The sequence below is a fragment of the Meriones unguiculatus genome, chromosome 20, assembly GCF_030254825.1.
Source record: "Meriones unguiculatus strain TT.TT164.6M chromosome 20, Bangor_MerUng_6.1, whole genome shotgun sequence".
NCBI classification, from domain to species: domain Eukaryota; kingdom Metazoa; phylum Chordata; class Mammalia; order Rodentia; family Muridae; genus Meriones; species Meriones unguiculatus.
The window spans coordinates 17,754,169-17,898,347 of NC_083367.1; positions in this window are offsets into that span (position 1 = coordinate 17,754,169).

Here is a 144,179-nt window from a genome sequence, read left to right on the forward strand (position 1 = left end):
ATTAAAGAAAACAGAAATGGAGGAAATCACAGAGAGGAAGAACCTAGGAAAGAAAACAGGAACTACAGAGGTAAGCATAACCAACAGACTATAAGAGATGGAAGAAAGAACCTCAGGTGTGGAAGATACAATGAAGAAATTGATGTATCCGTCAAATAAAATAATAAATCTAAAAAATTCCTGACACAAACCATCCAAGAAATCCAAGACAACATAAAAAGACAAGACATAGGAATAATAGGAGTAGAGGAAAAAGAAGATTCCCTCCTCCAAGGCCCAGAAAATATTTTCAACAAAATCATTGAAGAAAGTTTCCCCAACTTGAAGGGGAAGCCTATAAGAATACAAGAAACCTACAGAACAACTAATAAATTAGAACAGAAGAAAAAATCCTCCAGTCACATAATAATCAAAACCATAAGCTGCAAGGGAAAAAGGCCAAGTAATGTATAATGGCAAACCCATCAGAATCACATCTGACTTCTCAACAGAAACTATGAAAGCCAGAAGAGCCTGGACTGATATCATGCAGAGCCTAAGAGAACACAGATGTCAGCCTAGTCTACTGTACCCAGCAAAACTCTCAGTACTCATAGACGGAGAAAACAAGATATTCAACGACAAAAACAAATTTCCACAATACCTACACACAAATCCAGTGTTACAGAAGATAATAGAAGTAAAAATACAACCTGAGAAAACTAACTACTTTCAAGAAAGCACAGGAAATAAATAACCTCACTACAGCAAAACAAAAGTAGCCAAGCACACATACATACTACCATGGCCAACATCAATATCAAAGGATCTAACAGCCACTGGTCATTAATCTCCCTCAACATCAATGGACTCAGTTCTCCAATTAAAAGACACAGACAAACAGAATGGATGTGTAAACAAGACCCAACAATCTGTTGCATACAAGAAACACACTTAAATCACAAAGATAGACATTACCTGAGAGTAAAGGGCTGGAAGACTGTTTTCCATGCAAATGGACCAAAGAAGCAAGCAGTGGTAGCCATCCTAATAGCTAACAAAGTAGATTTCCAACCAAAATCAATCAAAAGAGATAGAGAAGGACACTTCATACACATCAAGGGAATAATCCACCAGGAAAATATCACAGTCCTGAATATCTATGCCCCAAATGCAAAGGCACTCACATTTGTAAAAGAAATTTTAATAAAATTTAAATCACACATAGACCCCCCCACAATAATAGTGGGAGACTTCAACACACCACTCTCAACAAAGGACAGGTCAACAAAACAGAAATTAAACAAAGAAACAATAACTCTGACAGAGGTAATGAATCAAATGGGCCTCACAGACATCTACAGAACTTTTACCCAAACTCAAAAGAATTTACCTTCTTCTCAGCAACTCATGGAACCTTCTCCAAAATAGACCATATAGTTGGTCACAAAGGAAGCCTAAACAGATACAAGAAGATTGAAATAATCCATTGTATCCTATCTGATCACCATGGGCTAAAACTGGACCTCAATGACAAAAATAGCAAAAGGCCTACACACACATGGAAATTGAACAACTTGATTCTAAATGACAGCTGGGTCAGAGAAGAAATAAAGAAAAAAATTAAAGACTTCCTAGAATTCAATGAAAATGAAGGCACAACATACCCAAACTTATGAGACACAATGAAAGCAGTGCTAAGAGGAAAGTTCATAGCACTAAGTGCCTTCAAAAAAAAAATCGAAACATCTCATGCAAGTAACTTAATGGCTCACTTAAGAGCCCTAGAAAAAAGAGAAGAAGACACACCAAGGAGGAGCAGAAGGCTGGAAATAATCAAACTCAGGGCTGAAATCAATCAATTAGAAACAAATAAAACAATTCAAAGAATCAATGAAACCAAGAGCTGGTTCTTTGAGAAAATCAACAAGATAAACAAACCCTTAGCCAAACTAACTAAAAGGCAGAGAGAAAGTATCCAAATCAACAAAATCAGAAATGAAAAGGGGGACATAACCACAGACACTGAAGAAATCCAAACAATAATTAGGTCTTACTTCCAAAGTCTATATGCCACAAAATTTGAAAATCTAAATGAAATGGACAATTTTCTTGGCCAATTCTACATGCCAAAGCTGAATCAAGACTGGGTAAACCAATTAAATAGTCCTATATTCCCTAAGGAAATAGAAGCTGTCATCAAAAGTCTACCATGCAAAAAAAGCCCAGGGCCAGATGGTTTCAGCACCAAATTCTACCAGGCCTTCAAAGAAGAGCTAATACCAATACTCTTCTAACAATTCCACAAGATAGAAACAGAACAAACCCTACCAAACTCATTTTATGAAGCCACAGTCACCTTGGTAGCTAAACCTCACAAAGACCCAACAAAGAAAGAGAATTTCAGGCCAATATCCCTCATGAACATTGTTGCAAAAATATTCAACAAAATACTTGCAAACCTAATCCAAGAACACATCAAAGACATCATCCACTATGACCAAGTAGGCTTCATACCAGGCATGCAAGGGTAGTTCAATATACAGAAATCCATCAATGTCATCCACCACATAAACAAAATGAAGGAGAAAAACCACATGATCATCTCCTTAGATGCTAAAAATGCATTTGAAAAAAATCCAACATCTATTCATGTTTAAAGTACTGAAAAGATCAGGGATACAAGGCACATACCTGAACATAGTAAAGGCAATATACAGCAAGCCTATAACCAACATCAAACTCAATGGTGAGACACTTAAATCATTCCCACTGAAATCAGGGATAAGGCAAGGCTGACCACTCCCTCCATATCTTTTCAACATTGTTTTTGAAGTCCCAGCAAGAGCAATAAGACAATTGTAGGAGATCAAGGGGATACAAATTGGAAAAGAAGAAGTCAAAGTATCACTATTTGCAGATGATATGACAGTATACCTGAGTGACCCAAAAACTCTACCAGAGAACTCCTACAGCTAGTTAACACCTTCAGCAAAGTGGCTGGATACGAAATTAACTCAAAAAACAATCAGTAGCCTTCCTGTATTCAAAGGACAAAAGGGCCGAGAAAGAAATTAGGGAAAAAATGTCCTTCACAATAGCCACAAAGGACATAAAGTATCTTGGTGTGAACCTAACCAAGCTGTGAACCTAACCAGACTCTGAAGAAAGAATTAGAAGAAGATATCAAAAGATGGAAAGATCTCCCATGCTCATGGCTTGGCAGGATTAATATAATAAAAATGGCCATCTTACCAAAAGCAATCTACAGATTCAATGCAATACCCATCAGATCACCAACACAATTCTTTACAGACCTTGAAAGAAGAATTCTCACCTTCATATGGAACAAGAAATCCAGAATTGCTAAAACAATTCTCTGCAGTAAACGATCTTTAGGAGGTATCTCCATCCCTCATCTCAAGCTGTACTATAGAGCAACAATACTAAAAACTGCATGGTACTGGCATAGAAACAGACTGGTGAATCAATGGAATCGAATAGAAGACCCTGACATAAATTCACACAGTTATGGACACCTGATTTTTGACAAAGATGCCAAATCCATTCAATGGAAAAAAAGACATCATCTTCAACAAATGGTGCTGGTCTAACTGGAAGTCTGGATGTAAAAAAATGCAAATAAATCCATACTTATCACCCTGCACAAAACTAAAGTACAAGTCGATCAAAGACCTCAACATAAAACTAGACACACTAAACCGCTTAGAAGAAAAAGTGGGAAATACCCTTGAATTCATTGGCACAGGAGACAACTTCCTGAAGAGAACACCAAGAGCACAGGCTCTAAGAGCAACAATCAATAAATGGGACCTTAGGAAACTGAGAAGCTTCTGTCAAGCAAAGGATACTGTCCTCAGGACAAAATGACAGCCTACAGATTGGGAAGAGATCTTCACCAATCCTATATTTGACAGAGGGCTAATATCTAGTATATATACATAATTAAAGAAGCTGAAAAGCAGCAAACCAAGTAATCCCATTAAAAAAGGGGGAACAGAGCTAAACAGAGAATTCTCTGTAGAAGAATATAGAATGGCAGAGAAACACTTAAAGAAATGCTCAACCTCATTAGCCATCAGGGAAATCCAAATCAAAACAACCCTAAGATTTCACCTTACACCCATCAGAATAGCTAAGATCAAAAACTCAAGTGACAACACATGCTGGAGAGGTTGTAGAGAAAGGGGAACCTTCCTCCACTGCTGGTGGGAATGTAAACTTGTACAACCACTCTGGAAAGCAATCTGGTGCTTTCTCAGACAACTAGGAATAGTGCTTCCTCAAGATCCAGCTATACCACTCCTAGGCATATACCCAAAAGAGGCTCAAGTACACAATAAGGACATTTGCTCAACCATGTTTGTAGCAGCCTGATTTGGAATAGCCAGAAGCTGGAAACAGCCCAGATGCCCCTCAGTGGAGGAATGGATGCACAAATTGTGGTATATCTACACAATGGAATATTACTCAGCAATAAAAAAGAAGGAAATCATGAAATTTTCAGGTAAATGGTGGGATCTGGAAAAGATCATCCTGAGTGAGCTATCCCAGAAGCAGAAAGATGCACAGGGTATATACTCACTCATATAAACATATAATATGGGATAAACCTACTAAAATCTGTACACCTTAAGAATCTAATCAAGAGGGAGGACTCCTGCTAAAATTCTCAATTCCTATCCAGAAAGGCAAAGAGGCTGGACATCAGAAGAAGTTGAAAAGAGGGAACAAGTCAGGAGCCTGACCCAGAGGACCTCTGAAAATATCTGCCCTGCAGACTATCAATGTAGATACTGAGACTTATGGGCAACCTTTGGGCAGAGTGCAGGGAATCTTAGGAAAGAAGTGGGAAATAGTAAGATCTGGAGAAGACAGGAACTCCATAAGGAAGGCAACAGAACTGAGCACAGGGTTCTTTCCTGAGACTGCTATTCCAACCAAGGACTATGCATGGAAATAACCTAAGACTCTGCACTTATGTAGCCCATGGCAGTTCAGTATCCAAATGGTTTCCATTGTGATAGGAATAGGAACTGTCTCTGACATGAACTGATTGGCCTGCTCTTTAATTTCCTCCCCCTGAGGGGGAAGCAGCATTACCAGGCCACAGAAGAAGACAATGCAGCCACTCCTGATGAGACCTGATAGACTAGGATCAGAAGAAAGAAAAAAAAGTCCTCCCCTATCAGGGGACTTGGAAAGGGGCATGCATGCAGAGGGTGGAGGAAGGGAGGGATTGGGATAGGAGGCAGGAGGGAACCACAGGGGGAATACAAAGTGAATAAAGTGTAGTTAATAAAGAAAAAAAAAAAAGAAAATCTACATTCCTAATTTCATTTAATTAGCAATGAGCTATACAGTGTAAGTAATTCAGCATTTTGGACAGAAAGAAAATATTTCCCTATTATTGTGTACACACACTATAAATATTTAATGGGATACATGTGTACAATTTAATTAAGTATTCTCAGCAATTTTATTTTTTTATAAGATCTGCAATAAAATTAGGGTAATTTCATTGACCAAAGTCTTGTGTTAATTAGGTACTAATAAATTAAGCAATTTTCAATTACTTTGTAAAAGTACATGAATGTGAGATTATTGTGGCTTTTCTTCCTTTCACTGTTTAATTAAGGGTTTTGAAGTCATTTTATTTTAATAGAAAAAATGAGCATATGCAGCTATTTCATTCATTTAAAATTAAAAAACAAGTTGTAATCAAATTATGTACCAGTGAGTTACACACTATTATATAGCATTTCCAATGCTCTTGTCTTCCCATGAACTTGATGGTAATATCCTATTGGTGAAGACTTCACATACTTGAGTCAGAAAACATGGATTAATGCCATCTGGTATTGACAGGGAAATTTCATCTCTACAAGATAGAGTTCATAGTTATGGAAAGAGCTATGCAGATCTTTAGAGAATAAATGCAATCATGAATCTTACAAGGATGTGAGCTGCAAATTAAGAATGATGACTGGTCAAGAAATACGTAATCACTGGTGCCATAGTGGCATGAACATAACCAGGATAAGCTAGGATGTTCTAATTGGAATTAAGGACTCCTACAGAGGATGAAAGAAACTAGGGCTAGACAGGATACATGTCTTTTGGGAGAATCTACAACTTTCATACATTTCTCAAACTTTATTCATAAAATCTTCCATTTACTGTAAGTGGTAATAATCACAGAGATCAACAAATACACAAGGCACAGAGAATAAGGAACTACTGAGTGTTGAGTCTTAAAAGTGAATCCTTTGTGGTAGGCTCCTGTCCTGGTTCTTGTTTTCTCCTATTTCCACTGTTCATCCCATTTGTCTTTCTAAGTGAGGATTGATCATCTTACCATGGGTCCTCTTTCTTGTTTATCTTCTTTAGGTGTATAGATTTCAGTATGTTTATCCTGTCTTATAGGTCTATATAAGTGAGTATATACCATGTGTGTCTTTCTCCTTCTGGGATACCTCACTCAGAATGATCTTTTCTAGATCCCACCACTTGCCTGCATATTTCATGATTTCCTCATTTTTAATAACCAAACTTTCAGCAGAGTTCAGGGAATCATAAGAAAGAAGGGGGAGTTAATATGATATGGAGAAGACAGGATCTCCACAAGGACCAAACATATCTGGGCACAGGAATCTTTTATGAGACTATCTCCAACCAAGGACCAGGTATGGATATAACCTAGAAACTCTGCTTGGATGTAGCCCATGGAAGCTCAGTATCCAAGTGGGTATCCTAATCAGGGGAACATGGACTGTTTCTGACATGAAGTCAATGGTGGGCTCTTTGACACCTCCCCGCTTCTCAAGGGAGGAGCATCCCTGCTAGGACACATAGGAGGACTTTGCAGCCAGTCCTGATGGTACCTGATAAACCAGGATCAGATGAAAGGGGAGGTCCTCCTTATCAGTGGATTTAGACAGGAGCAAGGAAGAGATGAGGGAGGGAGGGTGTGATTGGGAGGGAAAGAGTAAGCTGGATACAGCAGGGATAACAAAGTTAGCAATCTGTAACTAATATTTAAATTTTTTTTAAAACGAAAAATAATTTACTTTTAAAGTTGTGCTGAAAAAAATTGGACAAGTTAGGTTACAGTGGCGTTTGTGACAAAAGTTTATCATCCAGAAATTTTAAAAATTAAAAAAGTATCTAATTGTGGAATTCAAGAAAAAATGTGAATCCTCTCTTAGCTCAGGAGTTATTGTGGAAATTAAAGTATAAAGATTGTAAGAACCAGAGGTAGTGAATGAGCACAAAACACCAGTATTTTCCAGTAATGACTGGACAGTTGCCCATATGAACTCACAGTAGTTGTAGGATAATGCACAAGACTTATGTTGCATGGTTAATACTATATTTTATAACATATATTATCATATATTTAGTGTGTGTGTGTGTGTGTGTGTGTGTGTGTGTGTGTGTGCATGTGTGGTCAGAAACAGATAGACATCTATTAGAGAGAGTTACAAGCTGTGCCCTTGTAGTCCAACAATGGTCATTTCCTGATGGAAAGGCTAAAAATTTGATGGAGATTCAAAATATTTGACTGGCTGTCTCAGTAGTCCAGACCTAGTGCTGCAGTGCAGAGGGTTCCTACAGAGATTCTGGTCTTCAGACTATGTTGGATCCAATAGAAGTAGTTTCTAATACCAGTGAAGAAATTGTCTCAGCAGATTACCTGTGAGAATGATTGCAAATATGCAAAATCTAAAGCTCTTTCTTCTTCCAAGTCTTCTTAAATGGTCTTCTACCAATTGTGTGGTGGTCCTAATTTAGTGTGTGGTTTTCCATCTCAGATAATACAATTATGGAGATTCTCACAGGCATTCCCATTTGGAGGTTTCAGTTAATTATAGATGTTGCAAAGTTGACAATCAATATCAGCCATCATAATGTGTTATTATTAAATAAATTCAGTCATGATGCTCCTTTATTTCTCAAGAATATTTTAGCAAACCCTTTTCCATTGCAGGTGGGAATGTAAACTTAGACAAGCACTTTTTAAACTAATCTGGTGCTTTCTCAGACAATTTGGAATAGTGCTAACTCATGATCCAGCTATACCACGCTTAGGCATATATCCCAAATATGCTCAACTATACAACTATACCCAACCATGTTCGTAACAGCTTTATTCATAATAGCCAGAGTCTCAAAACAACTTTATTGTCCTTCAATTGAGGAATGGATACAGAATTTGTGGTACATTTACACAGTGGAATACTACTTAGTAATTAAAAAACAAGGAACTCATGAAATTTGGAGGCAAATGATAGGAACTAGAAAAGATCATCCTAAGTGAAGTATCTCAGAAGCAGAAAGACACACATGTTATATACTCACTTATAAGTGGATATTAACCATATAATATAGGATAAACATACTAAAATCTGAACAACTAAAGAAGCTAAGCAAGAAGGATGACCCTAGGAAAGATGTTCAGCTTCATTCAGAAAGGGAAACAGGAAAGACATCGGAAGAGGGAGAAAATAGGGAACAGGACAAGAGCCTACCACAGAGGACAACTGAAAGACTTGACACAGAAGAATATCAAACCATATACTGAGACTCATATCTAAACTTTGGGTAGGGCGCAGGGAAGCATATGAAAGAATTGAGAATTAGGAAACCTGGAGGGGACAAGAGCTCCACAAGGAGAGCAACAGAAGCAAAAAATCTGGGCTCAGTGGTCTTTTCTGAGACTGATACTCCAACTAAGTACCATGCATGGAGATAACCTAGAACCCCTGCACAGATGTAGCCTATAGCAGTTCAGTCTCCAATTGTGTTCCCTAGTAAGGGGAACAGGGGTTGTCTCTGACATAAACTCAGTTTCTGTTTCTTTGATCACCTCTTCCTGCAGGGGGCAGCCTACCAGGTCACAGAGGAAGACTATGTAGACAATACTGATGAGACTTGATAGGCTAGGGTCAGATGGAAGGGAAGGAGGACCTCCCCTATCAATTGACTATGGGATGGGCATGAGAGAAGAGGAGGAGGGAGGGCAGGGTTTGGAGGGGTGAGGGAGGGGCTACAGCTGGGGTGGAAAGTGAGTAAACTGTAACTGAGCTCATCTGAAAGACTCTAACTAGCAGTGTTTTCAAAGCAGATACAAAGATTCATGATCAAACCTTTAGCAGAGTACAGGGAATCATATGAAAGAAGGGGAGTTAATATGATGGGGAAAGAATAGGAGCACCACAAGGACCAAATATATCTGGGCACAGGATCTTTTCTGAGACTGACATTCAACCAAGGACCATGTATGGATATAACCTAGAACCTCTGCTCAGATGTAGCCTGTGGTAGCTCAGAAACCAATTGGTTTCCCATAGTGAGGGGAACAAGGACTATTTCTAACAGGAACTCAATGACTGGCTCTTTGACACCCCCACCACCCCAGGGAGGAGCAGTCCTGTTAGGCCACAGAGGAGCCAGTCCTGAAGATACCTGATAAAACAGGATCGGATGGGGAGGAGGTCCTCCCCCATTAGTGGACTTGGAAAGGGGCATGGTGGAGATGAGGGAGGGAGGGTGGGGTTGGGAGGGATGAGGGAGTGAGATATGGCTGGGATACAGAGTTAGTAAAATGTAACTGATAAGAAAAAATAAAGTTAAAAAAAATTTAAAAAAGAAAAAATGAGCAATTCTCTACCAACATTCTTTGAAAGTGGTATTAAATTAGATAAAAGAAAATATAAGACAGTCATTTTGGTGACAGTCCAAATAGGTCACATATTATAACTCAAATAATTTTCTTTTTAAAGATGATTTATATATTTTTATTAAGTTTTATTAAATATTTTATTTATTTTTGTGTTTAAGAGTTTTACCTTCATATATGAATGTGTACCAGATGACCTCTGTGCCCACAGAGGTCAGAAGGCAGTATCCATATCTGGACCTGGATTGATGGATGGTTATGAACTAACATTTGGATGCTGGAAATTGAACCCAGATCCTCTGCAAGACCATCCAGTATTCTTAACCTCTTAGCCTTCTCTGTATCTCATCATCGACTTTCAAAAGTGTAATTCATAAAAGAAAAAAAAAGAAAACATTTGAAAACTTTCTAATTTTCTTTACTTTCCATTTTTTTTCATTTTATTAAGACTCAATCTGATGCAATAACTTTGATATAAATCTCTTTATTCATACAGAAAAGCATAGATGTTATACGCTTTGTGCTTTTTATCACATACACTTTATCACTTTAATATGATAATGGTCTTTCCCCACTCAAACACTACCAAAGCATGACATTTTTACAATTCCCATTAACACTTCAATACTCTTAAATTTGATTTATAGTAACAATTTTTATGGCATGTTTGTCCTTAGGAGGATCTGAACAATGATTAAAGAATATTAATGTGACTAGGTTTAGAAGACATAAATATTTAGTTACCATAGCCTCTAGATGCAGTGCTGACAGCAAGAAAATATATATCAAATGGTAAACTGAGAAAAAAATCTTTAGCTCTTTAGAATGAAATCTTTGACACAAAAACAAATGTGAAAGGAAAAAATTGAACATATTATTTGTGGATCTTCATTTCTCCTACCTCATCTTGATATCCAACTCACTAATCTTATTCCCTGCCCTTTAATGGACTACTTGCTGTGGCCTCCCATTCCTTTTTGCCCCTATATCCAATGCATTATTATCCATGGCAATGATCATTATCATACTAAAGTGATAAAGTCCTCATGACAAAATACATAAAACATGTAATATCTATGCTTCTTTAGGTGAACCAACAAATTTAGATTAAAAAAAAAATATTGCCTCAGCTCTCCTATAGTCTTTCTCTGCATTCTGTGTGTCAGCCTCTAACTACAGCAGGTAGTCTCCAGGTGCTCTCTGGCCAAGCTTGCCAGAGAAGCTAGTAGGATGGGGAAGCAAGTAGGCAATCTTCAGATCTTCAGTCTCCCTCCTCTTTCCAAAACCAATCCTTAGTCTCAGCAGCAGCTCTACAGCAGACCACCTCGTGCAGCCTCGTCTTCTTTATCCACCTGCAGTGGCTTTTCCTTCAATATTTCTTTCTACTCATCCCTTTGTCTCAGCTCTCAACTTCAAGAAACATTCATTGTGAATTCACCAGCCCAGGCTGCCAAAGAAGCAAATAGGCCAACAAGCATTAATTCTTCTTATCTCTATTCTCATTCCTCTCCTCCAAATCTAATCTCTTAACTCACCCCGAGCCTTATATTGGACTGTGTGCTGTGGCCTCTGCTCCCTCTAGGCCCCACTTTCAGGAGACTAGGCAGATTATCATGGAACACCCAGTTTGCCTCCCTCCTGTAAATCCCTTCAGCACCCCCTCCTTATAGCCTACCCCTATTCCTAAATGTCATCTCTCAATACCAGACACCCACTGTATGCACAAAAGCCAGTGGCCACACCAAGCATTATCCAATCCCCTATCAGGAAACATAAAGCAACTGCAATATCCTAAGAACCAGAGAGAGCAGAAGAATCTAAGAAGAGCACATTTACCCAGCAAAGAAAAACCAGATATCTGTACTTAGAATTTCAACATCACCAAACCACGTGCCTAGAGATAATCATGAAAACACAATCAATAATAACCGGGGAACTGTTTCCATTTGAAAGGAGCAACTATGCTAGAGTAGGCCCTGAGAAATGCAACATACCTATAGCATATTGCAGGGAACATAAAACACCCTTTATGAGTACCCTAGGGGTTTTTAAAGAGCAAGTGGATAAACTCATTAGAGAAATTTATATTTAAAAAATGGAAGAAAATTAATAAAAAAGAGTTCAGTGCCTGAATATGAATACAGATTAAATATATAAAACCCAAAATGAAGTAAATCTAGAAATGAAAATTTTAGAAAGTGGAACAGGAACCTCATTGCTATGCTTCATTATAGCTTACAAGAGATTGAAGAATCCCAGGCACTGAAGATAAGGTAGAAAAAGTGGATACACCTGTCAAAGAAAATATTAAAGATAAAAAAAGTTTCAGGAACACAGTGATATATATTTGTCTATTTGCATTTTTCTACATGTGGACATCCAGTTAGACCAATACCATTTGTTGAAGATGCTATCTCTTTTTCCATTGTATCATTTTGGCATCTTTGTAAAAAAATCAGGTGTCTGCAGGTCTGTGGGTTTATTTCTGGATCTTCTGTTCAATTCCATTGATCCAACAGTCTGTTTCTATGCAAGTACCATTTTTATTACTATTGCTATATACTACACCTTGTCAGGCAGGCAAATGGATGTAATTAGAAAAGGTCATCCTATGCAAGGTAACACAGAAACAGAAAGACAGGCATAGCATATATACTCATTTATAAGCAGATATTAACCATATAACATAGGATAAACATACTAAAATTTACAAAACTAAAGAAGCTAAACACTAAGGAGGATCATAGGGAGGATGCTTAAATCTCATTCATAATGGTAAACAGCGGTGAAAGAGGAAACAGGATGGGAGCTTACTATAGAGTATCCTCTGAAAGGCTCCACCGAGCATCAAGAATAGACATCAGTTCTGAGAAAAAAGATGGACAAAAATATTCCTAGCAAATGGGCATGAAAAGCAAGCAGGTGTAGCTATTTTATTTTATTTTTTTTTTGAAATTTATTTTTTTCGTAACAGTTACAATTTATTAACTCTGTATCCCAGCCGTGTCCCTATCCCTCATTCCCTCCCAGTCCCTCCCTCCCTCCCTCATCTCCACTGTGCCCCTTTCCAAGTCCACTGATGGGGGGACCTCCTCCCCATTCATCTGATCCTGTTTTATCAGGTATCTTCAGGACTGGCTGCAAAGCCCTCCTCTGTGGCCTAACAGGACTGCTCCTCCCTTCGGGGGTGGGGAGACCAAAGAGCCAGTCATTGAGTTCCTGTTAGAAATAGTCCTTGTTCCCCTCACTTTGGGAAACCAATTGGTTACTGAGCTACCACAGGCTACATCTGAGTGGAGGTTCTAGGTTATATCCATACATGGTCCTTGGTTGAATGTCAGTCTCAGAAAAGACCCTGTGCCCAGATATATTTGGTCCTTGTGGAGCTCCTATCCTTTCCCCATCAGACTAACTCCCCTTCTTTCTTATGATTCCCTGTACTCTGCCAAAGGTTTGGTCATGAGTCTTTGCTTTGAAAACACTGCTAGTTAGAGTCTTTCAGATGTGCTCAGTAGACTCCTGTCATATGTTCAATGCACATCCCATCTGTCTTTCTAAACGAGGACTGATCATCTTACCCCATGTCTGCTCTCTTGATTATCTTTTTTAGGTGTATAGATTTCCTTATGTTTATCATATCTTATAGGTCTATAAAAGTGAATATATACCGTGTTTGTCTTTCTCCTTCTGGGATATTTCACTCAGAATGATCTTTTCTAGATCCCACCATTTGCCTGCAAATTTCATGATTTCCAACTTTTTGATTGCTGATTAGTATTCCATTGTGTAGAAATTCCAAAATTTCTGTACCCATTCTTCCGTTGATGGACATCTGGGTTGTTTCCAGATTCTGGCTATTGCAAATAAAGCTGCTATAAACATGGTTGAGCAAGTATCCCTTTTGTGTACTTGAGCAAACTTTGGGTATATACCTAACAGTGGTATAGCTGGGTCTTGAGGAAGCACTATTCCTAATTGTCTTAGAAAGCACCAGATAGCTTTCCAGAGTGGTTGTACCAGTTTACATTCCCACCAGCAGTGGAGGAGTGTTCCTCTTTCTCCACAACCTCTCCAGCATGTGCTGTCTCTTGAGTTTCTCATCTTGGCCATTCTGATGGGTTGTAAGGTGATATCTCAGGGTCGTTTTGATTTGCATTTCCCTAATGGCTAAGGAGGATGAGCATTTCTTTCAGTGTTTCTCTGCCATTCGATATTCCTCTGTCCAGAATTCTCTGTTTAGCTCTGTTCCCCATTTTTTTTTCAATGCAGTTTATTCAGGAACCTTGAACAATCATCTGACCCTGGGGAAAGCCAGCCCATGGATTAAATAGCCTCTGGGTAGCCAACCCCAGCGTGCCACGTGGGCAATGCAGATAGGTCCACATACATGGAAGCAAGCCAGATCCTCGGCCTTAGCCAAATGTGGAGTAGTTCATGACAGAGAACACTCACCATCAGGAAGGTGGAAGGCAGAAACCAGCTCCATCTTTAAGGCACAGCATTACACAGCTCTCTACAGTTCCCCCTTTTTGTTTTAGACGCATCAGGCAAGAGTAGAGGTATGGTCTCTGATATTAGAAATAAATTGGGACTTTCTACTGATGTTCATTTAGGTGTCATCTACCCAAAGAGCATCAGACCCATCCAATACCTTTTTCTCAGAGGCGGGACCTGGGGTATCAACCCGCATGCAATCAGACATGCTCTTTTCTGGGTCGAAAGCAGCTGACCCTGAGTGCAGTGCTTAGCCTCGCATCCTGAGAGTAACATTTTGGCTTTTTATGGTAGCCAACCATGCTTGGGGAGACTGTCCTGCTTCAATGGATGTAAAGGCCTGAATGGTCATGGCTGCATTACGCTGTTGTGAGACTCTAATCTTGCATATATACCACAGGCAAACCAAGGTGACCAACACCAGAAGGCCTGCTAACGCTCCCATGCCCGCCCATTCCTTCAGATGATTCATGGCTGCAGCAATCCATGATGATAATCCTGTGGCTAGTCCTGCGTCCACTCTGGTAGAATTTACCATGACAATCGCCACTCTCAGCTGCTCCATCGTAGTATCGAATTCTCCAGTCCAATTACCTAAAATATAGCTAGACAATTGTTTAGACAGATTTGCAGCACAGGGAAAATTCTCATGTTGTATGCTAGTGACTCAAAGTCCAGCATACTTTCATTGACAGCCAAGTTGAGTGATTGGCCATAGGGTATCAATTTGCTCCTGCACGAGGTCAATCCTCTGATTGAACACCATCAAACCTCCTTTAGGTTCAGCATTAATTCCTTTTTGTACATCTAAGGCATGAGCTACATTGGCTAAAAGGTTATTCAGGGTCTGAGCAGTCTGCCCAGTATGACTCATGGCTAATGCCGTGGTGGTAGCTCCAACAGCCGCCAATGAGATGGCAATAACAATGGCAGCTGTAATTCCAAGATCCCTTTTCTGTCTGAAGAGAGTCATAGCGTGAGGGGCATCAACGGGCACAGGCAACCAGCAAGGCATGCGAGTAAGCAGCTAGTAAATTTACTAGCATTGCAGCATTGGGCAAAAAAGCAAGTATCTTCACCACAATTACTTGGCTCTACCTGGCTAATAATGAATAAAAATGGGTGATATAAACAAACAGGTATAGGCTTATAGCAAATATTATGAGAAGCCTTACCCTCCTCGTTGGAACAACCTGCATCAGTTCTAGAACTAGCAGTGGTGGAGTCCGAGGTCTGAGTAGGTTCAGGAGACCATTGCCCCCAGGGGCAAGACGTTCTCCATGTAAATTGACTAACTCCATGTTTTCCTCCACTTTTAAAAGTCATTTAAGGATCTTAAATTATTTTTCCCTTTTTTTTTTAATTTTTCATCAATTACACTTTATTCATTCTGCATCCCCCCTTAAGCCCCTCCCTCCCCTCCCAATCCCACCCTCCCTCCTCCCTCTGCATGCATGCCACTCCCCAAGTCCACTGATAGGGGAGGTTCTCCTCTCCTTTCTGATCTTAGTCTATCAGTTCACATCAAAAGTGGCTGCATTGTCCTCTACTATGGCCTGGTAAGGCTGCTCCCTCTCAGGAGGAGGTGACTAAAGAACAGGCCAGTCAGTTCATGTCAGAGGCAGTCCCTCTTCACATTACTATGTAACCCAATTGGACTCTGAACTGCCCTGGGCTACATCTGTGCAGGGGTTCTGGGTTATCTCCATGAATAGTCCTTGGTTGGAGTATGAGTCTCTGAGAAGTTCCCTGTGTTCAAATTTTCTTATTCTGTTGCTCTCCTTGTGCAGACCCTGTCCTCCCCAGCTCTTACTATTTCCCAGTTCTTACATAAAATTCCATTCACTCTGCCCAACAGTTGCCCATCAGGCTTAGCATCTGCTTTGATAGTCTTTAGGGCAGATGCTTACAGAGGCCCTCTGTGGTAGGTTCCTATGTTGTTTCCTGTTTTCTTCTTCTTCTGATGTCTATCCTCTTTGCCTTTCTGGATGGGGATTGGACATTTTAGTTAGGGTCCTCTCTCTTGCTTAGTTTCTTTAGATGCACAGGTTTTAGTGGGTTTGTCCTATGTTGTATGTCTATATGAGTGAGTATATACCATGTGTGTCTTTTTGCTTCTGGGACAACTCACTCAGGATGATCCTTTCCAGATCCCACCATTTACCTGCAAATTTCATGATTTCCTTATTTTTCATTGCTGAGTAATATTCCATTGTGCAGATGTACCACATTTTCTGCATCCATTCTTCAGTTGAGGGGCATCTGGGTTGTTTCCAGCTTCTGGCTATTACAAATAAAGCTGCTACAAACATGGTTGAGCAAATTTCCTTTTTGTGTGCTTGAGCCTCTTTTGGATATATGCCTAGGAGTGGTATGGCTGGATATTGGGGAAGCATTATTCCTTTGTCTGAGAAAATGCCAGATTGATTTCCACAGTGGTTGTACCAGTTTACATTCCTACCAGCAGTGGAGAAGGGTTCCTCTTTCTCCACATCCACTCCAGCATATGTTGTCACTTGAGTTTTTGATATTGGCCATTCTCATGGGTGTAAGGTGAACTCTCAGGGTTGTTTTGATTTGCATTTCCCTAATGGCTAGTGAGGTTGAGCATTTCTTTAAGTGCTTCTCTGCCATTCGGTATTCCTCTACAGAGAATTCTCTTTTTAGCTCTGTTCCCCCTTTTTTAATGGGATTAAATGGTTTGCTGCTTTTCAGCTTCTTTAGTTCTTTATATATACTGGATATGAGTCCTCTGTCAGATAAAGGGTTGGTGAAGATTCTTTCCCAATCTGTAGGACGTCGCTTTGTTTTGATAACGGTGTCCTTTGCTTTGCAGAAGCTTTTCAGTTTCATGAGGTCCCATTTATTGATTGTTGCTCTTAGAGCCTGTGCTATTGAAGTTCTGTTCAGGAAGTTTTCCCCTGTACCAATGAGTTCTAGGGTATTCCCCACTTTTCTTTCAAGCCGATTTAATGTGTCTGGTTTTATGTTGAGGTCTTTGATCCACTTGGACTTCAGTTTTGTGCAGGGTGATAAGTATGGATCTATTTTCATTTTTCTACATGTAGACATCCAGTTGGACCAGCACCATTTGTTGAAGATGCTATCTTTTATCCATTGTATGTTTTTGGTGTCTTTGTCAAAGATCAGGTGTCCATAAGTGTGTGGGTTTATTTCTGGATCCTCTGTTCAGTTCCATTGTTCCACCATTCTGTTTCTATGCCAGTACCATGCAGTTTTTAAAACTGTTGCTCTATAGTACAACTTAAGATCAGGAATGGAGATACTCCAGAAGATCTTTTATTGTAGAGGATTGTTTTAGCAATTCTGGGTTTCTTGTTATTCCATATGAACTTGAGAATTTTTCTTTCCAGGTCTGTAAAGAATTGTGTTGGTAATTTGATGGGCATTGCATTGAATCTGTAGATTGCTTTTGGTAAGATGGCCATTTTTACTATGTTAATCTTGCCAAGCCATGAGCATGGTAGATCTTTCCATCTTCTCATATCTTCTTCTAGTTCTTTCTTCAGAGATATGAAATTTTTTTCATACAAGTCTTTGACTTGCTTGGTTAGGGTTACTCCGAGGTACCTTATGTCATTTGTGGCTATTGTGAAGGGTGTTGTTTCCCTAATTTCTTTCTCAGCCCTTTTGTCTTTTGTATACAGGAGGGCTACCGAGTTTTTTGAGTTAATTTTGTATCTGGCCACTTTGCTGAAGGTGTTTATCAGTTGTAGGAGTTCCCTGGTAGAGTTTTTGGGGTCACTCACATATACTATCATATCATCTGCAAATAGTGATAATTTGACTTCTTCCTTTCCAATTTGTATCCCCTTGATCTCCTTCAACTGTTTTATTGCTTTAGCAAGGACTTCTAGAACTATGTTGAAGAGATATGGAGAGAGTGAACAGCCTTGTCTTGTCCCTGATTTCAGTGGGATTGCTTTAAGTTTCTCTCAGTTCAGTTTGATGTTGGCTATAGGTTTGCTGTATATCGCCTTTACTATGTTTAGATATATGCCTTATATTCCTGATCTCTCCAATACTTTAAACATGAATGGATGTTGGATTTTGTCAAATGCTTTTTCAGCATCTAGGGAGATTATCATGTGGGTTTATTTTCTTTCAATTTGTTAATATGGTGGATCACATTGATGGATTTTCCTATATTGAACCACCCCTGCATACCTTTGATTAAGCCTACTTGGTCATGGTGGATGATATCTTTGATGTGTTCTTGTATTCGGTTTGCGAGTATTTTGTTGAGTATTTTTGCATCAATGTTCATAAGGGAGATTGGCCTAAAGTTCTCTTTCTTTGTTGGGTCTTTGTGAGGTTTAGGTACCAAGGTGACTGTGGCTTCATAGAATGAGTTTGGTAATGTTCCTTCTGTTTCTATTTTGTGGAATAGTTTGAAGAGAATTGGTGTTAGCTCTTCTTTGAATGTCTGGTAGAATTCTGCGCTGAAACCATCAGGTCCTGGGCTTTTTTTGGATGGGAGACTTTCGATGACTGCTTCTATTTCCTTGGGGGATATAGGACTACTTAATTGATTTACCTGGTCCTGATTTAGCTTTGGTAAGTGGAAGCGATGAAGAAAATTGTCCATTTCATTTAAATTTTCAAATTTTGTTCCATAAGACTTTTGAAGTAAGTCCTAATGATTGTTTGAATTTCCTCAGTGTCTGTAGTTATGTCCCCCTTTTCATTTCTGATTTTGTTGATTTGGATGGTGTCTCGCTGCCTTTTAGTTAGCTTGGCTAAGGGTTTGTCTATCTTGTTGATTTTCTCAAAGAACCAGCTCTTGGTTTCATTGATTCTTTGAATTGTTTTATTTGTTTCTAATTGATTGATTTCAGCCCTGAGTTTGATTATTTCCAGCCATCTGCTCCTTCTTGGTGTGTCTGCTTCTTCTTTTTCTAGGGTTTTTAAGTGAGCCATTAAGTTGCTTGAATGCGCTGTCTCAAATTTCTTCTTGAAGGCACTTAGTGCTATGAACTTTTCTCTTAGCACTGCTTTCATTGTGTCCCACAAGTTTGTGTGTGTTGTGTCTTCATTTTCATTGAGTTCTAGGAAGATTTTAATTTCTTTCTTTATTTCTTCCCTGACCCAGCTGTCTTTTATTAGCAAGTTGTTCAGTTTCCATGTATGTGTAGTCTTTTTGCTATTTCTGTTGTTACTGAGGTCCAGCTTTATTCCATGGTGATCCGACAGGATACAAGGGATTATTTCAATCTTCCTGTTTGTTGAGGCTTGCTTTGTGACCAACTATGTGGTCTATTTTGGAGAAGGTTCCATGAGGTGCTGAGAAGAAGGTAAATTCTTTTGTGTTTGGGTGTAAGGTTTGTAAATGTCTGTTAGGTCCATTTGATTCATGACCTCTGTTAGAGATATTGTTTCTTTGTTTAATTTCTGTTTTGTTGACCTGTCCTTTGTTGAAAGTGGGGTGTTGAAGTCTCCCACTATTAGTGTGTGGGGATCTATGTGTGGTTTAAGTTTTATCAATGTTTCTTTCACAAATGTGGGTGCCCTTGTATTTGGGGCATAGATGTTCAGGATTGTGATGTCTTCTTGGTGGAATTTTCCCTTGATTAGTATGAAGTGACCTTCCCCATCTCTTTTGATGAATTTTGGTTGAAAGACTATTTTATCAGATATTAGAATGGCTACTCCTGCTTGCTTCTTGCATCCATTTGCTTGAAAAGCCATCTTCCATCCCTTTACCCTCAGGTAATGTCTATCTTTGTGACTTAGGTGTGTTTCTTGTATACAACAGATTGCTGTGTTTTGTTTACACATCCATTCTGTTAGTCTGTGTCTTTTTATTGGAGAATTAAGTCCATTGATATTGAGAGAGAGTAATGACCAGGGGCTGTTAGATCCTTTGAATTTGATGTTGGCTGTGGTCATAAGGTTGTGTGCTTGGTTGCTTTTTGTTTTACTGTAGTGGGGTTATTTATTTCTTGCGTTTTCTTCAATGTAGCTAGCTTGTATTTTCCCTTCCAGTGTCTTCTGTAATGCCCGATTTGTTTGTAGGTATTGTTGAAATTTGTTTTTGTCATTGAATATCTTGTTTTCTCCATCTATGAGGACTGAGAGTTTTGCAGGGTATAGTAGCCTGGGCTGACATCTGTGTTCTCTTAGGGTCTGCATGATATCTGTCCAGGCCCTTCTGGGTTTCGTAGTCTCTGTTGAAAAATCAGGTGTGATTCTAATGGGTTTGCCATTATATGTTACTTGGCCTTTATCTCTTGCAACTTTTAGTATTTTTTCTTTGTTCTGTATACTTACAGTTTTGATTATTATGTGGCAGGAGGATTTTCTTTTCTGGTCTAATTTATTGGGTGTTCTATAGGCCTCTTGTATTCTTATTGGCCTCTCCTTTAAGTTGGGGAAATTTTCTTCAATGATTTTGTTGAAAATATTTTCTGGGCCTTGGTGCAGAGAATCTCCTTTTTCCTCTATTCCTATTATTCTTAGGTTTTGTCTTTTTATGTTGTCTTGAATTTCTTGGACGGTCTGTGTCAGGAAATTTTTAGATTTATCATTTTCTTTGACAGATACATCTATTTCTTCCATTGTATCTTCCACACCTGAGATTCTTCCATTTCTTGTAGCCTATTGTTTATGCTAACCTCTGTAGTTCCTGCTTTCTTCCCTAAGTTCTTTCTCTCCACAATTTCTTCCATTTGTGTTTTTTTTAATTTTTCCAATTCTATCTTCAGGTCTTGAGCTATTTTGTTGGTTTCCTTCCCCTGTCTGACTGTATTTTCATGTTTTTCCATCAATTCCTTCAGCTGTTTGTGTGAACAATCCACTGTTTCTTTTATTTCATTCAGTGATTTCAGCATTTCCTCTCTAAAGGCCACATACTTTTTGGCTTCAGCTTCTTCTATTTCTTTTCGTATTTTATTTGTTTCCTCTGTTATCATCTTCTTGAGCATAGATGTTAGGTCGTCTCCTTGAATTTCAATTTTGCTAGGGTGTCTAGGGCTATTTGCCCCTGGATAACTGGGTTCTGGAGATGCCATAATGCTCTGGCTTTTGTTGGTTGAACTTTTACGCTGTCCTCTACCCATTGGGCTATCTTAGTTGTTTGAATTTAGTTTCTGGTTGTTCCTGGACTCTTGTAGTAGAGAGAATCCCTTTGGCAGGAAGATGTTTTTTTCTTGAAGGAAGCCTACCCAGCTTTTTGGGTATAGTCCCTGGATGTCCTGTGTTTTTCAGGAGTTGCTACAGCTCACCTTAGGCATAGAGACCTGGGTGGTAACTGTGGTCCTGATTAGTCAAGAGGGCTCTCCTCTCACCGGAAGTAGTCCTGGGGGCAGCTGCCCTCCTGGGTTTCTTGCTGTAAATTTTGTGATCATCTGTGGTAATCTGTGGCGGGTGAGTACTGCTCTGGTGTCTTGGGGCACTCAGTTCTATCTGTTTACAATCTGCAGTCTGCTAGAATTTCCCTAGGTGACCCCAGCAACACAGTTTCTTCCTTCTCTGTGGGGTCCTCTTTGAACGGGGGTTCCCAGTCCCTGTTGTACTGGGGCGCACAGCTTGTCTGAACTGCTGAGCTGAGCGCAAAGCTCTCTGCGCGCAGCAGGAGTCGGCTGTGATGGCGGCAGAGACCTTCCGGGGAGAGACTGGGTGACCTGCGATCAGACCCGCAACCCTGCTTCCCCGTGGGGTCCCCCTGCTACTGGGACTCCCAGTCTCAGGTACCCTTGTGCCCATGGATCAGCCCAGGAAAGTGGCTGGTACATGCCCGCTTGTGGCTCCAGCCCGGAGACCCAAAGCCTGCGTTACCCGGGATTTCTTCCCGGTTCTGGCTGGGTAGCCATGAGTGGACCCGATCGATTCCCACGCCGTGGGACCCTCCCCTCAACTGGGAAACAGGATCGATGTAGTTTCAGGGCCCGAGTTCAGTCTCCTGGTCTCTGAACAGAAAATGCTGTCCTGCTCCTCAGACGTGCTGTTTTCCCGGCGCCGCCATCTTAGCTCCCCCTGTTCCCCATTTTTTAAGTGGATTACTTGGTTTACTGCTTTTCAGCTTCAGTTTTAAAATATTTACAATGAATGAAAATAAAAAAATATACTCAAACTTAAGGGATACATAGACAGCATTTCCAAAAGGCAAGTTTGTAGCAATGTGTCAAAACAAATAACAGTAACAAACAAAAATAGAAACAGAAAACATAAACAAACAAAATCATTAGATGTGTCTTATTGAAACTTAACAGAACACCTAAAATCTCTGCAAAAAAGAAAAAAAAAACAAATGAGTAAACGTCAAGAAACAATCAAACTCAGGGCTGAAATTAATAAAACAGAAACAGCAACAATCCTTAATACAGTTTTTTATCTTGTGGCTACCCCCAACCATAAAATTATTTCCATTGCTACTTCATAAATGTAATTTTGCTATTATTATGAATAATAATATAAATAACGGTGTTTTCTGTTGGTCTTATGCAGCCCCTATGAAAGGGTCATTTGACCCCAAAAGGGTCACAGCCCACAGGTTGAAGTGTATATTTGTGTGTATATATATGTATACATATATATTGTTTATACCACATATGCAAAAAATTACTTTTCTACTTTTTCTCATTTTCTTCTCTTTCTCCCTTCTTCCTCCTTCTCTTCTTCTCCCCTTTCTTTCTTGTTCCTCGTCTAGAGATACTCAGGCAGTTCTTTCCCAGGCAAAATTTTGGATTAAAAAATCAGTGTGGGCTATAAAAACACCAACAAAAAATGAAACAAAGTTTTGGTTATTTGAACAAGCTACTAAGATTGTCACACCTTCAGCCAAAGTAACTCAAAATTTAAGAAAAAGGTTGCAAATTAACAAAACTAGAGATGAAAGGGGAAATAACAAGACTCTGAGGAAATACAGAAAATCATAAAGAAGTACTAAAAGAAAGAAAGAAAAAAAGAAAAGAAAAAAAGCTGTATTCCACAAGCTGGAAAATCTAAAAGAAATGGATATTTATCTTGATGAATATAACCCTTCAACGTTAAATGAAAGTAAATACTCAATTTAAATGGACCTAAAACTGCAATTGAACATCTAATTGAGGTCCAACGGAAGTGCAAAACAAGCCAGCCTATTGCCAGTATTATAGGTTTGTTTTTTTTTTTTGTTTTTTTTTTTTTCCACAAATGATCGCAAGACGCCATTTCCGAGGACAGTACCTGCACTGAGTATACCCCTACACTGAGCTGGTGCCTGTCTGATGACTTTTCCCCAAAAAACCAAGGTGTGTTATGACAAAAGTAGAAAATAAATAACAACCTGTATAGAAAACCTTGATCTACAATGGTGCTCTGCTTGGAAAACATTCTAGCGCAATGGTGGCATAAAGCATAGGAGAATAACCAACCACTATCTGATTTTATTTAAGGCCCACTTCATGGAAGGATGGAACCCTTCCCTGATACTGCCTTCTGGGGCAAGAACTTGGTACTAGACATCCTGATGTCATAGAGGAGAAATTACTTTTTTGTTGTTCTACTGAAGGAACATAGCAGTGAAATGACTCATTAGGAGACATTTTGTGGCTAATGACATTCTGACATACCCATTGGTCAGTGACTTCCTCAGCTGTTATCAGAGAATTTTCCTCCTGTGCCAGATGAGAACAAATATAGCCCACAATAGTCTGATAATTTCCAGAGTTTGAACTATGGTTCACTCATTCCGAAAAGCATGTTGCTAATAAACCCCTCCCCTGCTGCAAGGCTTAGAGAACCCTGTTGTCATTACATTTTATACTATTTTATTTTGGTTTCTTATGTCTAATACTCCCTTCTCTACCCCAGTCCTTTCCAATACCTCAATACAGATAGGAGGGAATTGTTAGTGGGTTAGTGCTGGTGAGGAGTGTCAGGTTCCCTGGGGAAAGTCTGATCATCCTTTCAGGATATCTCTGACTTCCTCTCATCAAACTTCATTAACACCAATCAGGAGCAGAGGTGAGGAAGCACTGGCAGCATCTTCATTCTCAAAGCTCTCCTCTTTCTCTGGGCTCTGGCTTTCATTCCCTCTCAGATTCCTCAGATTTAAACTATCTGCAGCTGGCAAAGGGCCCCTCTCAGAGCACACATGAGGCAAATAATCTGCTGCTGTGGAAAATCTGTATCTGTGCCACATCCTACATGTAGAATCAAAACAAAAATATGTTTACATCCATAACAGAACCCTGTGGAGAGGAAGTGGAAAAGTGTAAAAGCCAAAGGAAATGAAGGACTACAAGGAGAAAAGACCTTCTGAAGAACATCAAAACCTAAAGAGACAGGCAGGTCTGTACAGGCCCTATACTGATCTGCACCATAGGAGGTCATAACATCATTGGCAGTTCCTTGTCTTATAATGTCATGGTTGTATCAGTGCTGTGTTGTTGCTTGTTTGTTTATTTTTATTTTTAATTTTTTATAGTTTTTTATTCTTTATTAATTACACTTTATTCACTTTGTATTGCCCCTGTGGTTCCCTCCCTCCTCCCATCCCAACCCCTCCCTTCCTCCACCTTCTGTATGCATGCCCCTCCCCAAGTCCACTGATATGGGAGGTCTTCTTCTCTTTCCTTCTGATCTTAGTGAATTAGGTCTCATCAGGAGTGGATACATTATCTTCTTCTGTGGCCTGGTAATGCTGCTTCCCCCTCAGGGGGTGGTAATTAAAGAGCAGGCCAATTAGTTTATGTCAGAGACAGTCCCTGTTCCCATTACAATGTAACCCACTTGGATACTGAACTGCCATGGGCTACATCTGTGCAGGGTTCTTAGGTTATCTCCATTCATAGTCCTTGTTTGGAGTATCAGTCTCAGAAAAGACCCCTGTGCTCAGATTTTTTGGTTCTGTTGCTCTCCTTGTGGAGTTCCTGTCCTCTCCAGATCTTACTGTTTCCCACTTCTTTCCTAAGATTCCCTGCACTCACACAAAGGTTGCCTATTAAGTCTCAGCATCTGCATTGATAGTCTGCAGGGCAGAGCCTTTCAGAGGTCCTCTTTGTCAAGCTCCTGACTTGTTTCCTTTTTTCTCCTTCTTCTGATGCCCATCCTCTTTGCCTTTCTGGATAGGAACTGAGCATTTTAGCAACAGTCCTCCCTCTTGATTAGTTTCTTTAGGTGTACAGATTTTAGTAGGTTTATCCTATATTATATGTCTATATTAGTGAGAATATACCATGTGCGTCTTTCTGCTTCTGGGATAGCTCACTTAGGATGATCTTTTCCAGATCCCACCATTTTCCTGCAAATTTCATGATTTCCTTGTTTTTTATTGCTGAGTAATATTCCATTGTGTAGATGTAACACAATTTGTTACATTCCTCCACTGAGGGGCATCTGGGCTGTTTCCAGCTTCTGGCTATTCCAAATCAGGCTGCTACAAACATGGTTGAGCAAATGTCCTTATTGTGTACTTGAGCCTCTTTTGGGTATATGCCTAGGAGTAGTATAGCTGGATCTTGAGGAATCGCTATTCCTAGTTGTCTGAGGAAGTGCCAGATTGCTTTCCAGAGTGGTTGTACAAGTTTACATTCCCACTAGCAGTGGAGGATGGTTCCCTGCACAGGAGACAACTTCCTGAACAGAATACCAACAGCACATGCTCTTAGAGCAACAATTGATAAATGGGACCTCATGAAACTGAAAAGTTTCTATGAAGCAAAGGACACTATCACTATTGTCAGAACAAAATGACTGTCTTCAGATTGGGAAAGGATCTTCACCAACCCTATACCTGACAGAGGACTAATACCCAGTATATATAAAGAAGTCAAGAAGTTAAACAGCAACAAATCAAGTAATCCAATTAAAAAATGGGGAACAGAGCTAAACAGAGAATTATCAATAGAGGAATATCAAATGGCAGAGAAACACTTAAAGAAATGTTCAACGTCCTTAGTCATAAGGAAAATGCAAATCAAAAAGACCCTAAGATTTCACCTTACTCCCATCAGAATGGCTAGGATCTAAAACTCAAGTGACAACACATGCTGGAGAGGTTGTGGAGAAAGTGGAACCCTCCTCCACTGCTGGTGATAATGAAATTGTATTTTTATTTTTTAATTTAGATTTTCTTATGTTTTGCCATGAAGGCATTTTGTGTGTAAATTATGGCTTCCAGATTTGTGTTTTTATAGGGTTCCTGAATGTGTAAGCAAGTGTGACTTATGTCTACATCTGTGTCTTGTATATTTTCTTGAACTTTTTTCCTTCCGTTATTTTTCCTGCTCTAATTTGTTCACTTTTATTCATTTTATTTAATTTTATTATTTTATTTTTATATCTTAGAAACCAGTCTTAGATTTTTATGTCTTAGATACCCCCACCCTAAGGAAAGACAGAAAGGTGATAGATATGGGTGGAAGTGTAGGTAGGATAGAACTGAGAGGGAAAGAGGGAATCCTATATTCAGAATAAATTGCATGGAAAAAAATCCATTTTCAAAGAAAAAAAAGATATAGTATTTGATGCAATAAAAGTTTATAGATAATATTATTGTGTGTGTGTGTGTGTGTGTCTGTGTGTGTATGTGTGTGATAATAACATATTTATGAAAGACATCTAGAAATCGTTGGGTTTGGTGTAGAAGCCTAGAAAACTCACTTGTGATACAGAAGTATAAAGTGAAAGCTATATTTTCTTAGCTCAGGGAGGTGGTCAGTTTGGGATCTGAACTCTATCCCCACAATGAAGATATATTGCATATTTACCCTCAGTGAGATCACAGGGAGGTAGTAATGGGCACAGTGGAATAGGGTAACCCTCTCTGACTGAAGTACTTTATTTTCAGTCTAGACAAGCAGTTCTAGCTGACATCTTTGATGAGTTTGATTGGTCTAAGTTATGTTTATGGTTAGGACCAGCTGCGCTTATGGTTGGGGAATTTCTAGGTCACAGTTATATGCTGAACATAAACATAGTTTTTAGTCAACATGATCTTGAACAGAGATTTTTTTAAAAAAATCAGATACAAGGTGAGATGATGGTTTTTTTTATTTTTTTATTTTATTATTATTTTTTTTATCAGTTACATTTTATTAACTCTGTATCCCAGCCGTGTTCCGATCCCTCATTCCCTCCCAGTCCCTCCCTCACTCCCTCATCTCCACCGTGCCCCTTTCCAAGTCCACTGATAGGGGGGACCTCCTCCCCATTCATCTGATCCTGTTTTATCAGGTATCTTCAGGACTGGCTGCAAAGCCCTCCTCTGTGGCCTAACAGGACTGCTCCTCCCTTCGGGGGTGGGGAGACCAAAGAGCCAGTCATTAAGTTCCTGTTAGAAATAGCCTGAAACAGAAATGACTATAGTTATGCTACTCAGAAAAAGCAGGCTCATCCAAAATGACAACAGCATCTCATTTAAAAATAAGATTGGACAAGAAAGTTGCAGGCAAATGATGGGATCTAGAAAAGATCACTCTGAATTAGGTATCCCAGAAGAAGAAAGACACACATGGTATATACTCACTTATATAGACCTATAAGATATGATAAACATAATGAAATCTATACACCTAAAGAAGATAAACAAGAAAGAAGACCTGGGGTAAGATGATAAATCCTCACTTAGAAGGACAAATGGGATGTGCATTGGACTTAGGAGAAAGCAAGTAACAGGACAGGAGCCTACCTCAGAGGGCCTCTGAAAGACTCTACCTAACAGGGTATCAAACCAGATACTAAGACTCCTAACCAAACCTTCGGCAGAGTGCAGAGAATCATATGAAAGAAGGGGGAGTTAGTATGATGTGGAAAGGATAGGAGCTCCACAAGGACTAAATATATCTGGGCACAGGGGTCTTTTCTGAGACTGATACTCCACCAAGGGCCAGGTATGGCTATAATCTAGAATCTCTGCTCAGATATAGCCCTTGGTAGCTCAGTAACCATCTGGTTTCCCATAGTAAGGGGAACAGGGACTATTTCTGACAGGAACTCAATGGCTGGCTCTTTGACCCTCCCACCCTCCAAGGGGGGAGCAGTCCTGCTAGGCCACAAAGGAGGACTTTGCAGCCAGTCCTGAAGATACCTGATAAAACAGGTTCAGATGAAAGGGGAGCAAGTTCTCCCCAATCATTGGACTTGGAAAGGAGCAGAGAGGAGATTGGGGGGGGGGGGTAGGGAGAATAGGATTAGGAGGGAATGAAAGAGTGGGATACAGCTGTGATGTAGAGTTAATAAAATTAAACTAATAATAAAAATTTTAAAAATTGGGATTGAAAAAATATTTTTAATCTTTTTCTTTTTAAATGTTTTAATTTATTTTTATATTGTGTAAATCTTTTGCACACATACAAGTATTTGTACCATATCTGTGCTTCATGCCCAAAGAGGTACTGTCTGGGAGATCCCAGTATTACCTTTCTTTATTTGTAATCATTTTGGGCCTATGAATTGTTGGCTATCTCTTTGTTAATGGATAATATCCATAGCTTAGTGACTTCATATGATGTATTCCTTTAGGGGTCTGTGTTATCTCACTTAGGATGATATTTTCTAGTGCCATCAATTTTCCTGAAAAATTCATGATGTCATATTTTTTTTTAATTAACAACCGAATATCATCCATTGATTAAGTGTATCACATTTCCTTTATCCATTCTTCTAGTGAGGAAAATCTAGGTTGTTTCCAATTTAAGCTATTATGAGTAGAGAAATAATGAACAAGGTTAAGCAAGTGTCCCTGTGGTAGGATGGAGCATTCTTTGGGTATATGCCAAAGAGAACATAGCTGACTCTCCAGGTATAACAATTCCCATCTTTTTTAATAGCAACTATAAGGATTTCTATAGTGGCTATTAAAAATTTGTACTTCTTCTACCAATAATGGATGAATGATTTTTTGTTGTTGTTGTTCTACAATCTTCAAAGCAGAAATAATCACTTGTGTTATAGATCTTAACCATTCCTACAGGAGTAAGAGGGACCTGCAATTTGTACTACCCCAATCCTGATGGCTAAGGATACTGAACATTTCTTGAAGTGTTTCACAGCATTTGAATTTCATTTATTGAAATTTCTCTACTAGGATCTGCATTTTTATTGGATTATTTGTTTTTTTATATTTAATTTTAGGGTCCTCCTTGTTTAGCTTTTCTATGGCTATAGATTTTAGTATGTTTATCCTAAATGTAGGATATGACTGATATTCACCTATAAGTGAGGATAAACTATGTGTGTCTTTCTTCTTTAGGGTTACCTCACTCGGGATAATCTTTTCTTTTTTTTATGCCAAAACATAAACATTTATTACCAATTAAAAGTAACAAATGAAGTGTGACATCAAGTCACCAAACAAAACAAGTTAAACAGAAGTAAAGAATGATTTGCTTTGGTGGCACAGCTAAAGACTAGAGACAGTTGACCCGAGCAAAGAGAAAATCCCAATAATAGGTGTCAGAAAGATGACATGTGGAAGTACTTGTTGTCAGCTAGTTATGTAGGCAAGTAGCCAGACACAGGACAGAACCCCCAGGGCATGGAAGGGACGGGGAGGAGGAAAGCCTGCTGCTGGTTGCTACCTAAAACACATGAAGTGTCATATGTGATCCCTGGGTGCCCATAGTTCTAAAGGTCACATATTTTTAGAACACAGCCCACTAGTCTCATTTCATGGAATGTTGCCCTGCCTTCTCTGAGAAAGAAAGACAGCCTTGACCTGATGAAGTGATCGTAGCTACTCAGGACGCTGAGAGTAGTGTGGCTGATTGATTTCTAAAGTGGTTGTGCAAGCTTACATTCCCACCAGAAATGGGGTTACCTTTGCTTCTCAACTTTTATGCTGGTCTATTTACCCATTCTCTGTTGCAACTATGTGTAGAGCAGACTGCTCTACAACATCATCCCGCCTCAATGTTCCTCTACCTCCTCCCAGTCCCACATCAGTTAGAGCCAGCTAGCCTCAAAACCGCTGAAATTATAAGCCAAATTAAATATTCTGCCTTATGAATTATCTCTTAAAGATTCTTATTGCAGTATTGAAGAATTGATTGTTTGTACATATGTGTTTGTTCTCTGCAGTAAGAAATGAACTTCTGGTATACATGGCAATGTTGCCAAAATCAAAATTATTACTGTAAGCAGTCAAAAACAACCAAAACATATAATACTGAATGATTTCCTGTCAATTGGAGCTAAGAAGTAGCACAGTGGATAACTAAGCACAAGGTGAGCCTAGGTATGTTAGAGAAAAGTAACTGAGAAAAACTTGGGGATATGCTTATTAATCTATGTGTTAATAATAGGTTTATAACCATACAAAATGTTAAGATTCAACAAAATGCTCAATTGTATCCTATCCACTCCCTTAAATATCAATTCATCTTTTAGATAATTACCTAGACAGTAACACCTGCACTCAGGAGATTGAGGGATGAGCATCAATGATTCAACGACACCACAGGTTAGATAAAATGTAGCATGCCTTGCAATTACAGAAGCAAGTAATAGACAAGTGTCACAAGACCCCAAGGCACAATCACATGGACTTCCCTGCTTCCCCTGTTTAAGATCCTGCAAGCTGCACCAAAAATTTTATGGGTGTGTTACTAAACTATCCCTTAATGAGTAGATTCCCCTCCAGATTTTGGCAGTATTGGTAATGAAATAACAGTAAACTGGTATGTCAAAAATCCTCATTTGCTTTTATAGTAATTTTCATCTTTGAATAAGAACAACACACTGAATTTACTTACGTGAGAGGATTCCACATAGTCAGATAGGTATACCTAACATTGCTATTATGGTGAGCAGACACCCCATTCTGCATTTTATAGAATTATGTCACTGAAACAGTAAAAATAACACAAGAAGTAATGTGGAAACTTTCAGAAAATAACATCTTTTTGTATTACATTTAACTATTGTGAAATGGTTGTATTCCCTAGATTGTCCCTGATTGAAAAGCTAATTCAAGGAGAGATCCAAGATGCCGGCAACCAGCATACACAGTATATGAAAGACAGAGGATCCAAAATGCTAGAATTGGTGAGTAAAGGGACAGCTAAAGCCAGGAAATCAACAGTGAGGCTTTCAGAACAAGAGGGAACATCACATGACTTGAGATCTTTGGGGACAGGGAGAAACAATCTTTTGTTTCCCTTGCACTCCCCTTTTTCAGGCCTTCCTCCCCCTCCTCCTCAGCACAGCCTGCTCAAAGAGATTCTCAGCACAGAACTCACTGCCTGGGGACTGCGACAGCAGAGGTGCGACTCTTAGCTCATCAGCTGCATCTGCCAGCTGTACCTTCCTTCTGAATCCCAGGTCCGTGGTACCAACCTCCCGGGTCCCACATTTGCGAGTGGCCCTACCTACTCTGCAGGGACTCCTAGCCAGTGACTGTAAGGCCTGCCCAACCCCTACCCAGGGGTCAACCAGCTGTCCAGCCACCAAAGTCCAGCATTCCCATCAAACAAACCAGGTATAACAGGTGCCGGGACACCTAGGTTTGTGGACCACTGTTGTAGCTCCCCAGGACTACCCAAAAGGCATCTGCACAGGCCTACCACTCTGGGGTTACAGCTGAACTCCCTAATTCAGCCTTTATAGCACCACTGAGCTGGCAGAGCTCATCAGTACTCCTGCATATGACTCAGCAGGTCCAAAACTGAGAGTAGAGAGCTGGGGTATCCAGGTCCATGCCAATGTGACCTGTTTGAGAGTGAGTGTGCCCTCAAGTACCTGCAGAGCCCCATATCCAGGGTCCTTTTAAGCTAGCAGCCAGACATCAGATTCCTCCCACCCACACACATCCACTGTGGGAAACATAGGGACTATTGGGATATTGAAGCCCCTGATCTGATGATCCACCAGAGGAGTTTCAGGCAAAAAAAAAAAAAAACCTGGAGCTCTGACAGAGCAGAATAGCAGTAACCTACAGGCCACTGAGGTATTCAGGGAATTTGCATAAGGAAGTTGTGCCCATGATTATCACCTGCATCTGCTACACATTCAGTGCAAGCAATCCCCTCTCTGCCAGCAAGGCAGCGCCCCTCCCACACACTCAAGGTTCTACATTCTCTAGCACCCTGTCCCTCAAGACACACTTACACATACACACACACACACACACACACATGCTTGCCTGCACTTCTCCTTCTGTGCCTGTGGACTTTCCTTCCACAGGTACAGCTAAAACACCAAAGCACATGCTGAAATAGCTGGGCCTCTCTCATCTTCCTGTAGAATTCTCCAGACACCAGAGAAAGAAGGTACCAGTCTGAACTGCAGATCCGGGAAGAAACAATGAAGGCTGCAGATAAACAAATGGCCAGAGTTTGGTAAAATAACATATCCAAAAAAATTAGGATATCATGACTTCACCAATAACCCCCCAAATCAACGGATACTACAATTCATCAGAAACACAGGAAAATGACTTTAAAGCTATGTTTATCCAGTTATTAGAGGCACATAAAGAGGAAACAAACAAATCTCTCAAACAATAGCTATACAGACAGTTAAAGAGGAAAGGAACTACTCTCTCAAAGAATTTGCCACCCAAGTGGAGGCAAAGAAAGAAGAAATCAATAGAGCTCTCAAAGAAACACAGGCAAATATAGCCAAACAAATAGACACAAGTAAAGACACAATTAGTGGCATATAGAAAAGAAACAAACCAAAAATAGAGGCCATCATAGAAAGACAGGAAGCCATATTCAAACAGATGAAGGAAATGGTGCAAAGCATAAAAACAAAATTAGAATCAATAAAGAAAACACAAACTGAGAAAACCCTGGACCTGGAGAACTTTTTTTTTTCTTTTTTAAAATTTATTTATTATTTTTCTTTTTATTTATTATAATTTATTCACTTTTTATCCCAACTGTAGCCCCTTCCTTCCTCCCCTCCCAAGCCACCCTCACTCATCTCCTCGAATATCCCTCCCCAAGTGCACTGAGAGTATAGGTCCTCCTCCACTTCCTCTGACCCTAGCCTATCAGGTCTCATCAGGACTGGCTGCATTGTCTTCCTCTGTGGCCTAGTAAAGCTGCTCCCCACTCAGGGGGATGTATCAAAGAGCCAACCATGAGTTCATATCAGAGACAGTCACTGTTCCCCTTACTAGAAAACCCACATGGATGCTGAGCTGCCATGGGCTACATCTGTGCAGGGGTTCTAGGTTATCTCCATACATGGTCCTTGGTTGGAGTAGGAGCTGGAGAACTTAATGAAAGAACAGAAACCACAAAGTAAGCATCAGCAATAGAATACAAGACATGGAAGAGAGAATCTCTGGTGCTGAAGATAAACTCGCAGAAATTGATACATCTCTCAAAAAATAAAAAATAAAAAAGTAAAATCAGAAAAGTCCCAAACATAAAACATCTAAGAAATCAAGGACACCATAAAAAGGTAAAATCTAACAATAATAGGAATTGATGAAAAAGATCCCAGACTCCGAGGTCCAGAAACTATTTTCAAGAAAATCATAGAAGAAACACAGTCTAATTTTGAAAATTAAAATTTTCAGAAATTTTGAAAATCTAAAAGAAATGAACAATTTTCATGATAGATTCAATATACCAAAATTATGTCAGGATCAGTTAGAAAGATTGAATAGTCCTATATCCCCCAAGGATATACAAGCAGTCATAAACAGTCTCCCTTCCAAAAAAAGCCCTGGGCAAGATGGATTCAGTGCCGAATTCTACCAGAGCTTTCAAGAAGCACTGACTCCAATTATCTTCAAACTATTCCACAAAATAGAAAAAGAAGGAGCATTACCAAACTCATTCTATGAAGCCACGGTCACCTGGATACCTAAACCAAATAAAGACCCAATAAAAAAAAAGAGAACTTCAGACCTATCTCTCTTATGAACATCGATGTTAAAATACTTACAAACCGAATCCAAGAACACATAAAAGATAACATCCACTGTGACCAAGTAGGCTTCATCCTAGGCATTCAAGGGTGGATCAATGCATGTAAATCCATCATTGTAATCCACCATATAAGCAAACTGAAGGAGAAAAACTACATGATCATCTCCTTAGATGCTGAAAAAGCAAAGCATTTGATAAAATCCAACACCCATTCATGTTTAAAATCTTGGAGAGATAGGGGATACAAGGCACATACCTAAACATAGTAAAGGCAATATTCAGCAAGCCTAAAGCTAACATCATACTAAATGGAGAGAAACTTAAATCAATCCCACCGAAATCAGGGGCAAGGAATGGCTGCTCACTCTCTATATTTCTTCAATATAGTACTTGAAAGTCCTAGCTAGAAAAATAAGACAACTAAAGGAGATCAAGGGGATACAAATTGGAAAGGAAGAGGCCAAAGTTTCACTATTCGTAGATGATATGATAGTATACATGAGCGACCCCAAAATTCAACCAGAGAACTCCTTCAGCTAATAACACCTTCAGCAATGGGCTGGATATAAAATCAACTCAAAAAAATCAGAAGCTTTTCTGTATACCGAAGACAAAATGGCCGAGAAAGAAATCAGGGAAACAACACCCTTCACAATAGCCACTAATAACATAAAGTACCCTGGGGTGACTCTAACCAAGCAAATGAAAGACTTGTTTGAAAAAAATTCAAGTCTCTGAAGAAAGAAATTGAAGAACATATCAGAAGATGGAAAGATCTCCCATGCTCATGGATCTATAGGACTAACAGTGATAATGGCCATTCTGTCAAAAACATTCTACAGATTCAATGCAATTCCCATCAAAATACTAACACAATTCTTTACAGATGTTGAGAGAAAAATTCACAACTTCATATTGAGAAACAAAAAACCCAGAATTTCCAAAATGATCCTGTACAACAACAGATGTCTGGAGGTATCTCCATTCCTGATCTCAAGCTCTACTGCACAGCAATAGAAATAAAAACTGCATGGTATTGGCAAAGAAACAGAGAGGTAGATCAATAGAAGTGAATAGAAGACCCAGAAATAAACCCACACACCTATGAATACTTGATTTTCTACAAAGAAGCCAAAACCATTCAATGCAAAAAAAAAAAAAAAAAAAAAATTAGAATAAATAAAAAATAAAAGACAGGATCTTCAACAAATGATGCTGGTACAACTGGATGTATACATTTAGAAAAATAAAAATAGACCCATATTTATCACACTGCAGAACACTAAAGTCCAAGTGGATCAAAGACCTCAACATAAAACCAGATACACTAAATCGGTTAGAAGAAAAAGTGGGGAAGAGCCTTGAACTCATTGGCACAGGAGACAACTTTCTGAGCAGAACACCAACAGCACAGGCTCTGAGAACAACAATCAATAAATGGGACCTCATGAAACTGAAAAGCTTCTGTAAAGCAAAGGACACTGTCGTCAGAACAAAACGACAGCCTACAGATTGGGAAAGGATCTTCACCAACCCAATATCTGACAGAGGGCTGATATCCAGAAAATATAAAGAACTCAAGAAGTTAAAAAGCAAGAAATCAAGCAATCCAATTAAAAAATGGGGAACAGACCTGAACAGAGAATTCTCTGTAGAGTAATATAGAATGGCAGAAAAACACCTAAAGAGATGCTCAATGTCTTTAGCCATGAGAGATATGTAAATCAAAATGACCGTGAGATTTCACCTTACACCCCTCAGAATGGCTGGGATCAAAAACTCAAGTGACAACACATACTGGGGAGGTTGTGGAGAAAGGGAATCTACCTAGCAGTGTAGCAAAGCAGACACTGAGACTCATAATCAAACCTTGGCAGAGCCTGGGTGTCAGGAGCCGTGACTCAGCGGCCTGCTTTGATATTTAAATCTTGGCGGAGAGATGGCTTTTAGGAGGCCCTTACCAATGGCAGAGGAGAACTTGTAAGTCCATCTCCTTTTGTTTGTGACAACAGGTGGGATAGCTTGTGAGGGTTACACCTCTTCCTCAGGCTCCTTGTGCAAATTAACCTATTGCTGAGAAGTTTTACTGGCAAAAAGGAAATACTCAAAAAATAAAGGGGTCAGAAGGCTGGAGGCAGAGGAGGAGGCAGACTTGAGACTTGCCGCTGGCACTGCTTGCTGCAACAGCCTGCCTTTTGCTAAGGCTGTTGAGTCTGGACCTTTAAAAAGTTTCCTGTGTGCTGTGTGTTTATTTTATTAATTTTAATCCTCACTCCCAACTCAAGAACCGTTCAACTCTGCCTGGCTGGCCCCGGCACCTGGGAATCTAATGAAAAAAGGGGGAATTAGTATAACCTGGAGAGGACAGGATCTCCAAAATGACCTAATATATCTGGGCACAGGGTTCTTTTATGAGACTGTATCTCCAACCAAGGACGATCCATGGATACAACCTAGAACCCCTGCTCAGATGTAGCCCATGGTAGCTCAGTATCCAAGTGGGTACCCTAATAAGGGGAACAGGGACTATTTTTGACATTAACACAATGGCTGGCTCTTTGACCTTCCCCCACCCCCAAGGGATGAGCAGCCTAGATGGCCACAGAGTTATACAGTGCAGCCAGTCCTGAAGAAACCTGATAAGCTAGGGTCAGATGGAAGGGGAGGAGGTCCTCCCTTATTTGAGGACATGAAATGGGGCAGGGAGGAGATGAGGGAGGGAGTGTGGGATTGGGAAGGAATGAGAGAGCGGGCTACAGCTGGGATACAAAGTTAATAAACTGTAACTAATATTAAAAAATAAAAATTTTATTAAAAGAAGAAAAATTAATTCAAAAAGTACCATTCAAAACCAAATAACTAGAATAATAGGAAATATTTTTAAAAAATAAATAATAGACAATACTGAGATTTCTTTTAGCAGATGAGATGGATTTTCCATATATTTGGAATATTCTATGACAGAAAATTTCATTGTTTTCAAGTATATTATTACTTTTACTAAAATATTACATTTCTGTATTTTTAGAAAATTTAAATTTGGAGTCTTTCAAAATCTATATTCAAATAGTTGAATGAAGAACAGATTATAACATGCCCAGCCCCAAATTTTGGGAACACTTTTGAAGAAGGTTCTGGATCACATATTTAGGGATCAGAGGTGAGGCATAACTTCAAGATAACAATGTTTATAGACACCACAATCCACACATTGATTGTGGCAGCATGCACAAGGCCTTTGACAACTTCAGACAAAATCCCAGTAGGAGACATGGAGGTGAGGTAGACATGTAATCCCACCAGAAGCTGAGGAGGTTCTGAATTTGATGGCTGCTCAGAGAGGGTAAGTTGGGAAGGAAGTAATTCAGCAAGACACCTTGATATCTACCTATCTATGGCCTCTACATTCATTCATACACATACCTACACACATGCTCACACATTTACACATGGAGCTCACACACACACACACACACACACACACATACACACACACACATTGCTAAATCTCACTTATTATATAACTTTCTCTGAAAACTTAAGTATTAACTACCCATGCAGTTAATACTGTGAGTTTGTAGCTTCTCCACTGAATCCATGAACACGGTTGTATTTGAGCTGATTAATAGCATTAAAGAAGCCTTTACACTGTGAATGTATTATATCAATAGCTTTATCACCGAATAATTGATGCTCCCTGTTGTCACTCAGCCCATTTCCTACATCTGAATGATTTTAGTATGTGCTTCCTAGAACAATATTTTCCTCATGATCATCTTAAAAATTCAAATTAACTGATCTCTGAGTCAGGAATTTTACCAATTTTATGAATGAGTTCTAGATCTAATAAACTTAGTTTTTCAAATGCTAAGATGTTAAAAAAATACCTTACTTTCCCTTTCTGTTTTATATGTTTATATGTGTGTGCAGAACCTGTGTAAATGTTGTTTTTATTTCCAGTATTCCACAACTACTCCTTTCCCCAATAGCTTTTACAGTGTAAATCGGTTTTTATTTCCTCAGATAATGAGATGAGATGAGAGCCGTATCTAAGCTTTAGAAATATATGGCTTGGGCTGAGCCCAGAGCATTTCTATCTATCCATCCCTAGGTATAGACTGCATATCAGGTGGGAAAATAATAAATAATGGATGACCATTATTAAAGATATTCGAAATAGCTAATGAAAAACATTGATTTACATGCTTAAAGTATATAACTACATATATTTAAGTGTACTTACCACACAGAATAGGAAATTCTCTCTCAGAAACTTCAGTAAAAGTAAAAAAATAAAAAATAAAAAATCCATGTAGGATGACAAGGGAGAAAAGTGAATAACAGTCATATCCAGGAGTGAAGCCTACAATAATCACGTTGTCAAAATATCCACAGTGGTACAAGAGTGGATCTTGTATTTTGAGATTAGCCTGAAGCTTTATAATTGAACTTAAGAACCCATTTTTGATGCTGTAAACCTAAGCAAGGACCTAGGATTGAAGAGCCCAGAGACAGAACTACTACTATTTTTCTAAATTAATATATCTTTAATCACCTAATTTCTTAGACCCAAAGGTCAGTGAATATCTCAGCCCTCAACAAAAGTTTTTTTGTATTTTTTTGTTTTTTTTTTTAGCAGAAATATTACAAATACCAAAAAGTGATCAAACTTTAGAAAATTAATTACGATGTGATGTGTATCCATACTCGGAATATATATGTCATAACTTATATACATAAGCATCAGAAAACATTAGCGAAGAGGAGATAAAAGTATTGGAGAAGTCAGAGGATATGAATATGCATTCTAGATTTGACAAGGACACAGCCCAAATGAAGGGTTTTTTTTGTTTTTGTTTTTGTTTTTTGTTTTTTTTTTTTTTTAACATAAAGCTTGCACAAAACTACACTGGTATACAGACCTATGTGGATGGAGAAGATTTTACAAAGTCCCACCTGTAGATAAAGAGCTAGAGGAAATAAAATGTCTATGCCTACTAAGGGAGGGAGGATTAGTTTTCTTTGGGGTTAACCCCTCTGATAGGTAACTCAATCCTAAATATTTACCCCTTAACAAATGCAAAGAAAGGAATGCTAATTCATTTCATACATATGAATAACAATATAATTATTGAAGACATCATCCATTGAACCAGGACGCTGAAGATAAAAAGAGAAATTTGAAGGGGAGAGAGTGGAAAGGGAATGATGCAAATAGAGAATACTCTTGTATTAAATCCTCACACACTTATAAGTAACCAGAGCTATTAATAAAACAATATAATATTTAAGAATTTGTTAATTTTAATGCTATCAATATGTAAGATCAAAATGTAAAATGAAATAATGACTTTCCTTGTTATACTGTTTCAGATACAGTTTTCTTATAAACAACACAATTCAAGTTTTTCAGAAAACATTATCTTTTCTATTATTCTGTAAGAATAGAAATCATGTTCTTCCCTTTCTATGTATTAAAATACATTGCATTGGAGTTCTATGGTAGTAAGACAGTTACTCAGTGTATGCTTCAATATAGTATGAAAACTTTTAAGCAACAAATGAACTCCAACACTGAAACAACAATAAAATAAGTAATAGAGAAAATAATTACAAAAAAATACTCAAAAATACTTGGCATAAGCTATTGATAGTTATAATTTTTCTTGAGGGTTTTTGTTATGATGTTTTATTGAACTTATTAAGTACCATAATATATCATTCATTTCTGTAAATAGTCTTTTCTTCTTCTTTCAAGAAACATGTGTTTAATTGTCCTTGATTATTCTCCATGCCCTTTTTCTTAGATTACATATCTTCTTATAACTCTTCTATTTGTATGTTATATTTGTCTATGAATCTATCCATTTATGTACATACATACATATGTATGTACATATGTATGTATGTGTGTATGTATCTACCTATCTATCATCTATCTATCTATCTATCCTTGTCTTATCTACCTATCTATCCACCTTCCTATCTATCGTTTAAATCTAGATTGTTTATGTAGAGAAAATGTTCAGTATGTCTGAATTTGGTTTATTTAACTTCATATAATTACCTCTGTTTCCATTCACTTTTCTGGCAATGTTATGATTTTTTTTCTTTTTACATTGGAATAAAATTTCTTTGTCTACAATAACTACATTTTCATTAATTTGTATAGTTATAGTCTTATGGTCATTATTACAATGGAGGCAGTTCAAGATAATTCTATCTTTAACTGTATAAACAAGTGTTAACTGACATTGAATTTCTCCATTTCACCCTTTCAAATTCTATCAAGTATGAAAAGGTAATACTGCAAGTATCTTGAGATAATTTATTTAAATTGGATCCTGGTGAGTTGAAAATGGATTTTTCACATAATATCAGGAAGAAGCAACCTAGAGAGAAAAATATTGGAACCTCAATGAAAAATAATTTTCTGGCCCATCACAATTATTTTCTAAAAGTTAAAAAAGTAATACATTGGAAATATATATCAGATCAAATGAGAATATATTAAATAGTAATATATTTAATGTTTTCTACCTAAATTATGCAAATAATTTTAATGTACCTCTTACATGTCTGTGATCTTGAATATTCTTTTGTAGATAGTATGATCAATTCATAAAACATTTTTAAAGCTTTGTTTGAGAGATTCAATCTTTTTATACCTTGAAGTTTTAAAATGAAGTTCATTTCATCTAGGTTGGTATTCAGAAGTAAAGGAATGACTCCCAATCATTCTGCTAGAAGAGCTTAAACCCATGCACAAAGGTCGTTTCTCTGTCAGTAATGAAACAGGCTATAGTTTGTAAGCTAGTAAAAGTTGTGACATCATTGTGAAATACTGCTAGCATTTTTATGTAAGAAATATATAATGACTTCACATATTTATTAAATATGAAAGGTGACAAAAATTCATCCTGTCATAGAGAAAAAAGAATGTGTAACTAAAAAAATCTAGCAAACTTTATAATACTGAAAGTCTTGGGGTAGAATATTCTTTGAATGAAGTAATATAAATGAATTTATAATTTAATTTCATAATGCACCAACATATAACAAAGCATAGTAAAATGATGGAACCAGTCTGTAAGCATTGTACAAAAAGATATAATGTGTCACGTGTAGCTATGAGATTCTTTCAGAACAATTAAACTCTCATTAATAGGTCCATTGTATTGATCATTAACAAATATATATTTAATCTCTAATGGTTACAAGTTACTAGGCATTATAATAAACAATACTATGAGAAACAAAGTGTCAAGAGGATGTGAACAAATCAAAGAGAACGTCCATGTAATACAGAAAGAATAAACATATGCCTATTGTTTTTGGAAAGTTTATGGTAAACATTGCAAAAATTCCATGACACTTCCTCATCCTATTTTTTTTTCTATCTTCAAAAACAATTTTAAACATTGTTGTCAAAGCTGATATATAAGCACTCAAATGATTTTGGAATCTTTTAGAGAGCATCTCTCTTTTGTTCTATTTCTGCTAAGATAATTTTTAAACAAAATGTGCCCCAGGTAATGGTCAGATGTTAATATTAATCGTGAGAAATATTGAAAAACTGCTTAGCATGTCATCTAATAACATCAAAATGACTCAGAAAAAGAAAATACACAGGATTGATAAAATCAGAATGTAATGACAACTTAAAGTTTGAAAATAGATATTACAGTTGGCTTTAATATTTCATTTTGAGGACAGGGCTTAAAATGATTATGCGAGGATTTAAGAAGACAAATATTTGAGAATTAAACATTCATTGATTCCATGTATCCTTGTAGTACATACTTATACACAGAGATAACACACATGTGTGTACATATGCATGCTTACAAGTATGAGGACATCCTAATTCCTGAAACAGAAGGTCAAAAAGATAAAGAAAAATTTATAATGATCTAAGGCAAGACTCTATTTGACCTGGAACTTGAGCAGTCTAAGATCTGGCAGACAGCTTTGACATAGCTTTACAAGTTTCGATTAAAATAATAAACACTGAAGTTTTAACTTCAAAATTAACTATTAACTTGAAAAAATAATACTGTGGTTAAAATCCACAGAATCTTAAAAATGACTAATGACATATAAATATAATGAACAAGTGAACTAAAGACTGGCCAGAAAAAATACTCTTCCATAAACTATGATATAAAACAATGGTGTTTAAAGTCTTTTAATTTCTACTTTATTAAAAGATATGTAATCTCAAAATAATTTTACTAAATACAAATAAATATATCATTTAGTATGAATATTATATATAATATATTCATACTACATAGCCTAATATATAATAAAGTATGTTATTATTGCAATATATTTTAGATAATATAAACATAATAAAATGTATATTATAATGTAATATTTAACAAACCATGTTTTATTAATTTATAATATTTAAACTTTAATTTTAAAATTATATATCTACTTATAAGTGACTATATACACCAGTATATATAGTCACTTATAATTGGATACTAGACCTATAATATAGGATAAATATACGAAAATCTGTACACGAATAGAAGCTAGACGAGAAGTAGGTCCCTGGGTAAGATGATCAATCCTCACTCAGAAGACAAATGGGATGAACACTGAAAGAAGGAGAAAACAGAAAACAAGACAGGAGCATATCATAGGGGCCTCTGAAAGACCCTACCCAGAAGTGTATCAAAGCAGATGCTGAGACTCATAACCTAACTTTGGGCAGAGTGCAGGGAATCCTGTGAAAGAAGGGGGAGATAGTGGGAACTGGAGAAGACAGGAGCTCTACAAGGAGAGCAACAGAACCAAAATATCTGGGCACAGGGTTTTTTTCTGAGACTGATACTCCAAACAAGAACCATTCTTGGATATAACCTAGAACCCTTGCCCAGATGTAACCATGGCATGTCAGTCTCCAAGTTGGTTCCCTAAGAAGGTGAACAAGGACTGTCTCTGACATGAATTCAGTGGCTAGCTCTTTGACTACCTCTCATCTGAGGGGGAAGCAGCCTTGCTAGGCCACAAAGGAGGACAATGCAGCCAATCCCAATGAGACCTGAAAAGTTAGGGTCAGATGGAAAGGGAGGAAGGAGGACCACCCATATCTGTGGAAATGGAGAAGGGAATGGGAGGAGATGAGGGAAGGAGGGTGTCATTGGGAGGGAATGTAGGAGGAGGCTACAGCTAGGATACAAAGTGAATAAACTGTAACTAATATAAAAAAATAAAAAAATGAAAGTTAAAAATAAATTTAAAATATATTAATAGAATTCTGCGCTGAAACCATCTGGCCCTCTGCATTATTTTTTTTTTTGATGAATATTTCCATTCCCCTATGGAATATAGGAGTATTTTAATTGATTTACCTGGTCTTGATTCAACTATGGTAAGTGGAATAGATCAAGAAAATTGTCCATTTCATTTAGATTTTCAAATTTTGTGGCATATAGGCTTTTGAAGTATGATATGATTTTTTGGATTTATCAGTATCTGCTGTCATGTCCTCCTTTTCATTACTGATTTTGTTGATTTGGTTAGTGTCTCTCTGCCTTTTAGTTAGTTTGGCTAAGAGTTTCTCTATCTTGCTGATTTTCTCAAAGAACCAGCTCTTGGTTTCACTGATTATTTGAATAGTTTTATTTGTTTCTATTTGGTTGATTTCAGCCCTGAGTTTGATAATTTCCAGTCATGTACTCCTCTTTGGTGTGTCTGATTTTTTTTTGTATTTTTGTTTTTTGTTTGTTTGTTTGTTTTTGCCCCCTAGGACTTTTAGGTGAGCCATTAAGTTGCTTGAATGAGGTGTTTTGAATTTCTTATTGAAGGCACTTAGTGCTATGAACCTTCCTCTTAGCACTGCTTTCATCGTGTCCCATAAGTTTGGGTTAGTTGTGCTTTCATTTTCATTGAATTCTAGAAAGACTTTAATTTCTTTCTTTATTTCTTCCTTAACCCAGTTTTCCTTGAGTAGCAAGTTGTTCAGTTTCCATGTTTGTGTAGGCTTTTTGCTATTTCTGTTGTCATTGAGGTCCAGCTTTAGTCCATGGTGCTCAGATAGGATATATGGGATTATGTCAATCTTTTTGTATCTATTGAGGCTTGTTTTCTGACCAACTATATGGCCTATATTGGAGAAGGTTCCATGAGGTGCTGAGAAGAAAGTAAATTCTTTTTTGTTTGGGTGTAAGGTTCTGTAGATGTCTGTTAGGTCCATTTGATTGATGACCTATGTTAGAGTCATTGTTTCTTTGTTTAATTTCTATTTTGTTGACCTGTCCTTTTTTGAGAGTGGGGTGTTGAAGTCTCCACTATTAATAAGTGGGAATCTATGTGTAATTTCATTTTATTAATGTTTCTTTTACAAATGTGGGTACCCTTGTATTTGGGCCATAGATGTTCAGAATTGTGGTGTCTTCTTGGTGGAGTTTTCCTTTGATGAGTATGAAATGCCTTTCCTATCTCTTTTGATTAATTTTGGTTGAAAATCTACTTTATTAGCTATTAGGATGGCTACTACTGCTTGCTTCTTGGGTCCATTTGCTTGGAAAACCATCTTCCAGACCTTACTCTCAGGTAATGTCTCTCTTTGTGACTTAGGTGTGTTTCTTGTATACAACACATTGTTGGATCTTGTTTACTTATCCATTCTGTTAGTCTGTGTCTTTTTATTGGAAAATTGAGTCCATTGATATTAAGGGAGATTAATGACCAGTGGCTGTTAGATCCTTTGATTTTGCTGTTGACTATGGAGTTGTGTGTGCTTGGCTACTTTTAGTTTTGCTGTAGTGAGGTTATTCGTTTCCTGTGATTTCCTGTAGTTAGTTTTCCTGGGTTGTATTTTTCCTTCTAGTATCTTCTGTAATGCTGGATTTGTGGGTAGGTATTGTTTAAATTTGATCATGTCGTTGAATATCTTGCTTTTTCAATCTATGATGACTGAGAGTTTCGCTGAATATATTATCCTGGGCTGACATCTAATATATATATTAATAAATGAAAGCACACAACAGTTATTAATGCAGCTGTTTTTCACAAAATGAAAAGATTTCTTCCTGGAGGGAGAAGCTGACCCAGTATATATGATGCAAAACCCTATACCAGAGGTTCGCATGCATGCTCTTCACTTGAAGAGAGGGACACTTGGGTAGAGCTGAGGTAACTTTGAAGGGAACTCCAATAAAGTAACTTTAGGGAGCCTTTGTTCTTGAAGAGGCGTGGTCTTGATGATGCAACAGCTGTTTTTGAGACATCTTAACCTTTAGGTTAAGTGCCTACCTCTGTTCCTGTAAATTACTTCAGTAAAGTTATTTGTTCATTAAGAAAGACTGGCTTGTATAATAGGTTTCTCTAGAGATGCAGTTCTCAACCTATGTATCATGACCCCTTTGTGGGTTGCATATCTGATATCCTTCAAGTCAGCTTTTTACATTACAGTTCATAATAACAGCAATTACAGTTATGATATAGCAACAAAATAAGGTACTATTAAAATATAGCAGCATTAGGAATGTTCAGAACCATTGACCTTGAGAAACAGAAAGAATGGAATGTTCAAGTGTTTGTGTGTGCATATATATATATATATATATATATAAGCTGACTCAAATAAATATGTGTACTGTCTTAACTATACTATTTAATTAATAATATAAAATTAAGTCGATTTCATTAAAACAGTATCACTAGCTGAGTCACACTTGAATATGTGTGCCTAAGCAGGCAGAATAATCCCACAGCAGCCATCTCTCACTGCAGAATCCAACATCCTGGTAGCTGCTCAGACTCCAAGGCTGGGTACTTTAGAAGTCCCATCTGTTTCCCAAAACTGGAAAGTTCTTAGAGAAACACTAGTCGTTTTTACACAGTGGAGACCTTAAAATGCTTATTTGTAACAACATTTCTTTTGCTTTAACTCTACATAGTCTTATGTCATCATTGCCATAGATAAAACATTGTTCATGTCTTGCTGAGAAAATGTCATAGAATACGTAAATAAAGGGAATGATATACATTATTCATATATTGAGATTCTAACCACTGTTAAAATGTCAATTCTCCTTTTGTATATGTAAACTCAAAACAAGCTCAGTTAATATCCCAGCAAAGCATTTTTTTGAGCCAAAGAAAGGTGGGAGACAGTCCACTTACTATAGAACTTTGAAACATCTGTGAAAAACCAAATAAACTAGAATAATCAAATTGTGAAAAACAAAAATGCAATTGGGAAAGTATCTTAATGAATTTCACACCTTATGCTCAATCTACATTATTCAAGGAATTCTGGGATTGACCAATGAAGAGATAGAGAGACAGAATAGAAAAACTTATTCATAAATCATTTTCTGTAAAATGTATGGACAGCATACTAGAATAAATTATTTTCAACAAATAGAGTGGCTCTATTTGATATTTCATATGCTAAAATAATGACACAACTCACTTTTTTGTATAGTCTGTTTAAAATAAACTATAGACCTGAATGCATAACATGGAAATATACAATATTTTAAGAAAATGTGGGTACAGAATTTTGTGAAAGAAAATGGAAATTATTAAAATTTACAAATTTTATACTTTAAATATTTTCTGGTGTGAAAAATGGTAACATAGCAACTAAATTTTATCTAGTGTATATGAATAAGTCCTAAAATAAGTCCTAAAGGTAGACAAAAATATGAAAAAAATATTTGCATGGAAGTTTTATAAGGAAAGAAAATCCCAATTGTTTAATTTTACCAATAATAACTCACCTTCTAGCTCAAAGAGAAAGCACCCAGCTGATCATCCTACTTAGCCAATGTCTCAGAGGAAAGAAGGAAAAGGTCCTTTCTCCTTCTCTAAGATGTCTTAAACATCTTCAAACTCATTGTCTCTCCTTTCTCTTTACTTATATTCACTCCCTATTGACTGGTTTCTTCCTCTGCCTCTTGGATTATGGTTGACTTTATTTACCTCTTATATTAAAGTGTGTCCTAGGCCTAAAATATACCACAAGTACTTGTTTACAGTAAACAGAAAGCTCTAGAATTAAAGGCTGAGACAAAATACAATTAAGAACTGGTTTCTACAACTCACAATCTCAAGGTTCACAATCTGGTCTAATATCTTGCAAAATGGAAGTTCTGAAAAACATGAGGAAAAATGGACAACTGATTTAATACAATCTTTTTAAAAATAACATATCTCAATAAAACATACTTTAAAAAATGAGGCACCTCTCTGTTTCCATGATCCAGCTGACATTAAAATAAGTGTCATCATTAGACCAAACAGCAAAAGTTCCCCCATTATTATTCAAGGCTATAGATTTGCAGTTTCTAATAGAATTAAACATACACTTGGTTTGTGAATCAGCTTTTTTTCAAGCCTGTTTTTCTTTTTTAATTGAAAATAGATTTTTTTTTCAAACAGTGTATTCTAATGATTTTCCCTTCCCCAACATTTCCCAGATCACCTAACCTAAATTCACACCTTTTCCTTCTTCCTTTCTTCTTTCTTTCTTTCTTTCTTTCTTTCTTTCTTTCTTTCTTTCTTTCTTTCTTTCTTTCTTCCTTCCTTCCTTCCTTCCTTCCTTCCTTTCCTCCTTTCTCTCTTTCTTTCCTCCTTTCTTTCTCTCACTAGAAAACAAACAGGCAGCAACACAACAGAATAGGACAAAACAAAAAAAAAAAAACAAATGGAGCAAAAGAAAAAGTACTATAAACACACAGAAAATGTGACACACACTGCACAAACAGACTTCCATAAAAAAAAAAAATCTGAAAACATAATATGTAAGAAAAGACCCGTAAGGTTAAAAAATTCCCAGCAAAGTATTATGAGACAAAAGATATTTCCAAAATACCACTGAGTTTTTTTAATTGTTGTTTTGTTTTTTAATGTTGGCCATCTTCTAATGGGCATGGGGCTTGCTCTACATATAATTTGTATACCCAATGAGATTTTCGTGGAGAAAACTGTTTTTCCTTTATGAGTAATTACTGTTGGTGACAGCTTCTGGGTTTTTAAGAGGGGTTCTGTCCAATTCTACACTCAGTGATAAGTCCCATCTGGCTTTGATGTGTACAGCTACTCTGTATAAGAGTGTTTACAGGGCAAAGGAAGAAGTAGAGATGATGCAATATATTATAACCTCAATAATAACAATAAAGTATTAAACATATGCATTATATTAGATAGTAAAAGATGATTTTACAAAACATGGAAAATCCAAAGCCTAAAAAGCTTTTAAATTTAAAAGTTTTTAAATTATTTTTTATTAATTACAATTTATTCATTTTGTATCCCAGCTGAAGCCCCTGCCTCATCTCCTCCTAATCCCACTCTTCCTCCCTCTTCTCCTCCCATGCCCCTCCCCAAGTCCACTGATAGGGGAGGTCCGCCTCACCTCCCATCTGACCTTAGCCTATCAGGTCTGATCAGGACTGACTGTATTGTCTTCCTCTGTGGCTTAGTAAGGCTGCTCCCCCTCAGGCAGAGGTGCTCAAACTAAGCCAATGATTTCATGTCAGAGAGAGTTCCTGTTCTCCTTATCAGAGAAACCCTTTCCATGGAAAAAGCTGTTTCCTTAAAGGCAGATAAAACTTATGCAATGTAAATACACAGTAGGACAAAAAGTTCAGTAAAAAATCTGAAACTAGGGATGACCCAAGATGGCAGTGACCAGCGCACACCGTATCTGCAAGGCGGAGGATCTGAAACTCCAAAATTGGTGAGTGGAGGGGCAGCTGAAATAAAAAAATTCAACATTAAGGCTTCCTGAATGAGAGGGGGACATCACATGATCTGAGACCATTTTGATTCCAGTCACCCTCGGACTTTCTGAGACAGCAGAGGTGGGGCTCCCAGCTCCTCAGCAGTGGATGCCAGCTATACCAGCCTTCAGAGTCCCAGGTCTGAGAAACCATCCTTCTGGGTCCTGGGTCTGCAATCAGCTGTACAGACTCCACAGGGCCTCCCAGCCAGTGACTATAGGGACCACCCAATCCCTCAGTGGTGGGCAGCCAGCTGTACAGCCAGCAGAGTCCACCAGACTGGCCAAAACACCCATTTACACCAGGCCTGCTGAGCAACCTAGGTCTGTGGATCACAACCTAAGTTGTGGCTCCCCAGTACCTCCCAGCAGGTACCTGGACCAGCCTACCAGTTTCACTGCTGCAGCCGGACTCCCAAGTTCGGTGTCTGCAGCATCTCTGAGCTGAAGTATCTCATCCTCCAGCATTTGACCAGCAGGACCAAACCTGAAAGTAGAGAACAAGGGGAACCACAGTGCTTTCAAATTTGACCTGCTAGAGAATGTGCCAGGGTCCATCTAAGATAGCAGCCAGACATCAGACCCCACCCACCCACACACTCACTGTGGAAAACAGGGATTCTTAGGACATTGAAGCCCCTGTTCTGTGGGTCTACCAGTGGAGTTCAGGCAAATAATTCCTGGAGCTCAGTCAGAGCCAAATACCAGTCAGTAGCCACTGAGGTATTGAGGAAGTTTGCACATGCAAATTATGCTAGCAATCATCACCAGGGCCAGTGAAAATCTTCAGCATCTGCAATCCCTTCAGTGCTTAAAATATGCACCTCCTTCAGAATCAAGGCTTCTACATTCTCTAGCACCCTGTTTTTCAAGGCACACTTCAACACACAGGCTCACCTACATTTGTCCTTCTTCACCTGTGGTCCTTCTTCCACAGGTACAGCTGAAACACCAACACACACGCTGAAAAAACTGAACCTCTCTCATCTTCCTGAAGAATTCTCCAGAAACCAAAGAAAGAAAGTACCAGTCTGAACTGCAGAATCCAGGAACAAAAAGTAAAGGTTACAGATAAACAAATGACCAGAGGTCAGTGTAAAAACACACCCAACAAAAATCAGAACATTATGGCATTACAATCAACTCCCAAAGTCAATGGATACTTCAGTTTATCAGAAATTCAGGAAAGTGACTTTAAAGCTATGCTTATCCAGTTTTTAGAGGTGCATAAATAGGAAAAAATCAAATCTCTCAGAGAAATAGCCATACAAATACAGACAGTTAAATAGGAAAAGAACAAATCTCTCAAAGAATTAGCCACCCAAGTGGAGGCAAAGAAAGAAGAAATGAAAAAATGCTCTCAAACACAGGCAAATACAGCCAAACAAATGGAGACGCAAGTAGAGACACAACTAGTGGCATATAGAGAGGAAACAAATGAAAAAATAGAGGCCATCATACAGTGACAGGAAACCACATTCAAACAGATGAGGGAAATGGTACAAGACATGAAAACAGAAATGGAATCAATAAAGAAAACACTAACAGAGAAACTCCTGGGACTGGAGTACTTGGAGAAAAGATCAGGAACAACAAAGGTAAGCATCACCAATAGAATACAAGAGATGGAAGAGAGAATCACTGGTGCTGAAGATATACTCGCAGAAATTGATACATCTCTCAAAGAAAAAGTAAAATCAGAAAAGTACCAAACATAAAACATCCAAGATAGCAAAGATGCTATGAAAAGGCAAAATCTAAGAATAATAGGAAGTGATGAAAAAGAATATTCTGAGCTTCATGGTGGTACAGAAAATATTTTCAAGAAATCATAGAAGAAAATTTCCCTAACTTAAAGAAAGAGATGTCCATAAACATACAAGAGGCCTAGAGAATAACAAATAGACTAGACCACAAAAGAAACTTCTCACATCACCTCATAGTCAAAACACTAAATCTACGGAACAAAATAGATATTAAAAGCAGCAAGGGGAAAAGGCCAAGTATAAAGGTAGACCTATCAGAATTACACCAGACTTCTCATCAGAAACTATGAAAACCAGAAGGGCCTGGGCAGATGACATGCAGACGTTAAAGGACCACAGATGCCAACCCAGACTACAACATCCTGCAAACCTTTCAATTAACATAGATGGAGAAAACAAAATATTCCATGACAAAACTAAATTTAAGCAAGATATACACAGCAAACCAGCCCTACAGAAGATACTAGAAGGAAACTCCAATTCAATGAAAACAAATATATCCCAAAAAACAAAAACAAAAACAAAGGATAGCAATAATCCCCAGTAGAAATTAAAAGAAAACAAGCAATGAATCATAGTAAGACCACCAACTCCATAATAAAAGGAACTAACATCCATTGGTCACTATTATCTATGAATATCAATGGACTCAACTCTCCAATAAAAAACATAGACTAACAGAATGGTTGTGTAAACAGGATAAAACATTCTGCTTCATCCAAGAAAAACAACTTGGCAAAAAAGATAAACATTATATCAGAGTAAAGGGCTAAAAAAAAATAAATGTCTTTCAAGCTGAAATAGACCCGAGAAAACAAGCTGGGGTAGCTATCCTAATACCTAATAAAAATAGACTTTCAACCAAAATTAATCAAAAACTGAGGGTGGTCACTTCATTCTAATGAAAGGAAATTTCCAACAGGAAGACATCACAATTTTGAACATTTATGCCTAAATATAAGACCACTGGATCACATTGATGGATTTCCGTATATTGAACCACCCCTGCATACCTGGGATGAAGCCTACTTGGTCATAGTGGATAATATCTTTGATGTGTTCTTGGATTCGGTTTGCAAGTATTTTATTAAGTATTTTTGCATCAATGTTCATAAGGGAGATTGGCCGGAAATTCTCTTTCTTTGTTGAGTCTTTATGAGGTTTAGGTACCAAGGTGACTGTGGCTTCATAGAATGAATTTGGTAATATTCCTTCTGTTTCTATTTTGTGGAATAGTTTGAAGAGAATTGGTGTTAGCTCTTCTTTGAAGGTCTGGTAGAATTCTGCGCTGAAGCCATCTGGTCCTGGGCTTTCTTGTTTTATCTAAATGCATTGTACTAAGTCTTATTTGATCCTTTTTGCTGGGCTAAGGGGAAATGTCAGAAACCCTATCAATGAACTGTTCCTTGGGTCCTATGGTCTCTAGCTAGTAAACTCTCTCCTCTTAACCTTTCATAGTCTTCATATGTTTGCTGTACATGTGATGTTATTTTGGCTGAACTTAGAAAAATATAGAAAATCTGCCTTCTAAAAAAAAAAAAAAAAAAAAAAAAAAAGACCACTGACATTTGTAAATAAAACATTATTAAAGCTGAAATCACACATCAATTCCAACACCATAATAGAGAGAGACTTCAACACTCCACTCTCATCAGGGGTCATATAATCCAAACAGAAGCAAAACAGGGAAATAAGGGCACTTAGAGAGGCCCTAAATCAAATGGACCTAATAGATGTCTACAGAACTTTTCATCCAAACTCAAAAGAATATACTTTCTTTTCAGCATCTCATGGAACCTTCCAAAAATAGACCATATAGTTGGTCACAAAGCAAAACTCAGCAGATAGAAGAAGATTGAAATAATCCCTTCTATTCTATGTGATAACCATGGTCTAAAGTTAGACCTCAACAACAGAAAGAACAAAAAGTCTAGACATATTTGGAAACTGCACAATTCATTATTCAATTACAGCTGGGTTAGGAAAGAATCAAGGAAGAAATTAAAGAATTCCTTGAATTCAATGAAAATGAAGGCACAACATATTCAAATTATGAGACACAGTAAAACCAGTGCTAAGAGGAAAGTTCATAGCACTAAGTGCCTTCAAGAAGAAATTTGAAACATCTCATACAAGCAACGTAATAGCTCATCTGAAAGCCCTAGAAAATAAAAAAGCAGACAAATCCAAGAGAAACAGACAGCTACAAATATTCAAGCTCCAGGCAGAAAACAATAAATTAGAAACAAATAAAACAATTAAAAGGATCAATGAAAGCAAGAGCTGGTTCTTTGAGAAAATCAATAAGATAGAAAAGCCCTTAGTCAATCTAACTAAAGGTTAAAGAGAAACTATCCAAATCAGCAAAATGAAATGAAATCAGAAATGAAAACGGGGACATAACTACAGACACTGAGGAAATCCAAACAATCACGAGGTCTTACTACAGAAGCCTATATGCCACAAAATTTGAAAATCTAAATGAAATGGAAAATTTTCTTGCTATATTTCACTTGCTAAATTTAAATCAGGATCAGTTAGAAAGTTTGGTGCTTTATCCCCCAACGAAATAGAAGCAGTCATCAAAAGTCTCCCTTCCAGAAAAAGCCCAGGGCCAAATGGATTCAGCAGAGAATTCTACCAGACCTTCAGAGAAGAGCTAACTCCAATTCTCTTCAAACTTTTCAACAAAATAGAAACAGAAGGAACATTATCAAACTCATTCTATGAAGCCACAGTCACCTTCATACTTAATCTACATAAAGACCCAACAAAAAAGAGAAGAGACCTATCTCTCTTATGAACATTGATGCAAAAATACTCAATAAAATACTTTCAAACAGAATCCAAGAACACATAAAGATAGCATCCACCATAACCAAGTAGGCTTCATCCCAGGCATGCAAGGGTGGTTCAACATACAGCAATCCATCAATGTAATCCACCACATAAACAAACCAAAGGAGAAAAACCACATGATCATCTCTTTAGATACCAAAAAAAGCATTTGACAAAGTCCAACACCCATTCATGTTTAAAGTCTTGGAGAGATCAGGGATACAAGGGACATACCTAAATATAGTAAAGGCAACATACAGCAAGCCTAAAACCAACATCAAACTCAATGGAGAAAAACTTTAATCAATCCCACTGAAATCAGGGACAAGGCAAGGCTGCCCACTCTCTCCATATCTCTTCAACATAGTACTTGAAGTCCTAGCTAGAGCAAAATGTCAACTAAAGGAAATCAAGGTGATACAGACTGGAAGGGAAGAAGTCAAAGTATCACTATTTGCAGATGATATGATATCAGCGACCACAAAAATTCAACCAGAGAACTCCTTCAGCTGATAAACACCTTCAGCAAAGTGGCTGGATACAAAATTAACTCAAAAACAAAATAAAACAAAACAAAGTGAAACAAAACAGAAGCCCTTCTGTATACCAAGGCCAAAAGGGCACAGAAAGAAATTTGGGAAACAACACCCGTCATGATAGCTACTAAAAACATAAAGTATGTTGGTGTGATTCTAACCATGCAAATGAAAGACCTATTTGAAATAATATTCAAGTCTCTGAAGAAAGATATTGAAGAAGATATCAGAAATCGGAAAGATTTCCCATGCTCTTGTATCTGTAGGATTAACATAGTGAAAATGGCCACTCTGCCAAAAGCCATCAACAGATTTAATGCAATTCCCATCAAAATACCAACAAAATTATTTACAGACCATGAAAGAAAAATTCTGAACTTCATATGGCAAAACAAAAAACACAGACTTGCTAAAACTTTCCTACAAAACAACAATGCATCTGTAGGTATCTCCATCCCTGATCTCATGATGTGTTACAGAGGAATAGAAATAAAAATGGCATGGTATTGGGAAAGAAGCAGAATGGTGGATCAATGGAACCAAATAGAAGTCCCAGAAATAAACCCACACATCTATGGATACTTGATTTTTTACAAATATGCCAAAATCTATCAATAAAAAAAAGACAGGATCTTCAACAAATGGTGCTGGAGTAACTGTATATCTACATGCAGAAATGTGAAAATAGATCCATATTTATCACCATGAACAAAACTAAAGTCCTAGTTGATCAAAGTCATTAACATAAAACTATACACACAAAATCGGTTAGAAGAAAAATTGGGGAAGAACCTAGAACTCATTGGCACAGAAGAGAACTTCCTAAACAAAATACCAACAGCACAGGTTCTAAGATCAACAATCAATAAATGGGACCTCATGACACTAAAAAGCTTTGGTAAAGCAAAGGACACTGTCTTCAGAACAAAATGACAGCCTACAGAGTGGGGAAGGATCTTCACCAACCTTATATCTGACAGAGGGTAATATCCAAAATGTATAAAGAACTCAAGAAGTTAAACACAGACAAACTAAGAATCCAATTAAAAAATGAGGTGCAGAGCTAAACAGAGAATTCTCTGTAGAGGAATATAGAATGGGAAGGAAATACTTAAAGAAATGCTCAATGTCCTTACCATCAGGGGGATGCAAATCAAAATGACCCTGAGATTTCACCTTACACATATCAGAATGGCTCATATCAAAAACTCAAGAGACAACACATGCTGGAGAGGTTGTGGAGAAAGAGGAACCCTCCTCTACTGCTGATAGGAATGTAAACTTGTACAACCACTTTGGAAATCCATCTGGCCCTTTCTTAGAAAATTAGGAATAGTACTTCCTCAAGATCCAGCTAAAACTCTTAGGCATATATCCAAAATATCCTCAAGTACACAACAAGGATATTTGCTCAACCATATTCATAGCAGCTTTATTCATAATAACCAGAAGCTGGAAACAATCGAGATTTCCTTCAACAGAGGAATGGATACAGAAACTGTGGTACATTTATACAATGGAATACTACTAAGCAATATAAAACAAGCAAATCATGTAATTTGAAGGCAAATGGTGTGATCTAGAAAAGATTATCCTGAGTGAGGTATCCCAGAAGCAGAAAGACACACAGGGTATATGCTTACTTATAAGTGGATAGTAGACATATAAGATAGGATAAATATACCAAAATCTGTACACCTAAAGAAGATAAAGAAGGAGGAGATCCAAGGGTAAGATGATAAATCTTCACTTAGAAAAACAAATCTGATGGACATTGGAAGTAGGAGAAAACAAGAAACAGGACAGGAGCTTACCATACAGGGCCTCTGAAAGACTCTACCTAGCTGTGTATCAAAGCAGATGCTGAGACTCATAACCAAATCTTGGGCAGAGGGCAGAGAATCATATGAAAGAAGGGAGAGTTAGTAAGATCTGTAGAGGACAGGAGCTTCACAAGGACCGAATATATCTGGGCATAGGTGTCTTTTCTGAGACTGATTCTCCAATCAAAGACTATGCCTGGATATAACCTAGAACACCTGATCAGACATATCCCATGGTAGTTCAGCATCCAAGTGGGTTACCCTAGTAAGGGGAATAGGGATTGTCTCTGACATGAAGTCAGCAGTTGGCTCTTTGACCTTCCTTCCCTCAACCGAGGGAGGAGTAGCCTTGCTAAGCCACAGAGGAAGACAATGCAGCCAGTCCTGATTAGACATGACAAAATAGGGTCAGATGGAAGGGGAGGAGAACCTCCCCTATCAGTGGACTTAGAGAGGGGCAGGGAGGAGATGAGGGAGGTAAGGTGGGATTAGGAAGGAATGGTGGAGGGGGCTAGAGCTGGAATACAATGTAAATAAATTGTAATTATTGTCTCCTTGGTTTGCCTGTGGTATATATGCAAGATTAGAGTCTCACAACAGAGTAATGCAGCCATGATCATTCAGGCCTTTACAGCCATTGAAGCAGGACAGTCTCCCCAAGCAAGGTTGGCTACCATAAAAAGCTAAAATATTATGCTCAGGATGCGAAGCTAAGCACTGCACTCAGGGTCAGCCGCTTTAGACCCAGAGAAGAGCATGTCTGATTGCATGTGGGTTGATGCCCCAGGTCCCGCCTCTGAGAAAAAGGTATCAGACGGGTCTGATGCTCTTTGGGTGGATGACACCTAAATGAACATCAGTACAAAGTCCCAATTTATTTCTAATATCAGAGATCAGACCTCTACTCTTGCCTGATGCGTCTAAAACAAAAAGGGGGAACTGTAGAGAGCTGTGGAATGCTATGCCTTAAAGATGGAGCTGGTTTCTACCTTCCACCTTCCCGATGGTGAGTGCTCTCTGTCACGAACAATTCCACATTTGGCTAAGGCTGAGGATCTGGATTGCTTCCATGTATGTGGACCTATCTGCATTGCCCAAGTGGCATGCTGGGGTTGGCTACCCAGAGGCTATTTAAGCTGTGGGCTGGCTTTCCCCAGGGTCAGATGATTGTTCAAGGTTCCTGAATAAACTGCATTGAAAAAAATAAAATAAAATAAAACACTAATCAAAACCAAAAAAAAAAAAAAAAAGATTAGAAAAATCTGAAGCGCCCTCAAATGATATTACCTAGGTGTATAGCTTGACAAAATTTCAGTCCTTTTGAAGGCAAAAAAAAGCTGTCACTCCAATCATTTTATCAAGTTGTCTTCATCATCATTCTTTAGGCTAAGCTGACTTTTATCTTACATTCCTCTTCTCTCAGCCTCTCAAATAGCAGATATTAAAAGCCTGTGCCATCTTTTTTCCATTGTATGGTTTTGGTATCTTTGTCAAAAATCAGTGGCCCATAGGTGTATGGGTTTATTTCTTGGTCTTCCATTGATGTGTAAGTCTGTTTTTATGCCAGTACCATGCCATTTCTCTTACTTTTGCTCTGTAGTACAACTTGAGATTAGGTTTGAAGATAGATTGATAAGATCTTTTATTGTACAAGATTGTTTTACCTGTTCTTGTTTGTTTGTCTTTGTTTTTCCATACGATGTTGAGAATTGTTTTTTTTATTGTCTATAAAAAATTGTGTTGGTATTTTGATAGGAATTGCATTGAATCTGTAGATTGCTTTTGGAAGAATGGCCATCATACTATCTTAATCCTCATGTTAATCCTACCAATCTATGAGCATGGGAAAACTTTACATCTTCTGATATCTTCTTCATTTTCTTTGTTCAGGAACTTGAAGATGTTTTTCATGCAAGTCTTTTACTTGCCTGGTTAGAGTTACACAAAACCATACAATAGAAAAATGACAGCATCTTCAACAAATGGTGCTGCACAAACTGGATGTCTACATGTAGAAAAATGCAAATAGATCCATATTTATCACCCTGCACAAAACTAAACACTAAGTGTATGAAAGATCTCAACATAAAACCAGACACACTCAACCTGTTTGAAGAAAAAGTGTGGAAGAGCCTTGAACACATTGGCACAGGAGTCACCTTCCTGTACAGAACACTAACAACATTGGCTCTAAGATCAACAATTAATAAACGGGACCTCATAAAACTAAAACTTCTGTAAAGTAGAAGACATTGTCAACAGAACAAAACGACAGTTTTCAGATTAGAAAAAGAGCTTCACCAACCCTACATCTGACAGTGGGTTAATATCCAGAATATATAAAGAACTGAAGAAGTTAAACCGCAACAAACCGAGTAACTAAATTAAAAAATGGAGTATAGAGTTAAACAGTGAATTCTCAACAGAGGAATATCAAATGTCAGAGAAACACTCAAAGAAATGCTCAATGTCCTTAGTCATCTGGAAATAAAAATCAAAACAACTGTGCAATTCCACCTTAAACTGATCAGATGGCTAACTAAAGTGAATTTTCCTATGTTGAACTACCCCTGCATGAATGAAGCCTACTTGTCCATGGTGGATGATATCTTTAATGTGTTCTTGGATTCTGTTTGCAAGTATTTTATTGAGTATTTTTGTGTATTGAGTATCAAGTGTGATTGGTCTGAAGTTCTCTTTGTTTGGTCTCTGCGCAGTGTAGGTATCAAGGTGATTGTGTCCTCATCCAATAAGTTGGTAATGTTCTTTCTGGTTTTATTTTGTGGAATTGTTTGAAGAGCATTTGTGTTAGCTCTTCTTTGAATGTCTGGTAGAATTCTGTGCTGAAACTGTCTGGCCCTGTACTTTTTTTGGTTGGAAGATTTGATGAAAGCTTCTATTTCTTTAGAAGATATAGGACTATTTAATGTGTTTACCTGATCTTGATTTAGCTTTGATAAAGGGAATATATCCAGAAAATTGTACATTTCATTTACATTTTCAAATTTTGTTCCATATTGGCTTTTAGGTTCCATATAGGACCTAAGGGTTTTTTGTTTTGTTTTGTTTTGTTTATTTCCTAAGTCTGTTGTTATGTCCCCCTTTTCATTTCTGATTTTGGTGATTTGGATAGTTCCCCTCTGCCTTTTAGTTAGTTTGGCTAAAGGTTTGTTAATCTTGTTGATTTTCTCTAAGAACCAGCTCTTGTTTTCATTGGTTCTTTAAATTGTTCTCTTTGTTTCTAATTTATTGATTTCAGCTCTGAGTTTGATAATTTCCAGCCATCCATTTCTCTTCGATGTGTCTGCTTCTTCTTTTCTCTCTCTCTCTCTTTTTTTCTAGTACTTTCAGGTGTGCCATTAAGGTGCCTGTATGAGATGCCTTGAGTTTCTTTATGTGTTATGAACTTTCCTCTTAGCACTTGTTTTGTGTGTCCCATAAGTTTGGGTAAGTTATGCCTTTAATTTTTTATTATCATTTATTCTGCTTATATCTGTTTTAATTGAATTCTAGGAAGTCTTTAATTTCTTTCTTTATTTCTTCTCTGACCCAGTTGTCATTGATTAGAGAGTTGTTTAGTTTTCATGTATGTATAGGCTTTTGCTGTTTCTGTTATTTTTTAGTTATAGTTTTAGTCCATGGTGGCCTGATATGATACAACAGCTTATTTCAGTCTTCTTTTATCCACTGGAGCTTGCTTTGTTCCTGACTGTCAATTTTGGAAAAAGTTCAATGAGTTGCTGAGAAGAAGGTGTACTCTTTGTGTTTGGGAGAAAAGTTCTATAGACATCTATCAGGTCCATTTGATTGAAGACCTCTGTAAGTATGATTATTTATGTTTAGCTTCTATTTCGATTACCTGTCTCTTGACAAGAGTGGGGTACTGATGTCTTCCATTATTAAGGTGTTGAGATCCATTTGTGATTTAAGCTTTAATAATATTTCTTTGACAAATGCTGGGGCCTTTGGGCAGAGTGCAGCGAATTTTATGAAAGAAGGGGGAGAAAGAAATACCTGGAGATGACAGGAGTGGCACAAGGTGACCAACAGTGTCAAAATATCTGGGCCCAAGGGGCCTGCAGAGACCAATACTCCATCCAAAGTTCTTGCGTAGAGAGGAACTAGACTTCCTATTCTGATGAAGTCCATAGACTGTTTAGTTTCCAGTGGATCTCCTAGTAAGGGGAGCATAGGCTGTCTGTCATGAACTCATTGGCCTACTCTTTGATAACCTCCCCCTGTGGGGTGTAGCCTACCCAGGCCACAGAGGAAGATAATGAAGTCAATTCTGAGGAGAATAGATAGGCAAGGGTTAGATAGAAGGGGAGGAGGACCTCCCTTCCTAGGGGAAGGGCATGGGGGTGGAGAGGGAAGTTTGGTAGGACTGAGAAGAGACAGCAGGTGCTACATCTGGTATACAAAATGAGTAAATTATAATAAATAAAAATCTAAAAAAAAAACCTTAAGTGACAACACATGTTGGTGAAGATATAGAGAAAGGGGAACCCTCCTTTATTGCTGGTGGGAATGAAAACTTGTATAACCACTTTGGAAATCAATCTTGCACTTTCTAAGAAAATTGGGAATAATGCTACTTCATGATCCAGCCATACCCCTCCTGGGTAAAAGTTTAACCATGTTCATAGCAGCCTTATTCGTAATAGCCAGAATCTGGACTCAACATAGATGTCCCTTAATGAAAGAATGGATACAGCAATTGAGGTACATTTATACAATGGAATACTACTCAGCTATGAAAAACAAGAAAATAATGAAATTTTCAGGCAAATGGATGGAACTAGAAAAGATCATCTTGAGTGCAGTAACCCAGAAGCAGAAAGACACACATGGTATATACTCATAAGTGGTTATTAAACATTTAATATAGGATATACATACTAAAATCTAAACACTGAAAGAAGTTAAACAACAAGGAAAACCCTACAGAAGAATCTTAATTGTCATTTCAAAGTGAATAGAGGATAGACACTGGAAGAGGTAGAAGAGAGGGAACAAGATGGGAGCCTTCAACAAATGTACTCTAAAAGGCTACCCAGTAAGGGATTGAAGCAGATGCAGAGACTCACTGCCAAACTTTGGACAAAATACAGGGAATCTTATGGAAGAAGGGGAATATAGAAGGATCCAGAGGGGATAAGAGCTGGCAAGGAGACCAATAAAGACAAAAAATTTCTGAGCCCAGAGAGGACTGCAGAACCTAATGCATCAACCAAAGACCATGCTTAGAGAGGACCTAGTCCCTTGCCCAAAGACAGCTCAGTCTCCATGTGGATACCTTAAAAGGGGTGAAGAGAAAGTCTCTGACATGAACTGGTTTTCTGCTCCTTGATCACATCTCCAGAATCCAGGCAGTTGTGATGGGACCTGATAGGTTACTGTCAAACAGTAAGGTAGGAGGACTTCCCCTATCAGTGTACTAGGGAAGAGGTATTGGGAAGGAAGAGGGATGGAAGCTGGGACCTGGAGGAGATGAGTGAAGAGGGTACAACTGGGATACAAAGTGAATAAATTGTAAATAATAATAATAGTTATGATAATGATGATAAAGAATATAAGGCCTGTGCTATAATGGTTGCATTTTATTTTACTTTTCCTAAGAATTAAATGTCTGTGATACAAATGCTGATAATTTTAGCAATGAAAATATGACTAGAAAAAGAAAGAAAAAAGAGAAAGGAGAAGGAGATACATAGTGAATGTGGAAAAAATTAAAACAAAGAATGAAGGAAGCAAAAGAAGGATGAGAGACAGAAAAGAAGTTAAGTCAGATTCTCCAGATTATTTTAAAGTATGTTAGAGGTATTAACTAGTGGTTTAGTGTAATCAAACGCTTTTCTTTTGTCTAAAATAGGTTTTTCTAGAACTCAATTTAATTGTACTACATTAAAAGGTAGTCATTTTAATATTCAGATTTATAGGGAAGTAAATCATCGTAAGCTCTGTTAGAAGCCTTCACATATTCTTCATTTTAAGCCCTTTTGCTATTTAAATCATTATTTGAATATTGCTTGAGTTTTGTTTGGAAATAATCACAATGTACTAAATTTAATCATTAAATCATTTCATATATCAAATTCATTTATATAATATTAGCCAATAGTTATTCAATACCAATCTGTCCTCTCTCAGATGAATGAACTGTATTTTTCTGATTTTTCATGGACACATGGAAGCAAGGAAACATTAACTTTTGTAAAAGTTAAGATGGCTGTTGCATTGGGAAAGTGTCTTTCAGTAGGTAGATATCTTTATCTATTCTATGCCTCAGTTATAAACATGTAAATGGAAGTAAAAGCTCTTTTAAATTATTTATTAAAGGCAAATAGAAACCCTATATATTTGCGAGCATCACTGCCTAAGAGCAGTAAAATTGCTTGTTATTCATTCTGACAGTTTACTGGACTATGCCCATTAAATACTATTTTACTAAAAAAGAACATTTTTGTAACTGTGTGTCTGTGTGTGCATGCAAAAGAAATTTTTTCTTGCCTGTTAAAATAACTGAAGCACCTAATCCTAGTATACAAACTTTGATTCATATACTAAAGTCTTCAAATCCTTCAGGAGATTGCAGTTAATCTTGTTTTTGTTTGTTTATTTGTTTAGAAGTATATTGAGAGGAATCTCTGTTTTATATTATTTCCTGTTGTGTGATTTCATGAAGAACAAGTCATTTTATTTCATCTATTTTGCAACAATGGGAAAACAAAATGATAAATTTCTAAGGTACCTAATGAATTTAGTAAATTTTATTTTTTAATAATCTCTTAGCAATTGTTGTTTTCAGTTTGCGTTATTTTATTTATATCTAGTGTTTCAATCTTGTGTTATTTTATTTATATCTAGTGTTTCAATCTTTTTGTATATTTATGAAGAAGATACACTTGTGGGAATGTGTGCATGGGCCACAAAATAAGTGTAAGGTCAGTGGATAAACTAAGGAGTGGTCCTTGTCTTCCATCTTGCTTGAGGCAGAGAATCTTCTTCTGTTGTTCCCTGCTGCCTATATAGCCTAGCTAGCTTAGGACCTCACAGAGAGCCTCCTGTCTTCCACAGCCTGGTTTTAGGAATATGAGTATTGTAGATATGGGCTACCATATCCAGATTCTATATTCATTCTTTACTTTCAAAATTATAGTCACAACTTTCCATAGCACGTGTTTTGCCCAGTGAGTCATCTTTCTAGTCATGGCTCCCTTAAGAATAAATGATATGATTGTGAGAACTAAAAATGAAGTATATTTCTACTTTATAATGTACCTTCCTATTGTCAGACAATAAAATACATATATATGTATGTGTATATATATATATAGTGAAGAAATTATTTGTCATACAGTTTTCCTATGTTATGATATAATTTGAATAAATTTCTGTAAAAAAATATTTTAGGGGTTGAATCGTTAAAGTTGTTGATCCCTGTTTTTCAATCAATGAAAAGTAATACCAGAGATACTTAACTTTTAAATCTCAAATCCTGAAGCACTCCAACTTTAAGTAATATAGTTTTATATTTATCAGATGAAATGTGTTATTTATTTATTGTACTATCTAGCATGTCACCTAATCCAAAGCCATCAAAAATGATTACCTAAATTAGTCATGTTCCTATTATGATAAAGTTCTCTAATTCCTTCTTTAATTATAAAAAGAAGATAAGGCTATCATTTGACATTCATGGTAGTGATGAAGAAGTGATTTCAATGTGCCTGTGGAAATTAATGGAAGAATTTTATATTCTGGAGGAAAGCAAAATATGAAAAAGTCATTTTTATATGGACAGTAACAGCATGTGATTAATTCTAATTATATAATTATTATATTATGCTAATTACACAATTAAATGTTGTGCTAATAGTATAATTAAATTTATTATGCTAATTACATAATTGTATAAAACCTTTGAATTATTTAAAAACAAGAGTTTTTATGGCATTCACATTTGCTTACTTCCTAGGATGTAATTTGAGTCCTAAACTATAAAAATGTATCCATTTATAGTTTTGAGAAGTAATTTGCATTTTATGCAACTTAGTGAAAAATTATGAAGATCACATTCATCCTTCCATGTTCTGTAATTCCTTTTCCTTTAAAGTGAAGTGTTATTCTCATATTCCAAGGGATGCTGAGGGAAATGGTAGGTGTCTTCTTGAGGGTACGGCATGTAAACACCTACAGTTTTCTCTTTCTCTGCAGTTTCTCATCCACATGGCCACCTGTCATCCAGGCAGTATCCATGCAGGTCTGAAAAAGCAGATATTTGGGTTTTAATTATACTAAATCTGTGTTACATCAGGACAGAAAGTAAATATAGGGATGGATATATTTCCTGATAATTTTCAGTGTATTATTATTGAACTCAGCAAGCACCTAACAGAAACTTTAATTACCAGTGTCTATCATCAAAGTTTCTTTCTAATTTTCCTAATTTTCTTTCTAATTTTCATGGTCAGTACCATTTCAAATTTGTACGGATCTCAGATAAACAGAACTTACTGCTTACATTATGATTATTCTGGTAGTTCTCATAAGAAAACCATAGGCTTACTAAATTCTTGGAATATGAGGACAGATATGCAATGTTTTTTGCATGTATTTTCTCTGCCATCTTTCAGTGCATAAGAGTCATGAATTTCTATTAAACAGTCTGAGGAAGTTTCATTACAGACTTTATTTTTTATTACTTAATTCAATTTATATCTCAGTCCTAAGCCCCTCCATCTCTCCTCCCAGCTTCACTCCTTCCCATATCCCCTCCCCTTTTCCTTAGAAAAAGGAGCTACCCTTCCCTGACACCCCAGCTTGAATATTCACATGGGAACTGAAGTTATCTTCCTCCCCTGTGGAGTGGTAGTGCCTCCTCCCCTTCTATGTGACCTTAGCCTATCAGTTCTCATCAGAACTGGCTCCATTGTATTCCTCTATGGCCTGGCAAGGATGCACCCCCTAGTGGGAGGTGACCAATGAGCGTGCCACTGAGTTCATGTCAGAGACAGTTCTTGTTCCCATTAGTAGGAACCCACTTGGATACTGAGCTGCCATGGGCTACGTCTGTGCAGGGGTTCTAGGTTCTTTCCATGCATGGTCCTTCATTGGAATATCAGTCTCTGAAAAGATACCTGGGCCCAGAATTTTTTTGCCTCTGTTGGTCTCCTTGTGGAACTTCTGTCCTCTGTCCTCTCCAGGTCTTTCTCTCTCCCCTTTCTTTCATAATATTCCTTGATCACTGCCAAAAGTTTGTTTATGAGTTTCAGCATCTGCTTTGATAACCTGATCAGTAATCTTTCAGAGGCCCTTTGTGGTAGGCTCCTATCCTGTTCCCTGTTTTCTTCTGCTTTCGATGACTATCCTGTTTGCCCTTCTGAATAAGGGTTGAACATCTTCTCTAGGGTCCTCATTCTTGCTTAGTTTCTTTAGGAGTACGTCTTTGCCTGACATGTCTTCCATAAGAGGGTGACAGTTCACTGATACCTGTTCATATAAAAGTAATTTCACCATGATTATCAAAGGGATTGGACTTTTCTGTTTTGGACTGACAATTATTGTGATCCATGTTTCTGAAAATACTGTCAGGATCTTTAGATAATCTATTTCTCTACTTTTAAAAAACACTGAGGTAAAATAATAATTTTGATGTTCAAAAAATCTTTAGTGCCGTTTCTGTCATGTTAAATAAGTATAATAATTAGCGTTGTCATATAAGGACTTCTTCCCACTTTACTTTCACATAGATTTTGAGTCATTTTAACATGAAACAGCAAGCAAAATGTATGTCAACACCACCATGTCTGGATTCTAATCTTACCAATATGAATTGAATTGAAATTAAATTGAAAAGAGATTGAATGAGTCCTGTTTTATCACACACTCTCTGGTAGAAAGGGCCTGGCCATTGTGATTCCCCCAGTATTAGCATGAATTCTTGTGTATTTAAGAACCCGTCTCAAAAATTCAAAAATGAAAACAAGATATTTTTATCACTTGGAGTCAATGATTTTTAGGAATTTGAGCAACTATGTATTTGTTTCCTCAAATATTTTTTCTTAAAATGATTCAGTCTGTCACCAAATACCTACAACAACAAATTTACTTCCAAAGTCCCTGACATTGTAAGTCCATGGCATAACTTGTTTCTTTCCTTTGAAAGGTAATTGCCCAGATTTTGACAGTATTCATGAGACTTAACATATATTACTTTCTAAGAAAAAGCTGCTTTTCTTCACAATAAGCCATTAGATTTATGATCAATGTTAATATACTCTTAAAAAAACATTTTATATTACACATAGCAGAAATCAATTAAAACCACTAAGGGAAGAAAGAAGGATTTTTGATTTTTATGTTCATCAGAAAACAAAAATTCCATGAAAAATGAAATTCAAGGTATGTCTTAAATCATCAAATCCTTCCAACTTTGGAAAGCATATTATAAACCAGTCCTGTTGGATTTGAGAAAACTTCATCAACACATGCTGTGTGATTTTATTCAGTCACACACTGTTATTCACAGGCATTTCTGGAATTTTGAACCTTGTAACACAAAAAAATAAAATGGTTGAAATTCTTTAAAAATAAATATACATTTAACTTTATATAAAAAAATAATTGAATACCCACAATCTTACCAAGCATATGACTAAGTGTGTACTGCCTACTTTTGAAGACACATTTTGGATGGATTTTGAGGGAGGGTAGTTCACTATCTTTTGGAGACATTGGCTGCTAGGTGAGGTTACGCATTACCTGGTGGATGTCCACATGCTTATATCCCCATAGGCTTCATTAATTAAACTCGGGGGGTATAACAAAGGGAAATGAAGATGCTGGTAAATAGAAAGTGTAAGGTGTGCTTGAGGAAGTTGTAGACAGATATGATCAATTTACAATGTATAAACATAGAATCCTTTCTTACTAAGGGCAGGAGAGATGGCTCAGTGGTTAGGAGTCTGCACTTCTTTTTCCAAAGGGTCTTAGTTTGATTCCTAACTCCCATGTCAGGTATGTCACAATCACCTGTGTATCCAGCTCTAGCGTCTAAAGGGATTCCGAGTAATCCACATAAACCCATCCCTCCGTGTAAAAAATTAAGAAGAAAATAAATCTATAACAATATTATTCTAAATTATATGACTTTTATTTAATTCAACTATCAATGGACCCTTGTTATAATTTCTAACTGTGAGACAAGATCTCCCACTGCTACAAAACTGACGAGACTTTTGTTTTGTTATGTTTTGTCTTTTTTTCTCTTTATTTTTCATGTATTTTCCTTGTTTGAAAATAGACTCTTTTCTCATACAATATATATATATATACTATGGATTTCACTCCTTCAGCCCTTCCCAGTTTCTCTTTATGCCAGGGCTCCTCTGGAACCATCCCCTTTCTGTTGCTCATTAGAAAAGAACAGGCTTCTAAGAGATGACAACCAAACATGAAAAAAAATATATAATACGATGAAACAAAAAAATATATACCATATTAAAGATGAAAACAGCAACCCAACAGGAGGAAAAGAATCCCAAGAGCAAACATATGAGTCAAAGACCCTCTTGTTCTCACAGTCAGGAATATCATAAAAATACTAACAGCTGTAATATGAACACAGAGGACCTGATGCAAACCTCTGAGGCCCTGTGCTCGCTGCTTCAGTCTCTGTAAATCCTGATATATCTTGCTTAATTGATTCAGAGGGTAATCCTGGTATCCTCTAACCCTCTGGCTTTAAATCTTTTCTCCTCTTCTTCCCAGGGATTCCTTGAGCAGTGAGGGGAAAGATTTTATGGAGACCTCCCATTTAGACTCTTTCTCCACACAATGTAGGTCAAGACATGCATATACTTTAATTTGTTTTGTTAGTATTCCTTCAGGCAGAGAAAATAATGAGTCTTCTTGAAAAAAATAAAATGGTATTTAACTTACTACCAAATGATACCACTGGGGGGCTTTTGGAAATGAATATTCAGACTTTTGACTCCATTTTTCATAATACTCAAATATCTTCCAATAAGTTATCCTGATGCAGTAATATAGTAAATACTTTGAATTTGTAGGGACATGGTCCTCCCCCTAGTATCACTAACTAAATAAAAGAATATATATATATAAATTGAATCGTTTTCCAGATCCCAGTTGTTCTCTGAGTCGCTTTCATTTTCTCACAATGTATCAAATGTTTTTAAATGTATTTCCTGTCACTAATTATAAAATCACTCTTTCCCTGGCACTAGTTTTTATTTTCTTTTACTGTACTGACCTGTCATGTACTCCCTTTCCTTTAAATAAGGTTTTAAAGATTTATTTATCTGTACATGTGAGTGTTTGTATGTACGGATGTACACTATGTCTGTGTCACCTACATACATGGCCAGAAGATAGCATCTGATCTTCTCTGCAGCTACAGACAGTTTACTAGGGGATTGTGGGTAGTAGAAACTGAACCTAGGTCCTTTGTAAGATCAGCAACTGCACTTAATCAACGAGCTATCACTCAATTCTGCTTTTAATACTTTTTAGGAGTGTTTTTTTTCTTTTTTTTTTTTGTGTGTGTGACAGATATTTACTTGATGGTCCATCATAAAATACCTATGTTTTATAAATATAAATCCACTCAAATGTCTGACATTCACTTCTAAATGTCCATGTTCAGTATTACTTCATGGTAATTTGAGTATCTTATTTTTGCCAGAAGCACTCATTACTCTTCTGCCTGAGTGAATTCTAATAAAGTCATTAGCCTGAATGTTAGGCAATGCTACTCTGTTCTTTAGTTTTCTATCTTAAAATGAGTTTGGATGCTCAAAATACCACACAAAGTAGTTTTGAAGCATTTTTTAAAAATCCAATTTTCTATTTACTGCCCTACTTCCAAGCAATTTTAATTAGCTTGCTGCATTACCATGAAGCAACAACAGATAAAAAAGTTGCACTAATGTTGATTTCAGCCATCTCAGAATAGACACCAGTGCTGAAAGCACCACTGACATCTTCCTTAGTGTGAAAATTTAAAGAAATTGTCTCTGGGTTACAGTTGAAAGAGATCTGTGAACACAATAGAGGCTCCTTTTTTTCTATTAGTATTGAAAGTTGAGCATAAAATGAATGCGGACTCAGGGCTGAGGTAAAGTTACAACATATCCCATGATTCACTTTAACGGTTACTCCATGTATGTACTCCATGTATTTGTACAAGATTTAATTCAAAACTTTATGCTAGAGACCAGTGCCAGAGTTCTGTTGAGGTTCTGATTTAGACTCCAAAATCAGGGATGTGAAATTTACCATAGCAATAGAACATTAAATATGTAGCTATCTTTCATTAGAGATGCTCATAATCATTTTGCCTTTTCAAAAAAATAAAACATGGCAACAGAATCAAACCATAGAAATGTGTGCTACATAAGAGGAAACCTGGACACTTAAAAAGCCCTCTAGGCCAAGTTGAGCGATTTGCCATAGGGTATCAATTTGCTCCTGCATGAGGTCAATCCTCTGATTGAACACCATCAAGCCTCCTTTTAGTTGAGCATTAATTCCTTTTTGTACATCTAAGGCATGAGCTACATTGGCTAAAAGATTATTCAGGGTCTGAGCAGTCTGCACCGTATGACTCATGGCTAATGCCTTGGTGGTAGCTCCAATAGCCGCCAATGAGATGGCAGTAACAATGGCAGCTGTAATTCCAAGATCCCTTTTCTGTCTGAAGAGAGTCATAACATGGGGGGCATCAATGGGCACAGGCACCCAGCGAGGCATGTGAGTAACCAGGGCATACTTAAATTCACTAGCATTCCAGCATTGGGCAAAAAAGCAAGTATCATTACCACAATTACTTGGCTCTATCTGGCTAATAATGAAGAAAAATGGGGAATATAAACAAACAGGTGTGGGCTTATAGGAAATATTATGAGAAGCCTTAACCCCCTCGTTGGAACATCTTGCATCAGTTCTAGAACTAGCAGTGGTGGTGTCTGAGGTCTGAGTAGGTTCAGGAGACCATTGCCCCCAGGGAGAGACGTGCTCCATGTAAATTGACTAACTCCATGTTTTCCTTCACTTTTGAAAGTCATTTAAGGTTCTTAAATTATTTTTTCCATTTTTTTTAATTTTTCATCAATTACACTTTATTGATGAAAGTGTAATTGATCCCTTCCCAATCCCACCCTCCCTTCTCCCTCTGCATGCATGCCACTCCCCAAGTCCACTGATAGGGGAGGTTCTCCTCTCCTTTCTGATCTTAGTCCATCAGTTCACATCAAAAGTGGCTGCATTGTCCTCTACTATGGCCTGGTAAGGTTGCTTCCCCCCACCCCGCCAGGGGGAGGTGATCAAAGGGCAGGCCAATCAGATTATGTCAGAGGCAGTCCCTCTTCACATTACTATGAAACCCAATTGGACTCTGAACTGCCCTGGGCTACATCTGTGCAGGGGTTCTGTGTTATCTCCATGAATAATCCTTGGTTGGAGTATGAGTCTCTGGGAAGTTCCCTGTGTTCAAATTTTCTTGTTCTGTTGCTCTCCTTGTGGAGACCCTGTCCTCTCCAGCTCTTACTGTTTCCCAGTTCTTACATAAAATTCCATTCACTCTGCCCAACAGTTGCCCATCAGGCTCAGCATCTGCTTTGATAGTGTGAAGGGCAGAGGCTTTCAGAGGCCCTCTGTGGTAGGTTCCTAGGTTGTTTCCTGTTTTCTTCTTCCTCTGATGTCCATCCTCTTTGCCTTTCCAGATGGGGATTGGACATTTTAGTTAGGGTCCTCTCTCTTGCTTAGTTTCTTTAGATGCACAGGTTTTAATGAAAGTATGCTGGACTTTGTGTCACTAGCATACAACATGAGAATTTTTCCTGTGCTGCAAATCTGTCTAAATCATTGTCTAGCTATATTTTAGGTAATTGGACTGGAGAATTCGATACTACGATGGAGCAGCTGAGAGTGGCCATTGTTACGGAAAATTCTACCAGAGTGGACGCAGGACTAGCCACAGGATTATCATCATGGATTTCTGCAGCCATGAATCATCTGAAGGAATGGGCAGGCATGGGAGCAGTAGCAGGCCTTCCGGTGTTGGTCTCCTTAGTTTGCCTGTGGTGTATATGCAAGATTAGAGTCTCACAACAGCGTAATGCAGCCATGATCATTCAGGCCTTTACAGCCATTGAAGCAGGACAGTCTCCCCAAGCATGGTTGGCTACCATAAAAAGCTAAAATGATACGCTCAGGATGCGAGGCTAAGCACTGCACTCAGGGTCAGCCGCTTTGGACCCAGAGAAGAGCATGTCTGGTTGCATGCGGGTTGATGCCCCAGGTCCCGCCTCTGAGAAAAAGGTATTGAATGGGTCTGATGCTCTTTGGGTGGATGACACCTAAATGAACATCGGTACAAAGTCCCAATTTATTTCTAATATCAGAGATCAGACCTCTACTCTTGCCTGTTGCGTCTAAAACAAAAAGGGGGAACTGTAGAGAGCTGCGTAATGCCGAGCCTTAAAGATGGAGCTGGTTTCCGCCTTCCACCTTCCCGATGGTGAGTGCTCTCTGTCACAAACAACTCCACATTTGGCTAAGGCTGAGGATCTGGCTTGCTTCCATGTATGTGGACCTATCTGCATTGCCCACGTGGCACGCTGGGGTTGGCTACCCAGAGGCTATTTAAGCTGTGGGCTGGCTTTCCACAGGGTCAGATGATTGTTCAAGGTTCCTGAATAAACTACATTGAAAAAAAAAAAAAAAGCCCTCTAGGTCTGTGGATCATCAAGAGGCAGCTGATATGTAATTTCAAAGCAAAAAAGATGTATCAAGAAAAGTATCAAATCCCATATTAAAGCTAAAGTTTCAGTGCCCAGATGGCCAGATATTGGTTATTGTATACTATCTCAGCCATCATGTTTTGTCATGGCCACCCAAGCAAACTAATGAACCCATACAGCAAATCTATGTAAGCTATGAAAGAGAAGCTGAGGATCTAGAAAGATAGCCAAGTATTTCAACAATATTTGACAATCATTTCTGAATGGAAACACCTCTTTTTTTATTAGGTTCATTTGCTATATGAGTGTGTTTCTCTATGGATTCTTTGCTATCCATTAATATTTTCTTTTCATCTGCCAATACTATGCCATATTTATTATTCCACAATTATGGTGAGTTATCATGTATGAATCCACCAACACTGTTCTTCTTACTGAGTATCACCCTGGTTAGTCTACTTCTTTGTATCTCTATTCAATTTTAGAATTGACATTACTCATGAAGAGTCCCAAGTATTTTGACTTGTAATATTTTGTTCATGCCTAACAATCTTGTCCGATTCAGAAATATGGAGTTCTGGTGTAACAAATGTACTTGAAATAGTTACTAATCTCATGCTTACATTTTTAAAGCATTGACCAAGTGTACAAGAATCCACTGTTGAATTCAAGTAAAAGCTCCTATCAGGGAACTCAGTCAAGTCTAATACACAGTATGACAGCTGATTATTTAAACATTTACTTCTAGTCAGTCAGGCATGTGTTTGTAAATGATTATATATTTTCTCTTCAAGTATTTAAGAACATTAAATGAAAATAAAATCAATATATATGTTTGGTCTAAAGTTTAAAATTTACTATAAACTATTGAAATGGTATGGTGCATACTATCTTGGTGAAAATAGTAATCACTAATCACTTGATGAGATATTACCACATTTTTAAAATATAATTTATTAATTTTAACATACTGACCAAAAATTATCTTGATCTTTTTATTCTTCTTTGCACAAATATTTGTCAGGCTTTTCATGTACCTATAGAACTTTAATGTTCATATTTTCCTTTTAGCTCATTCCTAGAATCAACTAAGCAGAATGAAACATATGTAGTTATTGCTGGTGACCATTTTTACATACAGATCATAAACAGATTTTTATTCAACTTTTTACTTATTATTTACTACTTAAAGAAATGCAATTTGTTAAGACAGAGAATCTTGAGATTGCCAAGTTGGGAGCATTCTTACTGCCACACATTTTTCTATGTAGCATATTATTCTATCTAAGCCAGCACTAGATTTCATATATTAAGGCCAATAACTATACATGTAATAGCTATATGAAGGCAGGGATAGAATAATAAAATATGCTGTTTCACTCACATAAACTTGTGAAAAATAGAGCTTTCTTTATTTATTTCATGAGTTTTAATTCACATAGAAGGAAGTATATTCTTCTTTTTAGATTTTTTTGTTTAATAGCAGTGTTTCATAAACAAATTAATATCTCTATTTCTGTATCACCGTAGACAACTTACAGAGAATATTTAAGAAATATGTTTATTTTCTAATCATTTTTTAAATAGAATGCTGGGATATTTTGGACACACACACTTTATGAATTTCCAATTCATGCAAGATTTTAATTTATAGTATAAGTATTTCCTCAGGGATATTGTATGAGCTATGTTTAGAAGAAAAATGTGTTGTGGTAAATAAAGATTGTACTCAAATATAAAAAGCTGGTCAAAAACAAGATGAAATAGTTTAGAATAGAAATATTAAATAGAAACTAACATTTTAAAACCCACATATAGAAATGAATGCTCCTCCCCCACTCCACACAATGAGAAGAAATGTCTCCATATCTGTCATGTGAGAGTGCTGTAGGCCCTCAATCAGTCTTTGGAAACAATATAGCTCCACTGTCACAGATTAAAAAAACCACAACAACAACCAAAACAGATTGAATCTTGATACACTTCTGTTGAAAGGGTACTGCTGTTTAAGGTTGCAGTCCTCCCAGTCTGGATAGCCATTCTGATCTGGTTAGGGTGCAGGACCCTCTCTCTCTGGCAGAGCTTTCTGCTCTCTGCCTGACTTAATCTGGAGAAGGTCTTTAGACCTATGCCCCTAACCACATTTGATATATGGCTTTTGACACAGCTCCCTGCTATCTCTTCCCTCCCTAAACCTGTAAGATAATTAAGTACTGTGTTCCCATTCATATGATAGGAGTATACTGTTTAATGAAAATCAAACATCCTTGAAGTGCGTAGCTTTAATCAATTATGGCCACCTATTCTTAGAGCCCATCACCCACTCCCCAAGGAGTATATAGCATTTGTTCTCTGGAGTTAAAGTTGAACTCGCTCCTTGATTGGTTCCTGGAGTATTTGATCTCCACACTTTGTGCCTTGGCCCATGCCCCTCCTGACTTCATGGGCTGGTGGGAGACAGAACCCCTACCCTCCAGACAGGAGGAGAACCTCACACTTCAGTAAGAAAATGAATTTTATATAATTGCAAATTTATAATTACATAATACTCTTTCATTTCTCTGAACCATTTTAAATTATAAAAATTCAGTCAGCTCACAAGTCACATTAAAACTTGGGTCATATGTTGTTTTTAGATCTGATTTCTTTATTTTTGTAGAAATAAAAGTATAAATTTTCTGTGCTGAAGACAGTATTAAAATTGAAAAAATTTCAGCATGGTTGTTGAGCTAGCGCTCATTTTTCATATCCAAATATTCTTAAATTGTCTGAAAACTTACTTTCAATTTTATAGTCAATAAATCCCAAGAGACTCCTAAGCAGTATAAGTTATTGCTGTAGTCCTTGGTTGCAACAAGAGGTTTAAAATATGTCCTTTTGCTGAAGATATCACACATTTGACCTGGATCTGATATGTAAACTTCTTCTCCTAGTCCTAGCTTTCATAGTAATAGAAGATATTAGTAATCAATAGTTCTATGCAGCTGCTATATCAATGAACCACAAAATGACCAATATGGGAATACATTACTAAGAGTGTAACAGTGGCACCCATTTCTTAGATAATACAATTAGATAATACCACTATCTGACTGGACTTCAAGCCTGTCAGGAGGAGTGACATCTATCTTGGTACTATGAAGCCTAGCCAACTACTGGAGGCTATTGAAGTTATAGGTCTTGGAGAAAAACCTATTACTATATACTTACTAGTATAGCATAATTCCTAGCTGCATTCGAAACCATTATCCTCATAACCACAGATAACTACAGCTCTCATTCCTTGTCAAAAAAGCTCGTCTTTGAAGCAGATGGAGACCATTACATAAAACCACATCTGCTTAAAATTACAGGGTGCCCTGGTCCAATGGATACAACTATGACACAATTCCTGCTACTTAGCCGATGGAAACATTATGGAAGAGTGAGAAAGAAATTGTAAGAGAAGGAAGAGCAGCAAATCTCTTGTGGTATTTTGTTCTTTGAAATGACAGGAATGTGTGTCTATGATGTCACAGCTATAGAACTGTTTTAACATTATATGAACAGAGATAACACTAATAGACATGATAATGTAAAAGAGAAAAATCTGAAGAGGTCCTACATCTAGACAACGAAATGCAGGCAACTATTAACTTATGAGATAGATAAAATTATTTTTCCAGGAGAACACCCTATAAATGGTTATACAATACCCAGTGGTCAACACTGAAATCATATTCAAACAAGCAACAATAACCCAATTGAGTATGTTGACTTTATATATCTATATATGTGTATGTATGAGTAGCAATAATAAAAAAGAAAAATAGATCAAGAATTTGACAGAGCCACATTAAGGGGGTAAAGACATGGGATGAGTTGGAGGGAGGATGGACAAAATATTAAATTCTGTAATTATATCCTAATCAAAATTTAAAGTCAAATATTTTATTTTTTTTCTTTTTTTATAATTTTTTATTAATTACACTTTATCCATTTTGTATCCCCCCATAAGCTCCTCCCTCCTCCCCTGCCGATCCCACCCTCCCTCCCCTTTCTGCATGCATGCCCCTCCCCAAGTCCACTGATAGGGGAGGTTCTCCTCTCCTTTCTGATCTTAATCTATCAGTTCTCATCAAAAGTGGCTGCTTTGTCCTCTTCTGTGGCCTGGTAAGGCTGCTCCCCCTTCAGGGGGAGGTGATCAAAGAGCAGGCCAATCAGATTATGTCAGAGGCAGTCCCTTTTCCCACTACTATGTAATGCACTTGGACACTGAACTGCCATGGGCTACATCTGTGCACGCGTTCTAGGTTATCTCCATGAATAGTCCTTGGTTGGAGTATGAGTTTCTGCAAAGTTCCCTGTGTTCAAATTTTCTTATTTTGTTGCTCTCCTTGTGGAGACCCTGTCCTCTCCAGCTCTTGCTATTTCCCACTTCTTACATAAAATTCCATTTACTCTGCCCGACAGTTGGCCATCAGGCTCAGCATCTGCTTTGATAGTCTGCTGGGCAGAGGCTTTCAGAGGCCCTCTGTAACAGGTTCCTAGGTTGTTTCCTGTTTTCTTCTTCTTCTGATGTCCATCCTCTTTGCCTTTCAGGATGGGGATTGAGCGTTTTAGTTAGGGTCCTCTCTTTGGTTTAGTTTGTTTAGATGTACCGATTTTAGTGGGTTTATCCTATGCTGTATGTTTATATGAGTGAGTATATACCATGTGTGTCTTTTTGCTTCTGGGACAACTCACTCAGGATGATCCTTTCCAGGTCCCACCATTTACCTGCAAATTTCATGATTTCCTTATTTTTCATTGCTGAGTAATACTCCATTGTATAGATGTACCACAATTTCTGCATCCATTCTTCAGTTGAGGGGCATCTGGGCTGTTTGCAGCTTCTGGCTATTACAAATAAAGCTGCTACAAACATGGTTGAGCAAATGTCCTTTTTGTGTACTTGAGCCTCTTTTGGATATATGCCTAGGAGTTGTATGGCTGGATCTTGGGGAAGCGCTATTCCCAGTTGTCTGAGAAAGTGCCAGATTGATTTCCAGAGTGGTTGTACAAGTTTACATTCCCACCAGCTGTGGAGAAGGGTTCACCTTTCTCCACAACCTCTTCAGCATGTGTTGTCACTTGAGTTTTTCATCTTGGCCATTCTGATGGGTGTCAGGTGAAATCTCAGGGTCATTTTGATTTGCATTTCCCTAATGGCTAATGACATTGAGCATTTCTTTAAGTGCTTCTCTGCCATTCGATATTCCTCTGTCAAGAATGCTCTGTTTAGCTCTGTTCACCATTTTTTAAGTGGATTACTTGGTTTGCTGCTTTTCAGCTTCTTTAGTTCTTTATATATACTGGATATTAGTTCTCTGTCAAATAAAGGGTTGGTGAAGATTTTTTCCCAATATGTAGGCAGTTGCTTTGTTTTGATGACGGTGTCCTTTGCTTTGCAGAAGCTTTTCAGTTTCATGAGGTCCCATTTATTGATTGTTGCTCTTAGAGCCTGTGCTGTTGGTGCTCTGTTCAGGAAGTTTTCTCCTGTACCAATGAGTTCTAGGGTATTCCCCACTTTTTTTTCTAGCCGATTTGATGTGTCTGGTTTTGTTGAGGTCTTTGATCTACTTGGACTTCAGTTTTGTGCAGGGTGCTAAGTTTGGATCTATTTTCATTTTTCTACATATACACATCCAGTTGGACCAGCACCATTTGTTGAAGATGCTATCTTTTTTCCATTGTATGCTATTGGCATCTTTGTCAAAGATCAGGTGTCCATCAGTGTGTGGGTTTATTTTAAAAGATAACTATGTATTTATGGTTGTGAGCCTAGAAGCTGAGCCTCATAGCCAAACTTTGGGCAAAGTACGGGAAATCTTATGAAAGAAGGGGGAGAAAGAAAGACCTGGAGGGGACAAGAGCTCCACAAGGAGACTAATGAAACCAAAACATCTGGGCACAGAGGCAGAGACTGATACTCCAATGAAGGACCATGCATGGAGATGACATAGAACCCTTGCAGAGATGTAGTCCATGGCAGCTCAGTCTCCAACTGGGTCTCCTAGTAAGAGGATCAGAGACTGTCTCTGACATGAACTCAGTGCCTGGCTCTTTGATCACCTCACACTCAGGGGAGCAGCCTTTCCAAGCCACAGAGCAAGACAATGCAGACAGTCCTAATGAGCCATGACAGGCTAGGGTCAGAGGGAATAGGAGGAGGTCCTCCCCTATCAGTGGGCTTGGAGAGGGGCAGGGGAGAAGATGAGAGAGAGAAGGCAGGAATGGAAATAAGAAATGGGGCTACAGCTGGGATAAAAAGTGAATAAACTGTAATTAACATAAACATAAAAATTTAATTAAAATAAAAAATAAACAAATAGGTAATACACCAATTACCTCCTAAACAAAAAAATGAATTAAACATTATAAAAGGAAAAAAATGATGACTACATAAACTAATCAATGGTTCCTGTTATTAGGGTTATAGATAACATAGAGGAAACACAGTTATGTATACAACCATGTTGAACATCATACTTGTCATGAGAAAAATGTCAATTTTATCTGAAATTCAAATATAAGTGATCTCCTATCACTCATCCTATAGTCTAGTAACTTCAGCAGAATGAACTTGCTTAAAACTTGTTAAAAGCGTTAGAAGGGCCTCACTGGCTTCACACAGGAAAGCTTTTGATGATTGTCTATAATGAATGGAAAGCTTTCAAACAGCAGTTGATCAAAATTTACCTGTCTTGTAGCAAATTGGGAACTGCCAACAAAGCATAAGATTCTGAAGAAATAAAATAGTGGATGTAAGCAGATCTGCTACAACTTGGGGAGAATTTTTAATGAAGTTTCATTATTAAATTGGAGATGTATATTCTCAGAGCAATGGGATGATGGTGAGAGGATCCATAATTTTTAGTACTTAATTTTAGAAAACATTCAAAATAATTATAGAGACAGCTCACATGATGAGTTTTGACTCACAAATATGCTTCATCAAGAAAAATGATCCCTGTAAAGGAAAAAATCAGTAACTGCCTAAATATTTAAGGTCAAATATTTATATACTTCAGTAAAAGATTAAAGTGGAGAGTATCATCCATGTGGCTAAATTGATTCTGAACTTATCAGAAAGTAAACACATGAGATAAAGGAAGAGAATATATTTTCTCAAATATATAATGATAAACAATAAATTAAAGTTGAAGATGAAAGTAAATTAAGTTGTACTTATCATGCAAAACAATATGGCTGATAGTTTTAAAAGAATACAATGAAAATGAAAACCCCCAGGGAAAAGAAAAATGAAGTTTTACCTATCTATCTAGAATAAAGAGTTGAGTCAGACATAAAACAACTTTGAGTGACATCTTGAAAATCACTGCATGCATGCCAAAAATAATTTTGGTTGTAAAAAAAAAGTCAGTATTGAAGTTGGCTGTATCACTGGGAAGGCCTGGCTTTTCTGCTGTCACTGATTATACAAGTTGATGTTGAACAGGGAGATAAGGCATCAATGGTGTACTAGATAATGATAACATCTGTGTAATAACTATGGTGAACATCGAGATAACTCAATGTGTGTGTGCAACAGATAATGATTACACTTATGTACTAGCTAGTGTATATCGATAAACATTGTTCTTGTTTAATTATTAAAATCAGATCTTCATTGACAATACATTTTGGTAAATACAATTAAAAATTTTGAGTAGAATTTTTACTAATCATTTTTTAATGGCTACTAATTTTATTGATTTATACCTTCTTCTGTATTCCATGCTTATTCAGAACTTAGGAAATACTTGTAGACAAGAAAAATATAAATGCTAAATATGCTGTAAATATGTTATTGTCCAGTCTATATTGTTTCCTGGAAATCAGTGTTTCTAATATAATATCTCTAAGTAGAAAGATGATGAAAGATAAAAGTGAGGAAATTTACTTTATTACAATAAAGTATATTTTATATCAGTTGCTGAAATACTGCAGAGCTATTTATTAAAATCATTACCTGCAAATAATAGTTTTGTGTATGTATTCATATACAAATTATAAAATCTGATATTATATTATTATACGTTATCTTATTTTCATTTTCAAAACCAACTTTAAGCAGACACTATATTTACTTTCATAATATATGTGTGAAAATAATGTATTCTTCAGTTCATACAAATGACAATTGGAGATGAAAGATCTTGAAGTTAGTGTTCATCTCAAATTCATGATATATTTCATTACTTCAATCCAAGAAGGAGTTTTTACCCATATTAAGCACAATTTCATATTATTTTATCCTGAGATATAAACACAGACAATATTCCTCAAATAACCTTATGAGAGCAATGTAATAATTGTACATTTTAACACTTCCTGTAAAAACAAAATGCACTTTAAATGTATGTAGTCACAGAATCAGCAGCTAAGCAGACATCCATAAATTAAGAACAATCAAAGTCTTACAGTGGTTATAATCTTCTAAACTTTTATAATACTACTAAAGTAATATAGTATATTCATTATGATGATTATTCAGGGGAGTAATTGAACACAGTTAAACCCACAGAAGCAGAAGATGGTTTTGAAGAATCACTGTTTCATGATTAAAAGCTAGTAGGTGTTAATCAGAGAGGAATGGGAGGCAAAACTTTGAGTAAACATCACCATGAAATATTGAAAGAATTTCATTAAAATGAGAAACAATGGATAGACAGAAGTATGAATGTGATACGGTGTTTTTCACAATGAAACATCAATAATTGGAAAAATGTTTTAAAAAACACAAAGGTGAAAAGATTCTTCTATACAGAAAATTCCAAATTTAATGTCAAATCTTTTGAATTTCCTCCATTAGTGATAGGGTGTTAGGAATATACTTTCTGAGTAAGAAATTTAAATACAAAAATATAAGCACAAATTTAAGAAATTTAAGAAGAAAAAAATAAACTATTTCTAAAAGAAAGAAATAATGCCTAAAATGTATAACTCAGAAAACTTAAGTACATGGATAACAATCACAATCCATGTAATTAATTTTTTTCATATTGATATTTTTATTCAAGACAATCTCTGTGAATTGCACAGTAGTGTTTGTTGTTTTGATTAGTTTTTTATTAGGAATCCATAATTGGTTTTATTCAGTTTTAAAAAGGGTCCAACTATATATGAAAGTATAATTCAAAATTAAGTGTTACATAATTATCTAATGAGATATCATAGCCCAATAATTCTTGGTTTAAAAACATTCGAGGTTTATTTTAAACTATTTGTATATGTGTGTGTCCTCTGTGGAATTTTGTACACAGGGGTGCTGTGTCTGCAGAGGCTAAGAAAGAGTTGAGTCCCCGAGAGCTGAACTTACAGTGTTTGTTAATCACCCACCAAGGCTACTAGGAATGCAAGTCAAGTCATCTGCAAGACCAGTACGTTCTTTCTCTTTACCACTGAGCCATCTCTTCAACCCCCAGGAGTTCTTAAGCTTGTGTGATAGGAGGGGATCCAAGATGACTACACCAGGAGGACACTCTTTCTGACCAGCAGCACAGCAGGATCTGCAGCAAACAGCAGACAGATCTCTGGGCCCTAAAACACCAGCGATTTTCCCAGGTGACAGGAAACCCCACGGTATGGGATTCAATCAGCTTCAGATCACCCAGCTAAACCAAGGAACAGTTATCGGGTCCTGCCAGGTGCTCAGGCGCCAGCCCAGAGCCACACACTGCTGGCTTTTCACTGTTCCAGACTGAACTGCGGGCCCCACAACACCAGAGAATGGGATTTCCAGTCGAGAGAAAACCTCACAGTGCAGGAAGTGATTGCGACCAACCTTAGGTCACCCAGATAATTCCTGGAAAAAGACCCATGTCTGGTGGGTACCCAGGTGCCAGCTCTAAGTGGGATGCTTAGCCACCAGCACAGAGTTCTGCCTGTGCACCCGATTCAGATTCATAGTCCCAGACAGAACTGAGAGCCTCAGGGCACCAGAGACTGAGTTTCTCTGTAAGGCGGAAGACCACAGTGAGGGGAAGAGCAAGTCTGACCTCAGAGCGCTCAGCTGACACCCCCCTGCCTCCTCTCCCCCAAAAAAAAGTTCTCAGGAAAAATCCCCAGGTTGCTGCAAGTGCCCAGGCCCAGTTGCCAGCAAGGCTGAGCCAAGTGCCTGTGCCTGCTTGCTCTACTTGCTATCCCAGATGGACCTGCCAACCCCCAAACACCACAGACTCAGGGAAAACATCAGTTCCAACCCTCAGGACACCCAGCTCCAGAAAACTTTATGGGTGATCAAGGGCCCTAAGCTCTGGCCTTTTAGTGCACACATAAGTGCTGTGCTCACCTGCCACTGATTACTGCTAGGGTATTGGGGCACACCGCTCCAATTGAGAGCCATTGGAGCAGCCCTCAGATACTGCTCCAAGGTGCAACTAGTTACCTCTGACTAAACTCATCTGAAACCACGGGACTCTGTGGTTCTTCACGAGGGCTGCACCCAGCAAGTACAGCTTAACAGTAGCAGCTGCAGCTCACTAAATTCAGAGCAAGAAACTCAGCAGCAGGACATCTGTTTCCAGGACTTCTATTGATGAGATGAGAGCCTTCTTGAACATCACAGTAAGCACACAGGTTCATATGCCTGAGATGAATGGTGACAATTCGTGAGGAGCACAAACATTCAACTGACTATACTCAAAAAGCCGAGGAGATCTCCTTAAGAACCCTGCCAAGAGAATTCTCCCAGTCCAGGACTCCAGTAGGTACCAGAAATTAACAGACAACATCTGAGACAGATAGATAGGTAGAGGCCAGAGTAAAAGAGCAACAAACAAAAGGCAAAGCCCTGGACACCCTACAATAAGTGAAATTCAAGAAGAGGACCTTAAGAGTTTAATTATGAAGAGTTATGAAGAGTTTAATAGAGGAAACAAATAAAATGCATTCAGAATTAGAAGAAGATAAAATGGCCATCCATAAAGAAATACAGGAAGATGCAGCCAAACAGTTTGTGGCTTTCAGAGAGGAAATGACTAAATCACTGAAAGAGAAAAAGAAAAAGAGGAATGTTCAAACAAACAGGTGAAAGAATTGAAGGAAAAACAGGAATATACAATCAGACAGGCAAATGAAATCAACAAAACGGTTAAAGATCTGAAGATAGAACTAGAAAAATGAAAGAGAACCCAAACAGAGGAAATCATGGAGAGGGAGAACTTAGGAAAGAAAACAGGAAATACAGAGGTAAGCATAACCAACAGACTACAAGAGATGGAAAAAAGTGTCTCAGGTGTGGAAGATATAATGGAAGAAATTGATGTATCTGTCAAAGAAAATAATAAATCTAAAAAATTCCTGATACAAACCATCCAAGAAAACCAAGACAAAATGAAAAGACAAAACTTAAGAATAATAGGAATAGAGGAAAAAGAAGATTCGCTCCTCCAAGGCCCATAAAATATTTTCAACAAAATCATAGTAGAAAATTTCTCCAATTTAAAGGAGAGTCCTATAAGCATACAAGAAGCCTACAGAACACCTAATAAACTAGACCAGAAAAGAAAATCCTCCCACCACATAATAATCAAAAGAGTAAGTACACAGAACAAAGAAAAAATACTAAAAGATGCAAGGGAAAAAGACCAAGTAACATAAAATGGCAAACCCATCAGAATAACACCTGACTTCTCAACAGAGACTATGAAAGCCAGAGGGCCTGTAAAGATATAATTCAGATTCTAAGAGAACATAGATGTCAGCCCAGCTAGCATACCCAGCAAAACTCTCAGTTCTCATAGATGAAGAAAACAAAATATTTAATGACAAAAACAAAATTCAACAATACCTACCCACATATACAACATTACAAAATATACTAGAAAGAAAAATACAACCCAAGAAAACTACTTGCAAGAAAACAAAGGAAATAAGTAACCTTACTACAGCAAAACAAAGAGGAGCCAAGCACACAAACACACTACCACAGCCAACATCAATATCAAAGGATCTAACAGCCACTGGTCATTAATCTCTTTCAATATCAATGGACTCAATTCTCCAATAAAAAGACACAGACTAACAAAATAGATACATAAATAAGACCGAACAATCTGTTGCATATAAGAAACACACCTAAGTTACATTACCTGAGCGTAAAGGATTGGAAGACAGTTTTCCAAGGAAGTATAAGAAGAAAGCAGGAGTAGCCATTCTAATATCTAATAAAATAGATTAAAATTAAAATAGTAAAAAGATATGGGGAAGGACACTTCATACTCATCAAGAGAAAATTCCACCAGGGAGACGTCACAAACCTGAACATCTATGCCCCAAATACAAGGGCACCCACATTTGTAAAAGAAACATTAATAAAACTTAAACCTCACATAGACATCCACACATTAATAGTGGGAAACTTCAACACCCCACTCTCAACAAAGGACAGGTCAACACTACAGAAATTAAACAAAAGAAACAATGACTCTAACACTGGTCATGAATCAAATGGACATAATAGACATCTACAGAATCTAACACCCAAGCACAAAAGAATTTACCTTCTTATCAGAACCACATGGTCCCTTCTTCAAAACAGACCATATAGTTGGTAACAAAGCAAGCCTTAACAGACACAAGAAGATTCACATAATCCCTTGTACCCTATCTGACCACCATGGACTAAAGCTGGACCTCAACAACAACAGAAGTAACAAAAAGCCTACAAACACATGAAAACTGAACAATTTAATACTCTGTGACAGCTGGGTTAAGGAAGAAATAAAGAAATGAAAGTCTCCCGAGAAATCAATGAAAATGAAAGCACAACATACCCCAATTTATGGGAAATGATGAAAGCAGTGCTAAGAGGAAAATTCATAGCACTAAGTGCCTTCAAGAAGAAATTCAAAACATCTCATTTAATCAATTTAACGTCTCACCTAAATGCCCTAGGGAAAAAAGAATCAGACACACCAAAGAGGAGTAGACAGGTGGAAATAATCAAACTCAGGGCTGAAATCAATCAATTAGAAACAAATAAAACAATTCAAAGAATCAATGAAAGCAAGAGCTGGTTCTTTGAGAAAATCAACAAGATAGAGAAACCCTTTCGCCAAACTAACTAAAAGGTAGAGAGACACTATCCAAATTAAGAAAATCATAAGTGAAAAGGGGGACATAACTACAGACACTGAGGAAATCCAAACAATCATTAGGGCTTACGTCAAAAGTCTATATGCCACAAAATTTAAAAATCGAAATGAAATGGGCAATTTTCTTGATCAAGTCCACTTATCAAAAGTGAATTAAGGTAAATCAATTAAATAGTCTTATATCCCGTAAGGAAATTGAAGTGGTCATCAACAGTTTCCCTTCCAAAAAAAAGCTGAGGGCCAGATGGATTCAGTGCAGAATTTTACCAGACTTTCAAAGAAGAGCTAACTCTAATTCTCTTCAAATTATTAAACAAAATAGAAACAGAAGGAACACTACCAAACTCATTCTATGAAGCCACAGTTACCTTGGTACCTAAACTTTCCAAAGACCCATCAAAGAAATAGAATTTCAGGCCAATCTCCTTTATGAACATTGATGCAAAAATAAACAACAAAATACTTGCAAACCGAATCCAAAACTACATCAAGGATATCATCCACTATAACCAAGTAGGCTTCATCCCAGGCATGCAAGGGTGGTTCAATATACTGAAATCCATCAATGGGATCCACCATATTACAAACTGAAAGAAAAAAACCACATTATCATTTTCTTAGATACTGAAACAGCATTTGACAAAATCCAACATTAATTCATATTTAAAGTATTGGAGAAATCAGGGATACAAGGCACATATCTAAACATAGTAAAGACAATATACAGGAAGCCTATAGCCAACATCAAAGTAAACAGAGAGTAAATTAAAGCAATCCCACTGAAATCAGGGACAAGACAAGGCTGCCCACTCTCTCCATATCTCTTCTAAAGGAAATCAAGGGAATACAAATCGGAAAGGAAGAGGTCAAAGTGTCACTATTCGCAGATGATATGATAGTATACATGAGCAACCCTCAAAATTTAACCAGAGAACTCCTTCAGGTGATAAACACCTTCAGCAAAGTGGCCGGATACAAAATCAACTAAAAAAAAAAAAAATCAGAAGCCCTCATGTATACAAAAGACAAAAGGGCTGAGAAAGAAATTAGGGAAACAATACTCTTCACAATAGCCACAAATAACATAAAGTACCTTGTTGAGACCTTAACCAAGCAAGTCAAAGACTTGTATGGAAAAAAATTTCAAGGTTCTGAAGAAACAATTAGAAGATATCAGAAGATGGAAAAATCTCCCATGCTTGGCAGGATTTAACATAGTAAAAATGGCCATCTTACCAAAAGCAATCTAGAGATTCAATGCAATTCCCATCAAAATACCAACACAATTCTTTATAATCCTTTAAGAAATATTCTCAACTTCATATAGAATAAAAAAAAAACCCAGAATTGCTAAAACAATCTGCTGCAATAAAAGATCTAGAGGTATCTCCATCCCTGATCTCAAGCTGTACTATAGAGCAACAGTAACAAAAATTGCATTGTATTGGCATAGAAACAGAATGGTGGATCAATGGAATCAGATAGAAGAGCCAGAAATAAACCCACACACTTATAGACACATGATTTTTGACAAAGATGCCAAAACCATTCACTGGAAAAAAAGATAGCATCTTCAACAAATGCTGCTGGTCTAACTGGATTTATACATGCAGGAAAATGCAAACAGATCCATACTTATCACCCCACACAAAACTAAAGTCCAAGTAGATCAAAGACCTCAATTTAAAACCAGACACACTAAACCTGATAGAAGAAAAAGTGGGAAAGATTCTTGAATTCATAGGCACAGGAGACAAATTCCTGAACAGAACAACAACAGCACAAGCTCTAAGAGCAACAATCAATACATGGGAGCTCATGAAACTGAAAATTTTTGTAAAGCAAAAGACACTGTCATCAAACCAAACGACTGCCTACAGGTTGGGAAAGAATCTTCACCAACCCTATATCCGACAAAGGGCTAATATCCAGTATCTATAAAAACTCAAGAAGTTAAACAGCAACAAATCAAGCAATCCAATTTAAAAACGGGGTATAGAGTTAAACAGAATTCTAAATAGAGGAATATCAAATGGCAGAGAAACACTTAAATACATTTTTAAAGTCCTTAGTTATCAGGGAAATGGAAATCAAAATGACCCTGAGATTCCACCTTACATCCTTCCTAATGGCTCAGATGAAAAACTCAAGTGACAACACATGCTGAAGAGGAGGTGGAGAAAGGGGAGCCCTCCTGCACTGCTGGTGGAAAAGTAAACTTGTACAACCCCTTTATAAATCAATCTGGCACTTTCTCAGACAATTAGCAATAGCACTTCCTCAAGATCCAGCTATACCACTGCTAGACATATATCCAAAAGATGCTCAAGTATACAAGGACATTTGCTCAACCATGTTTGTAGCAGCTTTATTTGTCATAGCCACAATCTGGAAACAGCCCAGATGCCCCTCAACTGAGGAATGGATACAGATATTGTGGTACATTTACACAGTGGAATACTACTCAGCAATAAAAAAACAAGGAAATCATGAAATTTGCAGGTAAATGGTGGGAACTGGAGAAGATCATCCAGTGAGGTATCTCAGAAGTGAAAAGAAACACAGGGTATATACTCACACATAAGTGATATTAGACATATAATATCGAATTAGCATACTAAAACCTGTATACCTACTGAAGCTAATAAAGAAGGAGGACTATGGCTAATGTGCTCAATCTCCATTAAGAAAGACAAAGATGATGGACATTGGAGGAGCAAGAAAACAGGGAAGAGGATAGGAACCTACCACAGAGGGCCTCTGAAAGGCTCTATGCTGCACGGTATCGAGGCAGATGCTGAGACTCATAGCCAAACTTTGGGCGGAGTGCAGGAAATCTTTCGAAGAAGGAGAAGATAGTAAGACCTGGAAAGGACAGGAGCTCCACAAGTAGAGAAACAGATCCAAAAATTCTGGGCACAGGGGTGTTTTCTGAGACTGATACTCCAGCCAAGGACCACTCATGGAGGTGGCCTGGAACCTCTGCACAGAGGGAACCCATGGCAGTTCAGTGTCCAAGTGGGTTCCATTGTAATGGGGACATGGACTGTCTCTGACAGAAACTGATTGGCCTGGTTTTTGAACACCTTCCCCTGAGGGGGGAGCAGCCACAGAGGAAGACAATGCAGCCACTCCTGATGAGACCTGACAGATTTGATCAGATGGAAAGGGAGGAGGACCTCCCTTATCAGTGGACTGGGGAAGGGGTACAGGTGGGGAAGAGGGAGAGATGGTGGGTTTGGGAGGTGCAGGGGGGATACAAAGTGAATAAACTGTGATTAATAAAAATAAAGATAAATTTAAAAGTATTAGGACAGCATACTTACATATTTATGCATGTAATTTGTAATTGTGAACACACACTTATGATATATAACAATTTATGAAAAAAAGAGGCCATGAGTTTGAGAGGATGGAGGGCTGTGGAAGGGTTTGGAAGAATTAAGGAGAAAGTGGAAATAGTGTTGGTATATTATAATCTAAAAAACAAAAGAAACTATTTTTTTAACTCAGTTTCGAATAAACAGGTAGAATTGCTGCTGCATCCTTGAACATATAATTATATCTCCAAATACCATTACTTTCATGACTGGTATTTCTGTTCATAGTTAACAGGAACAAAATTTTAGTAAAGAATAAACTAACTTAAAGGCTGAATTAAAAAAAAAGAGTGGGATACAGCTGGGATAGTTAATAAAAGGTAACTAATAATAAAAAGAAAAAAATAAAAATATCTTTATATTTGCAAAAGAAAGAGTCTGTGATAACTAGCTTGAATAGGTCACTTAAAACAATATAAAACATTTTGCAAGTGAGTCTCAGTGAGGCATTTTTCTGGTTCAGGTGAGTCTGTGGACAACTCTATGGGGGCTTGTCTTTATTATATCTATTGATATGGACAGCATTTCCATAGATTTGAGCTCAGGGCTATATAAGAGTGGAGAGGGATTTGAGCCCAAGTATCTATGCTTTCATTTCTCTTTTCTCTTGAGTCTGGATATCAATCATCTGAGTAGCTGTTTTCAGTTCCTGGCACTCTGATTTTCCTGCTCTGAATCACTAAAACACAGATTTTGTGTCTATGACAAATCCTTTCTCTTCTAAGCCGATTTCTTTCTTTCTTTCTTTCTTTCTTTCTTTCTTTCTTTCTTTCTTTCTTTCTTTCTTTCTTTCTTTCTTTCTTTCTTTGTCCGTGTGTGTGTGTATGTGTGTGCGTGTGTGTGTGGCATGTTTGCGGAGGAAGGCAAGGCATTTTGTCACAGTAACAGAAATAAAACTAGGACTGAAACATGTTGACCTCTCAGAAATTATATAGGTCTGCTTTCTGGGTTCTATGGCCAACTACTGATATAGTAAATATCAGTAAATTCCTTCCACAAGAGAAGGAATTGTAGGAAAAGATGAAGATCCACTTGTAACATTCCGAGAAATTGTGTTTGGTAGTCTTTGAGAGTCTTTGGAAGGCAGACTAACTTATGCTATAGACAGCCTATAATTAAGTTCTTGTTGTGGTCATGATTATGTTAATTATTCATTTGAAGCAGTTAAAGAGAATGTAGTCATGCACAAGGGAGTAAAGGACAGAAAGGAACGGAATACAGTGTAGTTGTAAACTTTAAGCACATAGCTCTAAGTTATGCTATGAATAAATTCAACAGACTGAGTGTCCTAAAGCATGACATCCTTTGAAACATAAAATCAACATGTTAGTACGTTTTATTTCAGTTGAGACCATTACTATTATTATTATTTGAAATATATGACTACTTGCTGTTTCTTCACTTATCTACCTTTCTGGGCTATCTATGGACAAACTGTGTATTATTAAACTCTACCAGGCTAATGTCTATTTTATTATTTTAACATAATTGCCTCATGAAAGACTCTGTTCCAAAATGCATTCAGCTGCTGATTTACTGGAATATACAACATGTATATTTAGCAGAATGGAATGCAGGCTTTAAAATTTTTTCAACAAGGAATTATGAACCTTGCAATGGCTAAAATTGATATCATATTCAATAGATTGGCTCCACAGTTCACAGACATTGTTTTATTAAAAAATATCCAAATAATCAAAATTTTAAGCTATAAAGAGAAATGAAAAATGGGAGAGATGAAGGTAGGAGTCAGAAAAAAAAACATGATTGATGATGATGATAGATAGATAGAGATAGATGACAGATAGACGATTGATTAATAGAAAATTGATGATTGATAGATAATAGATAAATAAGGTACATAGATTTTTCATAGATGATAGAATAATTAATAGATGATATATGATAGATATAATTTTAAATTGATAATAGATTGATGAATAGAGGGCAGATTGGTGACAGATAGGTGATAGATAGATAGATAGATAGATAGATAGATAGATAGATAGAGGAAGCTTTTCTTTTCTTTTTTTTTTTCCTTTTAGGTTATTTACTTTTATCCCAGCCATAGCCCCTCCCTCATTCCCTCCCAATCCCACTCTTCCTCCCTCATCTCCTCCCTGCCCCTTTCCAAGACCACACCTAAGGGAGGTCCTTCTTCCCTTCCATCTGACCCTAGCTTATCAGGTCTCTTCAGGACTGGCTGCAATGTCCTCCTTTGTGGCCTAGCAAGGCTGTTCCTCCTGGTATGTGTGGGGGGTGGGAAGCTGAAGTAAAAGAGCCAGTCATTGAGTTCATGTCAGAAATAGTTCCTGTTTCCCTTACTAGATTAACCCACTTGGATACTGAACTACCATGGGCTACATCGGAGCAGGGGTTTTAGGTTATATCCATACATGGTCTTTTATTGGAAAAACAGTCCCATAGAGGACCCCAGTGCCCTGATATATTTTGTCCTTGTGGAGCTCCTGTCCTCTCTTGGTCATACTAACTCCCCCTTTTATCATATGATTTCCTGCACTCTACCAAAGGTTTGGTTGTGAGTGTCAGCATCTGCTTTGATACACTGCTAGGTAGAGTCTTTCAGACACACTCTGCAGTAGGCTCCTGTCCTGTTTCTTGTTTCTCCTACTTCCCATGTCCTTCCCATTTGTCTTTCAAAGTGAGGATTGATCATCTTTACCCCAGGTCCTCTTGTTTATCTTCTTTAGGTGCACATATTTTAGTATATTTATCCTATATATAGGACTGTATAAGTGAGTATATACCATGTGTATCTTTCTGCTCCTGGGATACCTCACTCAGGATGATCTTTTCTAGATCCCACCATTTGCCTGTAAATTTCAAGATTTCCATGTTTTTAATTGCTGAGTAGTATTTCATTGTATAAAAGTGCCACAATTTACTTTCCTCCATTGAGGGACATCTGGGTTGTTTCCAGTTTTTGGCTATTACAAATGAAGCTGCTACAAACATGTTTGAGCAAATGTCCTTGTTGTGTACTTGAACATCTTTTGAATATATACCTAGGAGTGGTATAGCTGGATCTTGAGGTAGCACTATTCCTAGTTGTCTGAGAAAGCAACGGATTGATTTCCAAAGTGGTTGTATCAGTTTACATTCCCACGAGCAATGAAAGATGGTTTCCCTTTCTCCACAGACTCTCCAGCATTGTTGTCATTTGAGTTTTTAACCTTTGCCATTCTGGTGGGTTTCAGGTGAAATCTCAGGGTCGTTTGGATTTACATCTCTCTGATGGCTAAGGACATTGAGCATTTCTTTAAGTGTTACTCTGTCATTCTGTATTCCTCTACTGAGAATTCTCAGTTTAGCTCTGTACCCCATTTTTTAATTGGATTACTTGATTTGTTGCTATTTAACATATTTAGTTCTTTATACATTCTGGATATCATCCTTCTGTCAGATATAGGGTTGGTGAAGATCCTTTCCCAGTATGTAGGCTGTCATTTTGTTCTGATGACAATGTCTTTTGCTTACAGAACCTTTTCATTTTCATGAGGTCCCATTTATCAATTGTTGCTCTTAAAGCCTATGCTGTTGGTGTTCTGTTCAGGAAGTTGTCTCTTGTGCCAAGGAGTTCTAAGGGAGGAAGCTTCCCTTAATGGAAACTAAAGTAAGAGAATTTTTTATGTCTCTTGTAATATGTTCATAGAATTATTTACTTATCAGGGTATTCCTTTGAGGACTTGTTTTTTAGTTTTTTTTTATGTTTATTGAAAATAGATTCTTTTCTCATACAGTTCATCGCAACCACATTTTGCCATTCATCCACTCCTTTCAGCATTATGCTCCCTTTCCTATCTCCCATTGCCTGCTCTACCCTCTTCAGAAAAGAGCCAACCTTCAAGAGACCACAGCCATAAAAGCCAAAAGAAGATACAAGACAAGGCAAAAAGTCCTCATATCAAGGCTGGACAAAGCAACCAATTGGGAGGAAGCATCCTAAGCACAACCAGAAGAGTCAAAGATACAATCATTCTTACTGGTAGGAGTCCCACAAAAAAATGTCTGGCTAACAGCCATAACATGTACACAGAGGTTCTAGTGAAGACTCACGCAGCCCCTGTGCTTGCCCATGAAGCCTTGTTTGCTTGGTATGGGAGCCATGTTCTCCTGGTATCCTCCATACCTTCTGGCTCCTAAAATATTTCATTGCCCTCCCGAATGAGGGTCTTGAGTCTTAGAAATGAGGGATATTTTTGTGGGCCTCTGCTGCAGTTCCCATCAGCTACTGTGAATGCCTCTCCAAAGGTGAGTGGACAAGGCACTGAAAAGCACACAGCATAAGATCATTTAGAACGATTTAATTACTTTTCACCCCTGTCATGTTTGATTCCATCCTAGGTCTCTGGAAAACCCAGTCTGATTCCTGGTCCTCTGGGCAATATAAGCCATGAGCTTCCCTCTTAAACCTCAAGTTAAACCATAGTTCAATGATTATATACACAGAAAATATTTTACTAATGTTGTTCCCCACTATGTAAACAATGAAATGCAATGCTGAAACTAGACTTCATGACATAAAGTACCATGAATTGCCTTTTTCGTTGTTTGTGATGTTTGTGAACACTTAATCCAAAATCAAAACATATATCATAAAACAGAAATTTTCATGTGAATAGAACTTAGGAAAGAAGAAAAACAAAAGAGTATAACTCATTAAATAATTTCATAATCAGAGGACCAGATACAAAATAACTTTAGCTACATTTTCATGGTTATAGTGAAGATGATTTACATTTACACCCAGATTATAAAAAAAAACATGTATTAATATGGAACACATTAACTATCAAGAAATTTTTTTCTACTTGATATCACACATTTAGCGTTAAGTACAGTCTCTTTGAACTTGAAAAAAATAAAATACTATATCTTTTCTTTTAATGTGGGAGTTAAACTGTAAGCAGATATCTAGAGTTTAACTCACTATACACCTGAGTCTAAATTCTCATTTATCCAGCGGGAATCAAATTAAAATGGTCCTTTCATTAAAATGATAGTTTTCTTTCTGTTCATCTAAGAATTCCATGTGCTTCACAGTGCATTTTAATTTCTTCAGGTTTTTCTCTACAATTATATACAATTATGTAGTCATATCACATAAGTACATATCGTAGTACTTAATTTACCACCAATTTTCATTTGTGTTCCATCCAAAACACTACAACTCATTCAAATCCGGGAATGAAAATGATTCATAGGAAAGCTTTCTAGGCACAAACTCTTGGAGAAAAAAAAAAAAAGGAAAAAAGAAGCTGCTCCAATGTAAGGAATAAGGCAAAGGGCCTTTTTTTTTTTTTTTTTTTTTTTTTTACATAAGTAGTTTTGGTAAGATATGTATAAGGGTTTAACATGATATAGCAAGGAATTCGACAATAATTTCCTGAGTTCATCATTTAGCTTATATCTATTACTAGGGTTTCAAATAGTATCTTATATAAAACTGGAGTTACATTAGTATTCTTTTTATCTTTAAATTAAATTTTTATTTTTTATATTAATTAAAGTTTATTCACTTTTTATCCCAGCTGTATCCCCTCCCAAACCCACCCTCCCTCACTTATCTCCTCCTATTCCCCTCTCCAAGTCCACTGATAGGGAAGGTCCTCCTCTTCTTCCATCTGACCCTAGCTTATCAGGTCTCATCATGACTGGCTGCATTGTCTTCCTCTATGACCTGGCAAGGCTTTAGGTAGGACAAAGAGCAACTCACTGAGTTCATGTTAGAGACAGTCCCTGTTCCCCTCTAGGGTACCCACTTGAAGACTGAGCTGCGATGGGCTACATCTGAGCAGGGGTTCTAGGTTATAACCATGAATGGTCCTTGGTTGGAGTATCAGTCTCAGAAAAGACCCCTTTGCCCAGATATTTTGGTTCTGTTCTCTCCTTGTGGAGCTTCTGTCCTCTCCAGGTCCCAATATCTCCCCCTTCTTTCATATGCTTCCCTGTGCTCTGCCCAAGGTTTGGTTATGAATCTCAGCATCTGCTTTGATACACTGCTGGGTAGAGTCTTTCAGAAGCCCTCTGTAGTAGGCTCCTGTCCTGTTTCCTGTTTTCTCCTTCTTCCAGTATCCATCCCTTTTGTCTTTCTAAATGAGGATTGATCATCTTACACAGGGACCTCCTTCTATCTTAACTTCTTTAGGTGTACAGATTTTAGTATGTTTATCATATCTTATAGGTCTAGTATTCACTTATAATTGAGTATATACCATCTGTGTCTTTCTGCTTCTGGGATGCCTCACTCAAGATGATCTTTTCTAGATCCCACCATTTGCCTGCAAATTTCATGATTTCCTTGTTTTTAATTGCTGAGTAGTATTCCATTGTGTAATGTACCACAATTTCTGTATCTATTCCTCTGTTGAGGGACATCTGGGTTGTTTCCAGGTTCTAGCTATTATGAATAAAGATACTACGAACAAGGCTGAACAAATGTGTTTTTCTGCCATTCTATATTTCCCTCCCAAGAATTCTATCTTTAGCTCTGTATCACATTTTTTAATTGGATTACTTCATTTGTTATTTTTTAATTTCTTGAGTTCTTTATATATTCTTGATATTAGCACTCTGTCAGATACAGGGTTGGTGAAGATCCTTTCCCAGTCTGTTAGCTGTCATTTTGTTCTGATGACAGTGTCCTTTGCCCAACAGAAAGTTTTCAGTTTCATGAGGTTACATTCATTGATTATTGATCTTAGAGCCTGTGCTGTTGTTGTTCTGTTCAGGAAGTTGTCGCCTGACTTTCCCTATGTTTCAACATGGTGTTTTCTTTTCTTTGTTTCATTTGGTACTTACTTGAATGTTTCTGTTAATAAAGTAATTTTGGAATGAGCAAAATTATAGTTTGAAAGGCTATAGAATCTTCTTGTTCTTTTATAAGGAGTAGCAAATGTGGCTACTAAAAAACAAAAAACATAACAAACAAAAAAAACCAAAAACAAACAAACAAACAAACAAACAAACAAAAACCCAAAACATGGTGTATGGCCAGTGATGGATCTGCGCTTAAAGGTTCTGGCTGAAAAACCTGGCAACCAAGTTCTATACCTAGACGCTTCATGGTAGAAGAAGACAACCACTATGACCTGTGCCCTAGCCTTCATACTTGCTTCATTGAAAAAAACAATAGTTTAGAAAGAAAAGGCATGTTCTTTCATTAACTTCATTCTCCTGTGATTTATATCTTAAAATGTATTCCATTCTTTGAAATGGATAATACATTATACATTAAACTTATATGTAAAATATATTTTATACTTATATAAATTCATATATAAAATGCACATACTCATAAATCTAAGTGCTAGCACATGTTTGTATGAATGTTGACTACAATTGTTTCTTAGGATAAGTGAGTACTGAAGGAGCCATGAACAATTTCTATCATGTATTTCTGTAGTGCAATGTATTCTTATAATGATATTGTGCCAACATGGGACGGCAGCAGCATTGTGACGATTACATACTTGCCTCCTACTGTAGTGAATGTCCAAATGCTATCTGTCAATTGCACCCCTCTTAGCTGCTATGCCAGGAGGCATATCTGACCATATTATAATTTGCCAAATTAAACTTTAGAGGAAATTAGACAAATATTCTGTGTTGCAGAAATTTTAAGGGAAAAATGTTTAACAATTGTTGCTAATTAAAGCAGTAATTATAACTGGGTTTATTACACTCTGCCTCATTTACAAAACTATTCATTAGATCTGCTCATTGCATATTCTGCCTCTTTTATTTTTTTCTTTTATTTTTGAGATCATAATATAATTACATCTATTCCCCTTCCCTTTTCATCTTACAAACGATTAAATATAACCTTCCTTCTTCTCTTTCAAAATCATGTGCTCTGCAAAGCAAAGGACGCCGACATCAAAACAAAGTGACTGCCTACAGATTGGGAAAGAATCTTCACCAACCCTTTATCTGATAGAAGACTCATATCCAGTATATATAAAGAACTAAACAAGCTGAAAAGCAGCAAACCAAGTAATCCACTTAAAAAATGGGGAACAGAGCTAAACAGAGAATTCTCTGTAGAGGAATATCGAATAGCAGAAAAGCACTTAAAGAAATGCACAACCTCATTAGCCATTAGGGAAATGCAAATCAAAACAACCCTGAGATTTCACCTTACACCCATCAAAATGGCCAAGATCAAAAACTCAAGTGACAACACATGCTAGACTTCTCCACTGCTGGTAGGAATGTAAACTTGTACAACCACTCTAGAAATCAATCTGGCGCTTTCTCAGACAACTAGGAATAGCACTTGCCCAAGATCCAGCCATACCACTCCTGGGCATATATCCAAAAGAGGCTCAAGTACAAAAAAAGGACATTTGTTCAACCATGTTTGTAGCAGCTTTATTTGTAATAGCCAGAAGCTGGAAACAGCCCAGATGCTCCTCAACTGAAGAATGGATGCAGAAATTGTGGAACATCTATACAATGGAATATTACCCAGCAATGAAAAATAAGGAAATCATGAAATTTGCAGGTAAATAGTGGGACCTGGAAAGGATCATCCTGAGTGAGTTGTCCCAGAAGCAAAAAGACACACACAGTATATACTCACTCATATAGACATACAACATAGGACAAACCCACTAAAATCTGTGCATCTAAAGAAACTAAGCAAGAGAGAGGACCCTAACTAAAACGGTCAATCCCCATCCTGAAAGGCAAAGAGGATGGACATCAGAAGAAGAAGAAAACAGGAAACAACTTAGGAACCTTCTACAGAGGGCTTCTGAAAGCCAGAAGAAGAAAACAGGAAACAAACTAGGAACCTACCATAGAGGGCCTCTGAAATCCTCTGCCCTACAGACTATCAAAGCAGATTCTGAGTCTGATGGGCAACTGTTGGGGCAGAGTGATTGGAATTCTATGTAAGAAGTGGGAAATAGTAAGAGCTGGAGAGGACAGGGTCTCCACAAGGAGAGCAACAGAACAAGAAAATTTGAACACAGGGAACTTCCCAGAGACTCATACTCCAACCAAGGACTGACTATTCATGGAGATAACCTAGAACCCCTGCACAGATGTAGCCCATGGCAATTTAGTGTCCAAGTGGGTTACAGAGTAATGGGAAGAGGGACTGCCTCTGACATAATCTGATTGGCCTGTTCTTTGATCACCTCCCCCTGAGGGGGAAGCAGCCCTACCAGGCCACAGTAGAGGACAATGCAGCCACTTTTGATGTGAACTGATAGACAAAGATCAGAAAGGAGAGGAGAACCTCCCCTATAAGTGGACTTGGGGAGTGGCATGCATGCAGAAAGGGGAGGGAGGGTGGGATCGGGAGGGTAGGAGGGAGGGTCTTATGGGGGGATACAAAATGAATAAAGTGTAATTAATAAAAAAAATTAATTGTTGTTACATGCATACCTGTATATACATATCTATTCCTAGATACAAGCTGCTCACTCGGCATAGTGTCACTCATGTGTACATTTTCAGAACCTATCAACCTGTAATAAATAGAAAATCAGTGCATTCTTTCCTGCCATTCTCAGAATTCCCTAGTTGCTTGTAGTTCATTGTGGAGGGTCTCATGGCCTTTTCCCTGTCCATGTTGCATGTCTATGTTTGTGGTCCTTGTTCAGCTCATGCTAAACAGTCACACTAGTAAGATTTCATGTGTGAGACTCTAATCTTGCATATATACCACAGGCAAACCAAGGAGACCAACACCAGAAGGCCTGCTAACACTCCCATGCCCGCCCATTCCTTCAGATGATTCATGGCTGCAGCAATCCATGATGATAATCCTGTGGCTAGTCCTGCATCCACTCTGGTAGAATTTGCCTTAACAATGGCCACTCTCAGCTGCTCCATCATAGTATCGAATTCTCCAGTCCAATTACCTAAAATATAGCTAGACAATGATTTAGACAGATTTGCAGCACGGGAAAAATTCTCATATTGTATGCTAGTGACACAAAGTCCAGCATAGTTCCATTGACAGTCAAGTTGAGTGATTTGCCATAGGGTATCAATTTGCTCCTGCACGAGGTCAATCCTCTGACTGAACACCATCAAGTCTCCTTTTAGTTGAGCATTAATTCCTTTTTGTACATCTAAAGCATGAGCTACATTGGCTAAAAGATTATTTAGGGTCTGAGCAGTCTGCATAGTATGACTCATGGCTAATGCCATGGTGGTAGCTCCAACAGCCGCCAATGAGATGGCAGTAACAATGGCGGCTGTAATTCCAAGATCCCTTTTCTGTCTGAAGAGAGTCATAGCGTGTCTCACAACAGCAGTAATGCAGCCATGATCATTCAGGCCTTTACAGCCATTGAAGCAGGACAGTCTCCCCAAGCATGGTTGGCTACCATAAAAAGCCAAAATGTTACGCTCAAGATGCGAGGCTAAGCACTGCGCTCAGGGTCAGCCGCTTTGGACCCAGAGAAGAGCATGTCTGATTGCATGCGGGTTGATACCCCAGGTCCTGCCTCTGAGAAAAAGGTATTGGACGGGTCTGATGCTCTTTGGGTGGATGACACCTAAATGAACATCAGTACAAAGTCCCAATTTAATATCAGAGATCAGACCTCTACTCTTGCCTGATGCGTCTAAAACAAAAAGGGGGAACTGTAGAGAGCTGCATAATGCTATGCCTTAAAGATGGAACTGGTTTCCGCCTTCCACCTTCCCGATGGTGAGTGCTCTCTGTCACAAACAACTCCATATTTGGCTAAGGCTGAGGATCTGGCTTGCTTCCATGTATGTGGACCTATCTGCATTGCCCACGAGGCACCCTGGGGTTAGCTACCAGAGGCTATTTTAAGCTGCGGGCTGGCTTTCCCCAGGGTCAGAAGATGGTTCAAGGTTCCTGAATAAACTGCATTGAGAAGAACAAAAAAAAAAAAAAAGATCAGAAAGAAGGACAGGAGGACCTCTAGTATCACGTATCAGTGGACTTGGGGAGAGGCATGCATGCAGAAAGGGGGGGAGGGTGGGACCGCGAGGGGAGAAGGGAGGGGCTTATGGGGGGATACAAAAGGAATAAAGTGTAATTAATAAAAGTTAAATAAAAAATTTAAAAAAGATTTCATGTGTGTATCTTTTGAATATACTGGGATTTGGAATTTATAGCAAAATCCCTGATTCTCGGACGATTTCTCTCTTGCTCCCCATTCTTATCCGCTGATTCCTGTGTATCTGGAATGGCAGTTGCATCCATTGGGAATGGACTCCAGAACTACATTTTGATTTTTTTGTTAATTAACAGTGTCTGTCTGCTGCAAAGAGAATTTTTCTTATAAGGGATAAAGACTACATTTTTTTTAGTATAAATACACATATGTATAACATAGTTAGGGATTATGTATTGTAGTTTGGTTTGGTAATATAATGGTTCAAGATGGTTCAAGTGGCCCTGGACAGTTGGCTAGGTTTCTAATACCAGGCATAATTTCCCTTTTGCTTAATGGTTCTTAAGTCTGATTTTAAATATATATACATAGTTTGAATTGTGGTACATTTACACAATGGAATACTACTCAGCTTTTAAAAACAAGGAAATTATGAAATTTGCATGCAAATGATGGGAACTAAAAAAGATCATCTTGAGTGAGATGACCCAGTAATAGAAAGACACACCTGGTATATACTCACCCATAAGTGGATATTAGCCACATAATGTAGGATAAACAAACTAAAATATATAGTCCTAAAGAAGCTAAACAACAATGAAAATCCTAGGGAAGATGCTCAATCCTCTTTTAGAAGAACAAATGTGATAGATAGACACTGGAAGGAGGAGAAAGACAGGGAACAGGATAGGAGCCTACCACAGTTATCCTCCTCTACTCAGGAGAGTATCTTAGCAGAGGCTGAGACTCATAATGAACCTGGGCAGAGTGCAGGGAATCTTATGAAGAAGGGGGAAATAGAAAGACTTGGAGGGGACAGGAGCTCCAAAAAGAGACCAACAGCGCCATAAAAACTGAGCCATGGGGACCCTTAGGATAATGACACCCCAATCAAGGACAATATATATAGAGTACCTGAAACCCCAGCTCAGATGCAGCCCATAGACTCAGTTTCCAAGTGGGGTTCCTAGTAAGGGGAGGAGGGACTTTCTCTGACATGAACTCAGTGACAGACTCACTGATCACTGAAAAGCAATAAAATATTTTAAAGTAACTTAATCATACGATTTTTATGAATGGGAAATATTATTTCATATTTGAATTCATTTTCAGTGGTGCTCTTTCACTCACTGTTATTCATTCTTTTATGTGTGTAAAACAAAGGCAGTTTCTTCTGCCAATCTTATTTGGTCTTTTACAAATAAGAATAATAATATACCACCTGATGTATGAATGCATAATAAAAAATTACTTACAAGCCTATAATATATGGACAACTGAAATAGAAAACTTGTTTAATTCCTGATATCACTTCATTAAGATGTGTCAAGAGAATTGGTCTATATTATTGAACATGAATGTGACTTTGCTTACATACACATGTATGCATGATGCATGTATCCATGTGGACCTTAGAAGATAAACTATGTATGTACATTTGAACCAAGCTCTCTAACTTATTTGGAGCTTAGAATTTATCCTGCCAGGAATCCCTGCCTCTCTCTCCCCAGTGTGAACTATAGAGGGCCTCTGTGGTTTATGTGGATCAAATTCCAGTGCGTATCACTCATGCTAAGCTTTCTAGAAGCCCAGCCATCTTCTTAGCCTGCACTGAACTTCTAATGAAGTATGGTTGTGCCTGTTCATATCTTCCACACATTTTTCCTTATACTTAGTCCTATTCCTTTTGTTTTGTGTTTTTTTATTAATTCTTCTGCCCTGCATCTCCCCACACTGAAATCTTTCTAATAATAAAATTACATAAGTATGTAATTTTGAGCAAGTGTGAGCAAATTTATTCAAGTAAAACTGTCATAAAACCTTCATACACTGTCGTGTTCTAAGACCATATTCTAAGACCATAGAAGTAGTTTTTGCATTGAAACAAATTAATTTGTTTATAAACTGTTCACATATAAATAATGCAAAATGAGTATAACTATAAAATATGTGGATTTTATTTTATTATTTTCACCATTTCTCATTTGGATGATATTTAAAAGATTCTAGCTTTGCCCTACCAATCTTGTCAAATATTTTTAATTACCATAATCATAGCCAATATTAAAGAAAAATAAATTCCCATATTATATAAACAAAAATACCTTCACCTGTTAAGTCCAACTCAATTTTAATTCTAGTCTCCTACAGCAAGTAACCACAACAATATATACTGGCCAATGACTCCTGAAATACCTAAATACCTAAAGGATACTGTGGCCTCTTACTTTTTAGCTTCTTACACTCCAGTTCATCACTCCACAGCTACTTTACTTCCCAATTTCAATTTAAATGTATTCATTTTTCCCACGAGTCTTGAATAAATAAATTCAAATATTTTCATTAATATTACTTATCAAACTTGATGTACATAAACATATCTAATTATGTAAATGTAAAATCCATTTACACACATAGGTATATGTTTATATAGGAATATTCATTCACTTTTTAAATCTTACATAGGTAAGCAAAGACAATTGAAATGTTTTACTGCAGAATATTATAATTTAAAGGTCTCACCTACAATTTCTTACAAAGTAGTATTTTTTACAGTCAACTTAAAAAGGCTTGAGTCTAGAGAATATAAGTCCTCACACCATGCCAATAAGCAGTTTAAATTAAAATGGTATCTATGCAAATATTCAGTTTACAAAAATTCTAAAGTAATCTTTATTTTTTTTTCCTTCTTTACTGTTTCTGTTTTCCAAGCTGAAAACTATGTTACTGAGAAAAATAGTAAACTTTAGTTTTGTCAAGGAAAGGTTAACCTTTTGTTATTCTGAAATTAGGTTTCAAACAACACAAACACATTTACTTTTTTCTAATATCTGTGGCTGACTGGAAACATTTATCTACCTCTAACCTTCCCATATTGTGATGCCATAGAAACATACAGAGAGCAATTTTGTTCCGAATATATGTAGCCAATGACACAAAGCCAGGAACCAGAGTTCGGAAGATGAGAGCAATAAATGATTTCTAAAGAATAATATGAAAACAGAAAATAATAACAGATAAAGATACTTTAATTCAATAAATGAATATATTAAAATCTACCGGCCCAGCAGTGGGTAGAAAGTGTTTGGCAGATCTAGGGAGCTAAGGTTTGGAGACCTGTGTGAGCCACAGGAAGTCTGTTATTAGGGTATGCATCTAAGAACTGGCCAATAGAGCAGTCTCACTCTCAGAGCTTTTGTCTTTGAAAAACATTTAAGCCTCTCACACTGTGGGAAAGGAAGCCAATTATGTAAAACTCCTTAAAGGCTGAAACCAAGTTACTCCTTAAACACTGCAACCATGGACCCTGCTGTGACTGAATTTCAAATTACCTAGGAGGTGACTACCGTTGTGTCCACCTATCTGAGCAAAAATTAACAGCACAGAATAAACTTTGTGCATTCTTTTCTGTTAGCCCAACCCAGAGGAAGCACTCTATAATGTGCAGAAGTGAATGAACTTTGCATTTTCATACACGTGCAAGTTTGCAGCAGACCAGAAGGAAAGTTAGACTCTGGTGCTTACTAGTGACCACAAGAGCTCTGGATTCCAAGGTTATTTTGTGTCAAGAAATGTGTGCTTCTTAACTAGACCGAACCAATGAGAAAGGCCTTCTTATGTGCTGGAACCTTGGCTTCTTGTAAAGTTGGAGCTCATGCTGAAACATCATGGGCACACAGTGAACCAGTTTAGACGCTTATTAGGCATTAATTCCGTTAATAAAGACATTGTTCAGAGACTCTGCAGCCATGTTAGCTAGAGGGAGGATTATCACAGAGTGTGATTTCAGAAATTAATTATTAGATAAATGGAAAAAAATGGGTTATCAAGTCAATGTAGCAATCAATGGCAGCTCACAACAGAAAGCACACTATTGTTTTACATCAGTACAAACCCTTGGGAGAGACTTCCATGGTTGATTTCTAGAAAGGCATAATTTAGCATAAAACTAAAGAAGACTATGAAATAGTGTTTGGAGAAATGATGACTATTTAAGGAATAAAATTTCTTAAAGCCACTTCTTACATAAGATTCCCTGCACTTTACCCAACAGTTGGCCATAAGCCTCAGTGTCTGCTTTGATAGTCCGCAGGGCAGAGTTTTTCAGAGGCCCTCTGTGGCAGGTTCCTAGGTTGTTTCCTGTTTTCTTCTTTTTCTGATGTCTATCCTCTTTGCCTTTCGGGATGGGGTTTGAGCGTTTTAGTCAGGGTCCTCTCTCTTAATTAGTTTCTTTAGATGTACAGGTTTTAGTAGTTTTATCCTATGTTATATGTCTACATGAGTGAGTATATATGGTGTGTGTTTTTCAGCTTCTGGGACAGCTACTCAGGATGATCCTTTCCAGGTCCCACCATTTACCTGCAAATTTCATAATTTCCTTATTTTTCATTGCAGAGTAGTAAGATCTTGAGAGGACAGGAACCCCACAAGGAGAGTAACAGAATCAGAAAATTTGAACACAGGGATCTTCCCAGAGACTCATACTCCAACCAAGTACCATACATGGAGATAGAACCTAGAACCTAGAACCCCTGCACAGATGTAGTCCATGGCAGTTTAGTGTCCAAGTGGGTTACATAGTATTGGGAAGAGGGACTGCCTATGACATAATCTGATTGGCCTGCTCTTTGATCACCTCCCCCTGAGGGGAGAGCAGCTTTACCAGGCCACAGAAGATAACAATGCAGCCATTCCTGATGTGATCTGATAGACTAAGATCAGAAGGAAGGAGAGGAGCACCTCCCCTATCAGTGGACTTGGGGAGGGGCATGCATGAAGAAGGGGGAGGGAGGGTGGGACCAGGAGGGGAGGAAGGAGGGGCTTATGGGGGGATACAAAGTGAATAAACTGTAATTAATAAAAATTAAAAAAACAAGGAAAAAAATTTTAAAACCATTGTGTCTACTAACATATTTGTGAAAGTTTTATTAAAATAAACTTCAAAATACATTTTTGTTATTAAATGTATCAAAAATTGGTCTATGGAATATTCTCAAGTGTTTACTCTTTCTGAATGATTGTCAATATACTAACTATTGTAAAAGCACAAACAGATGTTTCTGAACCCTAGAGATAAAAATATTTTATCTGTGCATAAAAAGAGCTGAGCTTAAATAAACATCACTAATGTACTAGAGGCATACTTATAGATTAGTATTATCGTTGCCACATTATTCCTCTAAAAGTTACATTAAACATTCAGAAATGATGCTGTTGCTCAAATATACAAATAATTAAAACCATAAGGATTGCTAAAATTCTCAGAAGAGGTAAAACATTTTCAACCTTGTTCTAAGAAGAAATATAGACAGTCCTGTCACAAAAAGCAAGACAATGTATCACTGTGACAGTTCTGAGACTGAAAAGACAATAAATGAATCTCCTTGAAATCAGCCTGTTAAAGTGTGCATACCTGCATGATATTTAAAACAGGAAAATAGTTCTTTGTTACTAAAAGTCAGTGAAAGGTAACCTCCTTGAGTGTTTTGACTGTGAAAGTGCACATGAAGGTTTTAGGGTTAACTATATGCTTGTGTGTGTGTGTGTGTGTGTGTGTGTGTGTGTGTTGTTCATTTTGTGAAAGTCTACTGGGAAATATACTCAGGGCATATATTTCATATACATATATTGTATTTCATGTTATTAAACTTTATGGAACTAGGAGAAACAATGTTGTTGCTTCAAAATAGCAAAATTTTATAAATTGTATGTTTAATTTATACTGTATATATTTATAAATTTCAATAGTTAAATTAATTTTGCAGTTAAGAAAGATGACTTTTTTAGACTCTTCACAGAGTTTAAAAATTTATATTCATGCTCTGCAACTTGTATGGGGGTGCACTGTGCACATGGCTAAAGGTTCAAAGGCCAGAAAAGAATGAGGGATTCCGTGGGGCTGAAGTTACAGAGCTGTGAGCCGCAATGTGAGTCCTCTGCAAGATTCAGAGGTGCCATTTGCCCACTGAAAAATTGCTTCCTCTGAGCATTATCTTTTCTTAAATGTAAAGAAAAAAAACCTTAATTTTGGTTCCCAAAGCATTAATAATTTTCAAAGATTTAGTAACGTGGGCATTTCAGTGGTCACATATTCGATAAAATTTTACAGATATCTAAATTGTTCAGACTCTCCACTAACCCTTTCTTGCCAGCTCCATTGGTGGCGTTTACATTGCTTTGACCAAATACTTGACAGAAGCAATTTAAAGAACAAAGCTTTTATTTTGGCTCATACTTCAGATGTCTCAGGGGATGATATTTTGGTCCCATGATTTTGGAAAAGACATCATGGCAGTGGGGTTTTGTGAGGGATGAAAAGTTTTGTCTCATGTAGAACATGAGGATGGAAGGATAAAAGGGTGCGGGGAGGAGAAACAGTCAAGATGTCTCAGCGAGCTTCCCCCAATAACTGCTTTTCTTCAACTAATACTTTCCCTGTTATTTATTTATGCACTTTATTTACATCCAGATCACGGCCCCCTTCTTCTGCTCCTCCCAGTGCCACCCTCCCTTCTTCTTCCCCCTCCCCTCTCTCCTATTCCTCAGAAAAGGGGAGCCCACCTCCAGCTCCAGCTCATGGTATATCATCAGGATTGAAAGCATCCTCTTCCCCTGTGTCCTGGTGAGGCAGGCTTGCCAGGGGTAAGCTTACGATCAAAAAGCAGGCAAACAGAGACCATGTCAGTGACAGCCTCTACTCCCCTTCCTGCTAAATCCACGCGAATCCTGAGTGTTCCATCTGCTGCATCTGTATAGGCGGCCTTACTCCAGCCCATGCATGACCTTTGGCTGGGTGCTGAAGTCACCGCAAGCCACCTGGGCCGTGGTTAGTTGTCTCTGTTGGTCTTTTTATGGAGCTCCTATAACCTTCAGACCCTTCTGTCCTTTCCCCCACTTTTCCACAAGACTCCCTAAACTTCGCCAAATGTTTTGCTGTGAGTCTCAGCCTGTTTTGGCGTGCTACTGTGTGGAACTTCTTAGAGGACAGCTATTCTAGGCTCCTGTCTGCAAAAGCGGAGTATCATTAACAGTGTCAGGGACTGGCACTGTCCCATGCTCTGGGTGTCAGGTTGGGCAAGGCATTGTTTGGATATTCCCTCAATCTTTGCTCTATCTTCATCCCTACACATCCTGTAGGCAGGATAAATTTTGAACTGAAGTTTTTATAGGTGGGTTGGTGTTCCCCTTTCTTCACTAGGAGTCCTGTCTAGTTAGAGGGTGACCCTTCAGTCTCCATGACCACTGCTACTCAGTGCTTCAGCTAGGGTCATCTCCATATCCTCCCAGAAGCTTACTCTGAGGTTCCAGTTGGTCACAGACGCTCGTGGAAATGAAGGTCATGATAACACCTGGAGAGAGCAGCGTGGGAGGAGCAGAGGACCTTCTTCAGCTAATTGCAACCTCCTAAATATTTCAAAACCACCGCAAATAATGCAAAAACCTAGGAACTAAGTATCCAAAACACAGGCCTTTACATCCCAGTCAGGACTTGCCCTTCCTCTTCTCTGCTCAGTCCCTCCCTCCCTCTTGCTTCCCAAACTCTATGCCCTCATCTTTCTGAGAAGTATGCAAGAGGGGGAGGACCAGCGCATGGTGGGCGATGCCATCCCTGGGCTGATGATTATGGGTTCTATGAGAAAGCAGGCTGAGCAAGCCTTGGGGAGCTTGCCCTATGCAACACCCTCCATGTCACCTGCTTCTGCCTCTAGGTTTCTGCCCTGTTTGAGTTCCTGCCATCACTGCTTTTGAAGATGATCTGTAATTGGAACTGTGAGTGGCATAAAGCTTTTCCTCAAGTTGTTTTTATTCCTGATGTTTTTCGGTCATGATATTACTAGCTCAGCAGTAGTAACCCCAAGACAGCTATTATTTCTAAAAATTCCTTTCAGTAACTTGAGTTTCTTTGTTATGCTTCAAACGACGACTCTGAAGAAGTTATTTTAAATTGAAACGAGCATATAGTGATAATTATATTCATTTGTTTTGTATTTTTTGCTTTGTTTTTTGAAGAGCAGAGAGAAATAACAAAGCTGAGCAGATTATCAAATGGGGAGGATATAGAAGGAGTTAAGAGAGAAGGAAGACTATGATCAAAATATATTGTATGAAAAGTTTTACAAGAAAGAAAATAAAGGATTAAATACAATTTAAAAAAATTAACCCAAAGTATCACATGTAATTAATTCATCAATTCATTTTTAGATTAAAAATCTATATAGAACTTCAACATGACAACTATCAGTAAGTCAGAATATGGTATTTGTTTGTTCATAAATATACATCCTAATCATAAAGATCTTCATAATATGTTCTTATTATCATACTAACTACAAATAAACACATCATATTTCAACTACCAAATATACCTATTAGATTGTTTAACTAATTTCTTTGGAAGACACTAAGTAAAATATGATTCTGTTATTTAATGTTTGTCTTTTATTACAATAAAAAATGGTCAAATAAGAGAAGCAGCATAAAGTAGAAACAGTCCCTGAAGAAAATGATATTACAGTTCTGTGTATATGTGAAAGAAATCTGTTTGTGGAGCTACCCATTTGTATCTTACTAGTTTTTGTTTGTTTGTGTGTTTGTTTTTCAGAAAAATCTCTGTTTCAACATTTGTATCTTTATTTCTGTATGTGTAAGTTAATGACTCATCTAACACTCTTGTAATTACTAAAATATTATTAGAAATCTTCTTAATGATGCCCCAGTATATAGAGAGAATTGAAATTCTGGACCACTTTATATTTTAGATCTATGAATTTAGATCTATAATTTAATAATTTTAGTGACTAAAATTTACTAATGCTGAATTTATTTAACATATTATAATAAAATACATTTTATCAACATGTACATTATCAGCCAGTTTTTTATGTGCTGTATTAACAAAAGAGTGATAGACACTGAAATGTTGTTATTGAAAGGAATTTCTTTCCTGGGGAAAATTTAAATGAACTACAAGACATACCTTCATATATCATATATTCTTTGTCGAGCTAAGCTAAGAAGACAGCATTGACTCCGTGGCTAAGACATAATTTAAAGATAACCTTTAGGGCTGAAGGTTATGCTCTCACTGTGTAACCAGAAGGAGAAGATTTCAGATCCTGAGGAATCTATGTAAAATGCTAGGTAGGCATGGTAACCTCCTTTTAATTCTAGCTTCTTGCGACAGAGAAAAGGAATGCCTAGAGCTTGCTTGCTTGTGAGATTAGTCATGCTTAGACTCTATGGTTTTGACTGATAACCCTGTCTGAATGAAAAAGATAGATGAAAAATCATTCTGAACACTAACCATGGGCCTCCACCTTCAAGCCCATCATGTGCAAGCAACCCCACACACACACACATGTACAGATGCATACACAAACATGAAACACCACAGTTGGGGGTTAAGAAATAGAAACCCTTCATTTTTATGAAAACACTCAGATTTCAGAACTGCTATTTGAAAATGAGAGTCAATTGAAACCATTCTGACCTACTAAAAACTCAGAGTTTAGCTACAGCATTGCTTATGCATTGATTAATACATAACAATAGTGGTATCCCAGGCTATACAGTGTTACTTCATTAAAAAAAATATAAATGTGTTGCTTACACAATACTTGCTGACAAGTTTATTAAAAAAAAAAAAAAAAGGAGGGGCAAGATGGCGGTGCCGGTAGGACTCTCATTCTGAGCAGCAGCAGCAGGATCAGCACAGTGACCAGTAATCAGAACTCACGGCCATAAAACACAGTCATTGTGTTTCCCAGTTACCACTCAGGTCTATTTCCCTGAGGTGAGCAACTCCTGAAAAAACACCAGCCATCCAGAGACTATACCCAAAAAGGTGAGAAGACATTCTTCAGGAAAAACCAGGTTTCTGCAAAGGGAATTCTCTCCACCACAGGATCCCAAGGAACCACCAGAAAATAACCACAAACACCTAAGATAGCACAATGGGTAGAGGCCAGCTTAAAAGCTCAAGCAACAAAAGACAGAGCAATATGGCATCTCCAGAACCCAGTTACCCAGGGGCAAGTAGCCCTGGACACCCCACCATAACTTAAATCCAAGAAGATGACCTAACAACTATGCTCATGAAGATGATAACAAAGGAAACAAATAAGATAGGTAAAGACATAGAGGAAGATAAACTCAAACAGAATATTGCCATCCGTAAAGAAATAGAGGAAGCTGCAACCAAACAGTTTATGGCCTTTAGAAAGGAAATGCTTAAAACACTGAATGAAATAAAAGCAACAGAGTTGAAGGAACTAAAAGAAAAAGAGGAAAGTACAATCAGACAGGTGAAGGAAGTAAACAAAACAACTGAAGACCTAAAGATAGAATTGGAAAAATTAAAGAAAACACAAATGGAAGAAATAATGGAAAGGAAGAATCTAGGGAAGAAAACAGGAACTACAGAGGTAAGCATAACCAACAGACTACAAGAGATGGAAGAAAGAATCTCAGGTGTAGAAGATACAATGGAAGAAATCGATGTATCTGTCAAAGAAAATGATAAATCTAAAAAATTCCTGACACAGACCGTCCAAGAAACCAAGACAATATGAAAAGACAAAACCTAAGAATAATAGGTATAGAGGAAAAAGAAGACTCCCTTCTCCAAGGCCCAGAAAATATTTTCAACAAAATCATTGAAGAAAATTTCCCCAAGCTAAAGGAGAGGCCAATTAGAATACATGAGGCCTACAGAACACCCAACAAATTTGACCAGAAAAGAAAATCCTCCCGCCACATACTAATCAAAACAGTAAGTATACAGAACAAAGAAAAAATACTAAAAGCTGCAAGGGAAAAAGGCCAAGTAACATATAATGGCAAACCCATTGGAATCACAACTGACTTTTCAACAGAGACTATGAAAGCCAGAAAGGCCTGGACGGATATCATGCAGAACCTAAGAGAACACAGATGTCAGCCCAGGCTACTATACCCCCCAAAATTCTCAGTTCTCATAGATGGAGAAAACAAGATATTCAATGACAAAAACAAATTTCAACAATACCTACAAACAAATCCAGCATTACAGAAGACACTAGAAGGGAAAATACAACCCAGGAAAACTAGCTATATTCAAGAAAACACAGGAAATAAATAACCTCACTTCAGTAAAACAAAAAGCAACCAAGCACACAATCTGATGACCACAGCCAATATCAAAATCAAGGGATCTAACAGCCACTGGTCATTAATCTCTCTCAACATCAATGGACTCAACTCTCCAATAAAAAGACACAGATTAACAGAATGGATACGTAAACTAAACCCAGCAATCTTTTGCATACAAGAAACACACCTAAGACACAAAAATAGACATTACCTGAGGGTAAAGGGTTGGAAGACGACTTTCCAAGCAAACGGACCCAAGAAGCAAGCAAGAGTAGCCATTCTAATATCTGATAAAATAGACTTTCAACCAAAATTAATAAAAAGAGATGGGGAAGGACACTTCATACTCATCAAGGGAAAACTCCACCAGGAAGACATCACAATCCTGAACATCTATGCCCCAAATACAAGGGCATCCACATTTGTGAAAGAAACATTGATAAAATTTAAAGCACATATAGATCCCCACACATTAATAGTGGGAGACTTCAACACCCCACTCTCAACAAAGGACAGGTCAACAAAACAGAAATTAAACAAAGAAACAATGTCTCTGACAGAGGTCTTGAATCAAATGGACCTAACAGACATTTACAGAACTTTACACCCAAACACACAAGAATTTACCTTCCTCTCAGCACCTCATGGAACCTTCTCCAAAATAGACCACATAGTTGGTCACAAAGCAAGCCTCAACAAATACAGGAAGATTGAAATAATCCCTTGTATCCTGTCGGATCACCATGGAATAAAGTTGGACCTCAGTAACAACAGAAATAACAAAAAGCTTACACATACATGGAAACTGAACAACTTGCTACTAAAAGACAGCTGGGTCAGGGAAGAAATAAAGAAAGAAATTAAAGTCTTCCTAGAACTCAATGAAAATGAAGACACAGCATACCCAAACTTGTGGGACACAATGAAAGCAGTGCTAAGAGGAAAGTTCATAGCACTAAGTGCCTTCAAGAACAAATTTGAGACAGTTCATTCAAGCACCTTAATGGCTCACTTAAAAACCCTAGAAAAAGAAGAAGCAGACACACAAAGAAGGAGTAGACGGCTGGAAATAATCAAACTCAGGGCTGAAATCAATCAATTAGAAACAAAACAATTCAAAGAATCAATGAAACCAAGAGCTGGTTCTTTGAGAAAATCAACAAGATCGACAAACCCTTAGCCAAGCTAACTAAAAGGCAGAGAGAAACCACCCAAATCAACAAAATCAGAAATGAAAAGGGGGATATAACTACAGACTGAGGAAATCCAAACAATCATTAGGACTTACTTCAAAAGTCTATATGCCACAAAATTTGAAAATTTAAATGAAATGGACAATTTTCTTGATCGATTTGAGTTAACAAAGCTGAATCAGGACCAGGTAAATCAACTAAATAGACCTATATCCCCTAAAGAAATAGAAGCAGTCATCAAAAGTCTCCCATCCAAGAAAAGCCCAGGACCAGATGGCTTCAGCACAGAATTCTACCAGACCTGCAAAGAAGAGCTAACACCAATACTCCTCAAACTATTCCACAAAATAGAAGCAGAAGGAACATTAACAAACACATTCTATGAAGTCACAGTCACCTTGGTACCTAAACCTCATAAAGACTCAACAAAGAAAGAGAATTTCAGGCTAATCTCCCTTATGAACATTGATGCGAAAATACTTAATAAAATACTTGCAAACCGAATCCAAGAACACATCAAAGATATCATTCACTATGACCAAGTAGGCTTCATCCCAGGAATGCAGGGGTGGTACAATATATGGAAATCCATCAATGTGATCCACCATATTAACAAACTGAAAGAAAAAAAAAAACACATGATAATCTCCCTAGATGCTGAAAAAGCATTTGACAAAATCCAACATCCATTCATGTTTAAAGTATTGGAGAGATCAGGGATAAAAGGCACATATCTAAACATAGTGAAGGCGATATACAGCAAGCCTATAGCCAACATCAAACTCAATGGAGAGAAACTTAAAGCAATCCCACTAAAATCAGGGACAAGACAAGGCTGCCCACTCTCTCCATATCTCTTCAACATAGTGCTGGAAGTCCTTGCTAGAGCAATAAGACAGTTGTAGGAGATCAAGAGGAAACAAATTGGAAAGGAAGAAGTCAAATTATCACTATTTGCAGATGATATGATAGTATATGTGAGTGACCCCAAAAACTCTACCAGGGAACTCCTACAGCTGATAAACACCTTCAGCAAAGTGGCCGGATACAAAATTAACTCAAAAAATTCAGTAGCCCTCCTATATACAAAAGACAAAATGGCTGAGAAAGAAATTAGGGAAACAACACCCTTCACAATAGCCACAAATGACATAAGGTACCTCAGAGTAACCCTAACCAAGGAAGTCAAAGACTTGTATGAAAAAAATTTCAAATCTAAAGAAAGAATTAGAAGAAGATATCAGAAGATGGAAAGATCTGCCATGCTCATGGCTTGGCAAGATTAACATAGTAAAAATGGCCATCTTACCAAAAGCAATCTACACACTCAACGCAATGCCCATCAAATTACCAACACAATTCTTTACAGACCTGGAAGGAAAAATTCTCAACTTCATATGGAATAACAAGAAACCCAGAATTGCTAAAACAATCCTCTACAATAAAAGATCTTCTGGAGGTATCTCCATCCCTGATCTTAAGCTGTACTATAGAGCAACAGTTTTAAAAACTGCATGGTTGTGGCATAGAAACAGAATGGTGGATCAATGGAACCGAACAGAGGACACAGAAATAAACCCACACACTTACAGACACCTGATCTTTGACAAAGACGCCAAAACCATTCAATGGAAAAAAGATAGCATCTTCAACAAATGATGCTGGTCCAACTGGATGTCTACATGTAGAAAAATGAAAATAGATCCATACTTATCACCCTGCACAAAACTGAAGTCCAAGTGGATCAAAGACCTCAACATAAAACCAGACACATTAAATTGGCATGAAAAAAAAGTGGGAAATACCCTAGAACTCATTGGTACAGGAGACAACTTCCTGAACAGAACACCAACAGCACAGGCTCTAAGAGCAACAATCAATAAATGGGACCTCATGAAACTGAAGAGCTTCTGCAAAGCAAAGGACACTGTCATCAAAACAAAGCGACCACCTACAGATTGGGAAAGAATCTTCACCAACCGTTTATCTGATAGAGGACTCATATCCAGTATATATAAAGAACTAAAGATGCTGAAAAGCAGCAAACCAAGTAATTCACTTAAAAAATGGGGAACAGAGCTAAACAGAATTCTCTGTAGAGGAATACCGAATGGCAGAGAAGCACTTAAAGAAATGCTCAACCTCACTAGCCATTAGGGAAATGCAAATCAAAACAACCTTGAGATTTCACCTTACACCCATGAGAGTGGCCAAGATCAAAAACTCAAATGACAACACATGCTGGAGAGGTTGTGGAGAAAAGGGAACTCTTCTCCACTGCTGGTGGGAATGTAAACTTGTACCACCACTCTGGAAATCAATCTGGCACATTCTCAGACAACTAGGAATAGTGCTTCCTCAAGATCCAGCCATACCACTCCTGGGCATCTATCCAAAAGAGGCTCAAGTACACAAAAAGGACATTTGCTCAACCATGTTTGTAGCAGCTTTATTTGTAATAGCCAGAAGCTGGAAACAACCTAGATACCCCTCAACTGAAGAATGGGTGCAGAAATTGTGGTACATCTACACAATGGAATATTACTCAGCAATGAAAAATAAGGAAATCATGAAATTTGCAGGTAAATGGTGGGATCTGGAAAGGATCATCCTGAGTGACTTGTACCAAAAGCAAAAAGACACACATGGTATATACTCACTCATATAGACATACAACATAGGACAAACCCACTAAAACCTGTGCATCTAAAGAAACTACGCAAGAGAGAGGACCCTACCTAAAATGTCCAATCCCCATCTGGAAAGGGATGGACATCAGAAGAAGAAGAAAACAGGAAACAAACTAGGAACCTACCACAGAGGGCCTCTGAAAGCCTCTGCCCTACAGACTATCAATGCAGATGCTGAGCCTGATGGGCAACTGTTGGGCAGAGTGAAGGGAATTTTATGTAAGAACTGGGAAATAGTAAGAGCTGGAGAGGACAGTGTCTCCACAAGGAGAGCAACAGAACAAGAAAATTTGAACACAGGGAACTTCCCAGAGACTCATACTCCAACCAAGGACTATTATAGAGATAACCCAGAACCCCTGCACAGATGTAGCCCAGGGCAGTTCAGAGTCCAATTGGGTTACATAGTAATGTGAAGAGGGACTGCCTCTGACATAATCTGATTGGCCTGCTCTTTGATCACCTCCCCCTGTGGGGGAGCAGCCTTACCAGGCCATAGTAGAGGACAATGCAGCCACTTTTGATGTGAACTGATAGACTAAGATCAGAAAGGAGAGGAGAACCTCCCCTATCAGTGGACTTGGGGAGTGGCATGCATGCAGAGGGAGGAGAGAGGGTGGGATTGGAAGGGGAGGAGGGAGGGCTTATGGGGGATGCAGAATGAAAGAAGTGTAATTGATGAAAAATACGAATAAAAAAAAAGAGTTACTTCAAAAAAAAAAAAAAGAAGAAAAAAAAAAAAGGCTCAATCCCTATCCAGAAAGGCAAAGAGGATGGACATCAGAAGACGGAGAAAAGAGGAAACAAGTCAGGAGCCTCCCACACTGGGCCCCTGAAAGGCTCTGCCCTGCAGACTATCATTGCAGATGCTGAGACTTATAGCCAACCTTTGGGCAGAGTGCAGGGCATCTTATGAGAGAAGTAGGAAACAGTAAGATCTGGAGAGGACAGGAACTCCACAGGGAGAGCAACAGAACCAAAAAAAAAAAAAAATCTGAGCACAGGGGTCTTTTCTGAGACTGATATTCCAACCAAGGACTATGCATGGAGATAACCTAAGACCCCTGCACAGATGTAGCCCATGGCAGTGCAGTATCCAAGTGGGTTCTATTCTAATAGGAACAGGGACTGTCTCTGACATGAACTGATTGGACCTCTTTAATTACCTCCCCCTGAGGGGGAAGCAGCATTACCAGGCCACAGAAGGAGACTCCTGATGAGACCTAATTGACTAGAATCAGAAGGAAGGAAAAGAATTCCTCCCCTATCAGTGGACTTGGGGAGGGGCATGCATACAGAGGGTGGAGGATGGGAGGGATTGGGACTGGAGGAGGGAGGGAAGCAAGGGGGGAATACAAAGTATAATTAATAAAGAATTAAAAAAATAAAACTACTCAGTATGTCAACAACAACAAAAATATGTTTAATATTTTACAGATGATCAAGTTTATATAATTTTCTAGAGCAGTGGTTCTCTAACTTCCTAATGCTGTAACCCTTAAACACAGTTCATCATGTTGTGGTGAACCCCCACCATAAAATTATTTTCATTTCTACTTTATAACTGTAATTTTTATAGTTATCAATTGAAATGTAAACAGCTGCATTTTTTCAATTATCTTAGGTGAACTTTGTGAAGGGGCTTTTTAACCCGCAAAGGGATCGTGACACACAGGTTGAGAACCACTGCAGTAGAGACTATTTTAAAACTTGAAAAGCACTGGATTTAGAAGGTCAGCTTTAATAGCTTCTACTAACAACTAGCTTTTTTTTAAATTAAAATTTCATTTATTTATACTAATTACATTTTATTCAGTTTGTATCCCAGCTGTAGCCCCTTCCCTCATCCCCTCCTAATACCACCCTTCCCCCCTTCATTTCCTCCCATGGCCCTCCCCCAGTCCACTGAGAGATGAGGTCCTCCTCCCCTTCCATCTGACCCTAGTTTAACAGGTCTCATCAAGAGTGGCGGCAATGTCTTTCTCTGTGGCCTGGCAAGGCTGTTCCCCCATCAGGGGAATGTGGTTAAAGAGCCAGCCACTGAGTTCATGTCAGAGACAGTCCCTGTTCCCATTACTAGGGTGCCCACTTGGAGACTGTACTGCCATGTCTACATCTGAGCAGGGGTCCTAGGTTATATCCATAAACGTTTGGATTATCGGTCTCAGAAAAGACCTCTGTGCCCAGATATTTTGCTTCTGTTGCTCTCCTTGTGTCCTTTCCAGGTTCCACTATCTCACCCTTTTTTCATAGGATTCTCTGCACCCTACCCAAAGTTTGGTTAAGAGTCTCAGCACCTGAAGAGACCTGATAAACTAGGATCAGATGGAAGGGGAGGAGGACCTTCCCCATCAGGGGACTTAGAGAGGGGTAGGGAGGAGATGAGGAAGGGAGGGTGGGATTGGGAGGGAATGAGGGAGGGTGCTACAGCTGGGATACAAAGTAAATAAACTGTATATACAGAGAGAGAGAGAGAGAGGGAGAGAGAGAGAGAGAGAGCGTCTCAGTACCAAGCTTTAATGTTATGTAATACTAATAAGTTCACATAAATGTACAGTTTATTTTTATCACACCTTGCTTTCCATGTATTTGCCCATATTTTATCTGCTATGTTAGAAAATAAAAAATTATGAATTACTTAAGCTATAATAAAAGTTAGAATGTAACACTGCAAACAACCCTGAGTCTACACTCTGTCCTTAGGAATCCAGACAGATTTCTTTCAGTTGACCAAGACATTTCTCAAATATCTTTTTTTTAAAAAGGGAAAACAAACAAACAAACAAAAAACCAACAAAATGTATCTGGATGTTTACTTTTTCTCAGGATTAGAATCATTTTGATTTAAGTTTTATTGTTTTTTATTTCCCTATAAATTGCTCAAGTTTCAAATTGTGTCCTATTTTATTGGGACATAAAAGTTCTGAGTGTGTTTAGATTTGAGGAGGCAAATAGTACCACAGGAAATTTTCTTATTTAGTTATTTCTTTCTCTCTGTCTCTTTGTCTCTGTCTTTCTCTCCTCCATTCATTTAGTATATATTGCCATACATATTATATATCACTGATCATTTCACGGAAAATCTGTAAGATTTTCTATAGCAATTTAATAACACAAATAAACTTTGGCCTCAGTTGTATGACTTCAGTCTTTCAAAGAAATAAATAATTTTCAGCTTATACTGAGACAAATTGTGTCGAAGGTCAAAATGAGTGTTGCTAACGTGGTCATAAAATGTCCCAAATCATCTCATCTGTTGCTATTATTTTCTTAGATGGAAAATCATAACAAACTGACTTCTAATTATTTATCTCTATTGAAGAAGTATCATTGCACAGTGGACGGTGGTTAATACAGAGAGTCAAACCAGGTCAATGTGCAGAGGACAATGTTTCTGGAGAGCAAAACCCTACATGAGTTATGTATGACATGACCCTTTCCCCCAAGAGGGTCAAAAAGAATGTAAGAGTCTTGGGAGAACTGAATGAACACTCTCTTCTGTACAGGAGGAGGTCACTGCTTTAGTGAATACCAAGCAGCTGTGGCTGCCCACAGGAAATCTGTAAAGGATTGAGCCAGTTGATGTTCTAGCATGGATGGGAAAAGAGCACACAAAGGCCTAGCTCTGGCTGAAGAGTTACTAAGAGCCAAGGCCTTCTTACAGGAAGGAGAGTTGGTTTCCTTTAGGGATAAGTTCTCCTATAGGTTGATCCTGCAGTGGACAGTTTTTAAAGAGAAGACATGGAGATTTAAGGAAAGTCAGAGCTTTCAAAGAGGGGTGAATATGATCAAAATTCATTGTATGCTTGCAAGAAATTCTCAAAGAATACATGAACAATTTATTATAAATATCTTACCTTGCTATTGCCATTAAAATGATTGGTGCCGGGTAATTTGTTAATCTGCAAGAGTGTACCAGCTGTTTATCCAGTCCAGGGCACGCTAGGAAGGCAGAGTGCAGGTGTAGTCTCCTACCACCTCAGCAGTGCAGAATTTCATTGTCACTGTGACTCTCTAAAGCACAGTGTCTGGGTAAAACTTCCAGTGCTACAGATAGCAAGAAGAAGGGAACAGAAGAAAGTGGGAAAAAAGGGGAGGGGGTGATAGAAATCTCTTAGTCAGAAGAGATTTAGTCTTAGTGAAAAGTTTCAGATAATTCTGTTTTCATGCCTTGCACCATTTCTTTCATGTGTTTGAATTTGGATTCCTGTCTCTCTACGATGGCCTCTATTTCTTTTTTCATTTCCTTCTTATATGCCACTAATTTTTCCTCTACTTGTGTATCTATTTGTTTGGCTATGTTTGCCTGTGTTTCTTTAAGGATATTGTCTATTTCTTCTTTCTTTGCCTCCAATTGACTGGCCATCTCTTTGAAAGACTTGTTCATTTCCTCCTTATGAGCCTCAAATAATTGGGCAAGCATGGCTTTAAAATCATTTTCCTGTGCTTCTGCTGAATTGGAGTATCCATCGATTTTGGGGTTTGCTGGTGAAGTCATGATGTCCTGATTTATGTTGGAAGTGTTCTTTCGCCTACCCCTGGCCATTGGCTTATCTGAAACCTTCCCTGATTGTTTTTGGAATCTGCATATCAGACTGGTGCTGTCTCTCTCTGGTATCTGGAGAGTTCTTCAGGAAGCTGAGCACTCTCAGCGTGTGCTGAGGACTAGCTGTACCTATGGGAGGAAAGTACGCAGGCGCAAACGGGGCAAATGCAAGCGTGTGCGCGCGTGTGTGTGTCTGTGGGTGTAATTGTGCGTGGACAAGTTTCTCAAGGGACAGAGTGATGGCTAATGTTGAACCCTTGAGTGTGTGGGAGGGGCTCTGCACTGTATATGTCGCAGGCGCTAATGATGATCGCAGTGCAATTTCTGGCATTAACTGTCTTAACTCCTCAATCAGGCCCACAGGGCAGGAACTTCAATGTCCCTAGTGCCCCTGTTTCCCAAAGTGGGTATGTGGGTGGGAGGGGGTTCGATACCTGGCTTCTGATTTAGAAAGACCCAGGATCTGGGGAACTGCAGATTCTCAAGGGTGCACTCACTTACAGGCAGGTCTCTTGGCAGAGATCGTGGTATCCGGGGCTCTCTGCTCTCTGGTTTGGCCCTGCTTCTTTGATGTGTTCCGCCAGTTCTGTGCTGCTGTCACTGCCAGGTTCTGAGGTCTTGCTGCAGCTGGAGATTCCAGGGTGGTCACTTCAGCAGGGATGGGTTAACCAGGCTCTCTGTTCTCTGGTTTAGCCCTGGTTAGTCTTAAACTGGAGGGCTGTGGTGCCCTGCCAGTTCAGTGCTGCTCCGCCGCGTCCCGCTGTAACTGGAGACTGGGTTGCTAGTCCCAATGCTTTCTGGGAAGTCCTGGGATCTCTTCACTGTGCTCTCCAAGCTTGGGAGGCCCAGCACCTGGTGTGTCCAGGTTGTATGACGTTTCTGCCTGGTTTCAGTGAGTATATAGCATATTCTCTGTCACTGTGGGATTGGGCGGGCCGTACCGTCAGTGATGGCAATCCTGTGGAGCTAGTATGGTGTCTAGCAGATTCGCGCCCTGGGAGGATGGTGCAGCCTCTGCGCGAATCTAGGACTCCAGGACAGGTACTGCTGGCTTTTGTCTGCCGCTAAAGTGCTTGGGGCTCTGTCTCAGCGGCTGTATACCCCAGGCAGTTAGGTCTGCGCTGAGAAAGATGAGTCCACTGTGCCTCTGTGCTGAGGAGGAAGGAGGTCTGGGGGAAGGGAGTGCCGCAAGAACAAAGGATCATTTCTCTCCTTCCCCAAGCAAGTCTCCGGGTGACCGGAGGCCAAAGTTTTCACCTCCTGCGATGATCCCTGTTGTTCAGAAAGCCTCGCTTTGGTTTTCCTGGGTTGGAGATCCTTCCATTCTCTATCCAAAGAATCAATGAAACAAAAAGCTGGTTCTTTGGGAAAATCAACAAGATAGAAAAACCCTTAGCCAAACTAACTAAAAAGCAGAGAGAAACTATCCAGATCAGCAAAATCAGAAATGAAAATGGGGACATAACCACAGACATTGAGGAAATCCAAACAATTATTAGGTCATACTACAAAAGCCTATATGCCACAAAATTTGAGAATCTAAATGAAATGGATAATTTTCTTGAAAGATTCCATCTACCAAAACTAAGTCAAGATCAGATAGAAAGACTGAATAGCCCTATATCTCCCAAGGAAATCGAGGCAGTCATTAACAGTCTCCCCTCCAAAAAAAGCCCTGGACCAGATGGCGTCAGCGCAGAATTCTACAAGACCTTCAAAGAACTGCTAACTCCAATTCTCCTCAAGCTATTCCACAAAATAGAAACAGAAGGAACACTACCAAACTCATTCTATGAAGCCACAGTCACCTTAATACCTAAACCACACAAAGACCCAACAAAAAAAGAGAACTTCAGGCCTATCTCTCTTATGAACATTGACGCAAAAATACTCAATAAAATACTTGCAAACCGAATCCAAGAACACATCAAAGATATCATCCACCATGACCAAGTAGGCTTCATCCCAGGCATGCAAGGGTGGTTCAACATATGGAAATCCATCAATGTAATCCACTACATAAACAAACTGAAGGAGAAAAACCACATGATCATCTCCTTAGATGCCGAAAAAGCATTTGACAAAGTCCAACACCCATTCATGTTTAAAGTCTTGGAGAGATCAGGGATACAAGGCACATACCTAAACATAGTAAAGGCAATATATAGCAAGCCTATAGCTAACATCAAACTCAATGGAGAGAAACTTAAATCAATCCCACTGAGATCAGGGGCAAGACAAGGCTGTCCATTGTCCCCATATCTCTTCAACATAGTATCTGAAATCCTAGCCAGAGCAATAAGACAACTAAAGGAGAACAAGGGGATACAAATTGGATAGGAAGAGGGCAAAGTGTCACTATTTGCAGATGATATGATAGTATACATGAGCGACCCCAAAAATTCAACCAGAGAACTCCTTCAGCTGATAAACACCTTCAGCAAAGTGGCAGGATACAAAATCAACTCAAAAAAAATCAGAAGCCCTCCTATATACCAAAGACAAAAAGGCTGAGAAAGAAATTAGGGAAACAACACCCTTCAAAATAGCCATTAATAACATAAAGTACCTTGGTGTGACTCTAACCAAGCAAGTGAAAGACCTGTTTGAGAAAAACTTCAAGTCTCTGAAGAAAGAAATCGAAGAAGATATCAGAAGATGGAAAGATCTCCCATGCTCATGGATTGGTAGGATTAACATTGTGAAAATGGCCACACTGCCAAATGCAATCTACAGATTCAATGCAATTCCCATCAAAATACCAACTCAATTCTTTACAGACCTTGAAAAAAATATTCTCAGCTTCATATGGAGAAACAAAAAACTCAGATTCTCCAAAATGATCCTGTACAACAACAGATCATCTGGAGGTATCTCCATTCCTGATCTCAAGCTGCACTACAGGGCAACAGTAATAAAAACTGCATGGTATTGGCATAGAAACAGAAAGGAGGATCAATGGAACCACATAGAAGACCCAGAAATAAATCCACACACCTATGAATACTCCATATTCGACAAAGAAGCCAATTCCATTCAATGGAAAAAAGACAGCATCTTCAACAAATGGTGCTGGACCAACTGGATGTCTACATGCAGAAAAATGAAAATAGATCCATATTTATCACCCTGCACAAAACTAAAGTCAAAGTGGATCAAGGACCTCAACATAAAACCAGATACCCTAAATCAATTGGAAAAAAAGTGGGGAACAGCCTAGAACTCATTGGCACAGGAGACAACTTCCTGAACAGAACACCAACAGCATAGGCTCTAAGAGCAACAATCAATAAATGGGACCTCATGAAACTGAAAAGTTTCTGTAAAGCAAAGGATACCGTCATCAAAACAAAACGACTGCCTACAGATTGGGAAAGAATCTTCACTAACCCTTTATCTGACAGAGGACTAATATCCAGTATATACAAAGAACTAAAGAAGCTGAAAAGCAGCAATCCAAGTAATCCAATTAAAAAATGGGAAACAGAGCTAAACAGAGAATTCTCGACAGAGGAATATCGAATGGCAGAGAAACACTTAAAGAAATGCTCAGTGTCCTTAGCCATCAGAGAGATGCAAATCAAAGCGACCCTGAGATTTTGCCTGACACCCACCAGAATGGCAAAAGTTAAAAACTCAAATGACAACACATGCTGGAGAGGTTGTGGAGAAAGGGGAACCCTCCTCCACTGCTGGTGGGAATGTAAACTGGTACAACCACTCTGGAAATCTATCTGGCGCTTTCTAAGACAAATAGGAATAGTGCTTCCTCCAGACCCAGCTATACCACTGCTAGGTATATACCCAAAGTTTGTTCAAGTACACAAAAAGGACACTTGCTCAACCATGTTTATAGCAGCTCTATTTGTAATAGCCAGAACCTGGAAACAACCCATATGTCCATCAACGGTGGAATGGGTAAAGAAATTGTGGTATTTTTACACAATGGAATACTACTCAGCAATCAAAAAGGAGGAAATCATGAAATTTGCAGGCAAATGGTGGGATCTAGAAAAGATCATTCTGAGTGAAATATCCCAGAAGGAGAAAGACAAACATGGGATATACTCACTTATATAGACCTATAAGATATGATAAACATAATGAAATCTATACACCTAAAAAAGATAATCAATTGAGCGGACATGGGGTAAGATGATCAATCCTCGTTTAGAAAGACAGATGGGATGTGCATTGAATGTATGACAGGAGTCTACTGAGTGCATCTGAAAGACTCTAACTAGCAGTGTTTTCAAAGCAAAGACTCATGACCAAACCTTTGGCAGAGTACTGGGAATCATAAGAAAAAAGGGGAGTTAGTCTGATGGGGAAAGGATAGGAGCTCCACAAGGACCAAATATATCTGGGCACAGGGTCTTTTCTGAGACTGACATTCAACCAAGGACCATGTATGGATATAACCTAGAACCTCCACTCAGATGTAGCCTGTGGTAGCTCAGTAACCAATTGGTTTCCCAAAGTGAGGGGAACAGGGACTATTTCTAACAAGAACTCAATGACTGGCTCTTTGGTCTCCCCACCCCCGAAGGGAGGAGTATTCCTGTTAGGCCACAGAGGAGGGCTTTGCAGCCAGTCCTGAAGATACCTGATAAAACAGGATCAGATGAATGCGGAGGAGGTCCCCCCTATCAGTGGACTTGGAAAGGGGCACGGTGGAGATGAGGGAGGGAGGGAGGGACTGGGAGGGAATGAGGGATCAGGACACGGCTGGGATACAGAGTTAACAAAATGTAACTGATAAAAAAAAAAGAAAAGTTTCAGGTAACTTTTCAAAGTTATGTGTTGACAATATATAGATATACACTACCATACATGGAACATAAAGAAAACCAAGAAAATCACATTAGAAATTTCTGTGTTATATAATATAGAATAAACCTACTAAAATCTGTACACTTAAAGAAACTGATCAAAAGGGAGGACTCTTGCTAAAATGCTCAATTCCTATCCAGAAAGGCAAAGAGGCTGGACATCAGAAGGAGAAAAGAGGGAACAAATCAGGAGCCTGACACAGAGGACCTCTGAAAAGCTCTGTCCTGCAGACTATCAATGCAGATGCTGAGACTTATGGGCAACCTTTGGGCGAGTGCAGGGAATCTTATGAAAGAAGTGGGAAACAGTAAGATCTGAAGAGGACAGGAACTCCACAAGGAGAGCAACAGTACCAAAAAATCTGAGCATAAGGGTCTTTCCTGAGACTGATACTCCAACCAAGGACTATGCATGGAGATAACCTAAGACCCCTGCACAGATGTAGCCCATGGCAGCTCAGTGTCCACGTGGGTGTCCTATTAAAGGGAACAGTGACTGCCTCTGACATGAACTCAGTGACCTGTTCTTTGATCACCTCCCCCTGATACCCTAGGGTCAAATGGAAGGGGAGGAGGACTTCCCCTATCATCGGAATTGGGGAGGGGCATGTGAGGAGATAAGGAAGAGTAGGACTAGAAGGAGATGAGCAAGGAGGCAACAAATGGGATACAAATTGAATAAACTGTAATTTATAAAAAAATATAAAAATTTTAAAGGATAATTTGGCTTTTTATCAATAAATGAGAACTGAATTCGTTTTAATGTTTTCAGTAGTAGCAGATTTCTTTGCTTCCCTAAAACATGGGAATATATTCTAAGTAATTACATGAACAAAAACATAATGGCTGCATGCTCAAACTACATGTTAAGATATACTTGCTATATAGACTTGCTGTTTTTATGTATAAAATCAAGAAGCACTGTGAAAATTAAGTGTGTTTTCTGTTTTTTTAAGTATGTTTTTTTCTCTTTATTAATTACACTTTATTCACTTTGTATCCCCCCTGTGGTTCTCTCCCTCCTCGAGTCCCAATCCCTCCCTTCCTCCACCTTCTGCATGCATGCCCCTCCCCAAGTCCACTGATAGGGGAGGACTTCTTTTCCTTCCTTCTGATCCTAGTCAATTAGGTCTCATCAGGAGTGGCTGCAGTATCTTCTGTGGCCTGGTAATGCTGCTTCCCCCTCAGGGGGAGGTAATTAAAGAGCAGACCAATCAGTTTATGTCAGAGACAGTCCCTGTTCCTATCACAATGGAACCCACTTGGATACTGAACTGCCATGGGCTACATCTGTGCAGGGGTCTTAGGTTATCTCCATGAATAGTCCTTGAGTGAAATAGCAGTCTCAGGGAAGACCCCTGTGCTCAGATTTTTTTGGTTCTGTTGCTCTCCTTGTGGAGTTCCTGTCCTCTCCAGATCTTACTGTTCCCCACTTCTTTCATAAGATTCCCTGCACTCATGTAACTTGCTTCAGAAAGGTAATGAAGGTTCATGAGGAAATGCTGAATTAAAAAAAAAAACTTATTTTACTTTATTATGTTAAATTTTGACAGTTAAAGTAACACCACATGAGCCAAATTACATTTCTAAAATATTGTAGTTAATGAATAAAATGTATTTTTCTATGTGAACATTTCTTGCAGACATACATATATACAACAGACAAAAAAAGCAAGTACATATTTAAAAAAGTTGAATAATTATTTATAGTCACCTGCTACATTCACATGTTGTTGATATTTCATGGAAATATCATCATGATCATTTTTGTGTGCAGCTCAGATAATCTAATCCCTACTGTATAATGTAATTTATAAATTAAGGATTTATAAACTGTAAGTTTTAAATGTACTTTTTAATGTATTCTTTTTCCTGGATCTAGGGAACTTCAGACTTAGGAATTTTGTTATCACCATCAATTCTGTTCTCTACATATTTATATATTCATCCTGATGACCCATATCTTATGCTATTTTTATCCTGTACACTATAAATTTACCAAAAAATAATTTCCATTATTAAAGAAAAATATCAAAATATTCACTCCATATCCAGCAAATAGAGTTCAAAGAATAAAAACATTCTGGGTACTCATTCAAACGTAATTAAATAATTTTTTAAATGAGTCAAAAATTAAATTAATTAACTTACATTTAAGCATAATTTAACCTAACAATCTAAAAAAATTGAAGACCTTGTCATTATTAACATTGATTAGAAAACTGACTAGATAATAAAGCAAGACTTTATTCTCTGAACACCATTGTACTGCCTGTGCCAACGAATTATATAATATTGCTGATCTTATAGTTAAAAAATGAACTAAACCATATTTGTTAATATGAATTAAGTTTCCTAAAGGATTAGGACACATTGTCTATGACTGGTGAATTTTTTCAATGAAAGCATTACAGCACAGTGCAGCTGTGGACAGACAAGTTGTGCTTTTTTTTTATTTTTGGTGTTTTGAGATGAAGTTTTTCTATGTAGCCTTGGCTGTCCTTCACTCACTTTGAGACCAGGCTGGCCTCGAACTCACAGAGATCTACCTGCCTCTTTCTCCACAAGTGCTGGGATCACAGGCATGCACCAAGGGGCCCAGCTAAGTTTGGTTTTCTAATGTAACTGATTCCAAAGTTCAAATCTTACCATATATTTCAGATAACATACAGTTGATGTAAAATGACAAAAGCGAATAAATGGTTACAGCTTCATATTTTCATCAACATCACCACATAAAAACATTTAAAAATATAAATGATTTTCTTAAAGTATTATGCTAGTCAGTATTTTCTTATATTCCAATAAAAACCAGTGAATCCTCCTTGTACTTTTACGTAATCAATGTCATATATTGCATATATATATATATATCTTTGTTCTAATTACATATAATATACTAGTTAAAAACATTAGATAATAAATAATTAGAAAATAGTTATGAAGATTAGTTACAAATGTTAGAAAATAAACATTATATCATCATCAGAGAATGAGGATAGCAATAAGCAAATGATATTCCAGGAGGACGTAAAATCATTCATACACTGGGGAAATGTTGAGAGCAGTATTGTAGATCTCTTACAGAGAATAGACATTCGTGTTGTTCTCCAACAATTTCCACGTGCACAGGGATGCCTAGTACGTGTGGATGGCGGGAGAAAAATCACAGACCCTCTGGGACTGGAGTTACCACCAGTGCAAGCGGCCAAGCGGGCACTGAGAACTGAAACCCTGTGTTCTGGTAGAGAAGCCAGTGTTCTTAACCACCAAGGTGGACCTCCACTCCCAGGCTGATGTGTTTTATTAAAGTAAATTTCTTAAATGAATTACTTCTCAGTACTGCTATAGAAATGCAAATTTCTGATATTGGTGAGTAAGACAACTCATTTTCTATGTTTACAATTTCTACATGTTCATATATATGTCACTTTTCTCCTTTAAGTTTTATTAATTGTGTATTTGATACTATATTGAATTTAATAATTTATAAATCAATCTAATAACCTTATAATTACACAATTTTAATAGTTTGTCAACTGAAAATTATAAAACTTATTTTAATAGGCTCAAAATATTTATGAATTATGTATAATTTTATTTGGGTTTAACTTGAACAACTTTAACAAAGCAAAAATTATGATTTTTAGCACTCTTCTATAAGAGATTAAATTGAGAATATAGTCTTCTTTTTCTGGAAGCTAAGCTTAAGTGTAATAGAGCAAAAAGAAACTTGCCTGAATAACTTCAGAAAAGTAATTTCACAGTATGTCACATTGGTATTTTCAGAATTGATTTAGATTCAATAATTCAGTTACTAAGACCTTCAGTCTTGAGCCAATCCTTACCAAAGTTACCTCTGACCACAGTTTCCAGATACTCTGTTGGCTGCCAAGGTCAATGTCTGGCCATAAATCTACGCCTTATTAATTCATGTGGCTGACTTTGTTCCTTCTCACTATGCTATGTAATATTCTTACCTCGTAAGTTTTTATGGAGATATAAGCACACTAATTTTCATATTTTTAAATATTCCTACTCATCTAAAGAAACAAATACTTTAGTCTAATATTTTGTTTAAATCCATTTATAAACAATTCCTGGAATAACAGATGATTATGGCCAGACTAATAGTTGGATTTGTAATCCCAACAGGCAAATAATCACAACATTCCACTAGCTTCCCTTTAAAAGTGAATATATAAAGGCAAAGGGAAAGCTCAGTGTCTTGAGAGGATTTTCCAAGGAAGAAGACATAATATATTGCTATGGAAAGACAAGGGGAGACTGAAGCTGGATGAATAAATGTGGAGGGGGAAGAGAAGGGGTTTAAAGGAGGCAAGGATATCTAATACTTAGGGACATTTGAGGGGACATAACTTACTACAGTAGAAGCTTATTAAAATGAATACACACATTAAAGAAATTTAACAGAGTCAACAAATGATGGGGAAGAAATGTCTTAACTGAAACCCTCTTGCCACCAAGGGAAACATTCAGTGCCAAGAAGGGGATGTGTCTAGTTCAGTCATCGGCTAAAAGGGCCCCATGGAAACCTCCAAACAACCCAGGCTATTGTCAAGGCTTTTATTGGTTGCTATCAACAAACATGGTAAGGTCTTATTGTTTAAGACATTACCAATACTTCCATATTTCATTAAAAACTGAGAAGTAGAACAGGTTAAGTAAGCGTGAGTTCAATATAAAGTTTGCTCTTTATACTTTCCCCTGGAGCAAAAACAAGGCAAGACAACCCAGTGAAGGCAAAATAGTTTTAAAAGGACTAGTTTGGGTTTAAGTGTACATAACCCTGATATCCAAGATGTAAGCATCATTAGCCAAAGTCTGAAATTTGAATGTCCACTTCAGAATAGAAGATAAATATCAGTATTTTGGGGGTGGGTGAAGAGTATAACTTTGTGTTGAAATAGGCTGTATTCATGGTTGTGAGCCTAACCTTTAGTGGCTGAGCCATCTCTCCAGCCCTTAAGCTTGTGTGTACCTTTTTTTTTTTTTAATCCAGAGCTGAGGACCAAACCCAGCGCCTTTCACTTGCTGGACAAGTGCTCTACCACTGAGCTAAACCCTCAAAAGAGGAACAAATACAGTTAATTGTGGCACGTATACACAATGGAATACTACTCAGCTAATAAAACCAAGGAAATCGTGAAATTTGTAGGCAAATAGATGGACCTAGAAGAGATCATCCTGATTGGGTAATCCAGAAACAGAAAGACAGGCATTATATATACTCACTTATAAGCAGTTATTAGCCATATAACATAGGATAACCATCTACAGACCTAAAGAAGCTAAACACTAAGGAGGATCCTAGGGAAGATGCTTAAATCTCATTAAGAATGACAAACAAGATAGACACCAGAAAAAAATGGAAGAGAGGAAACCTGATGGGAACCTACTATAGAAGATCCTCTGAAATGATTCACCCAACAGGGGATTGAAGCAGATGCTGAGACTCAGGGCCAATCTTTGGGCAGAGCGCAGGGAGTATTATGGAGGAAGAAAGGGATGGGGATAGAGGGACATGGAGGGGACAGGAGCCCCACAAAGAGACTATTAAAATGAAAGCATCAGATCCCAGTGTGTCCTGCAGCAACTGATGTGCCAAAGGACCATGCATGGAGAGGACCTATACCCCTATATAGATGTGGCCAATTGGCAGCTCTGTCTCCATGTCCATCTCTGAGTGAGGGGAGCAGGGGGATGTCTCTATCATGAACTCAATTGACTGCTCTTTGATCACTCACTCCTGATGATGCAGCCTTTGAGGAAGTGGATTCAGGCAGTCCTGATGAGACTTAACAAGCTAAGGGCAGATGGCAATAGTGGCAATAGTCCCTTTCAGCGGACTAGGGGAAAGAGATGGAGGGAAGAGGATGCGAGAATGGGACTGGGGAAAGTTGAGAAAGGAGGCTTCAATCTGGATATATAATGAATAAATTGTGGAGAAAAATAAAATTAAAAAAAGAAATAGGCTGTAAAGAGCAAAATGGAAAAAAAATAGATTTTTATTTATTATTATCAAAGGTGTGTGTGTGTCTGTCTACATGTATTTTGCATATAAAAGTTAGAATTGGCTGCCAATGTCATTCTTCAAACCCAACATTTTTATTTAATTATTTTTATATATGCTTTCTCCCTAGTCCTATTCTCACTCACTAGATTGGACTAGTAAACCAGAGATACCTAGAAAGCTACCTCATTTCCCAGCATTGATGCTGCAATCACAAACTTTTCTAGATTCTGGGACTCAAACCTAAACCCTTGTCCTTACAAGCAAACATATTACCAACTAAGCTAACTTCTCAGTTCCTTTATTTATCATTTTGTATAACAAAATAATGTTCACTAAAAGTAAAGATTATCATTTATGCATTATTCATATATTGCTCCATTACCAAAATTGCATTTTAAGGTAATTTGAGTTCCTTTAAATGAGATTTGAGGAATATTATCTCACTAATAATTTTTAAATCAAAAATGTTACATTTAATTAAAAATTGATAATAACTACTTAAATATGTTAATCACATAATTTCAGACTTCAAGCCTGATTTTGTTTAAAATCTTGTAGACTTAGAATCGCTTGAAGTAAAAACTGTATAGCATTCTTTCTATATAAATATGATCATTTTTTCTCAAATAATATATTGAATAGCTACATGTGTTAAATATTGATAGGAAACTGAAATAAAAAAAAGGCTAAAATGATAATATTAAATTTCATAAAGTGAAAACTTTTCTTCTTTAAAAATCATATCTCACAAGTAAGTGTTAACTACTTAATTGGAGGAATGCTCTTTTTACCACACACAAACATAGATACCTGTATTACCATGAGATTTTTATCATAACATGTGAAGATGTACAGAGTAAAAATTAAGTTTTAAAAATATAACAGCTGAAACTGAAGAATAATTTTGCCATATACTTAATAATACATAGTAATCTCATGAAAATATATTTGGGCTATTATGTATTAAGGAACTTCAATTAATAGGCAGAAACAGTTGATGCCCATGGGTCATGCTGCCACTGAAGGCCAAAATGATGTGTTTGTTCTGTGCTGCTGCCACAGTGATGTCCAGGTCAACATACTGCCATGGATTTGTCCTCTTACTGCTGCCAGGGTCTGTGCTCATGTCTGTGGCCATTCTATTGGGTAGAATGACTTTATACTTTCCAAGCGTTATGTGATCACACTATGCCAAGCCAAATAAAATATATTTTAGTGCTCACATACTCCTCTCGATCATACATATGCCCATGCATCCATACGTATGCTTTCCTATCACATTCTCACTTCTTGAGATTTTATTTTTAAAATGACAGGCAGAAGCATTGTGAAAATTTATATATCTCCAGACTTAATAAAATACAGCTCCAAAACTAGAACAAATAGCCTGGAAACAATATCTGATGAATTCCAAATGGGGACATTCTATTCTAAGCACCAAATTCTATTTCAGTGTTGTTTGTAAAATGGCAAAGAAATCTTACACGAGAAGAGTTAAATTAACAGTGATCATTTATTTTGCCAATAAGTCAGTACTGTGGACATGAAAGAGACTTTATGAAATATTTTGCTCTTCTTTAACGTATTTACTAGAGTGATTGGAACTGGTGGGTCCTGTTTTACATCTCTATATGTGGCTTGCTATTGTGCGCATCTTAGTCTTACCAAAATATTTTGCTCTTCCAGGAAAAAGAGTTCAGTCTATTCAGTAATAGACAGATGCAAGTGTTAAAGGGCCTATGCAATAGAACCGGAAGTTGCCAGAATTCAAAATTGTGGTATAACTGAAATGTTCACTTGATTATGAGGTCATGAGCATCCAAGTTCAAAATGAAGATATGTATTTTATTTCTTTTCATTTTGAATAGAATCTAATGATATAGAATTATTCCTTTGCAATATTTGAATATTTGCTATGAAAACAGGGTTCCATTTTTCTTGAGATTTCATACATGTCTGTGATGAAATATGAACATATCCACTTATCACGCCTCTCCTTTTTATTTGCTGATATATTTTATGACATGTGCACTTCTCTACCAACATTATGCTCCTTTATGGATATAATCCAATAAGTACAATCATTGCCTCCTATATGTGGATAGGTGTGGTGCTGCCCATTGGAACATGGGGAATCTACAAGTAGAATCATTTTTTTTTTGCTTTTAATTCATCAGTTATTAAAATTTATACAGGGTCTTTTCTGAGACTGACATTCAACCAAGGACCATGTATGGATACAACCTAGAACCTCCACTCAGATATAGCCTGTGGTAGCTCAGTAACCAATTGGTTTCCCAAAATGAGGGGAACAGGGACTATTTCTAACAGGAACTCAATGACTGGCTCTTTGGTCTCCCCACCCCCGAAGGGAGGAGCAGTCCTGTTAGGCCACAGAGGAGGGCTTTGCAGCCAGTCCTGAAGATACCTGATAAAACAGGATCAGATGAATGGGGAGGAGGTCCCCCCTATCAGTGGACTTGGAAGGGGGCACGGTGGAGATGAGGGAGGGAGGGAGGGACTGGGAGGGAATGAGGGATCGGGACATGGCTGGGATACAGAGTTAATAAAATGTAACTGATAAAAAAAATAAAAAAACTAAAAAAAAATAATCAGAGAGACAGCAAATTCCTTCTGTATGTTAGTGATAATCAGCTATTAGTGTTTTCTTAAATTCTTTTGAAAATAATATTTCATTATATTTTTATTTTATACAAAAATGGACAGAAGAAAGGCTATGCTCTGAGGAAAAACACATTGCTTTTCAATTTCTAAGCTTTATAAACTAAAATAGAATTACATATGCCCCTCCCTTTTCTTCCTTCATCCCCTCCCAGTTGTATTCCCTCAAACTCCTCCCACATTCCTTACTACTCTCAAGTTGTCACTTGCTTTTTCTTTGATTATTGTTTCATGAATACATATGTGTGTTTATGTACTAATATTTATAAATAAAACTTGCCGAGTCTCAAAAAAAATAAATAAATAAAATTTATTCACTTTTTATCCTGGTTGTAGTCCCCTTTGTCATCTCTTCTTAGTCCCATCCTCACTCCCTCTAATCCTCCTGTCCCATTGGTAGCAGAGGTCCTCCTCCCCTACTATCTGATCCTAACCTATCTTTTCTCATCATGAGAGGTTGCATTGTCTTCATCTGTGGCCTGGAAAGACTGCACTCCCCAAGGATAGGTGATCAAAGTGCCAGCCACTGAGTCCATGTCAGAGACATACCCTGATCCTCTTACTAGGGAACCTCCATGGAGACTAAGCTACCTATGAGATGCATCTGCCAGGGTATCTAGGTCCTCTCCTAGATCCTTGTTGTCCTTGGTTGGAGCATTGGTCTCTGCAAGCCCTCCTGGGCCCAGATGTTTTGGCTCTCTTGGTCTCCTCATGGAGCTCCTGTCTCCTCCAGGTCTTCCAATTGCTGCTTTCTTCCCTAAGATTCCATGCACTCTACCCAATGTTTGGCTATGATTCTCATCATCTGCTTTGATATTCTGCAATGTAGTTTCTTTCAGAGTCCTCCTGCGGTAGGTTCCTGCCCTGCATTGGATAAACATACTAAAATCTATAGTCCTAAGGAAGCTAAACAACAAGCAAGATGTTTAATCCTCATTCAGAAGGGCAAACAGTATAGACATTAGAAGTGGAAACACATTCTAAATGAAGATTCTATATTCCCCAGTAGCTATAATCTGTCAAAAGAGCCTCACTAGGGGGAAAGCTTAGGGTGTCTCATGAATGTTGAAATTTTGGCTACCTTGATCTTGTGAAGACCTTGTACCAGTAGCAACAGCTGCTGTATATTTATGAGTGCCAGTCATGACATGGTCAGAGGGCAGCATTTCACAGCATCCCTCCCCTTTATCTGGCTCTTTCATCTTTTTCTCCATCTTCTGTGGTAGTCTCTGAACTTTGAAAGGAGGAGGAAGGTGGTGGTGGTAGTTTTAGTTATATGCCTCATTTGGTCTGTGCATTCTTTCTCTCTTCCTCAACACCTTCACCACTTACATGACCTTGTAATTGTCTGCTGCTTTATTTAAAAATAATTCTTTGATCAATATCTTATGCTCATGGGCATAAAAACACATGCTTAGAAGACATTTTTTATGATTTTTCATTATCAGTTACATTTTATTAACTCTGTATCGAAGCTGTATCCCATTCCCTCATTCCCTCCCAAACTCTCCCTGCCTCCCTCATCTCTTCCCTGAGCCTTTCCAACTCCATTGACTGGGGAGGACCTCCTCCCCTTTCATCTGATCCTGTTTTATCAGGTATCTTCAGGACTGGCTGTAAAGGCCTCCTCTGTGGCCTAGGAGGACTACTAGAACTCTGGGGCCTGGGGAGGTCAAACAGCGTACCATTGAGTTCCTGTCAGAGATAGTCCCTGTTTGCCTTACTATGGGAAACCAATTGATTACTGAGCTACCACGGGCTTCATACAAGCAGAGGTTCTAAGTTATATCCATACATGGTACTTGGTTAGTCTCAGAAAAGTCGGTCTCAGAAAAGAACCCTGTGCCCAGATATATTTGGTCCTTGTGGAGCTCATATCCTTTCCACGTCATATTAACCCAACCCCCCGCCACCTTCTTTTATGTGATTCCCTGAACTCTGCCGAAGGTTTGGTTATGAGTCTTAGTATCTGCTTTGATACACTGCTAAGTAGAGTCTTTCAGGGGCCCTAGGGGAAGGCTCCTGTCCTGTAACTTGTTTTCTCCTACATCCAATGAACCTCCCATTTGTCTTTCTAAGTGAGGATTGATCATATTATCCCGGGTCCTCTTTTTTGTTTATCTTCTTTAGGTGTATAGATTTCATTATGTTTATCCTATCTTATAGGTCTATATGAGTGAGTATATAGCATGTGTGTTGTTCCCCTTCTGGGATACCTCACTCAGAATGATCTTTTCTAGATCTCACCATTTACCTGCAAAATTCTTCATTTCCTTGTTTTTAATTGATGAGTAGTATTCCATTGTGTAAATATACCACAATTTCTGTATCCATTCCTCCCTTGAGGGACATCTGGGTTGTTTCCAGGTTCTGGCTATTACAAATTAAGCTGCTACAAACATGGTTGAGCAAATGTCCTTGCTGTGTACTTCAGCAAATTTTGGGAATATGCCTAGGAGTGCTATAGATGGATCTTGAGGAAGAACTATTCTTAATTGTCTGAGAAAGTGCCAGATTGACTTCCAAAGTGGTTGTACCAGTTTACATTCCCACCAGCAATGGAGGAGGATTCCCCTTTCTCCACAACCTCTCCAGCATGTGTTGTCATTTGAGTTTTTAACTTTTGCCATTCTGGTGGGTGTCAGGCAAAATCTCAGGGTCGCTTTGATTTGCATCTCTCTGATGGCTAAGGACACTGAGCATTTCTTTAAGTGTTTCTCTGCCATTATATATTCCTCTACAAAGAATTCTCTGTTTCGCTCTGTACCCCAATTTTAATCGGATTACTTGATTTATTGCTTTTTAACTTCTTTATATTTTCTGTATAGCAGCCCTTTGTCAGATATAGGGTTGGTGAAGACCCTTTCCCATTCTGTAGGCTGTCATTTTGTTTTGACAACCACATCTTTTGCTTTACAGAGTTTTTCAGTTTCATGAGGTCCCATTTATTGATTGTTGCTCTTAAAGCCTGTGCTGTTGGTGTTCTGTTCAGAAAGTTGTCTCATGTGCCAATGAGTTCTAGGCTCTCCCCCACTTTTCCTTCTAACCGATTTAGTGTGTTGGGTTTTATGTTGAGGTCTTCGATCCACTTGGACTTTAGTTTTGTGCAGGGTGATAAATATGGGATTATTTTCATTTTTCAGCATGTAGACATCCAGTTGCACCAGCATCATTTGTTGAAGATGCTGTCTTTTTTTTCTATTGAATGGTTTTGGTTTCTTTGTCAAAAATCAAGTATTCCTACCTATGTCGGTTTATTTCTGGGTCTTCTATTCGGTTCCATTGATCCTCCTTTCTGTTTCTATGCCAATACCATAGTTTTTATTAATATTGCTCTGTAGTATAGCTTGAGATCAGGGATGGAGATGCCTCCAGATGATCTTTTGTTGTACAGGATCGTTTTTGAGATTCTGGGTTTTTTGTTTCTCCATATGAAGCTGAGAATCTTTCAGGATCTGTAAAGAATTGAGTTGGTATATTGATCGAAATTGCATTGAATCTGTAGTTTGCTTTAAGCAGGATGGCCATTTCGACAATGTTAATCCTACCAATCCATGAGCATCTTTTCATCTTCTGATATCTTCTTCAATTTTTTTCTTCAGAGACTTAAAGTTTTTTTCAAAAAGGTCTTTCACTTGTTTGGTTAGAGTCACCCCAATGTACTTTATGTTATTAGTGGCTATTGTGAAAGGTGTTGTTTCCCTAATTTCTTTCTTGGCCCTTTTGTCTTTGGTTATACAGGAGAGCTTCTGATTTTTTGGAGTTGATTTTTTATCCTGCCACTTTCCTGAAAGTGTTTATCAGCTGAAGGATTTCTCTGGTTGAACTTTTGGGGTCTCTCATGTATACTATCATATCATCTGCAAATAGTGATACTTTGACCTCTTCCTATCCAATTTGTATCCCCTTGATCTCCTTTAGTTGTCTTATTGTTTTATCTAGGACTTCAAGTACTATGTTGAAGTTATATGGAGAGAGTGGGCAGCTTTGTCTTGTCCCTGATTTCAGTGGGATTGATTTAAGTTTCTCCCATTGAGTTTGATGTTGGCTATAGGCTTGCTGTATATTGCCTTTACTATGTTTAGGTATGTGCCTTGTATCCCTGATCTCTCCAAGACTTTAAACATGAATGGGTGTTGGACTTTGTCAAATGGTTTTTTTTTTTTTTTTTTTTTTTTTTTTTGTATCTAAAAAGATGATCATATGGTTTTTCTCCTTTGGTTTGTTTTATGTGGTGGATTACATTGATGGATTGCTGTATGTTGAACCACCCTTGCATGCCTGGGATGAAGCCTACTTGGTTATGGTGGATGGTTACTTTGATCTGTTCTTGGATTCGATTTGCAAGTATTTTATTGAGTATTTTTGCATCAATGTTCATTAGATAGATATGTCTGAAGTTCTCTTTTTTGGTTGGATCTCTGTATGGTTTAGGTATCAAGGTTACTCTGGCTTCAGAGAATGAGTTTGGTAATGTTCTTTCTGTTTCTATTTCATGGAATAGTTTGAAGAGAATTGGAGTTCGCACTTCTTTGAAGGTCTGGTAGAATTCTGCACTGAATCCATCTGGCCCAGGGCTTTTTGTGGAAGGGAGACTGTTGATGACTGCTTCTATTTCCTTGCGGGATATAGGACTATTCAATCTTTCTACCTGATCTTGACTTAATTTTGGTAGATGGACTCTATCTAGAAAATTGTCCATTTGTTTTAGATTTTCAAATTTTGTGGCATATAATCTCTTGTAGTACGACCTAATTATTGTTTGAATTTCCTCACTGTCTGTAGAAATGTCCCCCTTTTTATTTCTGATTTTGCTGATTTGGATAGTTTCTTTCTGCCTTTTAGTTAGTTGGCTAAAGGTTTGTCTGTCTTATCGATTTTCTCAAAGAACCAACTCTTGGTTTCATTGATTCTTTGAAGAATAGTTTTATTTGTTTCTAATTGATTGATTTCAACCCTGAGTTATATCATTTCCAGCAGTCTGCTCCTCTTAGGTGTATTTGTTTCTTTTTTTTCTAGGTCTTTCATTTGGGCCATTAAGTTGCTTGTATGAGACATCACAAATTTCTTGTTGAAAGCCCTTAGTGCTATGAATTTTCCTCCATTCACTGCTTTCATTGTGCCCCATAAATTAGGGTATGGAAAAAAGATAGCATCTTCAACAAATGGTGCTGGTCCAACTGGATGTCTACATGTAGAAAAATGAAAATAGATCCATACTTATCACCCTGCACAAAACTGAAGTCCAAGTGGATCAAAGACCTCAACATAAAACCAGACACATTAAATCGGCTTGAAAAAAAGTGGGAAATACCCTAGAACTCATTGGTACAGGAGACAACTTCCTGAACAGAACACCAACAGCACATGCTCTAAGAGCAACAATCAATAAATGGGACCTCATGAAACTGAAGAGCTTCTGCAAAGCAAAGGACACTGTCATCAAAACAAAGCGACTGCCTACAGATTGGGAAAGAATCTTCACCAACCGTTTATCTGATAGAGGACTCATATCCAGTATATATAAAGAACTAAAGAAGCTGAAAAGCAGCAAACCAAGTAATCCACATAAAAAATGGGGAACAGAGCTAAACAGAGAGTTCTCTGTAGAGGAATACCAAATGGCAGAGAAGCACTTAAAGAAATGCTCAACCTCACTAGCCATTAGGGAAATGCAAATCAAAACAACCCTGAGATTTCACCTTACACCCATGAGAATGGCCAAGATCAAAAACTCAAGTGACAACACATGCTGGAGAGGTTGTGGAGAAAGGGGAAACCTTCTCCACTGCTGGTGGGAATGTAAACTTGTATAACCATTCTGGAAATCAATCTGGCACTTTCTCAGACAACTAGGAATAGCGCTTCCTCAAGATCCAGCCATACCACTCCTGGGCATATATCCCAAAGAGGCTCAAGTACACAAAAAGGACATTTGCTCAACCATGTTTGTAGCAGCTTTATTTGTAATAGCCAGAAGCTGGAAACAACCCAGATGCCCCTCAACTGAAGAATGTATGCAGAAATTGTGGTACATCTACACAATGGAATATTACTCAGCAATGAAAAATAAGGAAATCATGAAATTTGCAGGTAAATGGTGGGATCTGGAAAGGATCATCCTGAGTGAGTTGTCCAAGAAGCAAAAAGACACACATGGTATATACTCACTCATATAGACATACAACATAAGACAAACCCACTATAACCTGTGCATCTAAAGAAACTAAGCAAGAGAGAGGACCCTAACTAAAATGTCCAATCCCCATCCGGAAAGGCAAAGAGGATGGACATCAGAAGAAGAAGAAAACAGGAAACAAACTAGGAACCTACCACAGAGGGCCTCTGAAAGCCTCTGCCCTACAGACTATCAATGCAGATGCTGAGCCTGATGGGCAACTGTTGGGCAGAGTGAAGGGAATTTTATGTAAGAACTGGGAAATACTAAGAGCTGGAGAGGACAGGGTCTCCATAAGGAGAGCAACAGAACAAGAAAATTTGAACACAGGGAACTTCCCAGAGACTCATACTCCAGCCAAGGACTATTCATAGTGATAACCCAGAACCCCTGCACAGATGTAGCCCAGGGCAGTTCAGAGTCCAATTGGGTTACATAGTAATGTGAAGAGGGACTGCCTCTGACATAATCTGATTGGCCTGCTCTTTGATCACCTCCCACTGGGGGGGAGCAGCCTTACCAGGCCATAGTAGAGGACAATGCAGCCACTTTTGATGTGAACTGATAGACTAAGATCAGAAAGGAGAGGAGAACCTCCCCTATCAGTGGACTTGGGAAGTGGCATTCATGCAGAAGGAGGAGAGAGGTGGGATTGGGAGGGGAGGAGAAAGGGGCTTAAGGGGGGATGCAGAATGAATAAAGTGTAATTGATGAAAAATAAAAAAAAAATAAAAAAAGATTCCACATTCAAAAAAAAATTAGGGTATGATGTACTTTTATTTTCAATGAATTCTAGGAAGTCTTTCATTTCTTTATTTCTTCATTAACCCATTGTCATTGAGCAGCAAGTTGTCCAGCTTCCATGTACTTGTAGGCTTTTTATCTAATTTCATTGTTGTTGAGGTGCAGAAGACATTTAACAAATTTGCTGACACAAAAAAATATTGAAAAATGTAATTTGTACTAGTCATCAATTAGTGTGTGAAATTAATCATTACTGTATGTCATGTGGAAATACTTGTAATGAAGGAAGGGTAAATGTTTAGTGTCACCAATCATTAAGTATAAACCTTTGAGACTATTAAATAAAAATAAGTATTCTTAGAAATAAACTCACTAGCTATTGAGATACTTTAGTAATTCTAATATTCTTCTAGTCATATAAATCCAAATTATATTTTTGGAAATAAATTTTTGTTTGACTCTCTAAACTCTATGTCCATGTGACATTTAGAAGAACAATTAATTAATCCAAGCCCTCAGGGAAGCAGAGGCAGGTGGATCTCTATGAGTTTGAGGCCAGCCTGATCTACAAAGCAAATCCAAACTCTGCTCAAAAAATTATAATTTATATTTTACTGTATGCCAATTCCATAAAACATGTAATTATGTGTATAATATCATATAATACTAATGATCACATTATCTAATATGAGAAAAGCTTATATGATTGTTGTTAGGTTACTTATGTATAAATTATAAATGTAACTGAAATATTTTTAGCATGCAGCTGTGTTCCCTATCTTAAAGGCTTTATTATTCATAAATAAAATGTAACTCAAGGGACCTGTGACTGTTGCTTCTTTCAGCAGCATCATCCACCTAATTATTTTCCCTCCTGACACACCTGTAGGAGCTGATGAGAAAGCCCGGGAGTTCCTATTCTTATGTATAGTCAGACAGTCCAAACCACACAAACTGAAGCCTGCACGCAATCATCTGACACTGGCCCAGCTACTATTCAGAGTTGAACAAAGTCCCTTTCCTTCTTGTTTACCTATGCTGTTTTCAGCTTAGCTTTGTTTATACTCACTTATACCTAGAAATCCTCAATAGGCCCATAAAACAATCTTTGTACAACCCTTTGTTACATGTGGTTTATTATTTAAGATCTCTAATATACATGTATATGCCTTAAAATATTATGTAAGCAAGGACCAAATATATCTGGGCACAGGGGTCTTTTCTGAGACTGACACTCCATCAAGGACCATGTATGGATATAACCTAGAACCTCTGCTCAGTTGAAGCCCATGCTAGCTCAGTAACCAATTGGTTTCCCATAGTAAGGGGAATAGGGACTATTTCTGACAGGAGCTCAATGGCAGACTCTTTGACCTCCAAACTCCCAAGGGAGGAACAGTCCTGCTAGGCCACAGAGGAGGACTTTGCAGCCAGTCCTGAAGATACCTGATAAAACAGGGTCAGATGAAAGGGTAGGAGGTCCTCCTTAATCAGTGGAGTTGGAAAAGGGCAGGGAGGAGATGAGGGAGGGAGGTTTTGGGAGGGAATGAGGGAGTAGGATACAGCTGGGATACAGAGTTAATAAAATGTAACTAATAATAAAAAATAAAATAAAATAAAAAAGAATTGAAAAAAAGAATATAATTGAATATAGACATTATACTGTGTCTAGTTCCTTTCATGCTAAATAGAAGATTTTTAATGTGTCACTTGAAATTCATATAGTTACATAAAACACTGGAAAACTTGAAAATTCTAATGAATTTTCTGTGGCTTGTAATATTCAGTAGCTAAGATAGAAATGAAATCCAGCCTATGAGTGCATGCCTATTACCTTATCTACTTGAAGGACACTGATTTCAAATCCTCCCTGAAATACAGAATGGTTTTGAAGTCAGATGGAGCAACTTAGTGAAATCCTATTTCATTTTGCTTCTTAAGTTTTCAAAATGTAGAAGATATAGTTCTGTTGTAGTGCACATGGTTTGTATTTGTGAAGCTTTAGTTTCAATTCTCCTGTCCTATTTAAAAAATATAGCTAACAACAGTACAAAAAAAGAATGCATAATTTAGACAGTGGTTGAAAAATGCTTAATTAGAGCACATATTAAGGGGAAAATGTAAGGAATTAAATTACATATATTGAATTATCAGTGACCCTTTGTATTTTCTACTGCATACGGTGAATGCAATAGGCATGCCTAGGAGTAATGTCCATAAGAGAAAAATACGCACTACATTGAGAGCTGCAACACAAAAAATGGGTTCATCAGGGCACAGATCTCAGTGCCAGACTAGAGAGCATGTACCTCCTCAATGAAAGCAACAACTATGATGTACAGACGATTCCATTCAGTTATCACTTCATCAGCTGCCAAACTCTGCTTCAGTAAAAAACAAAATGTAATTTCATCGCGGCCTCTGAGTGACTATTCAGATGCCAGTTTTTATAAATATGTATCAATCATCACACACATTTCACAAGCAGATACGTTATTTTACTCTAAATATGAAACCGAATTCTAAATCCTCTCTTACAGGTGATATGAAATTACAGGTCACTTGTTATTTTACTCTAATTATAATGGGCATATTAAAATAATGTGTGTTAGAATTATTTCATTCTCCAAAACATTTAAATAGACAAATCCCCTCACAATTTCAAATTCACTTCCATCAATATTTTTGTACCCAGACACATTTAGAATTCTGTGAATATAATGTAATATATATATATTTATCATTTGAATTAGTTTAAGAAAATAAATGTGATAGATTTCTGAGGACTAAAAAGTACTTTAGATTTTGAAATTTTTGTGACAAATTAGAATTTTCATAGAGTATTTGACTAGAAACATTTACCTATGTGAGCTGCTCTTCCATGTGTTTCATATGCTGTATATTCACGAAAAATGTTTTGTTCTCTAATCCAGTACCCCTGGTAAATAGTCATTCAACCTATTGAACGTGTTACATAAATATGTTGAATATCAAGAGAAGACATTGTTCCAACCAAAGCACCTAATACTGTTCATTAACTGATAGCCTTCTCTTACTTTCCCATGCTGTGACACCAGAATTGAGTAAGTGTGAGAGAAGTAATAAAGCTAAGAAAGTTTTAAGTACACTCTACCTGGTCACTGAAATGATTGTTTGCTAATCCAGTTGTGTCTCATAACAATATGATCCTAAATTACAAGCATCCTTATTTCATTCACCTGCCTGGAATTTCTGAGGTAGTATTCCTGGGATTGCAAGCATACAAATGAACTTGAAAGAGAAATACCCAGATGATATTGATTGCTCATTCTATAATTTGCCAGATACACTACTTCATGTATATAATTAAGGAACCTTAAATTTGAATGATCAATCCTAGAAGATATGTATCATTCAACTATAAAATATGGTTTAAAAAACGTAAAAGAATACCTAGTAGTATAATGTTACTGCAACAGCTTTAGTATGCAAACTGACCTGTATTCGTAGGTATGAAATATGTACAATACATGAATGATACAAAAAGAACAGCACTCAAACTGCTTTTATAACTTTTACAAATGAACATTATGTAATAACATGTAAAATAGCCTTACTAAACTAACCTGAACCAGCAGGTTGCCCTTCAAAGACAGAGTCCTAAGTAGGAGGGCAAGGAAAGGAGAAGATAAAGAAGACAGAAAAGCTGGGGTCAGGAGGTCTTACATAAGCTATGTACAACTGTGCAGTTAAAAAGTATTAGGATCTTATATAGTGTTTGAAAAAAAAAAACAAGGGAGAGAGAGAGATAGACAGATGTAGGGAACACAGGATATTTGAAGAGTATCACAGTTGTCTTTGACTGATAATCCTACTTTTCAAAGGGCAAAGCCAAGTTCCTAGGAACTTAAAACCTTAGTTCTTTGAGGCTCTGGTCCTAGCCAATCTCAGCCTTGCCAAATCTGACACAGACTAGTTTTCTTTTGTGGTTTTATCCAGGGCCTCTGAGAAACCCTTGTATTAGCCTTGCTCTATACATTAAATATTTTATACATTTACAAAGAAATAAAAATAAATTGCATAAACATTCCAATGGAAACCAAAAAAAAATACTCTCTAATATGTTCTTTGTTTAGAACTCATCCACAACATGACTGACTGGAGGATCCTAAAATCCATAGAGTTAAAAAAATACTAGCTGCCTTTTCTTCATAAATGTTACAAATGAGGAAAGACTGTTGTTATAGTCAATGTTGGATTGCTGTGAAGAGACACCATGACCACAGTAGCATTTGATAAAATAAAACATTTAATTGGGGTTGGCTCACAGGTTCAGAAGTTTAGTCCATTATTGGATTTCTGGGAAACATTGGGGCATGCAGGCTGACATGGTGATGGAAATGTAGATGAAGGTTTCTACATCTGGATCAGCAGACAGGAGGAAGAAAGAGTGACACTGGTTCTGAGTTGAGCTACTGAAACCTCAAATCCCACCTCACTGTGACACACTTTGTCCAAAAAGGCAACACCTACTTCAACAAGGCCACACATCCTAATAGTTCCACTCCTTATGGGCCTATTCAGGCCATTTTCACTCAAATGACCATACTGGACACCATGTCCCCATAATTTTGTAGCCATAGCATTTAGTCTAAGTTCAAGTACCCATAGTGTATTATAGTATCAGCATTGTTTAAAATTCCAAAGTTCAAAGTGTCTTTTGACACTCATGCAATCTCTTAATTGTAACCCCAAATAAAATCAAAATGAAAAAGAAGATAGTGTACTTCCAATATATAATGGTATAGGATATTTATTATCATTTCAAAGGGGGTTGAAATGTGCATAACAGCTACAACAAGATACTGTACCAAAGCAAGATGAAAAAAAGTATCTTGGCAAAGTCCAAACTGCATCTCCATGGCTGATATCAAAGCACTCCTCAGATACTTAACTGCATTCAGCTTTGCTGATTGCAACACACTTCTGTCCCTCTGGGTTACTTTCACTCCCTGTTAGCACCATTTCTCTGCACGTGTTTGTGCCTCTGGATA